Below are 144,179 nucleotides of genomic sequence, written 5' to 3' on the forward strand. Positions count from 1 at the left end.
ATACTGCACCACACATTATAGTGATCACAACATGATTTTTTTTTTTCTTTCAAAATAATTAAACCTCCTCATATCAGGATTTGCTTTTTTTATTTTAATGTATATGAGTGTGTGATATTATTAATTTATAAGTGTGAGATATTAATTTACAAGTGATAATTAAACTTAATCTATGTTTAAGTTTTAATTTATTTATTGATATGTGTAGTGCATGTGTTTTACTTAGATTGTATAGAGAGTAAACAAATTTATGGGCATTGAGTGGATGGGTGGAAAATAGAATAATAAAAACATAAGAGTGAGAGTGTGTATTTAGAAATCGCAGGGTGCCACTAGAAACCTTGAATTTTTCTTCTCAACCAAAACAACCACTTTGCTCTATCTCTCTTCTTCCATCCTTCGTTCATAAGTGTAACTCTCCTTCCTTCTCATTTACGAAATTCTTCCATAAATTGAGTAAAAAAGTTTAAAGCATTAAATCTTAAAGTTTTTGCTTAAAATAAATTATTTTTCTTTCTTCAAGTTTTCTATTCTCTTTGAACTAATGCATTAAAAAAAATGAGGTTTAGCGAGAAAAGATGAAGGTTTGGAATTTTGAACTTGAACCTTGATAATTGATGGCTAGGTTTTGATTTTTGAGTGGCCCATACGTTTTTTTCTTCTTCATTATTTCAACCTTATATATCTTAGAGTATAAAGAATCTCATATATGATAAACTAGCTTTATTCTTAATTGTAATATAGGTTTCATAGATTGTTGGGTATTTTAGTAAATCATTTCTGCAGGTGTAGAATTATGGGAATTGAATTTGTACCTTGCTATATAAATTATTGTGACGAGAATGATGTTGTTTATGAGAAACCTGACTATTTTAAACTTTGAGGCAATACGTAAATGAGAGTTTAGATGATTATTTATGTGTTGAGATAGTATAATTGTATGAGTAAGCCTTGGAGCAAAAATAGAAATTGTTTGAAAAAATTGATATTATAGAATTTTTTTATATTAACTTGATGAATAAAATGTTAAATGGTCTATCCAATATGGATTATTTGTAGTAAAAATTGGTTGATAACAATAACATGGTGACCAATGCTCCAACGTTTGAAAGGTAAAAGAAAAAGAAAATTTGGCAAAAAGATAAATAAAATCTGGACTAGGCTTCAAATCATTCTTTTTATAAAAAGCTTTCATGTTAGGCTTCAAAACATTTATATTAACTAAAGATAAAAAGAAAAAAACTAAGTAATTAAAAGAACTTGAACTTCTTTATTGCGATATGATATTAAACTTAACCATGCACAAAAAGTCCAAATGAGGACCACAAATTCATGTGCATGAGACACATTACCTTTGCCATCCATTTTGAAGGTATATAGAGTGTCTTGGTATATAAACCGAGAATGAGGAAACTAAACATTGTGGAATTATTTTACCTTTTGTAATGCCCATTATTCACAACAATCTCCAACATAAGACAAAAGAAAGAAAGAAAGAATACAATCTTAAGTCTCATATGAAATATAATGCATTAGAGTTGGTATAATAAGCTATATAAACAAATCCTAAATAAAGAAACTTAACACTCAAAGTATAGAGTATATGGTATAACAAGCTATATGAACTAAAAACACTAATTAATGTGTGTTAGCGGTTAGTCAATCATAATACACCCTTACAATTATCGTTGTGTTCCACTTATTAGGCCATTTGTGTGCCCAATATTCACGAGTACTATAAAAATCTTGCCAAAATCTCATGCAAGCATACCCACTTAACACTTATATAGGTGATTCTATTAAGTGTATGTTGCAAATCATACACCATCCATAAGGGAAATGAAAATCATTAAAAACTTTGTAAAAATTTAAAAGTCTACATACCTAATAAGTGCCTAATTTCAGTAATATTTCATATTAAAATATAGGAACTTATGAGTATTAATTGCTAAAATATATATAAAATAATCCTTAATTTATGAATTTATACCTTTTTACATATTTTATTATCTTTATTTGAATAAGAGTATTTTATTCCCAAATTTTGGTGTTAACTAATTTCAGGTTTTTAGAGAAGAATGAAGGTGATTGGGCTAAAGAGAATAAAATAAGCTAAAAGGAGAAAGCTGGAAGGCCCAAAACACACAAAAAGAGCAAAAAAGTCAAACTCAACAACGAAGTTTTTCGCTCAAGCGAGCTCATTCTCGCTTGAGCAAGAATGCTCTAGTGAAGTTTTTGGAAATCAACGCCTTTCTCGCTTGAGCAAGAATGCGTCAGACAAATTGGACCATTTTATGTTTTTATTATTAAGCCCATCGGCACAATTCAAGAAGTCACCTAACCCTAGTAAATTAGGTTAAATAGAGGGCTAGAGGCCCAACCCTAGTGTGCCAGATTGAGAGGAAAACACCATTGAGTGAATTGTAACCAATTGGGAGAATGGAAGGTGTCAGAAGTATGCATGGATAATTCTACCATTTGTGATTGAGAGTAATCTGTTTGAACTCTTATGTATTAAGGTGATATTTAAATATGATATAGTATTATGTTATTGGTTGATTATTGATATTATTGTTTTGCTTCTAAATAGTTGTGACATGTTTGAGAATCTTAAATCTGACTAAGAGGTATTTTTAGGGTTCTGACCTAAACAACAATACTTAACATATTTGAGTGCTAGAGATAGACTTGAAATATTAATTGTTATTAACGTCTGAGCAAGATTCTAAGTTGTTTTTATAAGCATGCGAGAGATCGATATTTAAGAAACATTCTTAATAATTTTATATGCGAGAGATCAATATAAAAGAATTTTATATGGACATCAATTTTAATCAAAGAACTTAATATTAACATGCTAATCAAAATACATGAGAGTGAGAGAGATGAAACCTAATTCCTATTTTTACAACTTGAAGCAACTAATTCTTTGTCTGTTTTCTTATAGATCATTGCCAACACAAGCACTTTCAACACATTTTTAATTGTCCTGTTTTATATTTAGCGAATATTGTACTTGATAATTCAACTGTTCCTTGTGGGATCGATATCCGTCCTTGGGACAAATTATTACTTTTGACAACGCGGTTGCCGTAGAAAGTCATCAATACCACATAGAATTTAGTTACAAATTTTATTCTTTCAATGACGCAATATTTAGCACTTTGATACACTATAGGAATATACAAAGTTGATTCTAAATTAAAGGTTTGATTTCATCACTTTTTGGTTCGCAATTGGATCAAGTCTCATTCCCTTTTGATGTTTGTAATTTGATGTTTGTAAAATCACGTTTCTCCCTAGGGAGTTGCATCAAAGGATTTGCTAGATTTCGTTGTTATTTAACATAATCAATGACAAATATTCCACTCTTTAACATTTGCTTTATCAAATTATCTCTAACTGTATACGTCTATTTTCTCCATTGTAAGTTTTGTTTTTAGTTATAGCTATTCAATTGCAATTTAGAGTTCTCAATCTTAAAACTTTGCTTAAAGTAAATTATTTTCTTTCTTCAATTTTTCTATTCTATTTGAGCTAATGCATTAAAAAATGGGGTTTAGTAAAAAAAAAAAGGAGATTTGAAATTTCAACTTGAACCCTTTTAATTAATGGTTAGGTTTGATTTTTTAGTGATCAAGAATATCTTTTAGTATTTTTGGCTTCACTATCCTTTTTAACCTTACATATCTTAGAATATAAATAATAAGGGGGTGAAAAACTAGTTTTATTTTTAATTTTAATATAAGTTTAATAGATAATTGTTTTTGTTAGTAATTCTTCCTTGGAAGTGTGGAATCAAGAAGTGATATTATAAACTTAATTGAAAATCAACTAATTTTTTACGTGAACTTATTATTGTTGTGCATGTTGATTAGTCTTCTTTGAGTGCAACTTCTATAGATCACCTTATAGACGCAAAATGAGAGCGTGTTATTTTTGTAAATCTTTCACTTTTGTGAAACTATGTCAAGTGGTGTTTGGATTTATATACTCTCTTTGAGAGTTATCATTATAATACTTAAGTGACATCTATAATTAAGAATGACAAATATAAAATACTCGTGAATATAAGAAGTGACTTAATGTCAAAGTATACTTGTATTGTTTATTTCATGGAGAAATAAAGGAAATAACCAGAAGTAACTCCATGCATTTGTTGTAATTCAAAAGCAACATTTAGAATACTTGTGCACCACTATATAATACACTTTCAATGACGACCTTTGAAATTAGTTTTTTGACAACCTATGTAGAAATATGTACGATGGAAAACTTGTAATATCTTGGTTGTATTTTTAACCATGTCTTTTAGTTAATGATTATCATATTTAATGAACATCTAACATTTGGTGATACAAACATGTGGTGGGAAAATGTTTCCTACCAAAATTCCTCATAAGTAAAAAAGTTACATAATCCTCATAAAAAAAAAGTTATGTAGTGTAAATTTAGTCATTTTACTAATTTAGTAATTTTCATGGAACCTTGAATGAATATATTTGAGTCTTTATCTTATCAAAACTGATTCAGATCACAATAAAACAGTTTTATTTTAAAAATCATAAATTATTTGAAAATGATGTTCCTTTTAAGTTTTAGATCGAAATTGTTAAGAAGTGGGCTTTAAGCCTAACTTAACCCCATAAAATCGGCTCATGAGGTGAGTGATAGTTATCGTTTTGCTGTCAAATTAATATGATTCTAGCGTACACTTGTCTAACACTAGAGAGATGATAGTATAATTGTGGACAAATGTCCCCAAGTCGTCTCCCAACGAATTCAATAATAAAATCAGTAAATAAGTGTTTAGAATCTATCTGCAAACAATAAAAGTTAGCAATAACAGTAAAGATAAAAAGGGGGTTTGAGATAGTTGTGCAGAAAATACAAAAGAGATTGAAAGAGAAAATAAAAAGCGGTTGATCCCCAATTCTTCCACCATTGAATTCTTCATAGGTTCTCTAAAGATTAATCCTTTCTCAATCCTCTAACCGAGCTAAACCAGATTGAACATGTGTCGATCTGATTCAACTAAAACTCACCAGTAAAACATGCGTCTACTGGTTTAATCAATACCCACTTTGTTCCATGCGTATACTCCATGGGAATGCTTATCTCCTCTCTCTTGAATCATGCGCCCAAGAAATTAATTAGAACAATGCGAACTAACTAAGAAACCAAAGTTTAAGATAAGGAAGACTCTCAATCATGTGTTCGAGTACAACCACTCACAAAAACTAGTTTTACAGAAAATTAGACAATAAAAACAACTACTATAAAGAATTGAAAAATAAAACTTTTATTGAACAAAACCTCAGAACTCAATGGGAAATTACAAAAGAATCAACAAAAAAGGTTTAGCCTTCCATGCAGAGGCAAAACAAAAGAATTACAAAGAAGAAAATAAACTAAGAAAACCCTATGAAGCTCTATTTCTTTTCTCCTTGATGCTTGTGTCCTTTTATAGGCTTTTCTGCTCTAAGGATCTTGGGAAAATATTGCAGTTTAGATTTTGTAAATAGTTTCCACTTTCCATAATTCTTTTTATTTTGCAGAAGATTTGCTTCTAATTCTTTTTCTGAGATCTTGTAGCTCTTATTTTCTCTTTCTTCTCCTCAAAATTTGTTCCATTCACAAAGGTAGATGCTTCAGATTATTTACCCTAAAAACATAAAATTACCAAAGATAATAGTTAAGGCCCAAATAAATCCAATTACATGAATATTAATTAAAACAATGGATTTATTTATTATTATAGTCCAATAATCTATGATTAACACTTGCTAGGATAGGTTCGAAATGACTTTGATACCATGTTAAGAAGTGGGTTTTAAGCCTAACTCAACCCCATAAAACCAGCTCATGAGGTGAGGTTTGCATCCACTTATATACAATGAAATGTCTTAATCTCTAGTCGATGTGGGATCTCTCATAGAAATAACCTTAAGAATTAGTAACTTTGAAGGATGAATATAAATAGTGGGATTTTTTTTCAAAATCCTTAAAATAGATTTTATAAATCTAAAAATAAGATTGTAAAAAATAGTATCACGTCAAAATTCATTTTGAGTACACAACTAAGATTTTAAACCTTGAAATCAATCAATTTTAAGAAAGAATGAACCTATATTATGCTCAAATGAATTACAAATTTCAATGGTATTTAATAAAAGATTAGAGTTTGATGATCTTAAAACTATGTATACAAAATGTACAAGAGAAAAATGTTACCTAACTGTAAAAAATGAAAATAACATTCCAAAAAATTAGAAAAAACAAGAAGATATTACATAACTCTTAGTTGTTAATAATAGATGGGCACAATCATGATTATTAATGGTGAAAAATTATTTTCATTCATTATCTTTTTCCTATCCATTTATATCAAGAATAGAGTGAAAGTTGTGATTTTATAATTAAGTGTTTTTAATAATTATTTTTGAAGAAAATTACTTCCAATATTAAGAATTTATCCTTTACTTGAAATTGATTTTAATATTTCAGACTTTTTTTTTCTATCATTTTATTTTCTACTACTTATTTAATTCCTATATAGGAGTATGTAGTATTTTTCCAAAAGTTTGAACACAAAATTTTACTTTTCTTTTGGTCTTTTTGACATGAAACAAATACAATAATTATTGTATTACCTAGTATCCAAAAATATTGAAAATATATTACTTATTTAAGATACTTGAGTCAAACTACATACAAATTCAAATATTCAAAAATTAATTTCTATTATAATAAAAATTATCTCAATATTTAATAATCATTAGATATTTCACTAAACCTAAAAACTTATAAGTATAACTTTATTTTTCATGGAGTAGTAATTCAGTTTCACCCAATTACTTAAACATTCTTGTATTTATAAGTTTTTACTAACTTGTATGTTAAAGAATACGTCTTTGTTAATCAAGTTTGACAATCCTTCAACAAACAACTCGTTCATCACTTGGAGTGATTCATGTTCAATTTCGATAATCGATAAGAACAATTGTTTTATTTTTATATAAATAATACTAAGTTCCTTCAAAGAAAGTTTATTTAATGTTGATAAATATAAAGTATAAATATGAAATATAAAGTACAAAATATTAAATATACAATATAAAATTCAAATTCTTAAATTTAAAGAAAAATCATATTTTAAAACTCCTTTTCTCTCTCTATATATATATTAACAATTATATTCTAATAATAATAATAATAATTAATAACATTTTAATAAGTAATTTTGAAAAGGTTATAATTTGTGATTATATAATTACACAAAAAGGAGAAACTTCAAAATTGATTTTTTCAAGCTTATTGAGAATATCTATAAAAATAAGTTATGTATTGAAACAAGACATTAAGTGGAGTAGATATTGAGTAAGAAGAGAAACTCTGGGTACAGCTTTCTGCCTTGTTGTCTTTTCTTAAATCCTTTTTATCTGTTTTGTTAATAACAAACATGGAAATTTACTCAGCTTTGTAGGATGCTGTGGAATGACTAAACAAAACCTTAACAATTTTTAAGCTTTCTCAAAAGTATTTGATTTTGAAAACGTTAAAAAAACAATAAATCGGATACGGCGTACCCAGTTACAAGATCGTTGAACCAACCATTTTAACTGCAACAAATTGTTCAACCGTTTCCAATTTCTATTGTATTCAGTAAAAACCTTTTTGATTAGGTATGCTTACACCAATTTCAACCACCTCTCCATTTTGTCTATTTTGTCCTCCGAGATTATTTCCTTGTACTTTTTGGTATGTCGTGTCCGCGTCAAAGTACCAACCAACAGTGGGAGAATAAAGATTAAGCAGAGAGGGAATCACGAGAGAGAGAGAGAGAGGGAGAAAGAAGAAGCAAGAGAAAGAGAAAAGGAATTAAGAAAGCAGCAGAAGTTGGATGTTGTTGTTTAGAAGAGCGTGTGCGCGTGGGTATGAACATAACATAATTCAGTTGTTTGAACCAAAAGATAAAACAAAGCAAGTTGTGAATCCTGTTGGTTTGAGTAATTATAATATCCTATGCCATTGGCATTGGCATCGTCATCTGTATCGTCCTACGTTTTCAAAAGTTATCGAATCATGTGTGAAAGACATTTCCTGTTCCTTTTATTTTATAATGATAATAAGAAACTTTATCATTTTGGCGTCCCCTTATTCTATTTCCCTTGGATTTATTGTATTTGAATCGTGAAAAGGTTAATCTAATTAGGATCGTACATAAAGGGGGCGAATTTAATGTTTGTATAGTTATTGTAATTGTAATATTATTGTATATCTTCAGTTATTGGTTTACTTTGACTGACCCAATTGGTGTTGTGGTGTGGAGAAGTTTGGGACTGTGCCGAGACACAAAAAGGTCTTTGATTTTGATTTAATATTTTTTCCCAATTAAATACTTTTAGTAATATTTGAATTTATAAATGGGCTTTCGGTTTGGTGGATGATAGAGCGATTGGGGAGGTTTATTTGTAGGGTTCCTAATTTACTTTCTTTCTTGACTTTATTGACATTGATTCGATTTGGGGTGTGGATTTTCCTCCTGAATTCTTCGCCAAGTTCGGAATTTGACCAATTGGGTTGCTGATTCTCGCCTCAATTTGATCTGGGTCCTTCCCTTTTCTTCAATCTAAGAGTTGTGTTGTTGTTCCCAATTCCTACGGGACAAAGCTAAAACCTCATTCCTATCTTCTTTCTGGGTTGGATTTGTTATCTTGTAGAATCGTTAAGAGGCATTGGGGTGGGGAGAGTAGAAGCTATTGTAGTAGTGTTTTGTTAGTTGTGACAAGTGGTGGTGGTGGTGGTGGTGTCTTTTTTCTATATATGTATTTGGAGGAGTTTGGTTATACATGATGTTCCATTCTCAGGGTGCGTCAAGACATTGTAGTCTCCTTGCTGTCCTGAGTGGTAAATTACGTGACACCAAACAAAAGCAGAAGCAGAGTGCTGCTTCTGAGGATCAACCTCCTTATCCCTTTCCAGAGCTTTCTTCCTCTGGCAGTCTTGAGGTGACCACTGAGTTTCTATTTATGCAAATTTTACTTTTGTTTTCTCTCTGTTTACTGTTGGTTGTGAGAGAAAAATATATATTCTGAAGTGGAATTTTAATCTTGTGTGTCAATTTAGGTCAAGTTATTGATCAAACCTAATACTGATGAACTCGGTCGAGCTCTTGAACAACTACAGCCAGATTTTGTTTACCTTCAAGGTCAGCTACTGGAAGATAGGGGAGAAATTGGACCCCTTGTATGGGAGGATTTTGACCTGTCTGCCCCAGAAGCATTGTGTGGATTATTTGGTTCCAAATTACCTAATACCGTGAGTCTTGTGCGGATGATTTTGTTCTGTGATTGTTTGATACAGAGAGTGTATTGTTTGATGTTCAATATTCCATGATATTGTTGCAGGTTTATTTGGAAACTCCTAAGGGAGAGAAATTGGCGGAGGCACTCCGTAATAAGGTATTTTTTATTTTAAATCAGATTTGATATGAAATGTAAAGTTTGCTGGTTTAAAGTAATTAATGAAGTGGTGATTAAACTGTATATAGTTTCATAATTCACTAGTTATCCCTGCAAACTGAAAATGGCTGATTGGCTACCATTTTGTGGAACCAGTACTCTCAAATTTGCTTATTGATCATGTAATCTTTAATTATATGAAGCTCTTTTATTGTTAATGTATCCAATACCTTGTATTGGATAATGGCGAGCCTAGTAATTATGGGTTAAACTAGCTGGTTTAATCAGGACGTTCAAGATGTGACAATCCAATATATTGATTTTTATGTTCCTTTATCATAAAGAATAATTGAATAAAGGTTTTTTGTTTGGCAGGGAGTTCCATACACTATCTATTGGAAAAATGATTTTTCAAAGTATGCAGCTTCACATTTTCGTCATTCTTTTTTCTCTGTTGGACAGAGGTATGGCCGTCTATCATCTTGGGTGTCATGCTTTACATATATAACAATTCCTGGTTGTGCTTGTCTTTTCTTGTATAGAAATGGTTTAATGACTGTAATCACATTTCTCATTGACTAATTTTGGCTTCTACCAATGAAGAAGCAGACATGACACATGGTGACACGAAAATGTTTTGATTTTTTTTTGTATTTTGGTCTATGTATTGTAATGTAGCAAGTTTTAACAATTGGAAGCAGTTTATTTTATTTTACTTTTACGGTTTACTTGGGTATTGGCTAAAAGTTACTTGACTAATCACCATAACATGCATATATCCCTTAATATTGTGTTTCTAATGGTTGATATTATGTTTTGTAGTACATCCAGCCATACATGGGATGCTTTCCAGCTTGCTCTGGCATCTTTTAGACTATACTGTATACAAAACAATGTCTTACCTTCTAACAGCCAGAAAGGTGTTGGTAAGCTTGGGCCTCAAATTCTTGGGGTTCCTCCCAGCATTGATACTAGTCCTTGTGTAGCAGACATGAAGGAAGAGGAAGAGGAAAGTTCACCTGAGACTATTTCTGCTGTAAAGATATATGATGAAGATGTGAACATGAGATTTCTTGTTTGTGGGGTTCCTTGCACATTGGTAGGCCTGTATAGCTTATTTAGTTCATTTACATTTTGTTATTGCTATTAGTTCTTCTCATGTGATTTTCCTGTTATAAACTGATTCCATTTCTTTTACCCTCTCCCCTCCAAAAAGGATGCTTGCTTGTTGGGGTCTTTAGAGGATGGGCTCAATGCTCTTCTGTTTACAGAAGTAAGTTTGTTGCTTGTGTTTACTTGGATTTCTTGGTTTGTCTGCCTATTGCTTTCTGGGTGCGAGATCATATTTTTACTTACTATTCCATACGAAATTGCATGTTGTTCCTTCAATCAATTTAAGTAATTACTATAGTCTAAGTTGTGGCAAAAGTTGGCTTGTTTCGCCTTAGGAATGTTCTACTGAATTTGATATTGAATATACTTTTATATGACATAAAGTATACTGTCATATAAAAGAAAGTAGATAAATCGTATGGCATTTGTCACCTTGTTTGGACAATGTAATCTACATAATACATAAGAGATATGCATAGATCAAAGCAACCGCCATTTAGTTCGTACATGGGATCAGGTTCACCATTAACAAACCCAAAGTAACCCTCCTCCAAGATTACCAGGTCTAACTGCCAATGACTGCGGTAAAAGACTAAAATGAATGAATTTATACAAAGTAAGGAACCTAAATGAGGACTATGTGATGTCAAGGACTAAAAGGACTGATTTACAATCTCAGGGACTAGAATGGGAGATTTACTAATATTTAGTTACTGTAATCGTTTCATTGAATTGTTTTATTACTCATGTACATTTTTCTGTTTCTACTTTGGCTTTTTCTCAGATACGAGGATGCAAACTTCACAACAGGACTAGGTATTTTGAAGGTTCTGACTTCTGAGAGTTGATACATGTGTTTCTGCATCATCTTTTATTTTCAGTGGGAAAATAAGATATTTTGGATGTCCGGGGTTTCATTATCAAGTGTCAGACACATCCACACTCAAATACTTTTAGGAGTACTAGTCTTTAGTTTGGAACTAATATTTTGTTTTTAATTTTTTTCTTTTATTAGCATCTTATCCAGTTTATTAATTTCTTTTACTGTTGTATATTTTATAGTGCTCCACCACCACCTCTGCAGGCAGGAACATTCTCACGGGGTGTAGTGACTATGCGTTGTGATATATCCACATGTAGTACTGCTCATATATCACTTTTGGTGTCTGGTAGTGCAGACACTTGTTTTAATGATCAGGCACGGGTGAATTTGCACTCAGCTTTGACCTTTTTACATATATGATCTTCAAAAAAAATTTACTTACCCATCACTTTTTTCTCTCCTTTTTTGTATGCTCAGCTTTTGGAGAATCACATTAAGAAAGAGCTCATTGAGAAGAGTCATCTTGTTCAGGCATTTCCTAATCCTGAACAAAGTAAATCACCTTCCTTAGAGCCTCGAAGATCAGCATCAGTAGCCTGTGGATCTAGTGTGTTTGAAGTTTGTATGCGACTTCCGGCATGGGCTTCACAGGTAAATGTTGTTTCTTAAGATTCCTTCTGTCAGTTAAAGCTTTCTAAAATATAATTTAATGGCCTTAAAAATTGTTTTTAAACAACCAAGGGGTTTAGATGGAGGTTTTTGTTTCAGTTTGTTTAGATGCTTACTCAGCTACTTGGAACATTTGGACGTAGTTTCTTTTTTCTTTTAGAATAATGAAACCTTATGTTTGATTGATGGTTTTTTATATTTGTGCACAGGTTCTGAGACAGCTTGCATCCAATCTGTCATACCGCAGCCTTGTTATGTTGGGAATTGCTAGCATTCAGGGATTGCCAGTTGCATCTTTTAATAAAGATGATGCTGAGCGCCTCCTTTTCTTTTGTACTAGGCAGGAGAAAGAAAACGGTCGTAACAAACAAGTTTTCTCTGCGATTCCAAGTTGGCTGAAACCTCCACCGCCCAGTCGAAAAAGATCTGAACCGTGCTCTAGTTCAAAGTCTATCAATCCTAGTGGCCGGGGAATTGAAGATGTTGGTGGTCATAGACAGAAATTAAATCTTGCTGCTATGAGACCAATCCCTCAATCTCATAGACACAAGATTCTCCCCTTTTCTGGATTGTCTGGAGGTGCAAGATATGATGGAGACCATGGAAAATCAAATCAGCCGCTTGCTCCTAATAAGCATAATGTTTCAGGCCCTAATTCGGTTACAAATAGGAAATCCGTGTCGAACTCATTTCAAGCTAACCAGATTATTTCTTTGAATCCACTACCTATGAAAAAGCATGGTTGTGACAGAGCTCCAATACGTGTTTGCTCAGAGGTGGTTTACATTTTTTTTCTTGTTGACTTGTGCTACTTTCATTGGTTTCATGCCTTTTGCATCAAATGTTGTATTATCAAATTATTAATGTATTTTATGTCAAATCTAAATCCCATCTCTCTTTTTTGTTTCTCCTTGATGCATTTTCTGGCAGGAGGAATTCCTGAGGGATGTAATGCAGTTTTTGATCCTTCGGGGGCATAATCGTCTAATTCCGCCAGGTGGACTTGCAGAGTTCCCTGATGCCATTTTGAATGCAAAACGCCTTGACCTGTTCAACTTGTACAGGGAGGTAGGAGATTTTGTTACTCAAAGCTAAATGTGTAGTGCAGGATAGTAGTGTAGAAAGTACAAACTGTAACGTAGACACTTGGGCATTTCAGGTGGTTTCAAGAGGAGGCTTTCATGTTGGAAATGGTATCAATTGGAAAGGGCAAGTTTTCTCAAAGATGCGGAATCACACTTTGACAAATAGAATGACTGTATGGATCATGAACTTATTTTTTGTCTTTCCTTTAACATGACATTTCCTTTCATTACATGTGCTTATGTAGTGGCTAAGATCATTTTCATAAATTTGGCCTACAAGTTTACTAAAGTACAGAACATTCCCCTCTTGCTAGGTGATAGTATATTTTTAATTTTCTATAAGAGTGAACCTTTAGCAATCCTTTCCTTATCAGGCATCTTGCAATTTTTGTTGAGATGAATGTTTCTGATATGGCATATCTTGCTCATATGAAGCATTCAGTTATTTATCTTAGTTGACATATATTTTAAATTCTATAGGTATGAACTTTAGCAATCCCTCCCTCATCAGGAATCTTGCAGTTTTTGTTGAGATGAATGTTTCTGATATGGTATATATTTCCACTCAGTTTATCTTAGTTGAGAACTGTGGTATGCACTAATTCTTATAAAAAAATATTTAGGTCATTACTGTATGACAGGAACCCATTTTTTCACTTGATGTCTCTAGTATAAGGAGTTTGAATTTCTATTCTCATATTTTCTTTGCATTTATGTTCTCCCATTACTTAAGGGCAGAAATTGCTGTATTAATGCACTAGTGAGTGTCATTGATAAGAAACTTAGGAGAATCACTCCACAAAAGCTAGCAATGTGTGGACCAAGTTCCATCCATACCTTGCCATTGGATCCTACCAGTCATTATTAGTATTAAGCTCTCTTTGCAGACACCGACTTAAATTTGATGTATCTAAGTAAACAAATACTTCCTATGCTATAATCACTTACTATGCAAGTTGCATGACCCATAGTCAGCTTTGGTAGAGGAATTAAACAAAAACTGTAGTATGTGACTCCTGCCATTTGCAGCACAGGAAATTTGAATTGCATTTGTTTCAGTTATACAATGTGTATAAGAAAATAAGGAAATTTCTTTGTGGACAATTTTATGTGAAGTTTATAAACCTATATGAATAAAAGGGATATATAACAGTTTCCTTCTTTCTCAGCTTCGAAACATAAGAATGATATTTTAGATTGTATGCATTGTTGGAGACATTGATTATTTCCTTTTGCTATCAGGGTGTTGGCAATACACTCAAAAGACATTACGAAACTTATCTCTTAGAATATGAATTAGCTCACGATGACGTAGATGGAGAGTGCTGCTTGATGTGTCACAGGTCTGCCATTCTGCTGTCTCTTTGTACCTATCTTGGATATTGAGGTGACCAAGTTGTCTTATTGACTATTATTTACCTTTCTTGTTGGAGCAACAGTAGTGCAGCAGGTGACTGGGTGAACTGTGGTGTATGTGGTGAGTGGGCTCATTTTGGCTGTGATCGGCGGCAGGGACTTGGAGCATTTAAGGTATTACCAACTTTTTACTGTTGTGTTGTGTTGTGTGTAAAGATCAAATACATGCATGGCTAGTAAAAGCCCTTCAAAGAGAATTTGTTTCTTTTAGATTTTTGGATCCTTCACAGTTTAAAACACTTTTCTGTCTTGTAATTGTTTCTATTGCTCCTTTGGGTGCCATGTAAAATTGCAATGGAGCAGGTTGTGTTGTTTAAGCAAGAAAGACCTGCTTTTTACAGGCAACACACTAAACAATTTTTGGTTGAAGTTTTACAATGTACATTGACAATACCAGGTCAAGTTGCAACAAATTGAATCTTGCTTTTGACTTCTGACTAAGTTTCATGATGAAACTTCAAATAAATGTGAACACATAAAAAGTATGTTGGAAATGGTAGCATTTCTGAAGTAAAGAAAAATCAGAAATGATTTTCATTTCCCATGAGCTTGAGATTGTAAGTGAATGGAATATGAGATGCAAAGTTTATGATTATTTCTGAGCACTGTATATTGTTGTGTGGCAGGACTACGCCAAAACCGATGGATTGGAGTACGTGTGTCCTCGGTGCAGTGCCTTGAAGTTCAGTAAAAAATCCCAAAAAACTGCAAATGGTTATTAACAGGTGAAATGATGGTGTCACTTTCCAAGAGCAAAATGTACATGCCAAGTGTTTAGATAGATTTACTTACATATCCTATGTGCTCAGACTTCTCTCTCTCAATTCATAGGACTCAAATTGTTACACTTATGTTAAAGCTTTTTTAGAGTTTTTTTTTAATTTTTTTAATTTTATTTTGCCAAAGTGTCTTCATACACCTTGGGTACACTTAGGAATTCATTGCAATTATTATTATTATTATTATTATTTAAAATTTGCACATTTCTTTAGTATGAGTTAATGAGACAAGGTGGTGATTGAACACATTTTTCCATGAAGAGAAAAAAGTAACAAGATAAAAATTAGTTAAGTTTATTCAAACAAGGTTTATGGCAGCATCCTTTGTTTCATGTTTGCTCATTCATTTCTTGATACTAATTCAGTGATGTACAGTTTTTATGACAGTATATAAATATTTTTTATATTTTTCATTCTGAAAAAGAGAAGGGAAATAACTTTAAGGATTTGCTTTGTAATGAAATTTATATCATTTAGAAACATTGATATCTATATTCCGTTTGGCAATCTAATCATCATAAAAAATAATTATACTTAATTAAAAATTATTTTGTATTGAAACGATCTTTAGTTTTACTCTTTCTTTCTCGCTTACTTCCTCACCATCTATTTTTTCCTATATATATATATATATAATTGAATTCTAGCACACAAAAAATATTAACCAAATAGTCATATTTTAATAAACTTTAATATTAGTATGTTTATATACAAGTTTTAAAGTTTTGTAGTGTAGGAAGAAAAAGAAATATTGTTTATTCTTAAAAGTTGTAACATTATAATGGCTAATTTTCCCTACACCATATCAATTTAGACATACACTCAACACATTGACGTGAAATGTCTGTTTTGTTTTTAATGATTTAAAAAATTTGTCTTCCGGATATTTATATCCATAAGTTAAATTATAAAGTTTTGGATATACAAATTTGGAACTAACATGTCACTCGGATTTCACCATTGAGAAGCTTACCTGAAGAGCATAAATGATCTTCTGGATGTCAAATCCGTAAGCAAACGTAAATGAGTTATGAATCTTATTTCTCAACACCATAACACACGATTCTGGATATAAAAATTTAAAACTCATAATTTATTTTCGGATATAACAATCCAGAACCTAAAATGAAATAAAAAATGAACTTCCAAATCCAGAATATATAAAACTCAATTCCAGATTTGTGCATAAAAAAAAATCAAAGACAATGTTGAATTTTAAATTTTGTTGAGTGTTGGGTTGCAGGAAGCAATTGCCAATTATAATTTAACATGTGGTAACACTATATAGTATTTGAGGTAGGTATGACCAACTTACTAACATCTATACACGTATATTACAACACTCAATAGGTAACTCCTGCACTGCTCTTACAGACAATTTATTTGGTTTCTGACACAAGTTGTTTCTCAAGTTAGATATACATTTTTTTTAAAATACTAAAAGTAGTAGCATGTAACAAGTGATTTTGAATATTTTTTTTTAATATATATATATATATATATATATATATATATTTATGTGGATAATGTCAATATATAAACTATTTAGTTAGTTTTTAAAACTTTTAAATTTGGGACTATAATTTTAGTTTGAGAAATGAAAATTGGAGTCATTACAAATTTTGAAGATTAAAAGGATAATTAAATTCATAAAAAACTACAGAGTATAAACTTGATACTTGTGCAGACACCTGTTATTACAAAAATAACTATTTTCTATTTAAAATAAAAGAGTTTTTTAATAGACAAATAGACTTTCGTTACTTAATATAAAAAGCCAACATTAATATCAATACATTTAATAATAAGGGGAAACTTACTTATTATTGTTTGGGTGCTTGAATGAGTTAAATTCTTACCAACAATTTTTTAATTAATTGATATTTGTTCTGTTCCACGGTATTAATTTTCACAAAGATTGTAATTTCAGATTCTTTTAGAAAAGATAAATTAATTGATGTTTTAAACTTTTCAATAGAATATTAATTTTTATTTATTTATTTTTAAATTAATTATCTTTTCTATTTCTATACAAAATATTTATCTCAACAATATAATTATTTTTATTATAATAAAATAAAATTAGATAACATAAAATTAATTATTTTACTTTATAAGCTTGAAAAATATCTATTTATACTTAATTAAATAACCCACCATTTTAAGAATGCAGTGCTAACATGTAGTTATTATAGGGTTCAATCTTTTGCTGGCAACAACAGTTATTAAGACCCTTAGAAAAGTAAATTTTGAGAATTGGTGAGAAAGTAAATACCTGAAAAATCAATTACAGTATCTTATGTGTAGTTTTTAACTACTAACTGAATTTTGTATCTATTGACTTGATTGAACTTTGATGAAAAAAAGTATTTTAATTTGAAACTCATTTGCACCATACCCAATGTTTACCTTTTTAAGTAAATAAACTACAAAGCAATGTAAGCTGGTATATTATTATTATTATTATTATCGTTATTATTATTACTATTATTGTCACTATTACTCTTCATTTACATTAAATTTTTTAAAATAATTATAAATCATCTAATAAGATAAATGATTAGATTCTTTAATTTGAGAAAAAAAAAAAGCTGAACATCATGACATGATTCTAATTATTTGTTAATTTGTAATAATCTTTTATTTGAATGGAAAACAAAGAAGTGAAATTGAAAAAAAAAAAAGGAAAACAGAGAAGAAAGAAATCAAAATGAGAGTAATTTAGATTAAAAGAAAACCAAGAGAAATTAAAAGAAAATATATTTATTATAAAATTATTGTATTTGATTTTTATTATATCTATATTATTATTGTTATTTTATTCATTTATTATATTTAAGATATAAAAAGTATAAGTTTTATATTCGATTATGTAATCTTTACAATAAATTATGTGTATTGCATAATTCATTATAGGATGAAGCAAACAAAATATAAAGAGCACTTATAATAAAATAATAAAAACTATAACAAATTTATTAAACAAAATTTGCAACTAATATTGTAGGAATAATTTTTTACTTAAATTTTCTTATTGAATTTTATGTATAGTTCATTGTATTAAAAAAAATTGTTAATTTTATTTGAAGATGCTACTATATTGTATTAAAAAAAGAGTAAAATGTTTGTGACACCACCTGAGGCAACAAACCCTTGAACCTCATAATTAAAATTGAAGTATGAAAGACTGAAAGCATGAAACACAAGAAATGTACACACACAGTGACACAGAGTCCCTCCACCCCAGATAGTGCTCTTGGAATAATTCTCAATGTGGTCCCCATTCTCTGCAGAAAACTAACATGATAACCACAAGTGGCTGTACTATCTCCAAGAGGAATAAGTAAAACCCCTTCATCTCCATATACAATACAAATTTCCTTCTAGTCTATGATTCAAGATAAGAAATAAAAGTGATAGCCCCCAAGAAAATTATTTTTTTCACTTATACATGAATGTACTTATGGTCTTAAAATTTTATTTTGAATATTTTACTATAATTTTTCATGTATTTGATGTTTTATTTAACATGTATATATGAAACTCTCTCCCCTTTCCTGTAAAAATGAAAAGAAAAACAACAACTATTTCAACTTCAGTCATTAAAGATTCAGTTATATAGACTCAATCAGAATAATACATTCATTGAAAATGGTTAAAACTCAGTCACAAGTCAAACTAAAAATTGGTTTTCAACAAAAGTTTAATTTAGTCATAATGCAACTAATGGGTTAACACAAGGTTAATGGAGGAATTTGTTTGTTCTAACTTCAAAATTAACTCCTGTTGTAGTTTAAAGTAAGTTTGAACACATTACAATTACATTCAAAGTTTTAAAATAATTCTATTAAACTTTTAAATATACTGGTGAGTGAAATTACATCTCTCAAAGACACATCATTTCTACAGCTATCAATCTGTTGGGTATTTTTTAAATTCAAAGGAAGAACTACTTTATATTCAATACTTGTAAGGCATTTTTAACAACTATTGCTTAATTTTTTTTTTCATGGAAACAAACTCTCCCTTATTCACACTATTATAAATAAAAGGAAATAAACCTTAGAGCTGTCAAAGATTCATAGGTCTCACTCATTCATAAAGTCACACTGAAAACAAATAGAAATTGTGTTCCAACATGTTAAATATAATTATAAACTGTACATAATAATACTAAAATATATATAATGAAGTCAGTGGGTAAGAGGCATTAGAGAAGAGTTTAGATTAGTTTCCATGAGATGATTTGTTTGAAACCTCCTTGCTGCCATAATAGTATTACCGTCTACAGGACATGCAGTGATGGAAGGGAGTTAAGTTAGGAACCCCACAATTGTAACAGAAGGCACTCCCACACCTGAAACACAAAATGAAACAAAAATTCATAAATGCATTATAAAATATTGACATGAATCCATGAATTTCCCACTTCTCACTTCTCCTGTAGCAAGCAGATGAGATCATTAAACTAAAATAATATGCAAGAACCTCATGCTTTGGAAAGATTATGTGAATGATGAATTTACATAATTTACCATTCACAATAATCTAGTGGGGGAAGTAGATGGGTAGAAAAAGAATGAAAAAAAAGACTGATCAATAGTCTCATGCATGATTCTTAATAAGAACCACACGAAAACCTAGTTAAAAAATGTGATACCTAAATAGAACATGGTCACATGTTAACATAAAAATTTAAAACCCTGAAATATGTGTTAAAAGACCTGCTTGCTTGTAAGTCATTTTTCTGATTCTTACACGAAATTAAACAGTGAAATGAACCAATGAAGACTTAAAAAAAGGTGCACTTTGAGGATGTTCGTAATAATGATAAGTATGGACAAACTATGCCATATTTTGTCCTTTTAAATGAGATATTCAAAATTTAGCCAAGAGAGACGGTGGTTGAAGCCAAGCCATTCATGCTAATTCTTACACAAAAGTCCTGATTAGCATGATTTTTATGTTAAAAGGAGAATAATGGTTCCCGATGCACAAAACAGAGAAGCATGACTGAAAAAACACTCTGAATATGGAAATGTATTGCAATTAAAATTACAAATTTATGAAATTGTATGAAGGTATGTTACCTGCATTTCATGTACATGCAGCCAGAGGTTTTGGCAACGTAAAACCCACAAGTGGGGCATCTCTTCCACATCATTTGCTTAGCAAGGTTTCTCAACATCACATCTTCTCTTCCCCTCTCTTCGGCGTTCAGCTTTTGAAACTCCTCACAGGGCATGTCCTCGTGCCAGGGTACTCTACACAGCGCACAGAACATCCTCCGACAGTTTGGACAATTCGATTCTCTGATACCCTCATCCTTCTCGTCGCGAATCAACAGCACAGAGCAATCTGGAAAAGGACAATAGAACTTCTCCTCCACAGAAATCACCGCCTCGCACAGCGCTTTACCCCACCGATCCAAAATCTCAGGGGCGAGAATCGAGCGGCAATCTTCCGCTTCCAGTAATCCCCTGCATCGCGGCACAGGGCAGCCTATGTTGACGACGTTATCCTGGAGCTTCGATTCGACATAGAGAGCGATGCAGTGTTTGCAGTAGACGTGGCAGCAGCCGTTGATGGAGAAAGCTTCCGTGGAGGTTTTGGTTTCAGTGCAGATTTCGCAGTCGAAGGGGACTGCGCCGGAGGATTCTCCCGTGAACCTTTTCCGTTTGCCAAAGGAGGTGTTTGTGGGAATGAAATTGAGGACACGGAGATCATCGTCGTCCTCGGTGTCGGAGAGGTCGACGACGTGGACAGGTTTGGAAGCACCGTCGTGTGGGTCCATGGAGACAACGTTTGACTTGATCGTGCCTAGGAAGGAAATGGGCGTGAAAAAGGAGGAGGGAGTGAAATCGTCAACGTCGATCACTTCCACTGAATGAGGAAGAGGAACGGGAACTCCGGTGGTTCTGCGATTTTTCTTGTGCGACGCCGTTTCATAGTTAAGGGGGGTTGCCGGCGGAGTCATCACCGGCAGCGGCGGTGGCGAGGTTTGAGGATTGAACATTTTGGGGATTTGGGTGACAGCGGAGGACTGTAAACTTCCACTCCACTCGCTACTTCTGAGTCTCCCCACCTTCTCTTGCTTAGGATGTACGTCTCTCTCTCTCTCTTCTCTCTCTCTTCTCTCTCTCTTCTCCCTCTCTCTCTCACTCTTATTATATGTCAGTTAACCTAATTTCTAACTGAATTACAAAAAAACATGATCTTTTTAGTATTAGGGTTAAATTTTACTCCACTCATTTAATTAGTTAAATAGTAATTTAACCAGGTTTGACACACACATTGAAGGCATGTTTATTATTGGGCGATTATATTTTTTACAACCCTCCTCCAGGTTACACTTACATTAAAATATTAATATTTATAATAATTTTTTTAAAAAATAAATAAAAAAATATTTTTAATAAAATATTAAATAAAATATAAAATATTAAAATAATTTTTAAAATTAAAAAAATTAAAAATATTTAAAATATTAATATTTAATGGGATGTAAAGTGAAGCGTGTCAAACCATATTTTCCTTTATTATTTTATACTTTTAGTTAAAATTTAGCAAAATAGAAGAAGAACACGAAAAATTAGAAATTAGAACAAGAGAACAAAATATTCTTAAATAAAATAATCTATTTAATTTATTAATCTGTTGTGTGACTGAAACTGATAACATTTGTAGTCTCTCCTCCTTCCTTGAGAAATATGTTTTTATTTTTTCTTTCTCCTAATTTTAAGTGTTTTTAAAACAGGATACTAATAAAATCAAATATTTGAGTAAAAAATCATGGCTTTTTCTAAGTCAAGCTAATTTCAAACAAAAGGAAAGTCTTCTCTTTCTCTTAATCCAATTGCAATTTTTTTATTATATTATTTTAATGAGTTAAAATTTAGTATTTATATTAATTTTGATTTTATATATTTATTTAAGAAGAAATATATGTGTACCGTTTCGATAAATGGCTAGGAATTCGGCCGAGGAATCTGGGTCTCAATACCGACCAAGAGGCTCATCAGAGTACGTCCAAGTCTCAGCATAAATGCTAAACGCAATATTCCTGATTACATTATAAATGTTGACGCAATATTCCATTATGTTACAAATATTTCCTGATTATATCGCATAAATGTCTCAATTTATTTGTCTAATATATTTTATTATATTATATAAATGCTCCAATTATATTACATAATATTCAAATTTTAATGCAAAGTTACCATAATATGACACATTGATGCCTGGAGGGACCAGTGTGAGAAATCCAAGCTCATGAAGGCTTATAAATAGACAACCAACCACAGGAAGCATTCAACTGACATCTTTGCAATATATTCCACTATATACATTATGTGCTCTCATTGACTTGAGCGTGGGTGTAATCGAAGGTGGAGCTCCCCTTGTCCGTAATCTGACCGAATTCGAGCAGGCGAGAACAATATGCATTGTAATATAATTTAAATGTACACAACATTTAAGAAGTAATATAGATTTATATGGAAGAGAAAAAAACTTTAATATATTATGAAATAGTGATGTGTAAAAATATTTTAAATGGAAAATTAAATTATTTTTGCTATTTCTTTTATTTTTAAAGGTAACAAATAATAGTTTTGACTTTAAAATATTGAAATTTTAAAATATAATTATCTAAAAGAGAATCTTCTTCTTTATTATTATAGATGTCATTTTAAATATAAAATAAACTATATTAAAAGAATTTTTTGAATAAATAATATCTAATAATATAATAATTAAAAATAAATAAAATTTTGTTTTATTAATTTGTATGGTTAATATAATTGTACCGTTAGGCTTTGAACAGTATTGCGACATCCGGTATCCTCTACCGACCGACTGTCATAAGAAAAATGAATTAGGGTAAAAGTATATTAACATATGTTAAATTGTATGAAAAAATATATAATATGTTCTTAATCATGGTAGTAGGTTAATCTCGATTCAACAGTAAAAGAGTCATAAAAAACATGTAAATAGGCGTAACAACCAAAACAAAGATACGTTATCATTGTAACAACATTTATTGCATCAGCACACAACATACTAGAACATTTTATAGGTACATTTTCATCCAAGAATCGAGGTACAAAACTAAGAGATAAATATGAAAGAGTAAAGAAGATCACAATCGAGGAGATAATTTGTTCAACTTATAAAAAAGACTCACAACCTTTATACAAGAGAAAAAAAATATTTTTTTATTAATTGAATATAGGTATTTTTATGATAATTTTATCTAACTAATAAAAGTATACAAAAAAAAGAAAGATACTTCTGAGTCTCTCTAAACAAAAAAGAAATATATATTATGTTTTTCCTTCAAAACATTTGTCTTTATTGTTATTTCACAATGTTGACATGGACTCATAGTTGAATGAAGTGTGAACATGTTAAGTTGTCCATTATTACTCCTTATTGATGCATCCAATTATTGAATGAAAAAAGAAAAGAGTTTGATAGAAAAAAGGGGCAACGTTTGTCTTACTTTAACAAAAGCCCACTGAGAAACAAGTTAGGTTGGAGTTGCCAAATAATATTTTAATGCAGAGGAACTTCACTAGACACCAATCATAAACAACACTATAGTAAAGGGAAACAACAAGTGGGTAAATAAAGATAAATAAACCTAAAAGATATTGCCTATTTGGCTAATTAATAATTCTAGGGTTGGGAAACATTTTCCTTTCCTATTCATAAATTTTCACTCTTCAATGTAGTATTAAATATTATACATATCAAAATAAATATTTATCCTTATCTCAAATGTACATTTTTTTATATATAATTATGTAGTGGATCCGTAAATTTTAAAACATTCTCTAAACCAATATCCACTTATAAAAAAAAGGGTAAAGGAAAACACTATTTCCTTTAAATAAATAAAAATAAAGGAAATTTATATACTTCCATTTAATTTTAAAATTAATCAATACTGTGAATTATATACTCCATCTATAATCGATCTGTTACATAAATAAGAATAACTCTAAATGATAATTGATTTAATTGGTGTACAATTGATTTTTGTTAAACTTTAACCTAAACATGGAATAAAATAGGTAAAACAATTCAAGGACATGAAATTAAATTTGATAAAATATATTTTATTTTATTTAAAAATTAAAATGTTATATTTTTTTTCTAATTTTGATTTTTTTTTATAAAAGTTTTGATGTTATGCATTACTATGCAACTTGACATCTCAGCTAAGTTGACACTTCAACAATAACAATCATCTACCATCACATGAAAAAATATTATTAAAAAAACAAGAAAGAAAATGCAAAATATGGGAGGATTAGACCAAAACTCATATGTTAACAAAAATGATACATAGGTAGACTATACTTATTCATAAAGAATTTTAAGAATGGAAGTTTATATACCAATGAAATGATTTTCTATGAATAAATCCTAAATTAACCAACTTATCAACACAATCATTTCCTTCACAAAAAATATTAGTAACTTTAAACCTGTTTTTCCCACAGTATTTAAGACATCCACGAAACATTAGTCCTAGCACAACACAAACAAAGACAAAATCACATTCAACCCAAACATCAGTCAGTCTTATCTTTTTGGTTTCCCTTTATTTATTTTTGAACTTTTTTAGTTTTGAAAATTTGAAAAGTGTTTTTACTTTTTTGCCAAACATCTAATAACTTCATGAGTGGATTGTTAAGTAGATAATAAAGCGTCATTGCACCACAATTGAGTGTTGACTAGGTTGGAAGTGGATTTGCATAAATCATTTCATACAAATAAAAACAATGTTACAACCATAATTATGTTTACCCCAATCAATAATACTATTGGATTCTAGATATTATATTTTATTTGTATTGAATATATTATAATACAAATATAATATTTTATTAGGACAAAATCAAAGTTAATTTTATCAAGATTAAAATTATTATTTTTTGTGATTTTTAGAGAGAGAAATATCAGTTACTTAATGGTAGTTATGCATGACACTTTAAAGTATGTGTATAGAATTAGTATGAAACTCACGTAGACACATCAACATAATTGCTTATATGCTCCCATAATCGATTATATTTAAGGAATTAAAATCAAAATCTTATTTAACGTGTCAGAAGTGATACCAACAAATTTATTTTATTAAATAAATAAATAAGAAAATGAGAGAGAAAAAAACGTTTTTGAAAATTAAAATGTGACTTTTCATTCAATCTTAATAACTTTAATTCCAAAGCTTCAATTTCAACTCTACTGTTGTCTGCTTCATATTTGATAATCAATTTAAATGTCACTCTATTATCATTATTGGTTAAATGTGAATGATATAATCAATTGAAACTGATTTAAAAATAATTATGATGAATGGTTGTTTAATTCCGAAAATTAATTTTTATTTAGGATTTACAAATTATAGTTCAATAAAAATTCATTCATTTATAAGTTATACAATAGATGATTCCCTCACACATCTATTCACAACGGCCTTGAAAATATATAGAAAAAACGCTTATAAGTTCTACTCAATACCTTCTTCTAGAGCTCATTTGCTTCATTTCAAAACACTCTTAATTGTGGTATTGTTAGGCTTTTTTATTATTCAAAAATATTATTTCATTTAGTAACAAGTTCTTATTACATAATTACATTTTTTCTACACGGTCAATTCTTTTCATCTTACTTGATATGTACCATTAACATACAATAAATTAAAAGATTCGTTGCTTACAAAAAAAAATCATGGTTATCATTAAGAGTATATCAATGTTTGTTGTGTAGATAGATCTTCAAATAATACCTTTTATCAATTTTATGTTATTACTAAGAGTAAAACAATACTGTTTTAAGTTAATAGATGGAAGTGGTGAAATAAAGGATGAAAATTTCTTATTAAACATATGAAAGATGTAATTATAGGGGTTGAGTCAACAATGTGATAATGTAGTTGTATGTTATAACATCATAATTTGAAAAAAATAAAAATAAAAATAGTTATATTTACTTACAATGTTATTAGATTACAGAAATTGTGAATGATGTTGCCTATATTAAGAAGTTTATTATAGGAATTCTCAATGATATTATCAATATTCAATAACTTTAACTTATTTAACGATGTTTCTATTGTTCTCACATAAAATTTGTTTTAATAATTATCATAATATATAAATTTACACGTTTGAATAAAAGACTTCGATTGATGATTATTAATTGGTGAATAATTTTTTTATAAAAAATATGGATTTTGATTGGATGATACCATCCTTATTAATCAGTGGTGAGATCCTTTAGAATCTATAAAGTAGATTTAAACGTATTTAATGTTTGGATAAACTAGTCTAAAGACTTAGTACTACATTGTCTCGTGTATTAGTCTTGTATCACTTCTTGGTTGTTTAACATTTGTGAAAATATTTTGAATCATTTTTCAACCATCAAGATGTTATCATCCATGAAAACTCGGTTTCAGTTTGTCTCTATAATGAAGAGTTTGTGTGATCAACCTTTCTCCAAAACTTTTCAAAATTATCTAATATTTAGTCTTGTATACAAGATTATTAGTTTTCTCTTTTTACAAGATCATTTGGTCCGATAAAATTAACATAATAAAAAGTCCTGCACGTAAATACTCAAAGTCAACCTACCAAGCCTCCGATAAAGATTTCAAGGTTCTGTCGTTTTCCACAAACACTAGCTTATATCATCATTTAACACATTGGGTTGATCTTAGTGTTATTTATTTTCATAGAAAACATGAATAAAGTTTCTATTAAAGGGAGAAAAAATGATCATACTAATACATCATCTTAAGATATAAACGGAATTCTCATCTCATTCTATGAACATTACACTATGGTGACTACAACTCATATCCGAAGCTTCTTTCCAGGTGTCGGTTCATCATCATAATGGTGGCCCCCTTCTCCATTTGTGTCCTTTTCCATCTTCTTTCTGGCAAGTATCTTATTGATCTTGTGCAAATCATTATTGAGCTTCTGGTCCTTGTTTTGCTTTCGAGTCTTCCGGCCATCTTGCATCTTCACACCGAACTGGAATGCAGCTTTTGGCATTGCTTCCTTCTGCTCATTGTAAGTTGCCCATTCCTCTTCAGTTTCAAAGTCCCATCTATGAAGGCGACCCTTTGCCTGTTGAAAACACACATTTCAATATTGTAAATTTTCACCAGTTTACTCATTTTCTAAGTGGGCAACGATATAACCCAACCAAGACAAGCAAATTTATCATTTTTTTCCTAAGTAGTTTATTTTTAGACAAAAAATAGTATATAATAGTCATTGTGGTATGTTGTACACCACTATATAAAAGAAATGCATTCAATACTAGTGAACCAGATGTTACTTACCCTTCCACCCATATCCATTTTGGACAAGTCGTCTTCATCATCACTGTCCACTATCTCACGGTTATATTCTTGATATCCTGGGTAACATTCAGAGTAACTCTCCGAGATGAAGTTGGGATCTTTTTCACGGGCATCTTTCTCCCTCAGCTGTTGAAGTCTCTGGTCATCTCGCTTAAACACTGATCCTAAACCTCGGTCCTTCTCTTCTTGTGTCATAAAACGAGGATCTTGTGGAAGATTTATACCTGCTTGCACATCATAAGTCTGCATATTTGGCTGAAGATATTGATCAGGGTAAGCCAGTTGTTCTGCATACTGGTATTCTTGCCACTCTCCTTGGTAACCGCCAGCCAAGGCTTGTGTTTGCATTACATCATATCCATTCTGCACCACAAAGTGAAATCAGAGATAGAAACAAAATACACCATCAAACAATTCAAGCGGAACAAAACTAAATGAGGAAGCATCAATAACAAATTTTCTTAATAGTTCAAAGTCTATATAAAATTTTAAGTAATGATGAAACAGAAAGAAATTCGTTTCCAATCATTTCGCCAAGCATACCCACAATTCAAAACTACACATACACAGCACTAACTTACAGTTTCTTGCCACCCTTGAGGAAGCATTGAAGGTGGGACAGGACCATAAGTAGGTTCTCCGAAATATGAAGGTTTTTCTTTGTTCCTAGGAGACTCTTCCATGTCCTCGGAGACAGGACTTTGGCTCAAGTCCTTACCAGGTATATCATACTCAACACCATCACCTAGAAAAATGTCATCATCTTCTGCTCTAGCAACAGCTGGGCCTTGTTTCTCTCTTGAATGAAGAGGATTTTTCTTTATGGGAGGTGGAGGAGGTGGGAGTATTTCTTTTTCAGCTTGATATTTTGCTCCACCTTCAATCTTCGATGGCTTATCCTCTTTGTCATATCCATTACCAACAGACAAAATCTTCCCTGCATATAAAAAAAGGAGAGTTCCAGGAACCTGTTAATTTTTATTTTTAAAAGATCACGCAAGAAAGGATACAGTGAATGTTTCCATCCATCCTCTTCCTGGTCATCTATATCATATAAAATTTGTCTGTCCTTTTCAGGTTTTGTTCTGATGCTTTTTTCTTTTCCTTCTCAGTGGCCTTTTCATTATTCTTATGCAGTTGATGCCTTGATGGACGTTTTGAATTAAATATTGATTTCTCCATGCAAAGCAAAAGGTTTTGTGCATAGTCTTTTTAGCATTGAGAACAAACAAGGGAGGAGCGCCCCCACCCACTGACCTATGCTACTCAAACTCAAAATAAATCTACAGTTTAACTCTAACCTAAATCATAGTATGCACATGTATAAACAATGGTTGTGAACAAAATCAGTGAACAAAATCAACACATTAAATAACAAAAATATAGAAACGCACCCTAACTTACAAAAGCATTGATTTAAAGAAAATTGCATGCATTAATCAGTATGAACTTTTTAATTTTTATTTTAAAAGATCATGCAACAAAGGATACGGTGAATGTTCCATCCATCATCTTCCTGGTCATCTATATCATATAAAATTTGTCTGGCATTTTCAGGTGTTATTCTGATGCTTTTTTCTTTTCCTTCTCTGGCATTTTCATTATTCTATGCAGTTGATGCCTTGATGGACATTTTGAATTATCTATTGATTTCTCCATGCAAAGTAACGGTTTTGTGCATAGTCTTTTTAGCATTGAGAACAAACAAGGGAGGAATGCCCCCACCCACTGACCTATGCTACTCAAACTCAAACAAATTTACAGTTTAAGTCTAATCAACACGTTAAATAAAAAAAATATAGAAACGCACCCTGACTTACAAAAGCATTAATTTAAAGAAAAATGCATTAAACCAATATGAACTCGCATCTAGAAGATAATAACCAAGACTTCCAAATTATCTGTCAGTGCAGTATTACCTTTTGCATCTTTTTCCTTCTTTTTCTTCTTTAGGATCTTCCCAGAAGAACCAAGACGAAGATATGACATTATTTTAGCAATTCGATCTAGAACAGATCCATCAACATTAACTGTAACCATTTCCTGTGCAACATAAGAGCAAAGTTAAATTAGCAAAGTTCATGTATAGACTAGAAGTCTGATGCAAAAGAGCACATGTCAAAACTGAATCAGCAAGATCATAAACCTCTGGCACTGGACAGTCAGCTTTACTACGATGCAAGGTTGTTGGAATATCATGATGGTATCCACCCTCCTACCAGATTAAAAATAAGAATTTGTCAGAAAATTGTTTACGGAGAATTAAAAGAATAATCTTCTACAAGGATTGGATCAACCAGTAAAAAGACATGAGTTTTAACCCAGAACTTGCAAACAAATAATCACCCTAATTTTAGTATAGTCCCTTGGGTGGACTGAAGAACTCAGGTCCCTTCCTTAGTTGTTACTACAGGCATTATCATGTTCAGGTATTACATTCTTAATGCACATTCATATCAAAATAAAGACAGATCCAACACGTAGTACTGGCCACAGGTCAACAACATCGCATGATTTATGATCATGATGATTTTAAATTGGCTAATCTACAATACTGGAAAAACATGGGCACCTGACTATCAAATTTGTAATACAACCACAGTATGCTATTGTAATAAAATGTCTTCATGGTTTAATTTCAAGTCTTGACTGTTCATACAAATCCAACACTCAATATTCACTTCTCTCATATCTCGCATAGCATATAAGTTATACACAGACATACGGGATAAAGGCATTCCAGGTCATTAAATTAGTGGACTGCCAAACATTCCTTTTTTAGGACGCAAGTAAAGCACACTGACATGCTCTTAGACACACCCACACCAATTCTAGGATAATATAAGAGTATAAGCAAACAATAGCACCAACGAAATGAACTTTCAAAAACAGAAACATTGTTAACAAAATGGAAATGCTCACCATGTTATAAATAAATGTCATTCGACCAGGGAGGAACATCTCATTTGTCTTACTGATTGTTTGAGGCTTGACGATCCATTGATAAACTGACTGAAACAAATCTTAAAGGCATCACTACCAATGGGCTCCAATAATTCATAAATTAGTAGCTAGGATATCAAAACTTAAATAGCTAAAGTAATATCCAGTTCCAATTCTATACAGATCAGCGAAAGAACCTTAGCAGTTGCGGTGCGAATTGACACTTGTTGATCTTCCTTTGCTGACCTGCAGAAAATACTACCATATATTAAAAGCATAATTCATGAGAAAAATTTAGGGAAATACAAAAATGCTTTAATCCATGGCAGTAAAATCCTCTCAAAATTTGGGCTAGGCCTACCACAACCCCAAACACTAGCTCATGAGGTGAGGATTGTCAAAGAATATATGCTCTACCTTGACGATATCTATAGTCTATGTTAAATCTCAATAAACCTATAATGATTATTACTGAAAAATCTGATTCTAACTAACCTGGATTTCCCATCAGCATCATCCCCAGCATCTGGTTTCTTATCTATCTCACTTCTTACTTTGTTCAGCAAAGCATAATCCAAACCTTTGACCAAATGAGTGTGCTCCACATCGCCTAACCAATATCAATAAAGCCAACAAGATTTATTAGCACAACATTCCAATATAAGCTTAATTTTTTAGCTAAAGCAAAGATAATTCACATATACAATGACTCCACAATCAGGCCTGCAATAATAGACACAAACACTCCTTTATAATGCAAGAAAGTCATAACATATACAAGAATAAAATAACATACATCAGAAAAGGAAAACAATACGGAGGCACGTGGCACAGGGAATTCTAAATTCGAAGCACCTTGTAAACCTATTCACAAGATATCAGGTCTAAGCTACCGAAATTTATACTAGCCTTCGTCTATATTCAGGATAAATTCGACAGTCGAAAGTTACTGAATCCTGAATTTCAATGCATCTTATGCTTAAGTTTCAATGTAAGCAAAAGTCAAAATAAATCTCTTATATACCAGACCCTCCATGAAATAAATCTACAACAGCAATCAGCAATCTTTACACAACAACAAAAAGAGACTTCAAACCTTAATAGTTCCTCAAAGCGAGGAAGATAACAAATAATAGACAATACAAACCTCCAAGGTACTTGCTCTTCTCAATAGATAACTTGTGCGCATCAGATGACCTACAAAACACCATAACATAATTACTGAGCAATCCCGAAAAAAAAAAAAACAGCTGGTTATCCTCCTTTCGAGAGTGCTTAAATTGGGAAAAAGGTTAAACGAAACTTTACCGAAGATCCACAGTACCAGGTGGAGCAACTGCATGAAACCCAAGTTCAGTTTGTTCATAATCAGGATTTTGATCTTCTCTTCGCTCTTTAGCTCGATCTCTGTATTTTGGCAGTTCCGGTTCTTCCGGTTTTTCTTCTCTGCATAAATACGATAATACACCCAAACATTACATAACCCTTTGTCCAATTAACATGTGTCTGTATCAAAATAAAAACAAGATTGCGAAAAGTGTTGGCATGGATAACACTTACTTGCGGCGAATTGGTTTCTCTTTGTAGTTTTTCTTGTTGGACGCAGTCATGCTGGCGAAGCAATCGAAACTATTGGTCGTGAAATTTGAAATGTGCTATCGAGGAACGTTGAAATGAAAGATGGGATTTCAATTGGGAGCGTTTTGTGGTTAGGGTTTTTCAGGGAAACGACGATTAGGAACAGGGTAAAACGAAGAAGAACTTGGCGAGGAAAATCGAACACAGATTAGTTTAGTTGAAGAAGATGTTTTTTAATTTTTAATTTTATTATTGTTTTTATAAAATTGTATAAAAATAATGACCATATATATGTATTGCTATTTTTCCTGTAAAATTGTTAAATGATAAATAAAGTTTAATGAAATGATTTTATTTGAAAATTTTGAAAAATAAATATAGATAAAATAGGGTTGGTTTGTTTGGATTATGAGTAAAATATGGAGAAAAAATGAATTAAAATAATATGTTGGTTATATTTTTTATTTATTAGATGAGTGGAAAAGACAGCGGGAAAATAAATATACTGTTTATTTTGTTTTAATTCATATTTTTAATTTATTAATTCACTTATTTTGTTTTCACTAATATTTTTTTAATTTTCATTTCTAAAAAAAATTATAATTTACTTTGAAAATTCTAAAAGATTAAAAATTCTATTTTCTCTACTTTAATCTTTCTCTAAGAATAAAAAAATCAGATTTAGAAGGAAAGTCATAAAAATATTTAGAAAAATTTTAAAAACGACAAAATCTATTTTCTTAGGTAGATTAAATACATATTTTAAAATAATAAAGCAGAATATAAAATAATAATAATAATAATAATAGAACATTTTGCAATATTTAGTATTTTCCTAATTCTTCAACCATACCAACACTACATAAATAAGGGGTCTCACTCTCTTTTTCTCTATTGTCAATAGGCAACTACCATCCTATTTTGTCACAAAAACAAATTTTGTCTTTTTACCAACAAATTAGCCAAACTCTCTACCTCACTTATAACTTGTTTGGATGTTACTTAAAAGATATTATTATTTTTAATATTATTTTTAAAAATCTATTAATAAAAATAATAAAAGACATCAAATAAGATGAGAAAAACACATAAAATCACTTACTATTTTGTATACATAATCTTGATAGATTTTTTTCTTGCATTCGGTTAATTCACGTCTTCCACTCACTACTAATTCCTTCTCTCACCTCACAATCATTCCACATTATACTTTTTACGATAATTGTTCTTATAATAATATTTATTTTATTTATCTTGATTCATCAAAACACACGCCAAATTCATATCTCTAAATATGAAAACTATCCACACTCAAACAACTCAAGAAAAAGAAAAATAGAGAAATTTATTCTAAAAGAAATTAATTGGTACTTATTATTCTCCTATTTATGAATGATTAACTCATAAATCTAGAGAAAATGCAGAGAACAATGGTTTTATAGAGATTATAACTTTTATAAAATGAAATTTGAATAATTAATATTTTTTAACTAAAACAATAAAATATTAAGATTTTTTGTCATTTTAACCACTTATATCTCTTATACAAGTTAACTTAATTTTTACAATGATATCTTTTATATCCAAGTTCAACAGATTTTGTGTTTGGTTTTGATTGTGGACTTAAACAACAAAGTATAAAAGATATTTTCTTACCTATCAAATAATCTCATAAGCAAAGTATCCAATCTAGCCCATAAGATGCAAATTGTATGGTTGGATAGATGCAAGTGTTGTGCACATGCATTGTTTGATAAACTTTTGTTTGAATAGATGCAAACAAGAATACTTAGTTAAATAAGATTTTGCATGAATAAACAGTGTGAAGTCTTTCACTGTCATGTCAAATGTTAACTAGTGTTTGTTTTATGCTTGTAGTAAATGTACGCTTCTTCATTCTTTTAATAAGATGTAACAACACATTATTAACATCAAATATCTCTTGAAAATGTGATGAAAGTTGCTTCATGCAAACAACTTATATGAAAGGGTAAGATGACAGAGTGTGGAGTCAACCAATTGTGTTAGGTGTTGTGCTTTGCTCGAAAGGAAGAGAAAAGTCACCTACCTTAGCCTATAAAGTTTTGTCATGCTCCAAAGGTGCTACAAAAAAAAACCACACATATTCAATGTATGTTAAGAACATTTAATGCGTCTTGAAACCTCAAAATATGCTAAAATGTAAGAAGAAGAAGAAGTAGTAGAAGATGACTCTCACAACTATTGCAAAAGATGTGTACCAACTTTTTTCTTTTCAAGATCTATATATAGAAGATCTTTTTGAAGAAGGAGGAACAACGAATGAAGACAATGAAAATCTTGCTACAAGAGCGTGAATAAGACCTTGAGCTTCCAAACATTGCAGTTGTGAGAAAGAACATTATTCGTGTTCATTAGCAATCTACAAGAGTGATAACCCTTGTATAACATCGTAAGACACTATGCTTCTTTTTAGTGAGGGAACTTATGATCTTTAAGATAACTTTTTTTTGTAAACCTTTTTGGTTTTAGTCAGGAATGGTTGTGTTCCAAAATACTTAGTCTTAGTCAAAACTCATTGAGTTCCAAATAATACTCGGTGTTAGCCAAGAGTGGTTGCACTCCAAAGAATAATTAGTCTTAGTTAAAAGTGGTTGTGTTCCAAAAAATATTCAACCTTAGCCAATAGTGGTTATATTCCAAATAATATCCCGTTTTAATCAAAAGCGATTGAGGTCCAAATAATACTCATTTGTATTTTGTAACAGTAATATGTCTAGTGAAATTGTAATTTGTTGATCGAGAAATGGTTGTTGTATTTGTTAACAGACGAACCAATATAAAAATAAATTGCAAATCCTTCTTATCCCTTAACCTTTTTTATAACATGTTATTTAATTATAATTACTATTAGAAGAAGTCTTTTTAGACTTTCATTTCTCAAACATGAAGTTGACTTAGACATTATTTATCAAATACAAACTCTTAAGAAAAACTTATTAACAAATTGTTTCTAAAAAAAACTATAATCTAATCACATGTCATAAGACCATGTCTTGAAAAAATTAAAAACACAATTCAACTACCATTTATTAAAACAAATTCTTCTAAAAAGGACAAACAAATTCTTCTAAAACTCATCTTTTATTATGGTAACACCATTTCAAACATACACAATTAAATAATCGGTGCATTGTATCAGAATAAAAAAATATGAATGTGAAGGATACATAGTATTTAAACAGATATACAAAAGGTACATTGATATTTTAATCCATTATATAATCTAAATCTAAAGTTATTACGAAGTGGACTTTAAGCCTAACTCAACCCCATAAAATCGGCTCATAGGGTTGAGGTTTGCACCCACTTATATACAATGAAAGGCTCTAATTTCTAATCGATGTGGGATCTCCAACAAAAATAGATGATTTTTAAATGTTTCATCTTGAATGAAGTTGTATAATGATTTTAACATGAAAATTTTTATAAAGAAATGTTTAATCTTTAATTTTAATAATAATTGTATAGTAAATTAAATAATTGTTATTAGTTAACTAATATATAATTAATAATAAATAATAAGTGAGATGGAATAACTTGAATTAATCAAAATAAACATTAATTGTTTTTTTATTTTGATGAATGATTTAAAATGATTTTTCACTACATATTTATATAAAAATAAATAACTTTAATTACAAATTATTATTAAGTTTCTTCTCTCCACCCCAACAGACCAGTCCAAAACAAGAGTGCTAACGAATGTATTTAGCCATATATGTTTCGTTACTTGTTGTGAGAATTTACAACTCAGAATTATTTACTACACTTTGCAATATCAAAAGAAATAATATTCTAATGTTGTGGCATAATAAAATTTAATAGAAGATGAGATGTCTATAGTTTTGTCATTTGTGAAACTTTTATTGTTATATATTAAAAACAAAATATTCACTACAAGAAAAAAAGCATGAAATAAAAATCAATTTTTAGAGACAAAAAAAATAATGAGTTGCTATAATGACTAAATTAGAGACAATTTTAGAGACTAAATTTTTTTTTATTTCTAAATTAGTTTATATTATTGTTAAATGATTTTTAAATTGGTATCTAATTAGCAATCAAGGTTTTTCTACCAAATTTAAAAATTAAATAATTGGTAGTTAAAACATTGGTAGCTAATTAGATATCAATTTAGAAACCATTTAACAATAATAGAAACTAATTTAGAAACCAATCTTTTTTTTTAGTTACTAAAATGGTCTCTAATTTAGTTACTATAAAAACTAATTATTATTTTTTTCTAAAATTAGTTTCTATTTCATATTTTTTTTAGTAATTTTTTATACCAGCCAATTACTTTCTTATTATTATAATTTTTAACTGATTTTATATTATTTCAAAAAGAAAAAAAATTATCAATATATATATTATAAATTTACATTTTTCACAATTCATCCATACACCCCACAATAGATTATTCCAAAAAAAAAAATACTAATATGCCTTTTATTATTATCAAACATACAGAAAATAAACCATTCATTATTTTATGTTTTTTCTGTTGATTTTCTAATTTATTTTAAAGTATATAAAATAAAGTAATGTATCTAAGTCTTCAGCAGAGTGAGATTATTATGGTGTATTTTCAGTGATCAGTGAAATAGTTTAACTACAATAATTAGTAAAACATTTGAAGATTCCATCAACATAATTATTATGCAACTTGTTTTGAATAACTTTGTAAGTCATTAATTTTATCTATTTTGAATTAATCTAAGCCATATATGCATTTGCATTGTAATAATCATCATAGGTTCCTTTGGCTGACAATTACAATGATATGTCCAAATTAAGTTGTCTCATATGTGTAGGCTTAAATAATAAATTATTGAAGAATTGTCGTATTCATGCAAAATGCTTCTATGGTAAGATACTCACATAATTTATATGAATTTGTTCTAGTTACAAAAGTTAATAAAGACACACATCAATGCTTCTATTAACTTCTATACAAGAACGTCAAGTGTGCTTGTTGAGTATATAAAATTAAGGCTAGAATATACTATCATTTTATTCGCTCATCTTCATTTTTTATGTTGGTTTTGTAAGTGTTTATGTTAAATTAACGCAATTAGTCTGTTAATTTTTATATTAATAATATTAATTTGGTTTGACGTGGCTTCTCATTAATCATACGTTAGCAAATTATTCCTTTTAATCTAGTAAACTATTTTACTATAAAAAAATTATTTTCATTAAGATTATTTATAGGAGGTGAATATAGCTTCACAAATGAATTTAATTAATAATTTTTTTTAACATTAATTAAATTTCAAACGTTTATTAGAACCTTAATAAAATATTATAGATTTTCTCAAATTTCACTAACCGTCTATAAGATGCTAGTTCAAAAAGAGTTCAGCCTTGTAAATTCTTCATTGTGTAAAGTCATATAAAAAAAGGAAAGGAGTGTCTAGATTATATATCCTTCTTTAAGAGCGAAAAACTTTATGTTTAAAACTCTAAACACTTACCTTTCTTTGTAAGCCAAGAGTAACAAATATAAAAACACTCCAAAAAGTAGATAGTGACTTAATTACTATAGAAGAATATTTATGCTCTCAATCTCATAAGACATAAGAAGATACATGGAATAACCAAAAGTAATTTTGTTTACATGGTAAATAAAAATATCTTTGTAATTAGTTTATTATGTGAAACTCTTGCGAGTCCTCAAAGATTACTTAACATATAAAACAAGTTTTTATAAAGAATACCTAACATATAAAACAAGTTTTCATCACAGATTCTCTGTTACACACTAATATTGTCATCCTTACAATATATCCTTGCACAAGTTTTGCAAAAGTTTAGAAAAATTTTAGTTGTTATTATCCTAACTATTTATATTTATTTTCTAACTAGCTTTATAAAAAAAATTAGAGTTGTATATATTCAACTCTCCTAATAAGTTGAGTTTGTATGTAGTTTTTTTTTTTTTTTTGAAATCCAACACTACAATAAAAAGACTCATAGACGACGATTAATCAACATGTACGACGACATATTCAAAATCGTCGTCTATGAAACCGTTGTTTAAACATATACGTTATAAACTACGATTTAAGTCGTTGTCTATAATTTTCACATAAACAACGGTTCTATAGGTAAAAATTGTCGTCAGTGGCATGAAATGAAAGTAGTGACACCAAATATTCACAATCAAATATGCACTCAAAGATCAAAATAAAATGTAATGAACCAAAATTACGTAAAATATAAGAAATATAGATTAATAGTTATGTATTATTGAACTAATAAAAATTTAATGTTCTTATCAAATTATCCAACCGAATAATTTAAGATTCAATACGATTATTGTCAGTACAATCTTCACTGATTTTCAAATAAATTTTACTTTGACGCACAATTTTTTTCAATTGGAGAAGTACTACCAAAATAAATATATTAAATCTCAAAACCCTAAACTTTTAAGTTTAACAAAATTCGTACAGCATAACACTTAAAATATGAACAACTTTCCAAAATAGAACAATCCCTCAAACTCAATATCTACATGTATTACACAATTCATTAAAATACATAAAATCCAATATGCTTAACCAAGAATGCCACGTTGCAGCTACTGGCTGTAATGTGATGGAAAAGTTTAGGAAGCAGTGGAGTGAGCAACGCCAAGGAGCAATGTGATCCAGCAAGTGAGTCTTGAGGTGTAGAAAACAAAGGAGGAAGCAAGAGATATAAGAGAAGAACGTGCGAGTGCAAGTGAGGCGCAGAGGGTATGGGGCTTTTAAATAGACTTATAGATGACTATTATTAAGTCAAAATCATCGTTTATATGTTCAAATTTAATATATTCGTATTAATCATCATCTGCATCGATTGCATCGCCGTTGAAAGCATAGTATGCTATATAAACATAGCACAAAATGGAACGCCAAAGGGTGATTAATTGAAAAGTTTTGAAGATTGATGGCAAAGAAATATTTTCCTATGGGTTTCTCTGTTGTTTGCATAACCTTAATCCAGTTCATAGCTTCAATGAGTTTCACCACATCCCAGAGCCTTACAAACGAAATCACAACTAAGGCCCTTTTCATATTTGGCGACTCCACTGTAGATTCTGGCAACAACAACTTCATAGATACTGTTCCTGAGAACAAAGCAGATTACAAACCATACGGACTCAACGGTTTTTTTCATCAACCAACGGGACGATTCTCAGATGGTCGTGTCATTGTAGATTTTATAGGTAAGCTTTAATATCTTCAATGTTGACTCTATAGAGATCATGAGACACGACTTTGGTTAATGATTTTGGTGTTGTTTTTGAAGAAAATATCATAGTACTTTGTCCTTGGTGTGTACTAAATTAACTTCTATCATGTTCTGATGCAGCTGAATATACTAAGCTTCCACTAATTCCTCCATTTTTGCAACCAAATGCTGATTATAGCAACGGTGTCAACTTTGCTTCTGGTGGGGCCGGTGTTCTTTCTGAGACCAATCATGGACTGGTAAATTGCTAACACAACTGTTATTTTAGATGTTAACGTCATTCATTATTACATGAAGTACTTGTGACATGTTATAAAAAAATCATTAAACAAGTTGTTGCTACATGAATAGGTGATTGATCTTAGTACACAATTAAGTCACTTTGAAGAAGTGAGGAACTTGTTATCAGAAAAGCTTGGAGAGAAGAAAGCTAAGGAAATGATATCAGAAGCAGTTTATTTCATTAGCATAGGAAGCAACGATTACATGGGTGGTTATCTGGGTAACCCCAAAATGCAAGAAAGCTACAATCCTGAGCAGTATATTGGAATGGTCATTGGAAATTTGACACAGGCCATCCAAGTAAGCCTAATTTGCTTGCAAAATTGCATAAACTAAATAAAACCCTAATTAGCTTTCTTAATAAGGAAAAAGCTTATCTATTTTGTGTTACATATTACAGATTCTATACGAGAAAGGAGGAAGAAAATTTGGGTTCTTAAGTTTGTCTCCTTTGGGTTGCTTGCCAGCTCTTAGAGCTCTAAACCCTGGAACCAACAAAGATGGTTGTTTTGAGGCAGCTTCTGCTCTTGCTCTAGCACATAATAATGCTTTGAGTAATGTTCTCAGAAGCCTTGACCAAGTCAATGAAGGGTTCATGTACACCAACTCTAATTTCTATGATTGGCTTCAAGATAGAATAGATAACCCCACAAATTATGGTATGTATAATTTACAACCAAGTAACAAAAACTTGCATATATTAACAGCACCCTCTTCCTTACCAATTGAATTTTGTTTTTTATGGAAGGTTTCAAAGATGGAGTTAATGCTTGCTGTGGAAGTGGACCATACGGTGGCATCTTCACCTGTGGGGGCACTAAGAAAGTGACAGAGTTCAGCTTATGTGACAATGCTGGTGATCATGTATGGTGGGATGCTTTTCACCCAACAGAGAAGATCCATCAGCAATTCGCCATGGCATTATGGAATGGACCATGCTCCTCTGTAGGGCCATACAATTTGGAGAAACTCTTCAACAACGAGATCAATCTCACTATAGCTGATGTAGTTGATGCCCCAGAAAATCAGCAAGACGATTTCAGTACTGAGTTTTTTTCTTAGAAATTTGCAAGAATCTCAAAGACAACAGTTAAAGTACTGAATAAGAACATTAATTTCTATTGAAAATCATATAGGACTACTTTGGAAAGTCATAAAAAAACGTGTTTAAGGCATTCAAATAAAAAACTTTATCATTTTTAATTTCTTAACTGGTTTTCTAGTAATACTGATTATCATTCTCAATTTAAAATAAAACTTTATAAATTCAATATATGCACAAATGTGTTGATCATTGTGATCGGTCGTGGACCGAATACACCGACCCGTCAGGTGGCTCCTAGGGCGGATCTCCTTGATTTTTAGGAACTATCATAAATCCTCACATAACTACGTTATTGTAATAATATTAACTTAATAAATATTTTGGGAACTAATCCTATTAATGCGTATATATTGTGACATTTTATAGTACTATGATTTACTTGCAAAATACCGGTTGCGTTATGTTGGAGATCCCTTAAAGTCCACTTCATAATATGTTATGTGTGGGGAGAGAGTGACATAAACGTCACATTTATTCGGTACATGTTGGATAGCTTGACTTGTCTGGTCTAAGTGATACGAGTGGGTGGGTATAGCGTCGACGATTCACCAAGATCCGAAAATGCTTCTCTTAGTTCAGGTTAATTAAGGAAAGCGAAACCGTCAATCAGATTTGGACGTGTGTGTATAGCAGTAATAGGCGAAGTGTCAAAACAAAGGAACAAGAAGATCTTTAAAAATGGATGCATAGACCACAAAGAAATCTTCACGATGACGCAATTGAAAATTTGGTCATGGGTCACATCAAAGGTACGCATAACATGTTTTTTTTTTACTCTGATTGGTGTCTGTAACCATTGGTGTGTATGAAATCTATTAAAAACAAAAGTAGTTAAAGGTGCGAGGGCAAAAACTTTTGGGTGAGTTCAAAAGAAATGAGGTAAGCAAGGGAAGAGTAGGTTTGCTCATGATTAGAGGTTTGTTTTAGTAAGGTGTATGTTCCCTTGTATAAGGATTGAGGTATCCTTGAAATACCTCCCATTTATATATTCTTTTCTTGTCGATAAAAAAAAACTTGCACAATATCCCTACGATATTACATAAATACTTTAATTATATTATGGAATATTTCAATTCATATACATGATTTATGATATGATACTATGATATGTCACATTAAAACTTGAAGAAACTAGTGTCAAAGATCCAAACTCAGAAAGACTTATAAATGGATGACCACTCAAAGGGTATTCACTATATACTATATTCAATATATACTTAAAATTTGATGATTTTACTAACTTTAGCGTCAGAGTATTTTTTGAATGTAGAGTCTCCCTTGTTCCTTGAAAGTTGAATCACTAGAACTTGAAGAGAGACCACTCAAAGTCCACCAGATTTCGACCAACTTTATCTCAACGAGAACAATCATTAACCTTATTTTTTATTTTTGTTTTATCATTAAAGTGTGACTTGTTTATTAGCCCTCTTTATTTATGTAAATACATTAAGTGCAACGCATTAATAAAAAAACTATCTTGAGGAGACTGCTACCTTCCTATATAGTACAAGAATAGAGAAAGAGTGATCGTAATCTTTATTCATTGCACCACTCCATTTATTGAGTTCGGCACATGTAGATTAGCAAAAAAGAATTTCCATAACAACATCACTAACTATTATACAACTAACAACAACTTTTTTACAACAATATCTTAATGCACAAAGTGGTTTATGATATAAGACAAGACGCAAGTAAATTTTATGATAATAAACAATAATATATTTTAGTGTGTGATAATTTACTTAAGTACGATTTACGATTTAGGTAAATAAATAATCTGAGATGTGATTAGTGTGAATATTAGTTATGTAATAAGCTCATTTACGTCGCATAAAAAAATGGTGAAAAAATTATGCAGTGATATTTTTTTTAATTAAAATCAACTTATTTATGTTTTTATAAAGCAAAACAACTTCAATGGTTGAATAATCAAAATATCATTTCTTCTATTATTATAACAAAAAAAAAATTATTATAACAAAATATATTTTTTTTAATGTGGAAAAGGCTCGTATAAATAATTATGATTTTACCTATGGGCAATTCTTCAACATCTTGTTCATTCGCAACAAAATCTTTTCTTTTTGCGATGGTAAAAATAACATGCTTTTTTGAAAGAGAGATATTATTTCACCAATCGAGTTACATGTATCTAGCATATTGATACCTAACGATTTTTCACAAAGTGACGACGAAAAGTATAACTTCTACAAATCTTTCCATTTTTCAATTTGATATGATCCATTCGTTCGTGGATCTATTTACTCATCTCAAACATTGTATCAATCTACCCCTATGTGAATTCTTGTTGAAGCATATACTCCTTGGAGAGGGGAGGGTGTGGACAATTTCAAAACAGATTACCCATTCATTAGATAGAGTAGGTCATAAAGATTTCGTAATTTGTTGTCGAACTTATTCCAATTCAATAAGAGATCTCAACATTATGCCTTGAAGAGGACTCAAACCTCCACGCTCTTCAACACGAGATTTTGAGTATCGCGTGTCTACCTTTGTCATGTATTCCATACATAAAATTAAATAGATATCATATTCATGAAATACAATTCACTTTCAAGATGCCTTGATCCTTTATGATAAAATGTAAAATTCATAATTTATGTCGGATGTAAACTTTGAATTTTACACTTAACCATAAGGGGATCCAATGTAAAATCCCTTTAAAATTTTGCACGCGACTTCTTCTTCCTCATTTTCTTTTTTTTTTAGAAATGACAATTTTTTCTTTTTTCTTCGACGGTGGTTAGATGACTGTGTTAGAGGCTCCATTGGTGACCCAAAGAGTGGTTTTCTTCATTCCTTTTTGAGTGGTTTGGTGTGATTGACATTTTTGTTCAATTGGATTGTGATTACGTTATGGATTGAGGTTAGTGGTTTAAACCTCTAATTTGTTTTTGAAATTGTTATCATGGTTGTTTTGAAGATTTCAATCACAATAATACATGAATGTCTCCCTTGAATTGTTATGAACTTGCTTACCTGTGATTCTAAAATTTAAAACTTTAAATAGAAAAAATGACATGGACTAATTAATTATTTTGTTCCATAGGAGTCATTAGTTTTTTTTTTATAATTTTATAGGTTAAATTATAGGTAAGTTGTACAATATGTTTTAGGGAAATTATAGGAAAAGTTTAGATTCATTGTAGAAGTAAGGTGTATTGTAATATATTTGGTTGATATTGTATTTTTTTTTAAGAATTTAGAAATTGCTTATTAATAATAAAAACTATTTTATGTTACAATAATTTTTTAATCTTTAAACTAGTATTTAATTTAGTTAATATAATTACTAATTATTTTTTCTCTATAATTAGTTTTGTTTAATTATCCATTTTGTTACTTGTTTAATAAATATTTTTGGTTAGATATTCACATATATTTTAAATAAGATTATTCAAAATATTGATTTAAAAAACAAACAAGTTGTACCACAAAATATAGTTATAAAAACATTAATTTATATGAAACAACTTTAATTCTATAACTTTAAATAAAAAACATAAATACATAAATCTATTAAATTAATTTTTAAACATTCTTTAGTTCTTAATATTTTTCTTATAAAGAACTTTACTTTTGTCACTTTAATTTAAAAAATATTTAAATAAAAATCACTAATACCAATTAACTAATATTCATTGCTATTTATTAAATTGATTTTAGTACTAAACTCAATATAATGTTACAAAACCAAAAGGTGAGACAAACGAATCAGATTTAATTTATTAGTTTTTTTTCTAATAAATAATTATATATTTATATCATGTAAAACATAATTTATAAAGCAAATAATGTAAAAGCCTAAAATTTAAGTAAAAAATGTGACTTATAGCTTGCGTCAATTCAACAGAGTAAATAATTTTAATATAGCTTGCGTCAAATAATAACATGATGATATGACATGAAAACAAAAATAATAACATCATGACATGACATGACATGGAAACAAAATAATGAGGTCCTTGTTTGGGTAAAGTAAAATCAATAATTCTCCAGCTAAAAAATAAATCTTCTATCGGGTTTCTTATATGATTATAATATTTTTTAAAGTAATAAAAATATTTCTTTAAAATCAACATGTTATAAAATATTATCTCTAAGAAATTAAAGAGAAAGAGATAATAAAGAGTTAATTTGTGTATTATTAAAGAAAAATATCTTACTTATAGTTGCATAATGTATTCTACATTATGCAACTCAAATGTTACAAAATATTTAATTAATATAAAAACTAATAAATATAAGTAGCAAAGGATTGAGAAAGTGAATACACAACTAATAATAAATTATAACATTTTTCTTTGGGATTTTGACCATGATGGGGTTATATTCTTTGTTTTTTATCAAAATGGGATCTGTTTAAAAAAGATTACAAATTTAGACAAGTTATGCCAATTTGACACGACTTCATATGCACAAATCGTCCCAATTAGACACGACTCTGTCATGTCTTACTGAAGTCGTGCCAAGTTGGCACGACTTTTGTCATGTCATACTAAAGTCGTGTCAACTTGATCCATACACGATTATCCAATTTTTGTTTCTTAAAACTAACACTCTTAGAAAGTTATGTATCAAATTAACTTTTAACATTACATAACTTACTACCAAATATATCAACAATAAAATAAATAAAAAAAAATAAATAAATATATATATGACGTGACAGAAGTTGTGCCAAGTTGACACGACTTCAGTATGACATGACAGAAGTCGTGCCAAATTGACACGACTTCAGTATGACATGACAGAATGAGTCGTGTCAAATTGAAACGATTTGTGTTGACACGACTTGCCTAAATTTATAATTTTTTTTAAGAATGACCTTATTAGAAAAACTAAAATCTAATAAAAAATCATTTTTATAAATATGATTATAATAAATAATGCAGTTAGTGTAATAGAGTATATCTAATAATCGACATTAGAAATTAGTTAAAAATTACTAAAAATATCTTAATTAATTTAATAAAAAACATTTCCATTGGTTACTAATTCATCAAAGGATTCATGTTTGCGTCATTTCTCTTCTTGGTACAATGAAAGATATCTAACATATAGAAGTATTTTTTTTCTTCTTAAACTGGTGTAATTTTCTTCGATTTTTTTTAAATGAATAAATTATTTTTTCCAAAAATAAGTAAATCATCAACACAGAATACAGTTTTACAATAAAAAAAAATCGTCAATCGTGTTAGCGATTTAAAAAAAAATAAAAATCGTATATGTAAAATTTTAACTAGAAATCGTATTATATATATATATATATTATAATATTATAATATATATTTTAAAAAAAAAAAATAAACATAGATTCGTATATTCTATATACTATTTTAACTAATCGTATGAAATATACATTTATAATATTTTAATATATAACAATTTTAATATACTTTTTTTAATATTTAAAATTTTAAAAAAATAAATTAGAGAAGTTTAATTTATTATTTATAACTTATATATATATATATAATTAAAGAAAGATAGTTTTTTTTATAAAAAATGTTAACTAAATAAGTTTTTATAATTTTTTTATTATATATAATTATAGAATGACTGAATTTTTAAAAATAATTTTTTATTATATATAATTAATAAATTAAATATAATTTTATAATTTAATACATTAAACTTATTTTGAATTCTTAATAAATCTTAAATAAACAAAAAAAACCTTTAACCGGAAAGCTAAAACAAAAATGTTAAAAAAAAAGAATATGTTTAAAAAACTTATTAAAGTTTGATATTAAGTGAAAGAACACAAACATGACAATTTAATTTAAAAATTATGTAATTTAACAACCTAAAGAATTATAAGATCCTTTCTTACATGGTGTCTTCTTTCTTGTTTTGATGGACGTCTAAGTGGAGATGGGCTATCATCATCATTGTTTTCTTCTTCATTGTCATCAAATGGAATCTCATACTCCATTGAAGACATTGTGGGTCGATAACAACACATAATATGAATTGGATGAAGTGCAGAGGGTAATGTCATTGTTGAAGTACAAAACATATGCGATGTACCCGAGAAAAAATATCTCCTTACAATGAAAAATTAGTGTAAGTTGATGGCACTTGCTGGTAGAAAAATTTGACAAACAAATTATGGTGGTGATCCATGAAGTTAAATATTTGTGGTGATTGATTGTGTGTGGATTGAAGTTGGAGTTGTCCAAATTGTGCAACATTTGGAGAAGACCCTAACATGATAACGTAACCTTCGGAATGATGTAGTTAACTATCGGTTGACATGTCGTATTGTTGTTTAAAAAAATAATTAGTGTACAAATTTTTAAAAGTAATAATATAAAATGAGATATAAATTGAACTTACATCATTTTCAGGTTAGACGTAATCAATAATACGAATATTCTATCATTATATTTAATTTTTTTAATTATATAATAAATAAATATTTTATAAAAAAATATTTAGTTAAAAAAATATTTTATAAAAAACTATTTTTTTAATTATATATAAAAAAATTATAAATAATAAGTTAAACTTATCTAATTTTTTATTATTAATTTTTAAATTTTAAATATTGTCAAACATATATTAAAATATTATAAACATATATTTTATATACTTAATTAAAATCATATATTTCTCGATTTGTGTGTCATACTTGTGCAACGATCATGCTAATTTTCTCATTATCGTTTCAATTTTATCGGATGTGTTTTATACTAAATACAATTTCCAATTAAAATAGTATATCTCATACCATTTATAATTAAAATAGTATATCTCATATATATATTTTTTTAATACGATCACATTTTTTTATGGTAAAAAGTATATTTTATGTTGACGATTTATCTATTTTTGGAATTTCTTTTTGTTTATTTTAAAAAGAAAAAAAAAACTAATTTAAGAAAAAAAACCGAGTAAATCATATATGATTATACAATTTAATGATACTGAAATTGCCAATTCAAACAATTCTTTTTTGTAAAAAAGAAAAACTCATATACTTCATATACTCATTTAAAATTATATATAAAATATATGTTTTTAATTTAATAAAATAAGATCCTTCAGAATTAAAAAAAAAAAACTAAAAAAAGTAGAAATCGTGTATGAAGTTTACAATTTTTGCGGAGAAATCGTATATCTTCATTAGGCTTTTTAATTGAATAAGTTTTATAAAATATTCTATTATTATATATAATTATAGAAAGACCAAATTTATATAAAATATTTTTTATTGTATAATTAAATAATAGCTGAATAAATATTTATAAGTTATTTTATTATTATATAATTAAAGAATAGCTGAATTTGTAATTTTGTTTATTATATAATTATACATTATCACCTAACATATTATACATTATCACCTAACATATTTGTATTATGATTTCATTGGTGTTAGAGTCTATAAACTTATTTTTCTTGGTTCTTTTCTGGTTCGCATTTTCAATACTAGAAGTAGAAGCTAGTAGTTGATGTTTCCTTAGAAATATTTATGTAATGCACAAGATTCATTCATGCGACTTTCTTCCATTGGAGTGAGAAAGAAAGTTTAAATGTCACGTTAGTTCACAATCACATTTACTCCGCGGTCGTTGAAGCGAACAATAATTCAGATTTGAGACTATACAAAAATCGCATATAATACTTTCAATTATTGCAAAACGATCTCTTCCATCGAATTCGCTCCAATATGTATAGTTAATAATAAAATGAAAATAACTTCTCATAGTTATTTATTTGAGATTTTTAATTGTTTTGTTGACATTTTAATGTGTGGCTTTGCTTCTTCTCTCTACTTTGGATCTGTGAGCACTGAGCTGTCAATAAATCACAACTTCGCAAATATTAAATACACAATAATATATATAAATAATATAAATAAAAAGTAAACAAAAATTGAATCAATTATTAGCTGTTGCTCGTTCTTCTTCTCTTCTCTTCCCGTTCGTTCCCGTGCTCGCCAAACTTTTCCTTCTCCAACCTTCCAAATCTCTTCTTCTTCTTCTTCTTCTTCTTTATCTTCGATCTCGCGCTACTGTCTTCAAACGCTGCGTTTGGACTTTCCGTTTTCAAAACACGCACGTGATTTATTCTCTGTGACTTTCCGCTTCAGAGCTATAAAAACACGCAATCCGTAGGTTGTTAAATTTCGATCTGTGCGGTGGTGATTCTTCGTTGTCAGGTTGATTCTCATCGGAGGGAGCATAGCTCGGGTTGCCGCGGGTGATGGCGGGGGCGGTTGGTGACGGTGGTGCAGGAGGAAGAGGCGGTGGAATGGGGAGGGAGTGTCGATGAGTTTGGGTGGAGGAGAATGCTGTATTTGAAGCAACCTAGGGTTTTTGAGAGCATGGAGTTGTGCGTTTTGGAGCATTGGTGGTTTTTTGGCTTCTCCTCGTGTTAGGTGGTGGTGATCGTCGTGTGCGAGAACGTTGGGTGATTTTATTGGCTATACTTTGCATGCGATTTTGATGGTTTCCCTCTGAGCCCGAGGCTCGGGGGATCTGAATAATTGGGCGAAGGAGCAGCCATGGCATCTTCGGAGAATGAACCTTCTTCTCACTCTTCTCCTCCTCCTCCTCCCACAAATATTTGTATGCAAAAGTTCCGGCTCTATGAGACTCTATCGGTGCGTATTTGTATGCTATTATGCACTTTTCTTCTTCTTTCCGATTTCGTTTTTGAGTTGTTGTTGTAGTAGCTCTGAACTCTGATTGTGCTGAGATCCCGTTGTTTTTGTCGCAATTGATCTTTCGTGTGAAAAATATGTTGTAGCTAAATTTTTTACTGCTACGTGTTTATTTCTTAGTTGCTTATTGGCTGGCTTGTTCTGTATTGACGTATTGTAGAAGAAGATAAGCGTGGGAATTTGTTTTTCCTCTTGCTTATAATTGAGTTGAGGGGCTATGATACGCTGGTAAATCATATTAAAAGTAAGGTCAATGCGCTTCTTTCCCCATCGTATGCTGTGATGAAATGCTTGTTTTCGGGGGATCTCTATTGGCGACTCTTTTTTGTTTTGATTCTGGAATAATAGTGTTAAAAGTTTGTGGAGGAAACAAGAAACTAGCTTATCATCCAATGTGGTGGACTTCTTGTATGATGTAGACGACAATATATTCGTGTAAAGTTTTTCTTGGTTCGCTGTTTTACAGTATGAGAATTAGTTTGGCGAAGAAGACGCTAGACATAAGTATTTAATTACATAAATTCATTCCATAAGTATCTGGAAGAGCTTCTTGTTCTTAGAGAGAAAAGTAAGAAGAAAAATTGAAACTAGCTTCTCTATAAGCTAAAATTAGCTCATGCATGAGTAATTTATAGAAGTTCTCCCATATAGTTTCTCTAAATTTTTATTTTAACTTGTGCATGAATTAATTTTGGTTTACGGAGAAGTTAATTTCATATTTTTCTTATTTTTTTCTTAGAAGGACTTCTGGAGAAGCTCATCCAAACAAAAACTTAATTTATTGCTTTATTATAATGGCTCTTTGCATTTGCAAAATAAATTTGGCTGTAATTTTTATTTTTATGGTATACATGTGAGCTTCTTTGTGGATGATGCTTCCTATTTCTTTTTGCACTAGAGTGGGATTTTTTCTTCACTTTAAAAGTGGGTCTCCTATGGCCTATGTTCATGCTTTAGATTATGTGTTTTACAATTGCATAGTTGAATTATCATGCCTGTTGTAATCCAATGTGTATATTAAACTTTGGATATCACATTTTAAGAAAATGCTGAGTTACATGATTGGACACATTTGAAGTTGTGTTTATCAAATGTCTGTTTATTTAAAAGTTTTTAACCCTGTTTGTGCCACAGAACTTTTACATGATAGGAAGGGACAAGAGCAGGACTTATTGGAGAGTGTTAAAGATTGATCGTCAAGATCCCTCTGAGCTGAGTGTGCTTGAAGATTCCACCACATATACAGAAAGTGAATGTTCTGATCTGTTGAGACGTATACATGAGGGGAACAGGTCCACAGGTGGCCTGAAATTTGTTACAACTTGTTATGGAATTGTTGGTATGTAGATCTGATGTGTATTTCAGTTGACCTTTGACAAGTTATCAGTTTATATCTTGATATGTTATTCTGCATTCAGGGTTCATAAAATTTTTAGGGCCATACTACATGGTTCTCATCACAAAAAGAAGGCAAATTGGTGCAATCTGTGGTCATACGGTATATGCTGTCTCAAAGAGTGAGATGATTCCACTGCAAAATCCTTCGGTTGAATCTAACATCGACGAGAATAGGTCTTTAATCTTGGATGTTATATTGATTTTACTTTTGTAGTTAAAAAGAAAAACTGGTTGTTACCCCAAGGGATGCTCATTATACATGTGCATTTATATTTACCATTTCTGAATGCTAGCGTCTGTCTACGTTTCCTTTAATAATTTGAAACAGAATGTTGCTTCAGATTTATTCTTTTTGTATCGTCTTTCAATTTGAATTATTTTGACTGCCTACTGTTCATAAGATATTTAAAGTTAATATGAAAGTTTATGGAAAACTTGAGGTTAAAATTGCATCCCATCTCTTTGGCCTAAATAAAAATAATGTCAAAAGGTGAACAAACCTTTTTATTCATTATAAACATGTCTGCAGATTATTGAGATCTCAATTTTGATTACTTATTGCTCCTGATAGAAATGTGGCATAAAATTGAGTTATTTGGTGATTATTCTTAATGCTTGCTAAGTTGCTATTTGCTACCATCTTTTGATTTAGACAAAATATTGTGGTCTAATCTCAAATTTATAGTTCTTGATGTTTTGTATTATTTTTTTTCTCATTCACTTTTTAGATACAAGAAGCTCCTCTTCATGGTTGACCTTACAAAGGATTTCTATTTTAGCTACTCATACTATATCATGCGTAGTCTTCAAAGGAATTTGTGTGATAGTGAGACAGGCCATGTTCTTTATGAGACCATGTTTGTCTGGAATGAGTTTTTGACTCGAGGAATTAGGAATCACCTCCAGAATACTATTTGGACAGTTGCACTAGTATACGGCTTTTTTAAACAGGTGATTATAAATGGTTCTTCATGCCATTGCAAGAATATTTGATAAAATTTTCTCATAAAAGTAAATACCATTCTAATATGACTCATTCAAGTGACAATAAAAATATACTTTATTTTCTTTTTATTAGTATCAGTACAAGTGTACAACACATCTAGATGATATTGCTTCTTAAATTTTCATTGTTGGACTAGATACCTTAATAAGTATTTGGTCATGTACTAATATCTCATGTTCAGATCAAGCAGTTGAGCTGTGTCAACTCATGCTTGAAGTTCTAATGTCTATTTGGTGTTTTCTTTAGGAAACACTTGCAATATCTGGGCGGGAGTTCATTCTTACTCTCATTGCAAGACGATCTCGCCATTATGCTGGCACTAGGTATGAAAATTTCATTGTGTTGAGTTTGTGTTCCTTATGCCCTGATCATATTTTCTACATGCTTTGACTTGTTGCTACGACTCTAAAGTTTCATTATAGTGATACGTAATTATATAGAAATGACGCATGGAATCCTTGTCTATAACTTTTTGTAGAATTAATATTTGAAGAGAAATTTACCTGATAAAGTTTTGACAAGCAAGCAACCTCTTTGCAAGGCTTCTTAACATAACAAGGAATGCTAAAAAGAAGAAAGCAGGCAACATAATAGTCAAAGTTGCTTAAGTTGTGATTTGAAGCGAGTCCATAGTCCTCTCCCAATCGATAAAATTTACATGGAGTTTAGAATTTTTGGCTTCATAACATTCTGAATCACCATATAGTCTTGGAATGAAAGAATCTTGATTATGAGGCAATGATGGATGGGTGTGTTCAGAATCCCTTTGGCTGAGGTTTGCAAAGGCAATGGCTAGAAACCAACAACTGAGGAATGGGGTCTTGTGGCTGCTTTGGCAATGATAACCCTTAGGTCAAAGGATATCTAGGAAAGGAGATTTTAAGCCTAAGACAAACCGGCTTGGTTAGACGATGTTTGCATCCACTTATATACTATAATTTGACCATATTTGTAGTTGATGCGAGATCTCTAGCACACCTCCTCACACTGAGTATTAGACATTTCAAGTGTGGCAATAGAGGGAGGTCTAATAGTGATGACACGATAGGCCCAAACATATCTGACTTGGTCGTATATCTAGTTGATATGGGATATCCAACACACCATGTTCTGCTGAGGATGAAACATCTTAAGTGTGGAAATAAATATTTATGGGTTGTTCAACCTAATAACAGGTGACATAATACCATTTTTGAAAGTGGACTTTTAGGCCTACTCATCCTCATAAATCAACTTGGTAAGGTGATGTTTACACTTAATTGTATATTAAAATTGGATCATATCTTTAGTGAATGTGTTACGCCAAGTATTGAACATCTCGAGCATGGTAATAGAAGTGGGCATGATAGCTGGTAACATGATAAACCCAAACAAATTTGGCTTGGTTATATGTGAGATTTCCAACAAGATGATGACATTGGGTTGGTCAAGTTGAAAGTGAAAGTTGAGAGACCCTAAAATAGGAGATTTGAGATGCATTCTACTGAGTCAGAGAAACAAGATGGGCTGCTATAACATAGGGGTTCTATTGGTAGGTTCTAAAATTCTTGTCAAGAGAGATGTTGAGAGAGAGATCATGGAGAAATCTTAGTAATTAATATGCATAAAAATGGAAATAAGGAACTATTCTACGTTATACATAGTTTCACTGTTCATTGTGTAAAAAATATGGTTTATTTGATTATTAATTGATGATCATGAATTGTACAATTTACATTATGTTATGCTTTGTGATTTGGAAGACAGCCTTTTGATCCATGATCTAACAATCATGTCTGGAACAAAGAGGGCATGTGAACAGAAGAATCTCTATTGCTAAGTTCTAATGGAGAAAGAAACCCTACCAATAATTTATCATTGCATATTAAAAAAGGACATAAAGATATTGTTCTGTTTCTAGATTATCTTTTATTGATTATTACTATTAGATACAATTTTCAATAATCAATCCTCTCATGCGTCAAGAGATAGATTGACCCTCTGATTAACTATTTGATCCATGATGTGACAACCATGTCTCACAAACCTGGATTTGGAAGGATGAATATAGTAGTTTGTAAATTCTAATTGTGTAGGAAGTGTGTTTGACAGTAGATACGGTACATTTTACTCTGACACTTGAAACTGATTTAAGAGGTGTGAGATTGAAAATTTAGCACTTAGAGAAAAATAAGTTGTAAAATTGTGGCTAGGAGGTCTAAACTAGCACTTTTGGAAGGACTGTCTTGAGGTTAGAAACCTGGAAAAAATAGAAGACTAAGCTATTGTTAATGATGAAAAATGAACGAGTCCTATTCTAGTGACCCAATGAATTATATAATATAATATTAGACACTTAAAATAAATCCTGATTGTGAGCCATCTTTTACTTTGGGTAAAGAAACTGAAAATGCACAAAATTGAATAAGGAATGCTGCAATACTATGCTATTGTAGTACAAACAGTTAAACTTTGTGTCTTTTTCTTGCTCTCTTCGTAGCTCTTCTTTTATAAACATTACATTGGTCACTTCTGCCCCTGAGAGTAGATTCAGGGGAGCATGTGATACCTAGGTTCCAAAAACACCATGACTTGTCAAATAGCAAATAGTCATATATGCTACTTTTTGTTTTGTTTTATTCACTAGTACTTTATGAAGGATTAAGATGTCAAAGGAGTCTAAGTAATCGTCCCTTTGTTTTCTCCTCCTTTTCTTTTCATGTCTTTCTGTGATCACTTACTCATGTTCATGTAAAATCAACCTTTTTTAAATTTAGTTTGATTTATATTAAAACCATACATTTAAAAAAATGTAGGCCTGAATTATGTGGTTTTAACTTGACCTCACATTCTTTTTCATTGTTTAAATCTCAATCCTTCCAATTGTGAGCACTTGCATTGACATCCTACATCATTGTTTGTCCCACATTGGCTTAAATTAATTATATAAGTGGATGACAATCCTACCCTACAATCTAATTTTGTAGGACTAAATTAGGCTTAAATCCAAGTTGTAATATGGTATTGGAGTTTATCCTAATTATTGTTGTTGAACCAATGTATTATTTGATTGTTATTGGACCACTTGTAGATGTCCAATCCTACAAAATTCACATTTGAGATATCTAGTGCTCAAAGCAAGAGGAGTGTGTGAAAGTCCCACATCAACTTGAGATATATACAAGGTGAGGATAACCCCTAACCTTACAAGTTTGGGATGTCCACTCCTCAGTGTTGAAAGTCTCACATCAACTCGAGATATGACCTTATCAAAGTATATAAGTGGAGGACATTTACGAGTTAGTTTTGTAGGATTTGTTAGATAAAACTTGAATTCTTTTAGTTTGAATGGAGTCAATGTCATGTTTGAGCTCACAAAACTAGTGCCACTTGCTAACCTCAACTCACTAAGGCCTAGTATTTGAGTTTTATGTGATGCCACCTAGTAATGTTTAGTCCTATGAACTTTACATGCTCCAAATATTAAGCCACTTGTGGACATGGAGGTGTCTTAAGTTGCCAAAAATAACAGGGAATACAACCATAATACTCTTTAAGAGGCTTGGGCAATCTTGTCTCCTTGAGTTAGCTTTTAGGACTGATTTAGGATAGGTTCATTTCCAATAGAATTATAGAAGCAATATTAGCAATCTGCAACTTCACTCATGAGGATTGTCTATCTAGGTCTCGAACCTCTCTATTGACTGTTGATGGCTTGCAATCCAAGGCCATAGGGCCATAGCTATGACTCATGCTAATTCTCTAAATGAGTCCCAACTCAACTACTTCATTCATTTTGGAAAACTTTTGGAAGGCATGGGATGTTGAGCATTTATGCTTTTCATGGCATTTGATTATTTTATATACTTTTATTCCAAAATGCACTTTCACTTGAGTTGTTTGTTGAATTTGGAATGGAAGAATTTGCTGTAAAATCTTATCTTGCAGTTTTGTTTTTCTGCCATGGCAGCTCTATAAATATAGAATGTCTTGTTTAGTTTGTTTAAAATTATTGTCAGATTTGTGTAACTTATTGAATGGGTTAACTTATGCATTGTTTTACCTATCTGACCTATGTGAAGGTAGATCATTACTTTTTTGTATCTCTCTGATGTAAGAATTCTTATAATGAATTAGCTAAGATTGACAATCTCTTAGGCATTTTTTTCATATTTCTCTTTCAAGTTGGTATCAGAGCGGATCAATCTCACTCTATCACTGTGTCACTGTCTGGTGATTCCATCGTGTTCGCTGTTGTCCACTGTCACCTTTTCTCTCCAACAAGCACTTGGTTGTGTTCTTCTTGTTGATTTGTATCCATTGATGTTGACTACCACATTTTTTGTCAAAATGCATAAGATCTAGAGTGTCGCTCCAAGTGACAGAGAACCCATCCAGTCTCAAAGCAAATTACTCCTCATGTGCAACCTCTTTCTATGGCTAAGCTAGATATGTCAGGGCATGTGCCACCTTGTGTTCATCGAAATGAACACCACCATTGTTTCTCTTGTTGACCTTGTAGTCCTGGTTTCAAACTTTTTTTCCCTTTGGTGTTGAGTCTCTCTTGGAAACCTTGATGATTCCCCATTGCACCCCTATGTTCTCTATTCTTTTATCTAAAATGGGCTTTGGTCCTATCCACTCTTTTTCTAGGTTACCCAATATTACTTTTGAAAAACTTAATGGCAAAAATACCTATCATGGTCTAATCTGTTGAGTTTTGGTTTCTTAGTCAAGGTTTTCATGATCACTATGAAGATGATAGTAAAATACCATAAGAGAAAATTGGAGATGGGAAGGAGATGGATTTTCAGCTTTGTGCCTTGTTGTGACAATATGCCCAATATGTTGGGAACTCTTACAACATTCAAAACATGTAATTCCTTTTCGAAGAAGGCCAAGATTATTTTTGCAAAATGATATTCAATACCTTTATGAGTCTTCTCATAGATTTGATATCTATTAAACAAATGGATCATGACATGACTTCTTTTATTGTTCAAGCTCAATCAATTTTTGAAGAATTGAAGATGTTCTTAGAAGTTCATTATTTGGAAGGATAAGAAGTTGGATAAGTTTTACATGGTTAAGATCCTTTGTGTCATGCACCTAGATTTTGATCATGTTTAGAACCGAATCATGACTACTCAAGAAATTCCATCAATGGAGTGTTGTGATTATAGAAACAAAGGATAAATCATTTATAATCAGAAATAGCTAGATTATAAATGTATTATTAGGAATATTTTTATTTATTCTCTATTATGTCTTTATTATTAAACGATATCAAATCTTCTCTATTTAGCCACTAGTTTTGTCTCAAAGACATACGATTTCAGCTCAATGTTTCTTTCTTTCCTATAGTTTAACAGTCTGCCGCCACATGTTCTTTCTTTCAAATTAGATTCAGGCTATTTTCTATGGCTGTGTAGTTGTGCTGTTATAATATCATTACCTTGTTCCAGTTCAGTGATGTCTGTACCCCTGGTCTGTTGTATTTCATGGTGCTAGGTTATATTAAATCTGGGTGATATTGTATATACTGTCATATGGAAGAATAGAAATTTCTTCATTTATGTTCAGGTCATATTATCTAGAACCCATCTATATCTGGTATATTAAATTCCTTGGCTGTTTGATAGGAATACTCTTAAAACTAGAAGATTGGACAAAGGTAAAAGCGAAAAAATAAATTAAGATGAAAAAATGCAAGCAAGGTAAGATTGAAGTTTGTGAAATTGGCAAATTGACTAGCTCTGAAGTTAAGACCCAATTTTTGTTAAATTTCCTGATGTGCTTGTTGTTGTGGTGTTCTCCAATGGAGTAAAGGATTGAATTTTCTTTGAAATGATACTGTGAAGTGTTTTTGACTCTCAAATATTGTAGGATTTATATAAAGCAAGAACTTACACATTGGATTCATCCATGATTAAATGTTACCAACTGTAAAGTATATGAGGAAAGGGGCATTAATTACAGTATGAACTAACGAAGTTGCCCTGTCATGATTTCTTTCAACTGTTTATCAGTTGGCAGTATTTGCTTGATATCAAAGGATGATTTTCCAATCCTGTTTGTTCCTGTCAAATACTCACAAGAAAGCACTAAATACTCCACTTCCCCCTTTTAAAAAAAGGATATTGCACTTACTCATTAATGGATGATTTCGTTTTAAAGAATAAAACAGAGCCTTTAAGGTTGTGAACATATTATCAGATTCAGTGCTTAAAATACTCAGGCCCGTTTAATTTTAGTGCTGAATTGAAAAGGTACTGCACTGATAATAAATTTAAGTGAAAAAATGTTGCATGTGGATACCTAATGTATTCAGGAGCAACCTTTTCCTTATGTTATTACGTGATATTAACTTCCTTTTTAATATAATTTTGTATTTTATGAAATATGAATATTTTCCACTAATACACAAAATTTAGAATTCTTTTTCAAATGGAGAAGTTGAGTGCCGAGTTTTCCCATCAGACTCCTTACTAGAAATTCAGTGCAAGTCAATTTTACCAAATATACCAGCTTTATTTTAATTTTGAGTTTCTCATTTCTCTAAGCTATAGTCAGGATCCTAATATTATATATTTGCAGGAATTATATGTTGAATTTGCAACTTCATCTATGTGGGTATTGTTATGTAGGTATTTGAGACGAGGATTAAATGACAAGGGTAGAGTAGCAAATGATGTGGAGACAGAGCAAATTGTATTTGAAGATGTTCCTGAAGGTCTTCCAGTCCAAATATGCTCTGTTGTACAGAATCGAGGTTCAATCCCTCTGTTCTGGTCGCAGGAAACTTCACGTCTAAATCTTAAGCCTGATATTATATGTATGTCTTCCCATTTCCAGAATACTGTAGCACTTTCCGAGTTATGTTTTTCTTGTCTTCTCTTCTCCACTTAATGTATGAGGCACTATCTGTTTGCTTATGTTATCACTTGGTCTTCCTCAGTGTCAAAGAAAGATCAGAATTATCAAGCTACCAGACTTCACTTTGAAAATCTTGTCAAAAGATATGGGAATCCCATAATAATTTTGAATTTGATAAAGGTAGTTTTCTATTTTTCTTCTTATCAAATGTCTAATTTCCCCAATAAGCATTTTTTCTTGTATTTTATTCCAAAAAGGTGTTGATTTGTTTCTCTGTCTTTTTTTAATTTGGTTAGACTCCTTTGTAATTGATATTGTTACTTTTTAATCAACAGTCACATGAGAGGAAGCCTCGCGAGTCCATTCTTCGTTCTGAGTTTGGTAATGCAATTAATTTCATTAACAAAGATTTATCAGAGGAGAACAGGTTAAGGTTTCTTCATTGGGATCTTAAACATTTTCAGAGGTTAGTCTTTTATCATACAATTTTTTCTTTTTAACAATTAAATTAGAACTGTGCTCTGAATAAGCTAATTTAATTTTATGGTCTTTTTATCTTTTCTACTTCTAGCAAAGCTACAAATGTTTTGCTACTTCTGGGAAAAGTGGCTGCATATGCTTTGACATTAACAGGTTTTTTATATTGCCAACTGTCACCAACTCCTAGACCTGAGGAATGTAAAGAATGGCCATCTATTAAGTAAGTTTTTCATTTTCCTCCAACACCTTTCACCATTTCTTTGATACACTGTGTATTTTTGAAATTTCTAGAGAAAAGCATGAAGACAATCTTGAGAAAAAGCATAAAGATAGTGTACAATGATATAAAATTTTCTGCTAATAGCATTAAGAAATGTTATTAAGGTGTGAGTGAATGCATGCACTGGAAAAAAAGGCATTAATATTTGATGTTAAGTTCATCCACTAACATCTTTTGTTTATATTAAAGTTTTGCATATGACAATATTGATAAGGGAAGCTTTCAACCCACAAGAGAGGTTGATGTTGGCAATGAAGATGGTAATAATTTAGAGAAGAAACCCAGTGGAGAAGACAACCATGCTAACGGAAATCATTTTGTCAAGCCACCCATGTTCCAAAGGGGGGTTCTTCGAACTAATTGTATAGACTGCTTAGATCGCACAAATGTTGCACAATATGCGTATGGGTTGGCTGCACTTGGCCACCAGCTTCATGCTCTAGGAATTATTGATCACCTGAAAATGGACCTTGATGATCCTGTAAGTGATGATTTGATGGGATTTTATGAACGGATGGGTGACACACTTGCACACCAGTATGGTGGTTCTGCTGCACACAACAAGGTGATTACTTATGTTATGATGTTCTTTGCAATAGCTTCAGTTAGTAGTTATAATCTATCTAGGGAACTGACCTTTCAAAATCTTTCAAACAAAGCTTTTATTAACTTTGTAACTGGGTTTAAACTTTTTAAAAGACAAGATCATTGTTAATCTTATTTTTTTTCAAGACAATTTTAGCAGGAAGAAAAAAGAAGAAATAGATATAAGAAAGGAGAAATCTCTATCAATCAGCCAGTGAAAAATATTGTGGTTTACTGCCGATAATGCCTATCTAAATGTGTTGCTATGTTATCTGAGTTGGATTCAATTGTATTAGTAGTATTGTTTGCTTTCTCATTTATATTGAGATTTGAGAATAGATTTATCTCTTGGATTACGTAGTTGCATCTCTTTAACTTCTTTTCCACTTGCAATGTAGATTTTCTCTGAGAGGAGGGGACAATGGAAAGCTGCAACACAATCCCAGGAGTTCTTTAGGACTCTTCAACGATATTGCAGCAATGCTTACATGGATGCCGAGAAGCAAAATGCAATTAACATGTATGTGCCACAGTCATGTATTTATTAATTGTTTTTTGTCTCGAAGTAATATGATTTCCCATGGTTGGATTTATAGCTTGTCTGTTTCTCTAAAGGGTCTTTTACTAAGACATTTGAGAAAATCTATTTTAGGAAAATTTGGATTGTACAGCAGGATAGGAAATCCTCCTCCGATTGACACTGCCAATGATAACAAAGAAACAACAGCTTTAATACAGGAAGCTTTGTAATCTGTTTTTAACTCTGTAAAAGCTGTGTCCTGAACTCCAAATTGAAACCATGACATGAAAACAGTTTGAAAACACTTCATCCAAACTCCAAAGACAGCTAGAGCAGCATATCTTGTGTACTTCGATATAACTTTAATTCACTACTGATAAGTACCCAATCTGGGAACCCACCCTAAAAGCTATCTCTTAAGGGGGAGCAAACACTTAAACACTCCACCAAGAGTGCTTGATGGGGAACTTGGGCACCTATAATACCCAAGTTTCCATTAATTGCCCCCCTTCCAAACTCTCATAATTGGGAAACCTAAAGAAGAAAAACGTTAGTTTCTATGGGTTGTACATAATATATCCCTAATAAATGAATTTCCTTTGACTGTAGTGAGTTGTGAAGGCAGTTGCAATCGCATTACATATATTGTATTTTTAAGATCTGGTGCAATATAAACTCCACACTGGGAAATGTTTTTATGATTATGGTTGGGCATAGTAGCATTATTTTTAGAAATTCATTAGAAAAGAAAGGAGGGAAAGAACATCTGTAAGGCATGTATCCTCCAAGAAGAAAGCAAATGACTTTAGAATAAAGTAAGAAAAAAGGAAAAATGCAACAATGCAACAATGCTCCCTAATATCTTTGTAAAATTAAAATTGGATTCTCCCTTGAAACAGTCATCGAACACTCCATTATCCTATTTCATAACTGGTTTATTTGCAGGTAGAGAAACATCCTTAAGAAAAATGATATTTTTACAACTAGTAATTTTTATCCAACCACATGACAACTACTCTTTAATATAAAATATTAAATTATATGGGTAATATCTAAATTTTAGACTAAACTATAATATATGTGGTTGTAGAGTAGTTGTATGAAATGATAAGGTAGTCAAAATATCATCACTTCATCCTTACATATGTGAGCATTCTGTGGTTCTAAAATTTGTATGATTTAAATACTTAAAAAATAATCATCAAACAGTAAATTCACATTATATTTAAAACAACTCAACCAAATTTTAAGCAAATTTAAATTTATCTAATGTCTAAATTTAATGAACTTATTTATATCTTGCACAAATGTTAACCTGTTTCTGAATCTGCCGAAGTTCCCATATTTTTGACTTGATTGTGATCTTATCCTATTTCCAATTTAAATCATCTATACTAGTTATAATATTAATATTCTATTGTTATTATATATTACCTGTTTGCAAAGATTGTCTCTTTGGTGTTATTAACCAATTACTGTCTTATGTAAACTTGTCTTTACTTTTTCTTGGCACAGATTCCTGGGGCATTTTCAGCCACAAGTGGGTAAGCCTGCACTGTGGGATTTGGGCTCAGATCAACATTATGATATAGGGAGACATGGGGATGATGATGCAAGGTATTTGGATTTAATATATGGGAATGGAACACCTTTTTTTTCATTCTTGTGTAAATTGGTCCTTGATTAAAGACCTGGGATTTTTGTTAGAGTTTGTCCATCTGAAATTTCATACAACATTTTCTACTTTAGGTATAATTCCTAACACATTCTCTTTGTATGATGAAGTAAAGGAACTAAGAATAAATTTTGAAATGAGAGGTAGTAAGCCTAAGCCCTAGCCTGGTGTGATTGTTCATATAGTTATTCTCAAGATAGAAAGAGTACTTCCTATATAGAGGTTTGGGATAATTAGTTGTTGGCATGAGTGTCAAGCGTCAACTTTCTGATGATATACACATTGAACTTGGCTTCTTTCTTATAGTGGATCCATACTTACATTGGTCATGATTATCTATACACAGGGAAAATGTTATCTTGTTCATGAAAAATGTATAGGTTTCTTCACTTGACTGGAACATTCTCTGCTTCATCACTTTAGTGTAGTTTATGATGAGTGTCAGGAATTCTAACTGACGTGTTTTGCATTTTCACGTATGCAAATCTGTCTGCTAATGAGCCTGGCATTTTTTAACTGTGGTATGTAACAGTCATCAAGTTGCTGTTAGAATTTACTACGATGATTTAAAGTGTAGCTGTGGTGATTTGCAGGAATAGCTTTTAAATCCGTTTGTCTTAGATGGAGAGTTGGTGAATCATTTTAATTTGAAGAGTTGAAGTCTTTTAAAACTTGTATGGAATGTTGCTGGATGGATATTAGCACTGTGACATGATTTTATTTTTTTGTTAAATGAGAGATAGCATATAATTTGATACTACAAAATCATTGTGGGCTTCTTCTGTATATCATTATTATAATGTGAAAGATGTATGCGGGGAAGTTCTTGATGATGCAGCTTATGTGGTCTGAATTATGAATTTTTAGGTCATTTGTCAAAAGGTGTTTCTCAGATGGAAGCATTATTCATGGCAAGTCCACACCTACGTCAACCTCAAATCCAAATATTGAAAAATTCTCAAAGCTAGGTTTGCAGAACCAATCAGAAGAAGGAAGCAATTATTTTTGTGACTCGTCGCCTGAAATATCAACATTTGAGAGTGACATGGCATTTTCAAGGTTTGTAATTGTACTTATTAATGTGAATGTTAATATGTAATCTGGTTATGATATGTAGGAAGAGACAATTTCAGCCACAGTAAAAATACACCAAATGGTGCTCCCATAATGTGACGTCCCAGATTCAAATATCAACTCACTGTTTACCCATTGGATAATCTAGTTTTGAATAAGTATGCTTAAAAATTATAGATCTAAGTTACTAATTCATCTTACTGAGGTGAGAAAGTGCTGATACTTGATAGATGATTTCATAATGTGGCTTGTGAATATATTGTAAACAGAGCATTTCTTAGCCTTTCTCTTGAATAGTTACTAGTTACAAGATAGCTATATTATGTACAGCTGTCAACACATTCCTATAACAACTTTTTCACTAAGAAATAACAACTCAGTTTATCTCTTTTTTTTTTCTAATTCAATTGTGGTATCAAGAGCTTAGTGGTCTCTATGGCTGATAAGAACCCTAATCCTACTTTAATTCCCACCTCTGCCACAGTCACCTCCCATACCATTTCTGAAAACCTCAATGAATCACACGTTGTTCTATGGCAACTACAGAAGTTCAGTCAACATATAAATATTCTTGAATATTTTTATGCCTTCTCACAGCATACCTTTTTGCTTGAGAACCGAAGTAACTAAAGTAATCAAGATTGTCAACAAATGTTTTCGTGATAGGGTAGATTTGTTCGACTATTTGAGACAGTCTCTATTTGAGACAGTCTCTGCTTTTCCTTTTTTTTCTCTATTATTCATGTTGGAAGGGCCAGATTACGGTGCATAACGTAAGCTAAATTGTATCAACAACCTCATAATGTACTGGTACAAGCTGCCAACTTAGTGGTGTTTTTAGTTGTTTTTTTTGTCATTAACAATCTCAAGCATTTCTAATGGTTTTAGTTTGTGATTTTAAAATTTGTGATGCAAATGGTGTAAATGATATGGTTTTTTTATCATTTTCTTACAAAGCTTAGATAACATGATAGTGAATAAAAAAGTGACACTTGTAATTATAATAAAATCATATGAATTGAAAATAAAGATAGAAAATAAACACCTCTTGCTTCTTGCTCGGTTGATGACATATTCAGTTATTTTCTGCTTGATTTTGTCTATCTAGTTATCTTATAAATGGTTTGCTATTCTTGTTTGTTTAGGTACACTCCCTCAATGCCTCGTAGACAGCTTTTTGGAGACGCTCTAAGAGAGCGCTACCTTGATAGTGAACATTTTTCCTATTCTGCACATGATGTTTCATTCAGCAGTTCCAACTTTGTTGACCTGGATTGGCTGTCTTCTTCTGGAAATTCGTGTGAAGAAGAGCCATTTGAGAGGTAATGCTTCATCGCATTCTAGAGAAGCATTTATATAGATACCAATAGAGATTTGTACTCGCTAAATATTTTAGTATTGGGTGGGAGAGTTACGGAAGCAACAAAATAGGTCAGGGAAGGGTAAATGTGGAATATATTTGAGAATTACAATTTTGGGTTGTGAATGTTTCTAGGGTGTATGATGTACATCACATATCACATATATCTCCGAAGTAGATTTACTTCAGTTACATTATATAATATCTCCAAATAAAATTTTTGTAAGGCCTATTGATATTGAATGCAGGTTTTCAATTGTCAATTCTTCTATTGCTGGGAATTCTTCAGAAAATGTTGTCAATGGAGTTATTATAGGAGGAGATACTCCCTCCACTAGCGATTTAGACTCGAAAACTAAGGTACCGGCCGTTCTGACATGGTATTTATAGAGCACGGGCATACAGCTTCTAAGATACATGGATGACACGTTCCTTTTTTTATTCACAGTTACGATAATGGATCAGACAATTATTTGAATTTGAAGTAAATTAAGTTACTTTTGTGGTACTTATACATGTTTAGTTTATTTTGCCAAGTGTATGATGATTTTCATTTAGTTTTTGTATGATATCTCAATAAAAGTGATGTTTCATGTTTTTGGGGAGGGTCTTCCTCGAATCGATAATGACAGGTCAAGAACATGACATATATCAAGATTTATGTTGTGCTGTGTCTGATCTGAAAGTAGAAATGTATTTGGTGCATAGTATTTTACTGAGTTAGGATCACAATAGCTCCATGTCCATAATTAGTCCTGAAATAGTTGAAAGTGAGTTTGACTTGTGAATTGCCTTAGCCTTTATTTCACATTTCAGAAGCTAATTATTCGTGTAATATTCTCAGGGAAGAGAGCGAACTGGGTCAGAGTTATCCTACCGTGATGCCCAGTCCAAAGTTCTAGAGGAATATCCTGATACTTTTGTACAATGGGTGAATAATGGACAGACACTTTGCAATTGAATTTTCACATAAGGATCCCTCCTATTTATATATAATGTAAATTTATTTAATTGACTTGGGTTGCCCCAAAGATGGTTAGTGAAAGAGACTAGAGTGGGATAAAACATATGTGATACAGGAGCGAGCGTCAGGAAAAAGAAATATACAGGCTTTCAAGTAGGCTCCTCTGTAAGGTGCTGATCGCAGAAGGAATCCTTCCGGCTTTCTTGGTATTCACTTGCAGCAGCATTAATTCTGTCGTCAAAATCTCAATCAAATCTTGAGGTATAGTAGGACAGAGTAAATAGCAAACTGTTGTAAAATTGTTTTATTTTTTCTTTTTTCCGTTGGAGCTCACTGTATTTTTCTTTCGTCAGTTGATGATCATATTAGGTGCATTTCTTGTAAATATTGTTAACTTGTTTGTCTGAGCTCCACTTCTAGAATTGCAAAATAATTAATTCTTTTAAATAATTCTGCTTTTTGTAATGTATAATTCTCCCCGCTATCATACTAGCGGTGATTTGAAGTTTTCATGTGCTGCACTAAAGATCTGGAGCGAGGTGTACCCCGGCCCTGTTTTCCCTTTTCCATTCTAAATTTCATTTTTTATGGTTGCACTCTTGGAACTGTCAATTTCTTAATGTATGAATTTTTACTGACTTTTGATCAATTGTTCTGAACAGGTTCTCGAACCAATTTCGTGTTTGCATTTAAATTTTGTGGTAAACTTCAAATTGAATAAAGACACTTTTTCAGGTTAAACCAATATAATTGTGAACATTATTATACCTGAGAAAAAATAGAGGGAGTTAATTATGTAGTTGTAATATTGGAGAGCGTTTGTATATCAATGTTTTATACTTAAAATCAATTTCAATTTTGAAGTGGTTGTACGGTAAGTAAGACGCAGAAGAATAAATGAAAAAAATGAGGTGTATGGAAATTCAGTTTTAGGTCGGTATTCCCGCGCGGAAAAGCGTAGCCGTTGGAGCGATCAAAGAAGAAAGAAAGAAAGAAAGAAAAAGATGTTGAAAGTGTTCGGGCGGCAGAAGGCGTCGCGTTCGTTCAAGGAGTACTACTTGGAGTGGTTCAGTACCCTAAAGAACAACCTCCTCCCCCTCCTTCGCCGCTCCATCGCAGGTGAGTCACCCGCCATCCTCTCCAGCCACGTGGAGATGCTCCACCAGCACTTCCAATCCTACTACCACGCCCTAGACGCCGCCGCCGCCTCAGACCCCACCCAGCTCCTCTCTCAGGACTGGCGTAACTCCCTCGAAAAACCTCTCCTCTGGCTTGCCGACCTCCACCCCTTCCTCTTCACCAACCTCGTCCGCTCCTTCCTCCACCAACAATCCCCCTCCGACACTGACCAAAACAACCCCCGCCGCCACCTCCCCCTCCCCTTCCCCGACCGTCCCTGGCAGGTAGCCCTCGCGTGGAGCAACTCCTCCGACTTCCTCACCGCCTGCATGGACCAGATCGAGTGCCGCCTCCGCCACATCGTCCCCACCCTCTCGGACCGCCTCAAGAGCGCCGAGAGCGCCTTCGTTGAGTGCGTCGTGGGGGACTGGTTCCAGTGCTGGGAGGAGCAGAACATCGCCGGCGCCAAGGTGGCGGTGGGCGCGGACGTTAAGGCGCATTTGGAAGAGGTGGTGAGCGTGGTTCTTTACGCGAACCGCGTGAGAAGGAGCGTTCTTGTGCGCATCATGAGCGCCACCACTGTGTACCAGGCTGCGCTCTTTTTTGAAGGCCTGGCCCAATTCCTCATTGGCTTCAGAGACCACAACCTCCTTAACGCCCTTGAACATCACTGATCCATTCTCCAATCTATCTATTTCTTTCCCCTCTCTTCTCATCATTCTCATTCTCTTCATTCACCTTCTTTTAGGCTTTAATCCATAAAATAGTTACCTTCGCTTAAACTTCCTGCATTTTATACACTTCACCTTTCTATGTCAATGTATTAGGGGGAGAATATTTGTTGATACTGAATCAAACTTTTTCAATTCACAAACTTCTGTTCACATTTTATTAACCAATTCCAAGCATTTCATGTCATTTCTTCCCTTTCTCCATAAGCCGTTTATCTTTTTCGATTCCTTTCAAAATATGTTTAAATTTAAAAGATTGGTTTAGGTATTGATTGTTTGTTAATTCTTATTCAGTAATTGATTGTTTAACCATTTCTCTTTTTTTTTCTTTTAAAAATAGCTGATAAAGAAAGTTGTCCAAATAGATTTTAATATTATATATATATACATGTAAAAAAGAAAATGTTATAATATTTTTAGATTAGTTCTGGAAGGTAAATGTTGTTATTTATATTATTATTGAATCACAAGGTTATATATTAAAGTCATATATAATGATAATCTCTTTCTCTACAATATGTTTTCTTCGTGTAACTTCATGAAAGTGTTGTAAAAATTTAAATTGCTCATACTTTCTATTTTTGAATTGTAAAATTTAAAAATATATTATTGATTCTACATTGAAGAATAAATTTTTAGATTTAAATATGTATTTTGAATTGTGTATCTTAAAAATATATTTTAAATTATATAATTCAAAATATTTTTAGATATCCAAATTATAAATTATGCAATTCAAAATCTACTTTACTTCTTTTTTTTAATACAGAAATGTACAATAGAGAAAGTATTTTTAGATTATGCAATTCATAAATATATTTTAAATTATATAATATAAAATACATTTTAAAATTATATAATTCAGATTACATTTTGAATTCAAGATTTTGTAATATATTATCAACTTCTAAATTAGTTTCCACCATAGACAATTTGAATTTTCCCTACACGTGCAGAAAGAAGTATCAGCAAAAGAAATTGTTATATAAATAAGTCTTCTAATTTCAATTGAAAAAATTGTTTAGATTTAACATGAGCTGATTAACTTTTTAGTGGAATATTATTATGTTCTTTAGTACCACAAAGAATGTAAATAAGTTGAAATTTTAGGTTAAAGAAAGATTGGAATCGAAGTTGTTGGATTTAAACTTATTTGAAAATGCTGAAAAATTAGCAATAAAAATAAAAATAAACTAATCATTTTTATAAAGTTTGAAAATATACAAATGAATCTTAGGGTTAGTGATTTGTTATTGCATAGTAAAATTGATGTTCCAATTGATAGGGAGAGTGGTTTGGTAGTTGGTAGGAAAAGTGACTTTGTTATGATCAACTTTATCAATGTTTTCTTTATGTAAGTATGCTTTATATGAATCTATGCATTCTAATCTCAATCAAACTTAACACAAAACACGAAAAATAATTCCAAAAATTTAATAACCAAAACCCCACGAAGAAGTATATCAATTATGGTCAAATCCATGTTTATTGGAGTCAAAACTTAAGAGAATTGTGTATATAACTTTTTTATATAAAATAATAGAATGAAGAATTTGCTTTATATAAACTATTGTCATTATATTACGTATTTAATATAAAATAAACTTTTAATGTATATCTTTTTAATAGAATACATTATTCATTTTTTTTCTTGATATATATTTTTCAACTTATTGAAATTTAAATATAAGTTTCAATGTATTAAAATTAAACGAAGTGAATAATATATAAAAAAATCATAAATAAAATAATTTAAGGTATTAGATTCACGATAATATTATATTTTTTTATGATATATAGTGATTCATTAGTAACTATTTCTTCTCTTACATTAAAAAATAATCTTTGTTTATATTACAAGAAAATTATTAAAAAATAAATAAATACTTATATTGAATAAATTAAACATTAATTTAAAAAAAACTAATGATAATTAAAATAATTTTTGTTTTAATAAAATTTATAAATTATTTTCTAATTTGATTCTGTAATCAATTATTTTATATTTTAAAACTAAAAATTGATATTTAATTAAATATTAATTTAAATTTTTTAATAATAAGAATTATTTTAGATGTTTATAATTTTTTAAATTTTAAAATAATATCTATTTGAATTAAAGATAATGATTAATTAATTTTTATATTTAAATTTGATTTATATTTAATGGTTTTTATGTTATTAGTAGATTTTGACATAATACTAAAATATTAAATTTCAATCTCAAAATAAGGCAGGACACATAGAATTTATAACATCACTTATTTAATATATGAAATATATTCGAAAAGGAAAAAGAAGGGAGAGAGAGATGATAATAGATAAGTGGCATTGTTCTGTATCTTTTGGGAAATCAGAGACCCAAAACTCATCATTGCCCTTTCTCTCTCTTTCTTTTCACTTTTCAAATTGCAAATGATTTTGTCATAGAAAAGGAAGTAAAATTGAGAATAAAAATGTCAAATAAATATTCTGATGGACCAAATTGCTTGGAGTCACTTTGTATTCTGATTATTGTAAGATTTATTGGGTTTTGGAGGCCACAGATTATGGAACAAATTAGACGATTCCAATTGGTCAAAACCTGTAAAGAACCCGAATCTGTGTTTTGTAGCAGAAATGTCACATACAAAATAAAACACTTTCTGGGGCTTTCTGTTATTAGGGTTTTCCCAACATTAAAAAGGAAAGATTAATCTCCAAGTCCAACCACACACAACGTGGAACTCATCCAAATTCAAGGAATCATCATCATCACCATAAATTCTTCCATTTTAGAGCATCTCAACACTTTGATGCTGTCCTCACCCAAACCCATCACTCAATTATCCTTTCCCACCTCTTCTTACTTACCTTTCATTCAACTATAAGCTTCTTCTTATACTGTGATGTTCATATTTCATAATATAAATAAATGAAAATTTTATTTTACAAGCTAATTATATAAGGTTAAGTTAGTCTTAAAGTTCAATTTTTTAATATGATATCAGAACTATTTAGAATTCTAACGAGAATTTATTAACTTATCATATCATTCGTTATTTCACCGTGATCAGATCATTTATAATATATAATTTTACGTATAAATTGAGAGATCTTATATAAAAAAGTACAAATTGAGAGATCTTAATATAAAAAGATACAAATTGAGAGATCTTAGTATAAAGAGGGGCATTAATAAGAATATTTTATAATATATAACATCATTTTATAAGACATTTTTATAAAGTTGAATTTGACTTATATTAGTATACCATTTATTTAAAAAGTCAATTTTCAATTCACAAAATCTTATAAAACAATAATTTTATACAATTATGTTATTAACTTATATGTTTTCAATTTAAATATTCAACTGAAATTGAAAGAATAATGTTACCACTCTCATGGTTCACACTGTCATATCAAATAAATTTTTTTTAAATGCATTATAAGAATTAAGGGAGTTTATATAAGAATATTGGACTTAATACTAAAAAATTACATTAATACTTTGTGTTTCTCTTGCATACACTTTTTAAAAAATATTATGAATAAGTTTGCAAAAGAAACCTAAATAAAGTAAATGTAAGAATTGGAAAGATTGAAAATAGTGTAGATGGAAATGAAGAATTGTGCGGATGTTATTAAGTGAGAAGTTATTGGTAACCAGCTAAAAAGAAGAAACAACTATCATATTCAAAACAACTTATCTGACGTGAGGAATTGGATTCTACGTTTCATCTTTCCTAACCAAAAACTAGCTATTGGTTGCACACTATCACTACTCATAACTTATAATTTCTAATTCTACTTATGCTCAAATTTCATGAATCACGTGCCAATTAATTAACTGGTAATTGGATAAAAACAATCATATTATTTTAAAATTGAGAAATAAACATGTGTCGGTCAGGTCGATACGATAGCTAAAAAGTCTAACATCCGATCAAGGTCGACCGTCACAACCAAATTCAGTATGTCCAAACAAAAGATTAATAAGACTAATTAGTGATCAAATATTAAATAATATATTCTTAATCATGATAAAAACTCTAATCTAACCCAATAACAAATGATCCATAATAATCATATAAATAGACACATATTTCAAGAATCGAGTACGTCATAATTTAATACTAATAGTACCGAGTACTAAAAAGTCACTTGAGTGTTGGAGTTTCTTTTGCAGATATCATTCGAGCATGGAGTTCACGAAGACGAGAAGTGAGGGAGTGAAATGAGAGCACGAAAACTATTTTAATGAGAAAAGAGAAGAAATAAATCAACCGATCAAGAAATAAAGACAATCGTTCTCTTAATTTCAATTTCATTAGAAAACAGAAGAAAAAGAAAAACTTAAAGAAAAAGTTATAATTAAACTTTCTAACTATTGCTAGATGAATCATTAACCCACTTTTAAACCTTTTAATCATAAATGTGCACTCATATTAACTTTACATTCAAGATATCTGATTCTCAAGACAAAAACAGTGTGTTGAATAGTTGATATATTAAAAGCTATGATTTCCATAAATAAAACATAATTCTCACTGATTGAAGATGTTTCTATCTGAATCAGTAATTAGGTATAACGCTTTAATTGTAAGAAAAGTGCCTTTTCTAAACTAGCAATGAGCGGCATTATTGGAGATTTGTGTCCCACAAAATCATCTTCATAACTAACTCATTTGGTTTAGGAAAATTATCATACACTTGGTGATCAACCACCCCAATTCAACACAATTTGCTTCACAAGTTAACTTCATTTTTATCTTTTAGCGTTATATTTCCCAATTCCTATTGCTTAAAATTCACGCTCACACATGTGTTCTTTTTTCAATTACCTTTTGGCCCCTGGATCTCATCTTCTTTACCAATCAAACTACTTTAATTATTATTTATTCTTCATTAAATTTCTTTCTCTTTCTTATATGTTTCTCAAAGTTTTATATAATCTATTCTATTTTTACTGTATATCCCAAATTTTCAACATCCTCTTTAATTTATTTTTAAACCAAATAAATACTTTGTTAAAGTTGATGTCAAATTATCAATCTCTTACTAATCCAAATTATTAAATTTGCTCGTATTCATCAAACTAAAAAAGTAATCTAAATATGACTAATTTTCAATTTTCTAATCTCTTTTTTCTATATCAATTTCTCGTTTACCATTAACTAATCTCATGGATCACTTCAATAATATTCTCCTCTATAAATAAGAAAAATAAGACTTAACTCAACAAATATAAATTGAATAAAACAATTCAAATTTTTGCAAGATTTTACAAAACAAGCTTGTGAATGAAATGTGATAGTTTTAATATTCACATCATGCAAGTTGATATATAGTTTATTCTCAAGAAGAACATAATATTTGAAGGTAGAATATTCAAGTTGATATATTGATGTTGTTCGAAACCATACATCTCTTCTTTTGTATTTTTGTCTTTCTTTCTTCCTGCTATGTTTACCTTGTTTGCACCACTGTTGCCTGCACAATGCTCTCTTAGTTATACTTATTTATTTAAACCTTCAACCTAATCATTATATGCATGATCCATGAATCCTTTTTATACTTCACTTTTGCAGCATTTTTCATGCTCATATTAAAGGTTTCAAACCTGGCTAATACAAATCTAGAAACGTAGTAGTTGGCTTGCTTTCACAAATAATATTTTATTAAGTGTGAAGATTTTAGCTCATTAATTGAAGGATTAAAACACATTATCCATAATAATATATGTAATGGTATGGATGAAATGACTAACCAGAGTTTCGGCCCACCAGCAGACCGACTGATTCAGGGTCCAGTCCCAATGGGTCGACTGATGGTATAAACCTTACCACACCTAAACATAATCAATAAACTTAATTCGTGGTTAGCAACTAAGTATTACAATCCTAAACACAAACTCACTCCTTAACCTGGTCCACTAAGAAAGGCCCATTACAGGTAATATAAATAGCACATATTTCAAGGAGCAGGTACGTCATTAATTACTATACACTCCTGAGTGTCCCCAATCCCCTCCTTTAGCTGACTTGAGCGTTAGAATGTTTTTTGCAGGTACCCTTATTCGGCATCCATCCTAAATCGTGCGACCGAGACCTAGTAGGAAGGAAGAAGGAGGAAGACGAAGTCAGTCAATAATTCTCTAGGTTCCCTAGCAGGAACATATATTATAAGGATGGAAATTAAAAAAATAAGTTTTAAAAAAAATTACATGGACTACTTTAAAAAAAAAAAAAAAAACAAAAGTTATATAATTCAAATTATATTCAAAGCATATTTATGATCATTTTCACTGGTTCTTCTTCTCTTTTTGGTTTTGGTTGTTGGCGTGGTCTTTGGTTGATCTCCTAAAACAGTGTTATGGGATTAATTTGTGAAGTTAAGATGAGGATTAGGTAAAGTTATGATTAGTGATGTTCAAAAGAGTAACTATCACACAAGAGGCTAATTCAAAGACAGTAATTAGTGAAGCACTTTAATATGCAGGGCATCACAATGTACTATTTTTAATCATTTTTTGGAGTAATGTAAAGTACTTGGAGCTTACGTAAAAGCAGATAAAAGAAAATGTACTCGTTTTGATTGTCCAACTATAACTGAAAACTCCAACTTAAATTTTGATTGAGATGTATACCTATAACATTTATTTATTTAATTTTATAGATCATCCTTTTTAAAATATAACATAAATCAATTAATGCAAATTTGAATATTGGAGCAAAAGCTATTTTGATAAATTAGCAAGTTTTTTCGTAGGTAGTTTCAAAATACCTCTCTTCATTTATTATTCTTATACAGTAATCCAAAATGTTCCAGAACCCTAAAATATATATATATATATATATATAAATTCAATAAAACAATAAATATGTACAATTTTAGTCTTCCATACTTTAATTTAGTTAAATGTCGTTACTACTTGAAACTTTATCATAAATAAAAAATAATTAGTTATTATATTAATTAAATTAAATATTTTTTTTATAAATTAAAATCTTATTAATATTTAAAGTAGCTTTTTATTATTAATAAAAAAATTATAAATTAATTTTTAAATTAGTAGGTAATTTATCGAGATTTTAATTATCATAATAGAATAATTATAGACATCTTATATCTGGGATCTTTCTGTTCTTCAATCTCTTATTTTGGCTGAATATTGTGTTCGTATTTTTCTTTTGCTTCTAGAATACTAGGGTTCGTTGTTCGTTAATCACCCATTCAATCGTTAATATGTTAATTTTGTTTTCTTAAATTAGTTTGTTAATTTTGTTTTCTTAAATTAGTTTGTTAATTTAGTAAAATATATTAGACAAGATGCTGTGTTTTATTTGTTAAAAAATATAAAAGATAATTAAAAAATATTTTCTATTTATTTAATTTTAAAAATGACCATGAGACAAATCTTACTACAACTTGAAATGTCTTTGAATGAATTGTTGAGAAAGATATCTCGCTAAGTGGACGGTGGTGTATAGTATTGGTATAAGTATTTAAGATTCACGTACAACAAACTCTCTAAAACTAAGTAAATAAGATATAAAAAATAATAATATGAGATTGAGTGAATGTGAAAATATATTATGATATTTTCTTTGGAGCATCAAGTAACCATAAATAAAAGAAAAAAATAAAGATATTTTGATGTATTCAGTTGTTTTCTTGTTGCATTTATATCTGGGTAGTTGAAATTCAGAATTGGTTAGCGAAAAACTTTAGTTACACATCTCTAAAATACTCAAATGTTATTTATCTTCCAATGAACTCAAGAATGAGTAGGAACATAAGTGGCCTAAACTTTGTAAGCCGACCATTTTTGTATTTAAGCAAGTGAACGATTATATCACTACAAGAAAATTATGAAATAAAAATCAACTTTAGAGACAAAAAATAATTAGTTGTTTTAGTGACTAAATTAGAGATTATTTTATAAACTAAAAAAAAGGTTTTTAAATTAATTTCTATTATTGTTAAATAGTTTCTAAATCAGTATCTAATTAGTTACAAGGTTTTAACTACCAATTATTTAGATTCTAAATTTAGTAGCAAAAAACTTGGTAGCTAATTAGATACTAATTTAAAAACCATTCAACAATAATATAAACTATTTTAGAAACCAAAAAATTTTTTAGTCTCTAAAATGATATTTAATTTAGTCACTATAACAACTAATTATTTTTTGCCTCTAAATTTAGTTTCTATTTCGTGATTTTCTTGTAGTGTATCTCCCTTTTACGGGTGATAAGTATTTTGTTTGAGTTTAAATTTGTATAAGATTAAACTTCAATGAACAAGCTTTATCCATCCCAACTCAAATTTGTGTGTTTGGTTGTAAAGAATTTATTTAGTTGAATGTAATATTAATGACAAATTATTTGAATTTATAAATAATCATTCTAGAATGTCATTAATGCTTTTAATAAGAAGTTTTGTAAATATATAAAGGAAATGACTTTAGGTTGTTATTATTTTTTCTTTCACAACATGTCATTAAAGATGTGATATTTGGAAAGGGTGTTATGTTACACTAAAAAAAATTAATGCTTCTTTGGATAGAGTTTTTCTACCTCTTTTTTAATGTTTGGTATTTTGTTTATGAGAATGTAGGCAACAGCTCATACTTCTTCTCTTTTAGTTTGTGTCTTTTTTTATCAACTATTCATTCATTCTAGTAATTAGGTGTGTTATCTTTTCTATTATGTTTTTTTTTTAGTTTTTCTAACATTTCTCATGATGGGAGTCCTCTTGTAAAGAGTCGAGTTGCCAACATTGGGGAGAAATCGTCCAGGAAGAGTCAGTTATATGAACGATTTACTTTATCTTTTCCTTACTAGTGACATAATTATCATAAAGACTTCTTTGATAGTAGATATTAATTCTTTCGATTCTATAATTCATAGTTAGGGAGGAAGAAAGGGAAAGTCTTCCAAGAAGGTAATAGTTAAGTAAGGTTTAGTAATTTCAAGTAAAAATTTGAAAGATATATTTTGCATAATCACTGTATCAGTATCAGACGAACTTATTATCTTTAAAATATTATATGGTCTATCAAGCTAAGCTTATCAAGAATTACTAATTTCAAATTGTTATAATTTTTAAATTTAATAATTATTAAGCTATAACTTTTTACTTAATGATAAATGTTCTATCAAATACTATTATCATATAAGATTGGAATATTGATGTCATAAATGTTGTAGTGTTCAAATTGATTTCTTATCCATAACAGTCAACAACTAACAACTAATTTGATATTTTATATTGAAATTAGTTTTATATTGACATTAATTATTAATACTAATTTTTATAAAAAAATCATATTATTTTATAATCTTAATTTTTTTTTGTTAATTGATTGATAAATTATTTTTTAAAATTTATTAAATATTTTTGAAAAATAATACAAAAATGAAAGAAAAGAAAAACCTGCATAGAGAAAGTCTATTGAGGCATTTTATTCATTTATTTATTTATTTATTTTGGATTTATTGATGAAGAAAGTTTGAGAAGATGAAGGAGTTTTATTTGATAAGTGTATTTGGTTGACCTAATATAAGAAGACACTTCATCATAACATGTAATTAAGGAAGAATGACTTTGACCGAAAGTTTATCCTTAAGAATCAAATATCCGTTTATTTCTAACTTTTTCTTCTTGAAGAAAAGTATTTAAACTTAGTTGAAATGTATTTATATAACGTAAGTTGTAAAAAATGACTGTATATTATAATTTTAGTAATATTATAATAATTATCTTAATAAACAAAAAATCACTCCATTTTGAATTGAAATAAGAGGGAAAAAATAAATTAGAAAGAAAATAAGAAATGGATAAAAAAATAGAAAAAAATAGGTGTATCTTTGACAATTGAACTCTTTAGGGAAAAAAATTTAAATAAATGATTATATTATTTCTTTAAAAAATAAATAAAAATTTATTATGTTTTGGAATTTATAAATTCTTTTTTTAATGTTATAAAACTTACATTGATTAAAAATAAGACCATGATATATAAAAAGTATAAAATTTATTTTATAAGATGATATTATAAATTAATTTAAAAGTTTACTTTTTAATTTTTAACTATGAATACTGGAAAATGTTTTATAATCGATTTCATTTTAAGTTTTTGTTAATAATAATTACTGAGCTACAAAATGTACTTCTAGAAACATGGTAAGCCATGAACTACTTTTCAAATACATGAAAAGATATCACTCCAACAAAATGGATGGATATATCAAAAAAATTCCGAAAGATTCGAGAAAGGCCATGAGACTAATTAGGCTTCACATAAGTTACTTTTCTTTATTCCCTTTCTTAACAAACATGTCACATCAATTCTTTTATTAATTGACTTTTGTTATTTATTTTTCATTTTCATCTTACCTTCTACTAGTATTTGGTTTATAACACTGAAGTCCTAATTGTAAATTTTTGTAAGAACTAATTTTTGCATGCTAATTTAAATTTTAAAAAGACATAGAAACCACTCATTTTAAATGATATAACTTTTTTTTTATAAAAGTTTTTAGGTTTATACAACTTGACATCTCAGCTAGACTGACACCTCAAGTAACAACAATCATCTGTCATCACATGAAAAAAGTATTATTAAAAAAATAAAAAAAATACCAAAATATGGGGAATTAGACCAAAACTTACATGTTAACAAAAACGATACATAGGTATACTATACCTATTGATAAAAAATTCTAAAAACAGAATAGATGAAAGTCTATTATACCAATGGAATGATTATTTATGAATGAACCTAAAAGATAAAACTTTTAATCACCACTGTACTAAAACTCTTCAAGGTGTTATCTCTAGCCTATCATAAGGGTCAATTTAAATTACCTTTAAAATAATAAATATCTACACTGAAATTTTAAAAGATAAGGTGTGAAATTAATGAATTATAAATAACTAAAAATAACATTTAGCCCACTAAAGTTAATCGACTTAAACTTTTTTTTTAAAGAAAAAAAGATGAGAAAAAAAAAATAAAACAAGAAAATTAATGCAGGAAAAAAGTGTTATGGAAAAATGGCAGATCTGTGACATTCAAATCCTAAAGAGATATCTAACGAAACTCCAAACAATGTAAGGTGTTGAAGAGACCTAACAGTTCCAAAGAACACGTGAGACTAACAAATAAATGTGCGTTGGGAGACACATTGGATAGGACTCTCATAAATTTCAATGTCTTAAACTTGTCGCTACCTCAAATCTTCTAAACATTTTTTTTTCTCATGATGGTTGAATAATATCTATAATTTCTCTAATTTTCTTTAATTATAATATTATATAATTTATAGTATTTATATATTTTTCTCACTAGTATCATTTTAATGTTATTTAGAATATCTCTATCATACATGATCCTTTTATAAAGGAATTTCACTGAAACATAATATAATGTAGTAGAGATTTTAAAATTAAGAGTTGAATCATGTATTGAGTTCTTCAAAGATTTTACTATTTTATAAGACTATAATATAGTACTTGAGGTATTTTATTTATTTATTTTCCTTACTTAATTATTCTTCTTCCTAACTAATGAAACCTTTATATTTATAACGTAATTAACCATATCATATTATCACTTCAATTAATTGTTTATTATCATTAACTAGACAAATATTGTGTATTTAATTTTTTTTATTTTAACCACAAAATAAATCAAAGTTTTCATTTTCTTGATGCTTCTTTTGAATTCCTGCGTGCAAGCTTCATTGTGGGCTTTCAAAATCACTGTAATAACTTGAGATTGCAGAAACCAAAATAATTTTGGATCAACTGAAGTTGAAAAACAAAAAATAACATATAAAAGAAAAACAATTAATTAATCAAGCTCTTATTTCTTCTCATCTAGTTTGAGTTTATCTTTATCTTTAATTTTTTTTCTTCTCATATCGCTAATGGTTTTGGGATCAAAGAGTATGATGGAGTTTAGGCTAAGATGAGATTCACCTGATGATAAATGCAAAAGAATAATAGTTTCACGGATAGTACTTATAATTGATGTGCAACAGGATAAAATGAACATCTAATAGTTCCCCGTGTGAATGTAGGTTATAGTTGACGACCAAACCACGTTAAATCTTGTGTTGTTATTTTTCTACAGTTGATTTGTGATTGTGTGTTGCTTCTACTTGCGTTTTTTCCCATAAAAAACACCCTTAACATTAATTTTAAAAAATTAAAAAATAATTTTATTTTTAAGTGATTCCAATAAAATAATAAAATACTCATTCTCAAAATTTTAAAATAATAAAATAAAATATATTAAAAAAAAATTAAAAAAAATTTGAACACTAAAATGTTAAAAAACCAAAAAACCGATATTTTATATATAGATATAGTAATAAATTGATAATGTTAAAAGTTCATTTTGCCCTCTCTTTCCAGATAATAATTGCTGAGTCATCTCTGTGACCTTGTGTGCTAATTTGATTTACAGTTCAAATACCAGGTTCCTTTTTTCCAACTCCTTATTCTGGTTTACAAATTTTAAGGAACGCTCACAGAAAAACATCATCAGACTTTGACCATCATGTCTGTTGCAAACTGTGCCTCTGTATGACACCCAATATAACTTTTCCAGAAGAAAAAAAAAACTAAGAAAGAAGTTTCTATAGGAAAAACTCAAAAATCTTATTATTTCAATTATATATTTGGATGATTTCATTTTGTATATCTCATTGTTTACGTCTTTTGAGGATTGTAACAGGTGTTGTATGTTTTTCTATTTAATGGTCAATTTTGCATATTTTTCAGTTTTTATTAATCTGATATTTTGAAAGTTTAAAATTAAAATAAGTTACTGTTTTTTTAGTTGTAGTCTTATTTTAGAAGGAGAGAACATTATTTTTTTATTAAATAATCATGAGAATCCACAAATAAGTTAAGGACATTAACTGTATTTTCCAATATTATTTTCGATAAATATTTTTCAATCTCTATAACGATGAAATGGAATGGTTAGAATCATGTATTGATTGCATTGGTTTTAAATATTTAAAAACTAAATGCAGTTGTGTAAAAAAACATAACTAATTGCTAATACTAAAAAAAAAAAACTATAACTCCACTAGTAACATAAAACATTTTAATGGTTTGTAAAAAAAAACCATTTATGTGATGATGGATAAAGGTCTAACTAATTATTAAAAATAATGTTTTTAATTTTTATACGTTACTTAAGATAATTACTGGTTAACTTAAAAAAAACGCGTACTTTTTATGTAATTGAACCTTTGTTTCTCTTGTGGGTGTGATGTTAATTATAGAGATGTTTTCATTCTTATACAATTTTGATTGATGATTATTGAAGTGATAGGATTTAAGTAAGAGATGGAAGAAATTAATTAAAATTTATAAAAAAAGTAACTATATATTATAGCTGATAAATAAAATAATTATTTGAATAAAATTAAAAATATTTATTAAGATTTTAAAACACTAATTATGAGAATATATTAAAAAGCATGATTAATTACAGTTAAAAAAAAATCTTTAACTATGTAGTGAAAAACTAATTCAATAATAAATTAGACTTCTATACAAGCAAGTTATTAAATAGAAACCGATTTATAAAAAAAAAAAATTAATTAGTTGTTACATTAACTAAATTACTTAATTGATATATAGTTTCTAAATTTGTATCTAATTAATTACTAAATTTAGAAAAGTAATTAGTAGTTAAAATCTTGATAACTAATTAGATACCAATTTTAAAACTATTTATCTAGAAACTAGTTTAGCAACAATTTTTTTTAATCTCTAAAATATTATCTAATCAATACAGTAATTATTTTTTGTCTCTAAAATTAATTTTTATTTAATAATTTTCTTGTAATAAATGTTAAAAAAATAAATGGCAGGGAAGACATTTGAATTTTGTATATATACCAAATAATTGAAATCATATTAAATGAAACATAATTATTAGTGTATAGTCATATAAAGCAAGTGGAAATAAAGATGTGTTTTTGTTAATTATTTAAGGTAATAATAATTAATTATAATAAAAATAAAAATAGTTACTAAAATAAAAACTTAAAAAAATAGTCCTACAGTAATAAATATTAAATTAAAAAAAGTATATAAGTAGAACATTTATAGAAAATAATGTTATTTTCAAAGGTTAGTATAAATTATATATACACACCTATTTTTGTTCAAATTTACTTTTATCTTTCACTACTTTTTATATTCTTTCCTCTACACATCTGACTCTCAATTTATTTTCCTATAAACTTAATTAGCCCATTTATTTGCTGATGAAAAAGTGGAAAAAGTAAAAAAAATTATATAGACTTAGTAGAAAACTAAAATAAATAAAAAAATTGATTTATTATTAACAATCATATATATTATTTTTAATTATTTATTATTCTTATAATAACATAGACAGACACTGATGGTTTCACCACCTCTGTGGGACCCTCTGTGACATGTCAATGCCCAAACAAATGGATCTTGATTGCCACTATGCACAGTTTTAAAATAATTATTGTAAAATTATATAATTATTTTCATGTGAAATTTTATACACTTGCTCTTCAATTTTATTCAGTATGTAAAGAAGTAAAAATTTTAAGCAAAATAAAGTGCACTAAGTACTGCTTTTAAACAATAATTTAAAAAAAATGTTGTTCAATTTTGTCGAAGAAAGATTCACAAATCGATTTAATAGTAAATAAAACCTAGGAGAAATTCACATAAACATGATATCATCTTCAATCTATAATTTGTAAGACAATAAATTAATGAATTTTTTATATTATTTAATTTTCCAGTTTTATTTATTTATTTATGTTCAATATAATAACTGAATTAAGTGAGGAGAAGGAACAAAGAAAAACAAACAACATGGAAATAATAATAAATTTCTCAAATCTCAAATGTGCACAAAAAGTTAAAACAGATGTGTTTCTAACATATAACTGTTATAAAAAAAACTATGTTGGTAGTTGTTTTAATTCTATAATGGCTTATTAGTAAAAAATAAAATAATTTTGTAAACACTTTAGAAAAAAAAATCAGTTGCTACAGTGACTAAATTAAAGACTAAAAAATTATTGATTTCTAAATTAGTTTTTATTATTGATTAATAATTTTTAAATTAGTATCTAATTAGCTATTAATGTTTTAACTACCAATTACTTATATTCTAAATTTGGTAGTAAAAACTTTGATAACTAATTAGATACCAATTTAGAAACTATTTATCAATAATAAAAACTAATTTAGAAATCAATAATTTTTTTAGTTCCTAATTTAGTTATTGTAGTAGCTAATTATCTTAAATTTATTTCTATTGAATGATTTTCTATTTATTATTTTAATTTCTATAAGAATTGATTGCATGCTTAGTTGTTCAATTTCTAATATTGATTAGTAATAATTATTTATTCCCGTAATATACTAATATAAAGTTTAGTAATACATTTAATATCTATTGTTCCTTAAAAACACATTAAATTTTTAATAAGTTATTGAATTAAAATTGTTTAATTTTAAAATAGAAAAATTAATTACAGTATTACATATAAAGATAAAAAAAATTCATTTAAGTTTAAAGTTAATTTATTTTTCATAGTTTTAGTTGTCATGATGACACGAATCCTTGTTTCATTCATAGTGAAAGAGAAGGATGAGATGTATTTGATAAGAGATCTTGAAATTTATATATAACAAAAGTGGTTTTCCGACACAATGAATTTGTTTCCATACCTACCAATCCACCATCATCCTCCTATTTCTTGCATTTCATCTAACCCTCTAATATATTTAAGATCTAAAGACTTTTGAGATAAGATTATTAAATAGAAGTTAAAAGATAAGTTTTCTAAGAGAACAAGTGTAACTATGTGTGTGTAGATAAAATGAATCAGTAAATTTTAAACACAAATTTGCTAGTGAAATGATAGCTTTTGGCTCATTACAGACACGTATGTAACACCTTTGAAAAGGTACTTAGAAAATTCTTAGCATGTTGTACTGCTTAATAATATAAAACCTGTTTTTTTCCCCCCTTTTTTTTGTCATGTTGAAGTGGACGACACTGCATAAAGTTTTAAATAGAAGAATCCATGCAAATTGCAAAAGGCTCAAATCAAAACATGGTGGCACTAGTCAGATACTATGGGCACCACAGAAAAACTACAATACCATTTCTGACAGATGCAGGCTACAACACATTAGCGTAATAATTACTTTAAAAAGATTAGTACACAGTAATATTATCAGATAAATAATAAATTATGCATGGCTGGAGTTAATAAAAATAATAAATGAAATAAAAAAAAAGTAGAGTGGTTTGTGAAAACAACAACTAAACCACTGCAAGGTTAGCTGTATTAATGGACTGTTTCTCTCACGGAAACAGAGGCACTGATTTTTACCTTTAATCTTAACATTTCCAACACCAGCACACACTGTGTTTGCTTTACCATGATGTGCATTTTATTTTCCTCTTAATTATTTTATTTTGCTAAGATTATCATCATTTTCTTATTATTCTTATAACCCTTTCTCATTTTTTAACTATAAAAGGGGTTTCTCAACCCTCCACTCTTCACCCTTCATTTCATTTGCTAAATTGAGATATTCTCATTTCTTCTCTTTTGTTTCTTTTCCTCACTTGTCTCATTCCATTTTCTCTGTTCATTCCTCTGGGTGTTGCCATTTCACATTCAAGGTGAGTGAATTCCATTACAATGTCAAACTCATTTTTTTTTTTATCATTATTGTTTACATGACAAAATATCTACCTCACCCCCACATGCAATATCTACACCTTATCCCCTCCACCCTATCCAATTGTCCATTACTCTTTCTTTCTCAGTGCTATTTCTCTGTGATCTGATCACATGCAGTGGTAATGCTGAACACTGCTTAAATGTAAACAAAAAATTGGGGTGGACCAGATTTTTATTAACCATTGGTGCAGCAAAAAGTAACAATAGGGTCTAGGTAATAGTGTATGTATTGACACGAAGTTATTACTTCATATCCACACAACATGCACCCACCTCTCTGTTCACCACAGAGAAAATCAAAGGGAATAAAACTATCAAAATAAAGAGTACAGTTCAAATTTTCACCCAGAAGAACAGAACATAAGTACATTATGTAGATAAGCTTGAATCAGTGATGGATAAAAGTACAATAATATTTTCCTTTCAGTAACTGAAATCTACATTATTCAGTCATGTGAGGATAAAAAGATGGTACTAGTTTAGGATAGTCCAAAGCATTGAAGCTACGTGTAGAATATAGTTTATATACTTGTTGCATTTACACATCTGTCCTTGGTAGAGAGAGAAAGTCTTTGACCTTTATCGAATTTGTTGAAAATTGTTTCCATTTTTATTTTGTACGTCTCTCTTTGTGTTTGGCGCTCATTGCCTATAAATTAACACCTCCATCTCGTTTATCATTCATTCATTTCGTCTTCTCCTTCCCCCCTTATTTTTTTTGCGTTTATTCTATTTCCATAGGTATTCTTTTCCTCTGTTTCTATTACTTCTTTTTCTTGTTTTTGTTATTCTGTTCATCTTCGTTCCTTCATTACCTTCCTCTTTTGGCTGTTCCACACTGCCATGTTAGCTTTCACTGTGAAAGATCTAGCATGGTGACGTGTTTCAACCTTTGGATCAGAGTCTGTAACATGATCCTGGGTGTCTAGTACTTTCTGTTTTTTCAAAGAACATGTTGTTGAGTTTGCTGGTTCTGTTCTGGGGTGCTGTCTATCATGAGCTTTGGCTCAGTTTCTTAGGAATTTCCATTCTCAAGCTTGGTTTTTCTTGTACGACAGTTCAGTTCAGTTGTTTTGTAGGATTCTCTTTTTAATTATATTAAATCATTAACAGATGAAAATAGAAATTAAATAAAAAAATTGTCTGCAGACTGGCCTTTAACTAAGATCTTCTTTGTTCTGCGATGATTAATTTAATGTTTAAATTTTAAAGTTCAAACACTTAGTTTAAACGAGGTGCAGGATCTGTGCTGTGATTAATGTTTTTTGGACCCGAGGTTGGGGAGGGAGGGTACCTGGTTGGACTTGAAATCCAATACACTCTTCTAGAAGAAGAAAGAATTCCACATTGTTTTTGGTTTTTGACTTTTGGCGACTAACCTTATCCTTTTTATGGTGGCTTGTTGCATACAATTCTAATAAGTTTCTTTATGCTTTTTTTTTGTTATTGTTGCAGTGAAGTCTTGTCCCTGAAGATGGCACATCATCCTTTGACCCACTCTCACTCTTTCCGGGAGAGGATTGATGAAACTCTCTCTGGTAACAGGAATGAAATTTTGGCCCTTCTGTCAAGGTAGCTCATCCAAAAATAAAAATGAAAACAAAAAGCTTGTCTATGAATAATTAGCTTTAGTGCAAGGATGTAGAATAACACTAACAATCTTGTTGTAATAAAAGGCTTGAAGGCAAGGGCAAGGGAATCCTGCAACACCACCAGATCATTGCAGAGCTTGAAGAAATCCCTGAGGAGCACAGGAAGAAGCTACAAGATGGGGCCTTTGGAGAAGTTTTGAGATCTACACAGGTAACTTCTTCCCTTTTGATGTTTTCTTCATCTGGGCTGATATATTGTAGATATGCTTTGGGCGTTTTTGTCGCAAGTTCTTTTTTTTCTTTTCATTTTATCGTTTTTTGTTTTGTTTAGGAAGCCATAGTGCTGCCACCTTTTGTTGCTCTGGCTGTTCGACCAAGGCCTGGTGTTTGGGAGTATCTGCGTGTGAATGCGCACGTGCTTGCTGTTGATGAGCTACGTCCTGCTGAGTATCTGCGTTTCAAGGAGGAGCTTGTTGAGGGAAGGTAAGGTTCAGAGTTTTTTCGTCCTCACTCTGTTGTTGATCATGTCAAGACAATTTAACAGTTTCTCTCACTCTTGATGCAGTTCTAATGGCAACTTTGTGCTTGAGTTGGACTTCGAACCATTTAATGCGTCTTTCCCTCGTCCAACTCTGAACAAGTCCATTGGGAATGGCGTGGAGTTCCTCAACCGCCATCTTTCAGCCAAACTCTTCCATGACAAGGAGAGCATGCAGCCACTGCTTGAATTCCTCAGGCTTCACAGTTATAAGGGCACGGTATACTTCTTTTTAAGTGTATTTGGGAGTTTTCATAGTAGTGTTTATTCGATCTGCATTGGTTACTAGTTGGATATCCAGCAGTGTTTTCTCATCCATGTTTTAGTTTAGACTTGGGACATGTGAAAATCTAATGATGAAAGTAACTTTTCCATATAAAAGACGATATGCATTGATCATTCTTTTACAATAATGAAAAATGTTTTGTTTTTTGTTTCAGACTATGATGCTGAATGACAAAGTTCAGAACCTGAATTCTCTCCAACATGTTTTGAGAAAAGCAGAAGAGTATCTAACTTCTGTTGCTCCTGCAACGCCCTACTCAGAATTTGAAAACAGATTCCGGGAGATTGGTTTGGAGAGGGGGTGGGGTGACACCGCCGAGCGTGTCCTCGAGATGATCCAGCTTCTCTTGGATCTTCTGGAGGCACCTGACCCTTTCACCCTTGAGACATTCCTTGGAAGAGTCCCTATGGTCTTCAATGTTGTTATCCTTTCTCCCCATGGTTACTTTGCCCAAGATAATGTCTTGGGATACCCTGACACTGGTGGACAGGTTAGTTGAATTGAGATAACGTTTTACTAATTTTCATACTATTAAGGTTGTGTGACATGCTTTAACTTGTTCATTCTCTAATCCAGGTTGTTTACATCTTGGATCAAGTTCGTGCCTTGGAGAATGAGATGCTCAACCGCATCAAGAAACAAGGCTTGGATATCACTCCTCGTATTCTCATTGTATGTCCTAGTGGTGTTGTTAAGACAAGTTAACTTATGGAAATTTCTCTAACTTGAGCATGTGATTTCTGTTTAATGCAGATCACTCGTCTTCTCCCTGATGCAGTAGGAACTACCTGTGGCCTACGTCTAGAGAGGGTATATGATACTGAATATTGTGACATTCTCCGAATTCCTTTCAGAACAGAGGAGGGAATTGTTCGCAAATGGATCTCAAGATTCGAAGTCTGGCCATACCTAGAGACTTATGCTGAGGTGAATGTTAACTTTTACTTAAAACTGTAACACGGTTCAATGCTTTTGATGTTTCACTTTAAAGTAACTTCCAATCCAACTATATTTCTTGTCAATATTAGGATGTTGCTGTTGAACTTGGTAAGGAGTTGCAAGCCAAGCCAGATCTTATTGTTGGAAACTACAGTGATGGAAACATTGTTGCCTCTTTGTTAGCACATAAATTAGGAGTAACTCAGGTTTGGACACCTACTTTCTAGTTAATGTTGGCACAACCTTTTTCTTTACACTTTACCTGATTAAGCTTCTTCCTTAATCTAATGATAAATGCAGTGTACCATTGCTCATGCTCTAGAAAAGACCAAATACCCTGAGTCTGACATTTACTGGAAAAAGTTTGAAGAGAAATATCACTTTTCATGCCAATTTACTGCTGATCTTTTTGCAATGAACCACACAGACTTTATCATCACTAGCACCTTCCAAGAGATTGCTGGGAGGTGAGCTATCTTTTCCTTTTATTTACTATACTTTAAATGCACTATTGTATTTATTGATTAGCTGACTGAAATTAATTATTGCATCTGTATTTTTTTCTTTTTTCTTCTGCAGCAAGGATACTGTTGGACAGTACGAGAGTCACACTGCCTTCACCCTTCCTGGTCTTTACCGAGTTGTTCATGGTATTGATGTCTTTGATCCAAAGTTCAACATTGTCTCTCCAGGAGCTGATATGGGCATATACTTCCCATACACCGAAACTGAGCGTAGGTTAACAAATTTCCACGCTGAGATTGAAGAGCTTCTTTACAGCTCAGTGGAGAATGAGGAACACATGTAAGTGTAATCTTGTCATAGAGCATTTTTTCAAGGAAAACATTGTTTAGTACAAAAGCTATTCTCCATTACAACAACAAAAACAAGAACCTTATCCGGTTAGATGACATTGACTACATACATAACATGGATCAACACATTATTGTCAGTTAAAGACCAAATCCTTAGAGAAACTATATGATTTTTCTCTCTTAAAACAACTCTTCTTTATCATCTCCCAATTGGTTAGAAAGTAATTTTCGCCATTGTTTAACAGATGTGTCTTGAAGGACCGCAACAAGCCAATCATCTTCACCATGGCAAGACTTGACCGTGTGAAGAACATCACAGGACTTGTTGAATGGTACGGCAAGAACGCTCGCCTCCGCGAGTTGGTGAACCTTGTTGTTGTTGCTGGAGACAGGAGGAAGGAGTCCAAGGACTTGGAAGAGAAGGCTGAGATGAAGAAGATGTATGGCCTCATTGAGACCTACAAGTTGAATGGCCAATTCAGATGGATCTCCTCTCAGATGAACAGAGTTAGAAATGGAGAGCTCTACCGTGTGATTTGTGACACAAAGGGTGCCTTTGTGCAGCCTGCAGTTTATGAAGCTTTTGGGTTGACTGTGGTTGAAGCCATGACTTGTGGATTGCCAACATTTGCCACATTCAATGGTGGTCCTGCTGAGATCATTGTGGATGGAAAATCTGGATACCACATTGACCCCTACCATGGCGACCGTGCTGCTGAGATCCTTGTTGACTTCTTTGAGAAGAGCAAAGCAGATCCATCTCACTGGGACAAAATCTCCCAGGGAGGACTCAAGCGTATTCAGGAGAAGTATGCACATTGCACTAAACAATAGTCATATACATGATGAACAAGAGTATAAATCAATGCTCATAGATAGAGCCTATATCATGTTACTGCATTGATTTCACATGATATGCTCTCTGGTTTTATACTATTTTCATCAAAACATTCATTTTGTCACCAAAATTTTCACCAAAATCAATGCTTTTTTCTTCCTTTGCTCCACAGGTACACATGGCAGATCTACTCTGACAGACTCCTGACACTCACGGGTGTCTATGGCTTCTGGAAGCATGTGACCAACCTTGAACGCCGTGAGAGCAAACGTTACCTGGAGATGTTCTATGCTCTCAAGTACCGCAAATTGGTATATTTCTTCTCTCATTACACTATTAATCCAATGGTTTCACTGATGAAAAGCTTTCTGCAACTCTTTCCTTCCCAACTCTGTTACCCACTAACGCATTATGTCATTCTTGTGCTCTCAGGCTGAGTCTGTTCCCCTTGCCATTGAAGAGTAAAACCATTGTTGAAGGGAAAATCGAACGGCTTTTTGGTCTCATGCAGCTTTCACAAATAAGGCCATTGATTTTGATTGTGATCAACTTTTGGATTTAAAGAGTCTAAAAAGAGTGTCTTTGTTTTTATGTCTTGCTTAGGTTTTGGCTCAGAAGAAAAGATAAAAGAAAAGATGTCATTTTTATTCTTTATTGTCTTTGCAATATTGAATATGATTGAAATATTTGAATTTTGGGTGTTCAACCCCATCAATCAACTTAAAGATGTCCCTTCTGCAATTCAATTTCACTGCTTATTGATCTACAGTTCCCCCCTCAACATCACTTCATCATTTTCTTGTTCTGGTTTTTTGAAGAGTCTCACCATTCTTGAACTTTAACATGTAAGATGTTTGAATGGAAACTAAATAAAAAATTAATGTACTTGTTCTAATTTGGACTACCAACTTAATTAACTTTTTAATTTGAGAAGATATTAGCTTCAGAATTCTTTTATAATTTTAGGCCTATAATAGGAAAGTGTAAAAATAAGTTATTTCTATTTGCAAATACTGTGTTCATTTAATGATCTTGAATTTGGTCAATGTAACAAATTGGAAATTAAGTTAAAAACAAAGGAAAATATCAGAAGTAAAAGTAAAAAATGTACACTACTCAAAAGACAATGTAAAATGGGTAACAACATACATTATGAGAATACTGTGATTTTCAATCCTATTTGTCATCCCATCAAACATTATTTAATTATGATTTGGTAAATCTATTTTTTGTCACGAAATAATTGGTATACTTGACAACAAATTTTTCTTTATTTCAATCAAGAATATACCTCTTAGATTTTTCAGATATAAGTTATGTCATGTGTTGGGTCATCTATGTTACACGTCTTGTGGTTCTGAGTGATTAAGAGTTGTTTGGGGCATTAGGTTTGCACCTTTTTAAGGTGCCTGGTACAACCTTATTCTGATAGAGAAATAAAGCCAACAAGCTAAACTATTCTTGCTACTTCTCAATTCTGTCAAAATGCTGCAACTTTCTCCTTTTTTTGCCATCCATTTCGGGAGGATATAAAAGACTAAACCATTTTTTTCTGATGTAATGTGCTCGTGAAGCCATGTGTGTACAAATAAGTGCTTTTACAGTTGTGGAGGTGTACTTATCTGTAGTCATGAATAATGCCACAAAAACATGAAGACCCAAACAACACCCAATTCGGTTCTGGCTATTTCTTTTTGCACCGGGTGGTTAAAAGACTAAACAGCCCTTCTGCCACCCCTTGCGTCACCTTGTTCTTATGTTACTCTTATATCGATAAATTTAAGAAATAAAATATTTCGAATTATATGATTTAGAAGATATTTTTAAATTATACAATTTGAAAATTATTTTTTTTTATAAAAAAACTTACAATTGTAGAATCTAGAAGTTTTGAAACGGTACAATTTAAAATTTTAAAAACTTTTTTTTTTTCAAAAAATGACTTGTAGATTAATTGTTGAATCAAGAAGAAGTCATTGCAAAGTGGAAATTTTCATAATAAAGTAGGTGCAGAAAAAAAAGTTATAGAAAGTGAAAAAAGAAGTTCCCTTTGATTCTAGTAGCTCTTTCGGGCAGCTTGTTGAGGTTGAACATACAGAGGCCGAAAAAAACATTATATTTTCAAATGGACAAAGATTTTGTAATTCTGTTTGGTAAGAGAGAAAGTTCTACAAAATTTCTTTCAAATCATTACAATATATTTATCTCATAAATATAATAATTATTAATAGCAGATTTTTACTATGAACTACTTACCATTAGATAATATATATTGTTGATGACTTGATTTATTAAATACTTTTTTAACTTGGGTTGATGACAATTTTATTTTATTGGTTTATGAAGTATTTTTAACTTGTGGTTGTTGAATTTATATTTTAGATTTATACTATTAGTTTAAATGAAAGCAGGAAATATATAATTTGTTAACATAAGAATAGTGAGGTGTTTATTGGCATATGCCTACAAATTTATGAATCTATAGATAAATATTGTAGGAAGTTGTCTATGGATATGAAATAAAGATTTTACATAAAAATTAATTATTTATTATATTAAATAATTTAATAAGGAAAAACATAATATTTCTGCATCATATTAAACAAATTTAATAAATTTTCAAAATAAAGGTATACTTTCACCTCCTCATGAGAATAATTTCTCAATAAACATAACTGAAACACATTCTTGACAAATTTTAAATTCTTGAAAAAAATAAATTCTTATGTAAAAATTTATTATCTGTTTTTTGTAATCTAAGGTAGGCGTCAATATTTTACCATACTCACGTATCCAAATCAAAACTTTTACCACGAGTTTAGTAAAATAAGATTATCTGAATTCTGTTTCAAACCATGTTTATTTTGAGAAATGGTGTGAGGTGTACTAATAAAAAAGAAATAAGAATGTCTCAAAAATAAAGTTTAGGAAAATGGAATGGAAGTAAGGAATTAATGATTAGCATATATATACAAATTTATTATTGAAGTTGTAACATTGCTAAAAATTAAATGATGGTGAAAGAAAAAGGATTATTGGAATATAAGAAAAAGAGAGAGAAAATATATATTTCATTATTATGTTTGATAAGCACTCTCATTTACGTTAATATACATATACACAAACTAAAGAGTATTAACAGAAACAAGAATAACAAATAGCCTAACTGAATAGCGTCTAGATTATACACTGACTAATATCCTCCTCGGTAAACTTATAGGGGTGGTTCAACAACCATAAGTTTACGACAAAATTCTAGAAAAGAGGGACAAATAATGGGTTTAGTGAATGTATCAGCTACTTGGAATCTGGCAAGGAGATGAAGCAAGCAAATTTTGTTTTGTTGAACATAGTCTCAAATAAAGTGGAGATCTAATTTGAAATGCTTCGTTCGAGAATGCATGATAGGATTGACATTGAGAAGAACAACTCCCAGACTGTTCATGGATATATTTGTGTTGAGACAAGTGCAGGCCGCCATTGGAAAGACGCTTGACTTGTACATTGAGAAAGTAATGAAGGGGGCTAAGATCCTTGAGAGCGAAACAAGAACTGAGTTTGGATATAAGATTATGAATTTCCTGTAAAGAGAATCCTGTGATAATAATATCATCAACATATATGAGAATAAAGATTGTGTATGAGGAATGAAACTGAACAAATAATGAAGAATCACTTTTGATAGCATGAAAACCAAAGTTGTGAGGAGTGTTACTTAGATTTTGAAACCAGGATCGTGGTGCCTATTTTAAGCCATATAATGCTTTGTGAAGTTTGAAAACTAGATGGGGAGTGTCAGACACAAACCCTAATGACTGGTGCATATAGAGATCCTTCTACAGGTCTTCATGCAGAAATACATTATTTATGTCAATTTGACGAACAAACCAATTAGCAAAGACCATGTGAGTGATAACAAGACGAATGGTGGAAGGTTTAACCACAGGACTATAGGTGTCATAGTAATCACACCCTTCAGTTTGACTAAAGCCCTTAGCTACAAGACGAACTTTGTGCCTGTGAAAAGAACCATATGCATGGTATTTATTTTTAAAAAGCCATTTGCAGCCAACCGCATTAGCTTCTTTAGGAAGAGAAGTTAAGGACCAAGTGTTATTGTTGAGAAGGGTATTGTATTCATTAGTCATTGCTTGAAACCAAGGAGGAGAAGCAAGTGCCTCGACGACGGACGTTGGAGCAGATGGTTGTAAAAGAGAGTGAGTATGAAGAACTTTAGGTTTGAAAATACCAGCTTTGAATCTCGTTGTCATGCAATGAGTATTGACAGGGTCAGGATCAGTGAAGGAGGTAGGCAACAAGTAGAAAAAGGTTGAGAAGTATTAAGATTAGGAGAATCAGAACCGATTTGAGAAACATGAGAAAAATTAGCAGCAGGAGAGTGAATAACAGTAATAGTGTGGTTCAAAGCATAAGAATCAATATTATCATGCATATGAGGATGAAACTTATATTCAAGAAGGTCATAGGGGAATAATTCTTCATAAAAATTGGCATGCCTAGAAATATAAACCTTACCAGTGTTGGAGAGGCAAATATAACCCCTATTATGAACGTTGTAGCCAAGAAAAATGCAACATGCATATTTGAAATCAAGTTTGTGTTTGTTGTAGGGTCAAAGCAAAGAATAACAAGCACACCCAAACGTTTTTAAAGTGTTATAACCAGGCAGTTTGTGAAACAACAATTCATAAGGAGATTTATTTTGTAAAACAGGGGAAGGCAACATGTTAATAATATACACAACAGTTCTAAAAGCTTCACCCCAAAATTTGATGAGTAATGAAGCAGAAGAGAGAAAAGTTAAACCCATATCAGAGATGTGTCGATGTTTGCGTTCGATGGAACCATGTTACTCATGAGTGTGGGGACAAGTGAAACAATGAAGAATGCCATGCATTTGAGTGAAACTTTTAAAACATATGAATTCCTTCGCATTATTAGTTTGGATAACACGCAGTTTGAAACCAGTTTGAGTTTTCGCATACGTTTTGAAATGAATAAGCGAATGTAGTGCTTGGGATTTATTATGCAAAAGAAACAACCATGTGTATTTAGTGTGAGCATCTAAAAAGGAAATATAATAGTGAGCATCATTGGAAGCACATACAAAACCAGGACCCTATATATCAATAAAAAGTAATTGTATAGGTGCAGTGTATTGTGAAAGAGAGGTATGAAACGGAAGCTGATGATGTTTTCCATGTATGCAAGGTTCACAAAAACGTGTGGTAGAAGAGTAAACAACATTACAACTATTCCAAACATGTTTAACAACAAAAAATTTACAATGGCCAAGTCTATTGTGCCAAAGTTGTAAACTAGGAAGCATGAGTTTGTAGCAAGCATAGTTAACAGTGCAACCAGTAAGATTAGTGGAGGGAGGAAACACATAGAGCCCATTTTTAATGATTCCGCGAAGTAAACTTTGTTGAGTTACCTGATGTTTGACGTTGCAAAAGTTAGGAAAGAATTCAAAATAAACGTTATTGTCTTTGGCAAATTGAGCAACACTAATAAGATTTTTGGTAATGTCAGGAACATGTAACATGTTATGTAGTTTGAAAACAGTGTGTGAGTGAGGAGTAGTGTAATAAGCAAACCCATTATGTAGAATATGCGTACCTTGGCCATTACCTAGCTTGAGGTTGTCATTACCATGATAGGATTGTTTGTGTGTGAATATTTTGGAGTCTTTGATAACATGGTGTGTAACACTAGTGTCGAGATACCACAAAGGGTCTTCAATGGTAGAAGGAGCACTAAGAATGTATGTTGCGAAATGTTTGCAGTGTAGGAAGTGGTGGGTGGAGGATCATATCGGTGCCAACAAGTATCTGCAGTGTGACCAGGTTTGTGACAAATTTGACAAAAATGTATGATAGACTGCCAAGAAGATGATTAATGGAACGAAGGTCGAACAGAAGGACGAGGAGAAGTAGTGTAAGAATGTCCTCCTCGAGGAGCGTAAGCAGAAGATTTCTTGCGGTTCTGGATTTTTACATGCCACGGAGTAGAAATAGTGTTAACCTGAGGGATCTCGAGCAAGTTTATGTTTGTTATAGCATTCCTCTTGTGCAAGAAGAAGTGTTTCAAGCTCATCCACAGTTTACGGGTCACTGCGCGAAAGAATGGAAGTGATGAATCCATCATAAACTGGAGATAAGCCATCGAGGATAGCTTCGACATGATCTGCGGTGGATAGTGGAGAACCAACAACAACCAAAGAGTCAACAACTTTCTTGATATCATTGACATAGGTAGAAACAGAGCGATCATTCTTTGGGTTCTTTAGAAGAAGTCGAAACTTCTTGACCATTGCGCGGGTGTGAGAGGCATAGATTTGAGCGAAGGAGTCAAGACCCACCATTTTGGTTAACAAAGAGGTAGACATGGAGGCAAGGAATCAGGCCACAAGGAGTTGGTCTTGTTTGTGATAGGAACGATGTGCAGGATTTTCCAGGGTTGAGTTGTTATGGGTTGGCAGAAACTCAGAAGGAACAACACTGCCATCCAAGAAATGGGTTAACTCAAGCCCGTAGAGAGTGGCTAGAACTTGTTGCTTCCATACAAGGAAATTGTTATCGTTGAGCTTGAGGGAGATGAGGGTATTAAAATGGTGAATGGTGGTGGAGGAGGTGGCCATTGGGGACACAGAAGCAAAGTGGTCAGAGGTAGAAGAAGAAGATGAGGAGGAGGTCATGACCAGACAAAGAAAAAAATTGTAGCTCTGAATACCATATTGGAATATAAGAAATAGAGAGAAAAATATATATTTCATTATTATGTTTAGGAAGCAGTCTCACTTACGTTTAAATACATATGTAAATATCTATGCACAAACTAAAGAGTATTAATAGAAATAGCGTATAGATATACACTGACTAATAAGGATATTAAAGACTGGATAATTATTTAAGAGATAGTAAATTCAAAATGATTATTAGTTTATTTAGCATAATATTGTTTTTTAATGCATTGTATATTTGAAATTATAAACTTTGTAATTCAAGTCAACGAATAAATGTATTAGTTTATCAATTTTATTAACTTACAGTCACACTACAAATTTTATTTTTGGTATATTTCTATATAGCATAAAAGATAATCATAATAATTATATTTACAACAAAAAAAGAATTAATATTTGATGCAAAGTCTAAATGTCTTATGGTAAGTGACACCTTAAAGATTAAAAACAAAAATTCATCTGTAACGGGTGTAAATTCTTATAGTAATTTCGTAAAAGGAAATTAATTAGATTTTAAAACAAAGGTTATTAATAATGATTAATTTAGCAAGAATAGTCTGATAGTGTAAATTTCTTACAATTAAAAATAATATTGAAAGTCATACTAGTTAATGATACAAATCATACCTTATTAATAACTCAATTCATTGGAAAATTGTGTTATATAAGGAAAACATGAACTATAATGTCACTTTCAACTTCAAATTGCTCCTAATAAACACAAATTAAAATAGAAGTTGAAACTAATTAAACAGTATTAAAAGTAATCCTACTTCCTTAATTTTAAGAATATCATAAATTTGAATATTTTTAATTTTTTTTATGAAAAAAATTGTTTTATATTAATAAAATATTTTTTGTTAAAAATGTTTTTTCATGTATAACTTACCCATCTACTCGTTTGATTTCTTTCTAATTTCACGTTGAATTTGTTCTTTTCTTTCCTGGACTCAGAGATTAAAAGAGATAAAAAAGGAAAAATAAAAAAATGAAAAATAAAATAAATTTATAGTTTTATTGACCATAAAATCAAATGATAAAATAATTAAAATAAAATAATTTTTTCCTAAATATTTAATAAAATAAAACATTTTAATAAAAATCCTATTTAAGAGATAATTAAAACTTAAATTTAGGAAAGAAAAAGAAAGTAATAAAGAACCGAAAAGAAAGCAAGAAGAGATAAAGAATGCATGAAGAAGAGTTGAAGAAAGCAACGAAAGTCCAAAGTCCAAACGCCAAGCTTTCATGTTGGCCACTTTTGAATTCCGAATTCTTAATTAAATCCGTTATGACAATTTTACCCTTCCCTCTCCCTTTTAATAGGAAGGAATAGAACACCCCTTCACGTTCTCTTCTCACATATCCTTCTTCTCCAACCTCCTAACTCAACCATGTCCAAAGGAGGAAAACTAACCAAGCTCAAGTCAGTGCTCAAGAAATGGAACTCCTTCACCACCAAACACAGCCAAGCCACCGTCACCTCCGTCGTAGCCACCGACGCCGACTCCTCCTCGCTCCGCCCCGTCTACGTCGGCAAGATGCGGCGGCAGTACCTGGTGAGCGCGGAGGTTGTCGAACACCCGCTGTTCCGGGAGCTGGTGGACCGGTCCCGCGACAGCAGCTCGGAGGAGGAGGAGGAGAGCATCAACGTGGCTTGCGAGGTTGTTCTGTTCGAACACTTGCTCTGGATGCTCCACAACGCCGATCCTCAACCTGAGTCGCTCGACGAACTCGCCGATTTTTACGCCTGCTGATTGTTCCTCCCTCGGTAACATCGGAGAGCGTTCCAGTGAAAGAGTTTTTCAAATTGCCATTGTAATTGTGAATTTGTGCTGGTGTTTGGTGTTCATCTTCATCAACCACAACAAAATATTTTCATTTTAATAATGTTACATATCACAAATTCTCATCCTCCACCACATATCACTACACCATTTTTTATTTTACATTTTTTTTTTACTTTAAACAACACCTACATATCACACCATTTTTTACTTTACATGTTTTTTATTTTAGACAACATAAAACTAATTAAGTAACACATATATATATATATATATAATTATTGTCTAAATATAAAAAAAAAATATTTATACAAGTAGGATTTAAGGACTATTAAATATTATATTTATAAAAGATTTAATTATTTATACCACCAACTATGACATAAAGTGGTCACAAATATAAATATGGTTATTATATCAATACAATCTTATTATTATAATTAATATTAATATGATTAATAATCATATTATTATTATATTATTACTATTATTAATATTCTTAATACTATTATTAGTTTTTTTAATGACATTAAAATTAAAATTAATAATAATGAAATTAAAATTAAAATTAATAATAATACTAATGACAATAATAATAATAATAATAATATTAATAATACTAATATTATTATTATTATCATCAATCATAATAATATTATTAACAATAATAATAGTAATAATAATAAAATTTTAATAACAATAATATTGCATAATTATAATAATTATCATAATAAAATAATACAAATTTAATATAACAAGAAACTTTTCTAGTATAGTAATTATTAATTTTATGTTCTACTTATGGAAATTGAATTCCATTCCCTATACCAACATATCATTAATAATAATAATAATAACATTATTATTCTTAATAATAATAATAATAATATAAATGAGGTATGAAATAAGATTTCATTTTAACAACTTAAAGGTTAACTTTTACACTACAACAAGAAAATCATGAAATAGAAACCAATTTTAGAAACAAAAAATAATTAGTTGTTATAGTGACTAAATTAGAAACCATTTTAGGGACTAAATAAATTTTTGGTTTCTAAATTAGTTTCTATTATTGTTAAATGGTTTCTAAATTTTTATCTAATTAGCAACCAAAGTTTTTGCTACCAAATTTAGAATCTAAATAATTGGTAGTTAAAACCTTGGTTGTTAATTAGATACCAATTTAGAAACTAATTAACAATAATAGAAACTAATTTAAAAACCAAAAATTTATTTAGTTCCTAAAATGGTCTCTAATTTAGTTACTATTGCAACTAATTATTTTGGTATCTAAAAATTGATTTCTATTTAATGATTTTCTTGTAGTGTTAAATGTTCTATCTAATGGAATTAAATGGAAAACAAAACATAGCACGGAAGGGATAGTGTGGATAATAATCATTAATAAAATTATAAGGTGGATTTGAAACCATTTATGAAAGGTCTTTACTATATAGTTTTTTGAAATTTCTAAATTACCCTTAAATTTTTTATTTGAAAAAAGTGTGAAGGTAGGAGTCGGGTGCTAGTGGATTGAAGTGGAAATGGAGACAATTCGACAAGGTGCATCGAAGGTTGTGGTTGTGATTTGAATCTTGTGTTAGGTGATTCAAGTAAAAATGAATAATTAAATATGAATGAAACCGCAAAGATAGTACCTTTCAAAAATCGGATTTCGAAATTTTTTGTGAATATTTTGTAGTTCTTCAAAGAAAATCATTATGAAAATGATGTTATGGAAGATGGTTATTTGCATTTTGGAACTTTAAATTTGGAAGAGATTTTGATAATGGAAAACCTATTTCGGAATTGGAAATTCAGAATACTAGTTATGAAGTCCATAATGCCTAATCTAGAAAGATATCGCAGAAACCTTCGAGAAACATATTTTGAAAAATTAATATAAAAGCCATTTTTTGGGAAAAATTTGCAAACCAAATTCTAGAAGTAAAAACAAAAACATGAACATCACCTTTCTTCTCCTCAAGAAACGCGTATTCGAAAACAGTGAGGAATCATCGGAAAACAACCACAAATGCACTGATGAACCACCAATAATATTCACGTCTCGCAGAAAGCATTCAAAACATCCAAAATTTGCACCACACAGTCGTCAAAATAGTGGTCTTCACTAGTACAAAAACGCTTAACCACGACTATGAGTAACAACACTTTATAGGAACCCGTTGTAGCAAAAAGCGCGATGACAATTTCGTAAATAATTTGAATTTTCAGTGCTTTATAACGACGGTTATAGTTATAAATGTTGTTAATAATAGACATAGGGAAAAATAACGACGATTCTTCCACCTAATCGTCGTTATAAATTATTTATGGGAAAAATAACGACGGTTACTCACTTAATCGTCGTTATACAGGTGATTAAATATGAAAATTTGCCAGCGCACGCTCTCACACTCACTCTTCTTCTCCAGCCTCGCGCCCTCACTTCTTCTTCTTCTCCATCCAACGTTTCGCGTCGCCCACCGCCGCCTTATTTCTTCTTCCGTGACACCGTGCTCCACTCCACTCCTTCGCGCCCTCACTGCAAACCTTCTCCCTCCGCACTCGCCGTCGGACGTTGCAGCCACCGCGTCCTTTCAATCGAGCCATCTCGCTGTCGTAGCTCCACGTCTCCAACCTACCCCTTCCGTGCCCAAAGCTCTCTTCCGTGTCTCTCTCCCTCTCCACCACAGTCAACATTGCTACAACCCTCTTCTATACGCGCAAACAGTTGCCTCCGTCGCCAACCCTTCACGCTGATAGCACCTCTAGACGCTGACAACACCTTCCACAAACTTGGTTGCACCTGTAACTCCACTATAGAAGGTTAGTATTTTAAGGTTTATGATTTTAAATATTTGAATTAATTTTATAATAAATATTAATATTTGCATGTGTGTGTTGATTAGTTAATAATTTAGGATTTGTGGAAATTTTATTTAGTAGATATTTGATGGAGGAGTCCTGACATTGAAGAGTGATAGATTTGGGGTTGACAAAAATTAGCATGAAAAAACTTCAAACGGTCATAACTTTTAACAGAGAAGTCGGATGGAGACGCGTAAAAAATGAAAGTTGCTCAAAACGAGGTAACGAAGGGGATTGAGGTCGACCAAAATTCCAAAAATCCACTGTTTACTATTATTATTATTTTTTTAGATATTTTTCAAGTATTTTAAGATTTTAGTTCCCATGCTTTCACTTGTCGGAAAATTTTGAAATTTTGCTTCATGTTTCCTAGTATAAATTGGAGATTTATTAAACCATTTTGATTATATTACATTCACAAATTTATTACTCATATATCACATAATGTTATGTGTTCTAACATGAAATTTTATTTTTTCAGTGCTTATTCTGGATATTGTTGAGTGGGAGGGGAAGTGCAAATGCAAAGAAACTCAATTAGATGCAACATAAAGTAACCATGTATAACACTTTAGGATAAATGAATTATTAGAATGACGTAAAAAAAATTCATATATTTATAAAATTTTTTGTAGAATGTAGAATTTCATATTGCATTATTATTATAAAAAATTGATATTTTATGCAGGATTATAGTATATATAATAATAATAATAATAATAAAACATTTAAAAAAATACATTTATAACGATGGTTCCATTTGGAAACCGTCTTTAAAAAATATTTATAACGACGATTACCACTAGAGTCGTCTTTAAAATATATTTTTTCAATTTTTTCAATTTATTTGGCAGAATAACGACAATTCTAAAACCATCGTTAATGTGGTTTTATTATAACGATGGTTCTAAGATCGTTGTTATAAATAATTGATTTACAACGATACCCAAAATAACGATGGTTTCTCAAACCGTCTTTATATGATATTTTTAACCGTCATTAAAGTACTGTTTTGCTCTAGTGCTTCAACATGTAGAGAAAAGGATATAAAACTCTAAAAAATATTTAAAAAAAAATGAGGGTGTTTTTTGTCACTTTACTTCTATTGCAGCCCTCAAATGATAACGGTTCGATAACGGGTAGTCTAATAAGTCCAACAAACTCTTGTTATGATACACTCTAAAGGACTCTGATAACATCTTAAGAAATGAACTTTAAGTCTAACTAAACCTTATAAAATCGACTTATAAAGTCATATTTACACCCATTTATATACTATGAAATATTTTTATTCTAGTCGATGTGAAATCTCCAATATTTATCAATAATGTTAGTCAACCTTTTTGTTAAAATCATTTTTTAACCATTATTAAAACCTTTGTTTGTTTTGTTGAGTACTAATTTGTTATAAATTATGAACTTCATTACTAGTTATTTCTATTTCTATTTTATATTTTATCTATTTTTCTTTTTTTTCACCTTACTTATAAAGGGAGTGAAATTGAAAGATATAAGAAATAAGTACAAATAGAGATTTTTTATAAAAAAAAAAAGTGAGAAGTAATATTGTTTTACTCATTATAATATTTTTTTTGTTACTATTATTTTGTAATCAGTCATTGTTATTATAATTATTAAGATAAAATATTTTCTTACAGTATCCAAAAAAATACCGAATTTTCCTACATGAAATTGGAAAGTTCAATTTTTTTTGTCTAAACTTCTATTTCCCCTAATTTTTGTCCTGTTTGGTGTGAGTCATTTTCAACTTCCATTGCTTGTATTCTAACTTCCTCTTCATTGTCCTAGCTTTCTTCATTTTTCGTCTCTTTTCCTTTTGCATGCATCACCAGCGTCAAAGATTGAGAAAATGTATAAAATACAAGTTGTAATGCATAACAAATTGCCTCACCATATTCACTACTTCACACCACCAACACTTATTAGAGATAATAAGGTCACCATTTAATTCATACGTAATTTTAGTATTATACTTTCCAATTACCTTTCTAATTTTATATCAATAATATACATAGCAAATAACTCCATTAAATATTATCACTAATTTACTAATTTATTACAATGAACTCAAATTTTCATTTTACAACATCTATTATGCGTGTACTTATTAAAAAATATGACAAAAAAAAACGATTAAATATTTTTTTTTTCTTATAATATAACACGAAATTAATTTTTATTCTTAATCCAAACTTTAAATATTCTAAATACTTCTAATAGAAAAAACTGATAATAAAAAATTATTAAAGTGAGTGAATACCAGTAACAAATAATTTTTCAAAATAAATTATATTATAATATAACATCAACTTTATTCATGAATCAATATGAATTTTTTTAACATTCTAATTCACAACAAAACCATCATCAAATAGATGATTTTGAACCCATTAGAGTGGGCAAGTAGAGTTCGAAATTGATAAACTTTTAAAGTGGCTTGGCATAATAGAGAAATAAGTAAAAAATGAAGTGTGGTCTTGGGTCAACATTATATTGTGAAAGTAAGAGTAGCATTAGTATTAACTACTCCACCGAACCAATTTCCCAAAAGGAACATTCTGATTCATCTAATTCAGCCAAATATGGTATAAAAAAAGTTCCAGATTCTTAGACAGCAGTGAAGTCAATAGCTTTTATTTAGGTACCAAAAGAAAAGGTTCTTCATCTAAAAAGTTGTTGAGATTATTTTTATGAAAATAGAAGATATTATAGGTAATTAAACCTCTGTAAAGTTATAAAGATTAGGCTATCTACCAGAGAAAGATATATTTATTTTCAAATAGCAATGATTGGTTTGTTAGAGATGCCTTTGTTTTTGTTTTTGTTGGTAAGTGTGGGAAAGAACAAAGTCATTTTAGATTTTGGGAATTAAATTGTACGGTACACGGGAGAACGTGTAAGCTGTATATCCAAGTTTCAAACGCGCTTCCTAGCTGCCATATTATGCCGCTGCGCACTTCATTCCACAACACAATCATGCTTTCCCAAACTATTTCTTTTTTTATAATTTTTTTTTATCTTAAATATTATTATGCAACTCTTAACTATATTAATATTTTAAGTAACAACATCTGTTTTTACATAAAAAAATATTATTAAAAAATTAAATATAAAGATTATATTTATTTATATGTTAAAAAAATAATACATAGATAGACTATATTTATTTATAAAAAATTATAAGAACAGATTAGATGAAAGACTATTATATATATTAATTAAATGATTCTCTATAAATAAATCTTAAATTAATCAACTTATCAACACAAATATTTCCTTCACGAAAAATATGAGTAACCTTAAATATGATTTTTCGAACTAATTAAGACAAGTATTAAGATATGAAAATTTGTTATGCATTTTGAATATTAAAACTTTTTTTATGCCTTGAAAATAAATAACATAGATTGTTGGAGATCCCACATCGACTAGAGATGAGGACATTTCATTGTATATAAGTGGGTGCAAACCTCAATCTCATGAGTTGGTTTTATGGGGTTGAGTTAGGCTTAAAGTCCACTTCATAATATGGTATCAGAGCCATTTCGATCCTATCTTAACGAGTGTTTGTTGGGCCTATTGTGCCACCCGCTATCGGACTGTTATCTCATGAGTCGTTTTATGAGGATGAGTTAGGTTTAAAGTCTACTTCGTAATATAGATGATGGGTAATTACATTTCTATGCGCATTTCAATAATTATTGTAATGTGTAAAATAAAACATTTTATATTAGTGTTAGATATAAAACCTATTGTGATTACTATGATTTTCCTAAAAATATGAGTTTTTGTGTGGGTTTGAAATTTGAGCACAAAAGAGTTTAGCAGGCTGTCAGTGCCAGCTATATTCTATCTTCTCAACACTCCACCCTCCACTCTTAGAATAAAACAAAAGCAAAAAGCAAATAAAGAACAGAATGAAAAATCAACATACAAAAAAAATGAAAAAAGTTGGCAGACGAAAGAAAAAATATGGATGGAAACTATTTTAAAATATATATTTTTTCTGTTGGCTTTATGTCATTTTTAAATTTATATTGTTAGATTTAATCAGAGTTGTGAACTTGTCGTGTACCTTATTTTGATTTTATCCAAGAGTTGATGAGTTCATTATATTTCTCTGTGTTTCCCACCAAAAAATATAAAATGATTGTAACACGAGGGATTCCTTTTAATAATACAACATATATAGGTAGAAGTTATATAATATATTTAATTTTTTATTGGAGAATTTTATTTTCTTTGGAATATAACTTATTTTTCAATCCAAAGTCTACTTGGGAATGAGAAGATAAAAAAAAAAGTATAAGAAGTTAGTATTTATTGAAGAATACTCCTTGTTCTTATATAATAGTTGACTTTTGAAAGAAAAATTGTTTTTTTATTTGACATTTTTAAAATTTTAAGATAATATATATATATATATATATATATATATTTGTCAATTATACTCTTATTTCTATTTTAGTATATATTGAAAAGTATTTAAAGAGAAAATAAAAAGGAATATACTGAATATTTTATTAAAAATTACATTAAAAATAGAAGAATTAAATTATTTATTTAATTTGAACAATGAATATTATATAGGACCAGATAAAATAGAAGCAAAAAAGTTTTCTGATCATACCTAAGATTAATATTCTCATCTTCATTAAAGTAATTGTAAAAAATCTCTTCATTGTTTTTTTTTTTTTAATTTCTATAGAGACAAATAACTATATTTAATTAAATAAAAAAAGAATACACTTTCAAAGAACTAAAAAAAATTATTGAACCTAAATTATACTAGTCCCCATTAATTATTTGAAAAAATAAAACTATTCAACCTAAATTATACTAACCCCCATTAATTTTTTTGAAAAAAAATACAAGTGTCTATATAATTTATCATATGTATTATTTAATAGTATAAGAATTTTCATGGATTTGAAATATCATTCTTCCACTATGTTATTAGTATGGAATATCAATAAAATTTATTAATGATTTATTTTTTACAACAAAAATATCATGCATTTAAATAATATATATAATATAAGTTGTAATTCTTTTCTAATAACAATTTCATTTCTCTAATTTTATTTTATTCTTTTATTTTGGAAAATAATAAGTTTAATCAAATTATCAATTTTTCATACATACTTTTATTTATTTATAAATGATGTATTATACAATCATCAAAATTATTTGTTAAAGTTATGCATTATTGTTAAATTTTAATATAAATATTCATTATAGTATAATATATTACAATTTAACTTTTAGATTCACAAAATTAATTGCTTGTTGTGGCAATTGACCAACGATAAAGTGTTTTTGTTTTAAAGAATCTCTAAAAGGTTTCGACATATTTAAACATCGTAGTATACCAAACACCCTCTAAACTTGTGTATTAAAAAAATTAAGAGTAGAATAATGTAGTCTTTCGAATTTAATTAATAGGTTTTATAGGTTGGGATTTGTTTTTTCCTACGAGTCAAATGAAAATTATCTATAAATATTTTTTTTGAATTTGAAGATTCTTTTAACATCTTCAATTAAAATGCCCTCTAGTCCTATAAAGTTTAAAGGAGAATAGTATATACATGAAACATATATATTAGCCAAAAAGAAAGATTAAATTATCTTTTGACAATTTAAAATTTTGAGTCAAAATATGACTAGTAACAAACTAAATTATATGAAAAATAATATAATAATTTGACATCGCCAAATACAAAAAAAAAAATATTAAATTTGATAGCACACAATATTTGCAGTTCGTGACCACCTTAAACCATCTTGGCAAGTCTGAATATATCAAAGGGGTTAAAAAATATGAAATTGAAATAGAATTAATAATCAGAAGTACAACCATTTTTTATTATCATAAAACTAAATCAAATAAGACTTAAATTCTCTCCTTCTGTTTTGTATGGGTCAATTATTGGATTTGGGCAAAAAAAAATAATAAATCATATTATTTTCTTTAGTTATATATTATACAGATAAAAATTTATGTTCAGCAATGATATTTCTTAACCTATAGTAGGAGATTCCTTTCAAGATGCAAAAATCAAGAAATCACCGAAATGGGTTTTGTTTCTTCTTACAAATTTCTTCGTACACGTACTTAAAAAAAATAAAATCCTGGCAACATATTAAGTAACTCAATTATCTATCAGATATGCTTACCTTATTGGTAATTTGTAATATTTTCATAACAAAATTAAAATCCTAACCACAATTATTAGACAAGAAAAGTAATTTTAAGGAAAAAAAGAGAGAATTATAAGAGAATTTAGTTTAATGTATTTTTAGCTTTGTCCACAGGTTTTCTGTTCCACTGCTAGACCAAAAATACCTACAGTATACCCGTTCAAAATTACAATTTAATTTACTTTAAATAATATGCATTTAGTCCAAGGATTGTATAATTCCCAACTTGAAGGAAAACAAATCAGATTTATTTTATCAAAAAAAAATATAAATAAAAAAAGAAAATTAAAATTAAAATCACACATTCTTACTTGCTATAAACACTTAGAAAAAATAATTATTATAATTTAAGGTTAAAATTCCAAAAAACATAATAATCAATAAAACTCACACGAGACAAAGCCGAAGAAAAATACAAATCTAGCAACAAAAACATAAACAATCACTATAATAACGAGTCTCTTAAGGAATTTCTTTACAAAAAAAATTCATACATGAATTCATCATATATTCACACAAACATATAGAAGAACTCCTTAATAAAATTATGTCTTTCCTCTTGCACTCCTGTCAAGCAAACAAAGAGTCGCTAACCCTCCTTATAATCACTTTTAGAATATCTCCTATAACCTACAAAACACACTTTCTTCCTCCATAAAAAATTAACTATTCAAAACTACTAAATTAAAACACTTTTTCTTAACATATTTCATACATACCAATAGTTCCATATATATCCAGATTCTGAATAAGTGAATTATAGAGATCTTAGAAAAGAAATTCCGATTCATGTTTTTTTTATTAGCAATAAAAAATGAATAAATAAGCAACTTTAGGAATGGTTCAACCCTTATACATAATCACAACCTTAACCACTCTCGGTGGACATAAGCTCATGTATGCCTATACAGAACACTCATAGCTTAACCAGAGAAAGTCACCTGAGAAAAAAAATCATATGTCTTAAATGAATACATCATGTGATCATCCCCATACAAACTATCGGGTCTATGCATCAATCAGAAAAGAAGAAATGCACAGACTGTGACTTGGATGTAACCCAAGACCAAGTCTTTAATTGGACCAACGCACTTCCCCTTTAAACATTATCTTATTTATGTGTTTCTAAACCTCGTTAACTATTGCGATCAAAATCCCTCTCCAAACCTCATTTACCGAAATTGACATGTTGCTCATCTTAAAGTGAAAAAAAAGTTTAGCAATGAAATATTATAAAACACACCTGAACACACAACCATTACAAACCAATAGTTCCATAAGAACGTTGGTCTCCTTCACTTGTATATGTGCATTGCCGATTAGTTAAGCCCAAATCTAAAGAGTAAATTAACTCTAAACACATTGGGCCACGCTTACAGCATTTCTTTTATTTTTTGGGTACAAAGTGTTGAGCATATCGGAGTTAAGCACCAGAGAATATTTCCAATTTGAAGATGCTTGTGAAAGTACTCTACCAAGAGGACCACTCTTAATCAATCGATTATGTCTTATTCAGAACTAATTATGATTTTTATAAGATTGATTAACCTCTAACTAACAAAAATGCCAACTTAACTACAACTGATTGAAATTAAATAATTTACATCCTAATTTGTTATATTATTTTTTCTATACTAATCAATTATAGTTTGCATAATTGACTGCATTGGTAACAATTTTAATTTACTATACATAATAATTAAAGAGTGTTTTGGTAATTTAATTCAAAATATTTATTTTTTATTTTTTTCAACCAAATAATCTCGTAAAAGAATTTCATTCTACTTTTTACTATTTTCTCTTCTTTTTAAATTCATTTCCCCCATTTTCTTCCTTTATTTAAAATAGTAAATGAAAAAAAGTCTCATACTCAAAATCTCATCATGCAACATATTGTTACTGAGCCATGAAAATCTGATTTACACTGTTACTCAATTGGAAGCAACAACGTAATTAATTTAATTAGTTTAAAATTTCAAAAATTCTACTCTATTCGAAATGATATTTTATAGTACTTTCATTATTTTAATTTTAAGCCTAACGAAATAATTGGTTTCTTTGCTTCTTTCCTATTTTTTTTTTTCTTACTGCGTCACCTGAATACAATCTATTTTTCTCCTTTAAGCATTAAAAAAATAAATTTTGATATTTTATTTAATTATAAAATCAAATTACCCACTTCATTGATCATGTGAAATAATTCTTGTCATTATCATCTCAGTTCCTACTACTTCTAATATAATTCCACTGTGCCAAAAGTCCCCACAATTTTTTTTAAATGAGAAGCCAATCACTCATTGAATGTAAGCAAAGTTGGAAGCGTATGTTGCTTTCCTATTATATCAATAATAAAATAACTGTAGAAGCTAAAATGAGTAAATATGAAATCTTCTTAGGAATCATATTACTATATATATATCATATGCTCAAATAAATGCATAAATCTCTAAGACACATAAAGAAATCTAGTATATTCACATCTTTAAACATATGTTTTGATGAATAGAGACCGAAAATTGATGAAGATTGCAGATTGATTATAGATTTAAACAAATCATAGTATATATAAGTGGGACGTGAACTTTGCTTTATAATTTTGTAAGATTTAGGTTATACATTAACTCGTTACTAAATAAATATATCTCATGAATGTTTGAATTAAGAAGCTGATAAAAAAAATGTTTCACTTAAGATATATATAAATGCACAAGTGGAAGTCTTGTCTTGCTATTTAAGAAGCAGGAAAGGTTTATGAGAAGGATCTGAAATCAGAATTTGGAGTACCCATATCACCTCACAAATAAATAAGAGGCATTGAGAATCACTTATATGAAAATAATAGGCCACAAATGCTAATTTTTCACATTCCTAAATGGTTTAGTAAAAAAAATTGAAGTGGTTCGATTTGCAGATGAATAAAGAAAAAGAGAGTTGAGTTAGAAAAGCAGTTGAGTGTTGAAGATGTGATGCATAGGTCTTTACCAAAACATAGAACAAATGTAGGTTTAATAAGAACCACTAAGATAATATTGGTGCCAAGGCGCTTGAAATATTTCTAACTATTATCATATACACAACAAATCAGAACAAAAACATGGTACCAAAGGAGATCCACTTTTGCACCTTAAGCCAGCCTATGATTTTGGACGTCCACAAATATTCGACAACTACTTACTCTTCCACACTTCCCGAGCTTTCACTTTCTGCACTTTCATGTAAAGTCACAAGGTTACTTAAATAAACAAAACAAGTGAATTTGCAAGGTTGTGGAGTTGAATATATCTGAAAGAAAGAAAGAAAAGAAGTTAGATGAATGGAAATTATAACTCACGGGTGGGATCATTGAGTTGGTCTTTCTGCTCATTCTCGATGCACTTGAGAAGGTACTTGAAGGTCTCAATCTCACAAGGGATGGTGAGGCCTCCACTGTGATCAAAGCCAAATTCATCAGCAGCCTTTTCCAGCAAAACCTTGAAGAGAGAGTGGCTGAGGTAAGTGGTGGGAATGATGAACCTCCTGAGCTCAGGTCCAACATACACTGCCAAGTATCCCTTTGGAACATCAGGTGGTGGAAGCGGTTCAGGACTTTGGCAGCTCTCTTCTGTGTCTGATTCACAGTTCATAACATTCACTACCCTTTTGTTGATCAATGGCTTCAAGGTTCCATCATTAGGCACTTGATCAGAAATGGTGGGGATGGAAGGTTTTGGCCCTAAAGTAACGTTCTGCCACTTCTGCAGCATTTCCTTTAGCCTCACAATCTGCCTAATCCCTGTCACTTTGCAGCCTACACCGCTATCCATTCTTACACTTTAATCACAACAACAACAACAAAGGTATCAATCCAACGTTTCAACACACAAAACCTTATATATCACTCATTCAACTTTATTTTCACTACACCTCCTTTAACAAAGAGAAAAATGATACTTTTTTATAACCCTTAGATTTAAAATTAAATATATATAATAACAAATAAATTTAAAATTAATAATATAAAAAATATTAAAATAATAATATTAGGAGTTTTAATATAATTGCATAAGAAATGTAAGTGGTGAACGTTTTGATTATCTTAACCAAAACATAAATCACTTATCAACCCATATCTTTTATAAAATAATAATATTATTTTTAAATATAAATATTTTATATTTTACACATTAAATAATTATATCTAAAATTAAAATTAAATAACATAACTTAAATTTAAAAAATATAATTTATTTGTTTCTTATTTAAATTCTTTTATTTTATAACAGGTCAAAACAATTTGTTAATTAATATGGATTCGATTCAAGGCCGACCCAAAATGTCTAAAGCTAACAAAATGATGAGGTGATTGCTTTTTCACCCAACAATTCGATCACCTGTGCAAAATAACTAAAAAAATCGTATAGTTTTAAATAGGTGCTAGTAGAACTTAAAATTTATTCTGGATTTGAGTTTCTGAAACACTTTTTTCTAGATTTAGAAATATAGTTTTGGAATTTTTTATTTTTTTCTTTATAAAATATATTTTTTATATTTTAAAATTGAGTTTTTGAAATTTTATTTCTATAATACAAAAATCTATTCCAAATTTTCTTTCTCGAATGTATTTTTTAATTCTAAATCTTTAATTTTAGAATGAGAAGTAATTTTAAAATTTCAAAAATTAATTGGATGTAGGTCTAAAATCACTGGGTCAAGCAGAAATTGCTAAATGATGAACACAACCAAATCATGCCATTTTTTGTTCGATCTATTTAGCCCCTACTTAAACAGTTATAATTCAACACGTTTTATAAAGTAATAATTATGTTTTAATAAACAAATATTATTTAAAAAAAATATATACGTGTATTATAATTTATATTTATTTATATGTTAAATAATTATATCTAAAATTAAAATTCTACAATATAACCTAAATTTAAAAAAATATATTTAATTTATTTATTATTTAAATTTGTTTAACTTTTTTTTAAGTGGATAGAAATAATTTATTGAAACAATAATATTTTAGCGGCTTCTTGCATCTCTATGTTCTTGCGACGCTCACATAAGTTTTATAATTGCACAAATATCCGTGTCTAAAAATGTTAAAATGTTTACAGTTTTGGTTGTGGGTTGGTGTTTTATTGTTGGTGGGTGAAGAGAGTGTTGATGGTGTTGTTGGTTGTTTTGGTGTTGTTGATTTGTGTATCTAGTGATTGGAGGTGGTCATCGTAGTCGGAGGTGATTGTTTTATGGTAAATTTTCGTTTTGCTGTTGTTTATGATGTGTTTCTTTATATATATTTTGAATTGTGTAATTAGACGAATCTCTAGATTAATTACATAATTCGTAACAAATTTTAGTCTTCAAGTATTTTATAGATTGATCAATTCAAAAAAAATTTAATGTTTTTCAAAAATATATATTATGAATCAAATAAACTAAAAATTATTTCTAAATTCGGTATTAGTTTCTGGAATATGTAATCCGAATTTTTTTTTTAAAAAAGTGTTTTGAATTACATAATTTAGAACCTAATACCTTAACCAATAATAACTTCTGATTTTTTTCAAAAACACATATCTTGTAATACATAATCTGGAACCTAATATTTGATATGAGACTATCTTCTGATTTATATAATCCGCATATATTTTATGAAAAAGTTGTTTTTGATTACACTTGAGTTCTATGTTACCTTCTCACTTACATAGAAAAGATTTTCAAAACACGAAAATACTGAGCAACACAAATAGCAGTGACAAACCAATGCAAGATAAGGGTAAAATAGAACTCAAAAACTAACCTTTTCCATGACAGAATGCCAAATGCTATCAAACTGTGTCAAGAACCACCAAAATACCTTCAAGAAGAGCAAATGGATGCTTTTGGGGTGACATCATGAGAGGAAACAGAAGAAAGAAGAAGGTGAATGGGATTTTAAGGTTTAAATTTTTTACTAAAAACAAAACGGTAATTTTATATTTACTATGGGGTGCCAAAAAACACATATGGAGGTGCAGAAAGAAGAAAGAAGCAGCCTATTTTTTTTAGTGGCCTACATCACACATTCTCATTTCACAGCTCATAATGTTCAATGAATATGAAATAAGTATAAATAGTGTCAACTGTTAAATATAAAAATAAATAAATGCAAACGAAAACCAATCAAATTCTCTGATTTATTGATCATTTGTATGCTTTCCTCGTGCTATGCATAATACAAGCATCCAATTTTGACCCATTAGTCCAATAATGACCTGTTAAGCTTTTTTATTGTAACATTATAGTTTGACATCATTTCTTTTATATTTTTGTTTAATAATAAAAAATATAGTTATTTTATTTCAAAAATTTGTTTCTATTTATTTTATAATATTTTATTATTAAAAAAGTTGTAAAGTGAAAGTGAAAAAAATGAGTGTGAAAGAGTAATAATAGTTTCTGATTGGATACAATCAAGATCAAAAAAATAAATAAAAAAGAGGATGTAAGTGGGGCACTTAGAATTTTAAGAGAAAAAAATTGCATGGTCATTGTGAGACTTAAAATACAATTAAAGTAGAAAAAAATATATGTTGACAACGAGTAAGTTGTATATAATAATAAATTTGTAATTAAATAATATAAAAATTTATTAAAATAATAGTATTATTAGTAATTTTTATCAGCATTAGGGTTGTTAATTAGGTGTCAAATATATCAATTAAAATTTTTGTAAAAAAGAAAAAGTAAAAAGACAAATGAGTTATCGTGAAGCAGAGGATTGAAACGATTGTAAAATCATTATGTATAAATAGCATAAAGAACATTTATATATATACACGTGGCTTTTCCCCATGCATCGTGTTCCCCTGACATCTTTGTAGCTAAATGAAAGAAAATCAGTAATTTATGTTTGTGCAAATTATAGTTTTTAATTAGTTTATGAACAAAATATGGAATCTCTTCAAAGCTCACATTAAAAGAAATTTGAATGATGATTATATATTAAATTTTGACAGGTATAAAATAAAGATTTTCCATAGAAGCTAAGAACCTGCAGGTATGAAACCAAGGAATTCCAATCGAAGAGAAAAGAAGAAAGAAAAAAGAGAAAAATTGAAAGTGCATTGAATAAATGAATGATGAGATAGAAGGGGAAGAAAGAGAATAATGGAAGATGAATGAGGAAGAGAAGAGAAGGACCTGAAAAGAAGAGGGCATTAGCTATGAGCAAGATGAAAGAAAGCCATGCATGGAGCTTCGGAAGTTGAAGCGAAAGTAGCGAACTCTCGAAAGAGAGAAGGAAGAAGATGAGTTACGATAATGTTTTTCCTTTCTGTCTCTGTGTCTGAATGAAGTAATTAAGAGATAATATTGGAATGAGAAGGTTGATGTTCCAACTTTATACGCTGAATTATCGGCATAGAAATGAAGTTCTTTGTTGTTTTTCTTAGTTCCTTTGCATCACTGCTCAAGCGTCGCCCTCGGAGACTATTTTTCTCAAGCCAATGGTTCCCTCCTTCCACATTTTCATTTTCATTTTACTCTCCAACTTTTCTCTTTCTTCTTTTTCTCTTCAAATAATCCTAAATCTCTAATTCAATTGGTTCATTATTATAGACTCTAACTAAACTCTCTTTCTAACAATTTTGATTAGTGAACTATGTTAGAGAAATGAAGGGGAGAAAAAAAATGTGGAAAAGATGATAGATGTGATAAAAAAAAGAAAAATATAAAATAATATAATCCTTAAAAAGTATCATTATCATATTAGGAAGTAGAAAAAAATTAGAAATATCATTAAAACTATCAGAAAACATCAAATTTTCTTTCAATAATAGTGTCACTCAAAATGTTGTTAGAGACAGTTTTAGCTAAACCTAATTTGAAGCAAAAAGTTATTTTTTTAAAAAGTTAAAAAATATAAAATTATTTTTAAATGACTTAACTATTAAGTAGTAATGTATCTTTAATGTTAGACATTGATAGGGTTAGGCAACTATAAGTCTCAATCTTAAATATTTTTAATTATTTTTAATAAACAAATATTTATATTAGTATTAGATTAGTATAAGTTAAATTCATACTAATAAAATTTTATTAATGCTGAATAGTAATAGAGTTACTCTAGTCAACTTAAAGTTGACATTAAATATTTTTAATTTTTTTAATAAGTATAAATACTTCTATTAATGTGAGATTAATTTATATTAATTAAAATAAATATTAAAAATAAATAAGGTTAATGTGAGTATAATTATTATAATCTTATTTGTATTATTTATGTTTAAGTAGCATGAGGCTACAATCATACTAATTTTATTTATTTTATTATTTATCTAAGTTAATATCAATTATAGATTGATATTAATATAATATATATTTAATTTAAGTTACATTGGTTAAAATAATGTTAATTTTATTTATAAGTTACGAATTTCTATGTTTTCGTGAAATAGAATATCAACTATAGTTTATTCTTAACTCAAAGGTTCAGAATTAGCTAATTAAAACACATAATTTATTTATCTCATTTTTTTTTATATAAATCTCATGACACTCACCCCTTTCGTCCATACTCATATTTTTTTTTATCCACAATCATCTCCTTTTTTCGATTGAATTCATCAATTTTTTATTTTTTTTATTTTTTAAGTTTTGTTTTTGTTGAAGGAGAATGAATTCATCAATTTTTTTTCATCTATTTTTTTGTTCGTAAGTTTTGTTTTTGTTGAAGATGAGAATGAAAACACTGTACGAGAAACATCTTCTTTTGAAATTATTGTCATTAGTGTCAATCACATTGATATAAATTAAATTAATATTAAAAATAAATTTTATTTAATGACGACTTAATTAATGATAAATTAAATAAATATTAATTGAGATTAACTATGCAATGTGTCACAATTTTGTTAGAGAAATATATATTGTTAAAAAACTACAACGGATGTAAAATAACACATTATATATGTCCCCAAATTTTACCAAACAACTGTAATCCAGACATTTTTCCAAACAGAATTGACATAAACAAGTACATTAACAAGTTTGAAAGGTTGGAACTGTGAAAAAGAATCATGATAATCTACCAATGTCAACTCTAACGAAACATAACAATGCTTCTAAACGAGTCCGATAATTAAAAGCTAGAAATATCCCTTTGACGCAAAACTGACGCATCTACGGATTTATTTTTTTTTTAAAAGAAAAAAATCTATTTTGCGTCGGCCACGGCCCACGCATAGTTTAATGTATGCGTCGGCTTGCGTCGGTCACGACCCACGCATGTTCATATTTTAGATTTTTAAAATTTATTTATTTAAATTTATTTAATGTATAACATTATAAGAAATATTTTAATATTTAATTATTTATAGTATTTATTTTAAAATTATTTCTTTAATATTATAATAAATTATTTAATTTTTTAATATAAGTTAGTTAAATTAAATTTATTAAATTAATTAAGTGTTTTATTTAAAATTAATTGAGTAAAAGAAAAGACATATTTAAATTATTTAAATGTTATATAAAATATTTTATTATTTTAAAGATTATTTATTTTAAATTTATTTGATTTATATATATTCATAAATATTTTATTTTTGAAATTATGATATAAATTAGTTAAATTAAATTTATTAAATTGATGAAGTGTTTAATTTTGAAATTATTTAAAAAAAGTTATCTTAAAAAGTTTATAAAGATTTGAAAACATGTAGAAAAATAATAATTGAGTAAAAAATAGAAAAAAATGTGTATTTAAATTTTGTAAATATTATATAAAGTATACATAAATTTTAGAATATAAATTCAAGATGAAGTAATTAATTAATGCAAAATGTAATGGATGTATTTAAAAATATAGAGTCAATTTTATGTAAAAATGTTTTATTTGTCTTAAGAAAAAAAAGTTAGATAAAACTTTTGATTAGTAACTTAAATAAATTTAAATGTTATATGTGTGTAATGGATGAATGAACTAGGAATTTTGTTTTGATATCCATTGTAATTTTAAAGATGTTACTTCTCATAGATGAAGCATAAAATAATCTTAAAGAATTAGCGAAAATGTATATGATACAAACATATTAAGACTAAGTGCGTGAGTCAGTAACTTATTCTTAATTGTTGGATTGCTACAATATCCAAAGTGCTCCAGATTACTCCAAAGTTTGAGTAGATTACTCCAAATCCCAAAGGGTAGAATTAACCACGCATACTTCTAACACCTTCCATTCTCCCAATTGGGTTACAATTCACTCTATAGTGTTTTCCTCTCAATCTGACACACTAGGGTTGAGCCTCTAGCCCCCTATTTATCCTAATTTTATAGTGTTAGGTTGCTTCATGTGTCGCACTAATGGGCTAAGTGATAAAACATAAAAAATGCCCAATTTGTCTCTGCATCTTTTTTTTCAATTATGGAACCTTCCATCTTTCTTTTTTTTAGCTCAAATCATTCCTCTTTAATCCAAATCTCCAATCTTCTCTAGAAATCTGCAATTAACACCAAATTTGGGAATAAAATACTCTTATTCAAATAAAGATCATAAAAAATATAAAAAAATATAAATTCATAAATTAAGGATTATTTTATATGTAAATTAGCAATAAATCCTCATAAGTGCCTATATTTTAATATGAAATATTACTGAAATTAGACACTTATCAACTCCATAAATATGAAAAGAATGAATGTAAATTGATAATAGACTCCATAAATATATATGGCAACTACACCAATTTCATGTAAACTTTGTAATTTACATAGAAAATAATTGAATTATAACACGAAAATGTAGATTAGTTCCTTTCGTAGAATAAAGTTTATTTAGTGACGTGGAGGTGTTTTAATGAAATAAGGGATGCAAAAAGTATAAAATAAAGACAACAACTTGGGCCAGAAAATTAGAAAAAGTGATGTGGGGTGTGTAAATGAAATAGGGGATGCAGAAAGTACAAAATAAAGACAAGAGATTGGGCTAGAAAACTTGAAATAGTTGTGGGTTGTGTAAATTAAATAAGGGTCGCAGAGAGTAAAACATGGAAGGACTCTAACACTGATGTCCACCAACTTGATCCTACAACTAAAGCTGCAGGAGGAAAGAGTAGAGGTCGGGTGTACGGTACAACAGACTTGGCTGCTAACTTCCGCCAAGGAGTCTCTTCTCTCACTCAAGCCTTTGCTTCCGACACTTCACAATCTGAGCATGTGATGGAAAATCAAATGCTTTGTGCTCAACTTAGTATGTGGAGTCATAAGTACGCACACTTGGAGGATGAGTTGAAGGTTATAAAAGATAAACTTATCTCAATGGAACATGATAAAAATGCTTCCAATAGCACAACTCAATTCAATCATGAGTATGATCCAGACCAGGATGATCAACATGTTCCTTAAAGTGCATCATATACTGTAAGTTTAACTATTTGACATTTTTAATTATATACTAAGTATTTTAATTATTTCATTTATTTATTTATATTGTTTGTATTTTTTTACAGGTTTATTACATCACTATGAGATTCATTTTGCTACTTTTAGTTAAATTTGTAAAGTACAATTTTAATTGTAATTTTATTTTAAGTATTCATATCATTTTGAATATTTGAATGAATCAAAGACTTTGTTTAACTATTTGTATTATTTTTGTACTTTGGATGTGTTTGTGGATGTATTGTGAATGATAGTAATTTGTCTGAATGTGATTTGGTTGGTATTTATTTTTTACAAGTAAACTGGTTAGAAAACAAAATAATTTTATTTTTCTTCCCTTTATGTGTCGGCCTTCGACCCACACCAGTTTTTTTTTTTTTAATATGTGTCGGCTTTTGCGTGGGCTAGGCCCACACAAACTCTGATATATATACGGCTACATCTTCCCTAAAGCAAGAGGTTAGCTATAAAAATTCTCTAATGTGAAGCATTATTTCTTAACATATTAGCTACCAAGGTTTTTGCTACTAAATTTAGAATCTAAATAATTGGTAGTTAATTAGATACCAATTTAGAAACCATAAATTTTTTTAGTCTCCAAAATTGTCACTAATTTGATTACTATAGCAACTAATTATTTTTTGTCTCTAAATTTAATTTTTATTTAATAATTTTCTTGTAGTGATATATTCGATTCCATGTTTGATTGTGTAAATAAATTTGTTATTAGAGGAAGGAAATATATCTAAAACTATATGGATTGTTAGAGTGAGACTTTCTATATCCATTACAACTTAAGGTACTCACTTAGAATATTAGTTTTAACACCTACTGTTACCAATATTGAAAGTCCCTTGTTTACAACATCAATAACATTTACAATGGTTCACCAATTAATATAGAATGTTTAAAATAATTAATATCAAATGTCTTCATCATAATAAAGCAAGTTAACAAAATATAAATTATAATATTATCGACTCAATTTAGATTGAATTTAAAAGAAAATAAAATCCAAACCATCAATTTTTATTGGTTTGGATTAAATTTTCAAAATGTTTTACTACCTATCAAACCAATGGGATGAAGAACAAATTAATTCAATTTGGTTCAAATGAGTCAATGTTATTCACTCAATTTAGACCAATGGGATAAGAACAAATTGATTCAATTTGGTTCAAATGAGTCAATGTTAGAATGGATTTGGAGGTAAATAAAATCTGAACGATCGAATTTTATTAGTTTGGGTTAATTTAAATTTTCTATATTTTTATTTACTCCAAATTAAACCATGAACTATACATCCATGCATAATCTATTATTATAGGAGTAAAATAATATATTTTGTTGTAATTGGTTCACATAAACTAAAAGTGTAAAAAATAAACTATACTATAAAATTTTAAATATTATAAATAATAACAAAAAATTAATATAATTTTTTTATCAATAAAAATAAATTAAATTAAAGAAATATTTTAAAATGTTCCAATCCTATTATAAAAACGTATATAAATTTATTTTTTCTTGTAATACTATTACATAGTATTAATAGTGACAACTAATGTATCACTATTATCTTATGTATATGATATTGTATTATTGTTACTATTACATAAAATTATTAATAATAATTAATTTTGTCACAATAGAATTTAGTTTTAGTGAGATTTAAAATTATTGTCATAAGTATAATAGTGTTAAGAGTGACAATTTAATTATTATCACAAAATATTAATAGTAACATATTTATAATATTTAGTAATGAATATTTGTATCACTAAAGTTAATTTAAGCTCAAACCAAACTTATTATCCTTGCATATACTATAAAATTTTAAATGTTATAAATAATAACAAAATTTTAATATAATTTTTTATCAATAAAAATAAATTAAATTAAAAAATATTTTAAAATGTTTCAATCCTATTATAAAAAAAAAAGAGACTTAGTCAGCCTCCTATAAACGAAATAACATGACAAATTCAAATTTTACCAAAAGCTCAAACAAAACTTATTAATTATCCTTGCATATAGAGGCCTGGTAACAAGTTTCTATGCATCAATTAAACTAAAACTTTAGCACATTAATACATGGATTTCATTTGAAAATTTGAACTAATCGGGTTAATCTTGAAAACAATGAAGACTGCGAGCGTAAAATGAGTTTAATTATTACCATGCTCAAGTCCAACAATTTTGGAAAATTTATGCACATTTAAAACAATAATATCTATCATTTAAACGTTTTGGGTGTTGCATACATTTCTTCTAATTGAATAAATTATCTTACAATCAACATTTCTCATGCATGCTTGTTAAGTCGCAACTGCATTTAAAGTCAAGATTCAACTATCAAATAAATTCAAGCAAGCAAGCAAGCCGTGATAGCTTGTGTTACGTTTTGAAGTTTGGTGTTCACCCTATGCTACAACGAATCTAGAATGGGGTTGGTGTTTAACAACTTCCATTCTGAGAAGACTTCATTTTCACAACACTCCTAACATCTAAAACCAACCATGGAACAAGAACATCATCGTCTATGCAATAAAAGTATTTGGAAAAAATAATGTTTATTAATATACTCGTTCTCGATATCGTACAAGAACTACACTCAAACCAAATATTGATTATGCATGCAATATGTGACAACGATGTTTCTCTACAACAGTCAACTATTATGGCCAATAGAACAATCATACACACGCTAAAAAATGGTTTTGGGAGCAAACGGTGACATAAGAAACAAAATATTTAAAAAAATGCTACTTCAACATCACCAATATACTTTTTCGCAATCTTTTTACTTACTGATTTCGCAACTTTTTTATTTATTGATTGAATTCTCAATCAAAAGTGTTGAATAAATGGGTGAAAGGGGGCATTTATTGATGTCAAAGCAATAAAAGAGAACCAATTATTTCCCTGTGGTGAGATGACAGAAATAACCAAAATTTGGAAGAAATTTTAAGTGGCTTAGATTTCTGGCTTTTCTCTTAATCCATCTGGTTTGATTCATAGGCAGTGTGAACGAGTAAAGATAAAGCAGTTGCATGGGTTGTAATTAATTTGCTTGATTACCAAGTTATGATTAGGTTAAAAAAAAATGATTTGATGGGTTGAGACTTACGAGAGTGGATTGTTATGAACATAGCATTATGTTTCCCACGACCATTGTAGCCAATGAGTGAGCATATGTATAAGTTGTCCACTTCAACAATGTCATTTACCCACTGATTTATAGGTTTCACCTAAATGTGGAAGTGAACCTCACGAAACAACCATCCTTCATTTTTATGTGTCAGTACAATTTTAGTACCATGTCAAAGTACAGCTATGCCTATTCTGTAAAGTTTTGCCTCTCTTCTAGTTAGCATGCTTCATGTAGTAAATCAAAATGAAGACGATAAAAGAAATCTAAATAAAAATGAGAAGCTTCTAATTATCTCTCAAAATTGATTGTTTCTCCTTGCTCCTGTTAAGTGTGTCATGGTTGTCCTTCGGGGTGCTGAAATGTACGAGGAGTATCTGTAAAAAATCAAATCTCTCACTTTCAAATTTTCAAATTAGTGTTTAGTTTTTCAGAACGTGGTAAATGTTTAATAAATATATACCTGAGATGATGTTAGTAAACCTATTTATATAAATGTGTTGGATCTTTGTATTTGTGAGTTTGTATTAACACGGTTTTTATAATTAATATTTTAATATTTTGTATGGTGTTATTTTTAATTTATTATTAAAATGTTTAACTGTGTATAATGGGGGAAGTTTTGAACTTATATGATGTAACAGGTATATGGTTGAGAGAAGATCTATTTATTATAATATATATAAGAAATTCTGAATCATGAATCATGTTAAACATAATAAAAAGTTTTGAGGTTAGGATTTTTTTTTTATAATTTAGTAGTAGATCTTTATTAGGTTTTATAAATTTTTTATTGACGATAAATAAATTAGAAAAAAAATACTTCATAAATATTTCAATTCTTATATAAATGTCCGAGATAGAACCAGAACATAAAAAACAAGTGAGAGTACAGTTTTACTAGCTAAAAAAGTACAATAAAAACATATGCATGTAGCCCATCAAGCCCTATATGTTAGGTATTATAATTGTTTTCTGTACTTTTTTTTAATTAAGAACCTTTTTTGTAAATTCTTGTACTTAAAATTGTTCATTTTAAAAATTGAAATCACTTTTTTATTTGGGATTTCCTTTTACGAGAATACAGTGAGAAGATTTGATGTGATAATCAAGATTCACCACAAATAAAATGTGAGTTTTATTAAATAACATGATAGCATCCTCAACCCCTAACCTACTTAGTGTTTATGTGGTGTTTTTAACTCATATTTATATTCATTATATATATATATATATATTATATATAAAATATCTGTTATAAAAGTAAAAAAATGAGAAAATTGTTTATTCACTTTTTCATATTTAAGTGATTATTATAATTAAAGTGTTGGGTTTTTTTATTATTTTAAAAAATTTAATAAAAAATAAAATCAAATACTGTTAAAACCTGGGTTAACCTTGTCGATGCATATTTTTTTTTAGGTGCTTTCAAATTCAAAAGGAAATTAGAGATTTGTCTTTATAAAATATGGGGAGATTGTTGAACGTAGGCTTTAATGTCTCCAAATTTAAGTGGATTGTTTGAAGACTCTGCTGCTAGTTGTTTGTGTCTTGTGTAGTTTGAATTTTTTAATAAAGTTATGATCAAAGGTTGTTTGATTCAAGTTCTTTTGGAAAAAAAAAATTCTAAAGAAAGTGGAAAATCAATTTATTGAAATTTCAATTCAACTGGTTGTTTTACACTTAGAGTAGTTTGAAAAGGATTTGAAAAAGCTTGAAATTGGTTGACTTTGATGTCAAGCCAATTCAACCAATTGTTTCGTGTTTTCAATCGGTTGATTTTTTGAAAATCTTTACATAATTATGTTAAGTTTATTTGATTTGATTTAATTGATTTAAAACTATTTTGGTTCTTGCATTAAATGCTTTTAACAACTGTTTGGAGTATAAATAAGTGGTTATACGCTCTTGGTTGTTATTGATTCAAGATAACACTTTCAAAACAGTTTTCCAAGATTGCTTCAAGCTTTGGATCTTTTTCTAAGAGTGGAATAAGATTGCATTGTATTCTTTTTACTTCAATCGAAGATTGTACCCAGGTGTACTCATTCTTTTCTCTCTTGACTATCAGAGGTTTTTGAGGACTGGATATAACTCTTGGTAAATAATGAACCAGTATAAACTCTTTATGTTGATCTCTCTATCCCTACTCTTTTTTAAATATGTTTTTGCTTTGTTTTTAACACTGCTGATAAAAACAATCGATTGCTTCGCAAAAATAATCGGTTGATTTTCTGGAATCACATTAAAAACAAATTTGAAATTGGCTGGACTGATTTCTATTTTTTTATTCCTCATTGGATTTCAATCTACCTTCAACATTTGTGAAAATCTTTCATAAACAATTCACCCCCTTCTTGTTTAAGGCCTACATTTATAACACTTTGATGGGTCAGATCGAGAACACATCTTTTAGGATTGGGAAGGATGATGAATGTAGATGGTCAAGTGAGGCCACTCATATTTTCACGGTCAAATATGCTTATAAACTACTAGAGAAGGAGGAGAATGAGAATAACAATATGATTTTGAACTAGTTATGAGGCACTACCCTCTGTACAGGTTGTTGGATGGAACGTGCAAAGTTGCAACTAAAGATAATTTTCATAACAGAGGCATAAAGTTAGAAAGCACTACATGCGTGTTGTGCCATGGGGATATGGAAATTGTCAATCATTTAATTTTTGGATGCAGTATCACATGGTCTATGTGGAATCAATGCTATAAATGATTTGGTGAATTCATTGTCCAACATATCCTGCCAAAATCCCATTTTAAACACTTCAGAAGTTTGATATTATCTAAGTTTAGAAATAGGATGTGGAGTTGTATGGGGGTAAGCATAATTAGTGGGATCTGGAAACATAGAAACAACATAGTTTTTAAGGATACATCTCTTGATCCGATTGAATTTTTTATAGTGGCACAACAAAAAGCTTGGTCATGGATAACATGTAAAACCAAAATGACAAGTTTTTCTTATGCTGAATGGTCCCAGTAACTTGTTGAAAATCTGTTAAAAATTATTTTGCAAAAACTTTTTATCTATATATACATGATAACTCTCACTTGATCTTAATGCATTTTTTAAACATGTTGTTTGATTGCATGTGAGATATGCACAATGGGACAAAGCATTTTGAATGAAGTCAGGAATAGGACAACACTTTAATGGGGGCAACTATTGTGGTGGAGCTGATGTCAAATATCGAACAACAAGTCTATAGCTTCTTTAAGTGGAGTTGTAAGTAATAATGCAACCTTTCACAAGGAACTCATATAAGTATTAATAGTGGAACCTTTCACTAAGAAACTCATATAAGTATATATTTTTTTCATGTCATGCATATAGAATGTGGTTCATTAACATATTTTTACAAAATATCTTGATGGTCAAGATGTTATTGATGTGGTTTATTTTTATGTTATGAATTTGCTAGACTAAAATTATTGTGAGTCTTTCTAATAATACCTTTCATTTAGATGACTTTTTTGGCTCTCAAGTTTGGTATGTGGAGGATGTCCACATTTGAATTAGGCGGTAGAATTTTGTTAAATTTTTTTATAAAAGGGTTGGAGTAACTCTAATACTCTTATTTATTTATTTTTTGTTTTATATAAAAAACTTATGCATTCCTCCTTCTATGCATAATAATTCACTTTTCCTATATATTTCTCCTAACCAATTAAAATTTCAAAAATGGATGCATATTCTCTTCATTATTTGTTGTTTCATGGAAGGGATCCTTCTCAACCACACCATTTAGTTGATTTCTCAGAAACAATAAAACATGAAAAAAATAAAATAAAAAGTTATTAAAAAGAATTAATGAAATATATTAAAAAGAATGATCTAGTAATCAATATAAAAAAAATGAATTAAATTATCTAATGATCCTTTCTTGTAAATAGTATATGCATTATTGGAGGACCCTAATGTCTTAATTATGTTTATTTCCTTTTAATGAAGTCTCAAAATGGATAAAATATATTTATTTCTCTCTAGTAAAGTCTCAAACGTACAAAATACTTTTTTTATTTATATATATAAAGTGATGGAGTGACGTGTATATTATAAACATGAAAAAACATAAATATTAATGCATGCATATAATTTCTATAATATTTTAAAAATAATAATATGACTAAAGTATTATATGTAAATATAAATTTATGATTAATTAAAAAAACCAAAAACAAAATAAAGTTATACATTTAGACATACAAATTTTTCATAATTTAAAATAAAAACTTATTTATATTTAAACCGTGTTCGAAAACAAGATTTATTTATTATAAAATTCTATTTTAAATTACAACTTACTCAATTTTATAACGAGACACTTGGCTTTTTCAACACAATTGATAAATCTAAAAGGATACATCAGTTTGGTTAGCATGAAAAATGTATCAATCGTCAAAAAAGAGGACCAACAAGACAAACTTGAAAACGATTATAGAAAATTATAATATTTTTGCCTGTATCAAACTCAAACAATTCAAAAACATAAAAGTTATGTTTTAGTTAAGTTGGAGAAGAAGATTACTGGTAAAAGCATGGAAAAGGATTAGTGGTTGAAACGTAATGAGATGAAGTATTATTTTATATGTTGTTTCATCACCTATTGTTTTAGTGTAAACAGTAGCTACAAATTCTATCTTTGAAAATACATGGTGGATGATGTTAACACTTTACTGAAAAGTACAGTTGAAAATGATCTATATGCACACAAAGTCAACTTATTAAATTGGTTTATTAGTTGCAAGAACCCAAGATTCTCTGTTATGGTTCAGTAAGCTTTTTCACTCCTTTCATATACATTTACATTATCACTGCACACTACAATTTTTAACCACGGTTAAATTCATCTTTCAATAATCACTGTAACTTGATATAGATAATATTTAACAAAGTTATAGTTTAGAATTGTCCTTGTATCTTCATTTACAATGACATTTTTTTGTATAACCTTTTTTTTGTGATACAACAATAACTTTTTACACAATATATTTTTGTATTTTTTTCTTAATTTTTCACCCACTTTCAATTGTATTTAGATATAAAATAGTCATTGTAAGTCGTATATGACAACTATTTGTACGTACAATTATTTAAAGTAATTATTTTTAACACCTGAGTAAATTTCAATAATTAGCATCCGATTTTTATGTAAAATTATAAAAATGTCCTTACTTAATTTAAAGGGTCCGAGTAAAAATATTTTTTGGATTTTTTTTTTTGAGAATATTTTTCTAGATTTAAATTTTTAGAAATTTTTTAATTTTGGAATTCCTTTTCCAAAATACGTTTTTAGAGTTTGTTGTTTGGAATTCTTTTTGGAACATATTTTTTATATTTCAGAAAACTTTTTCAGAATGAGATTTTTTATTTTTTTTGAATTCTATTTCAAAATTTGTGATTGAAATCACTTCTTATCTTCAAATTCCTCTGTATCCTATAGCTAGATTGTAAATTCATTAAACATAACTTTATCAATTTTTTTATTTTTCAGATAGTAATTGTATATAAATAAATAAGTAATATCAAGGATACTGTTTTTTTATCACTAATAAAATAATAAATTAATGAGAATATTTAAAGAATATTTCAATTCTTATAAAAAAAACTATTGAAAGTAGTCCATTAAAATATTTAATCTCATAGCATATATTCCTCATCTGGATCCACATGATCCAAATAAACATCATTCTAAGAAATGAAACAGTTCCAAAGAAAATACTACCATAAGCAAGGCATAAACTCCAGCCATAGTTATACAAAGAAATGAGCATCCACTAAGTCAAAAGAAATGAGAGAACACATAGTAGAATTATTTAGAATTTTTTTACAACTAGCTTTGACAATGATTAACTCTTATATATTGATTTGTTATTATCCATAAACTCTATTGTATCTTTCACCCTATATTATCTTTTTGACCTCACTAGCTGAATTTAGGTGTGTGCTCGAATTTTTAGGATATTAGTGTATTAGACTTTCCTTCACTCATTTTCCTTGTTTTTCGCAAAATAGTAACCAAAACTTTTTCCAATCATCAAGGGTAGCCTTTTAACACTTTTAAAATGTTCCACAAAGAAAAAGAAAAAAAATTAGTTTTCTTGTGGTAAAACTAAACTTATAAGAAACCATGTAACACTAGTACAAAAAAAGCTTAATCATGACTACGAATAACGACACTTGATAGAAATCCGTCGTAATTAAAAGCTTGATAGCATTTTCGTGAATAATTTGAATTTTCGATGCTTTATAACAACGGTTGTACTTATAACCGTCGTTAATAAATCGCATTGAGAAATAACATTCTCCCACTTAATTGTCGTTATAAATGATTTTTTTTTGTGAAAAATAACGACGGTTACCTACTTAACCGTCGTTATAAAGGTGAATAAAAATGAAAATTTGCCCAGTTCGCGCTCTCGCACTCATTCTTCTTCTCCAGCCCGCACCCTCACTTCTTCTTCTCCATCCAACGCTCTATTTGCATTGTCGCCTGATCCTTCCTCTCCTCCGCGATAGCGTGCTCCACTCCTCTCCTTTGTGCCACTGAGCTCTAAAAAACGAGGTAATGAGTCGTGTAGCCAATATCTGAAGGGGATTAGGGGGGACCAAAATTCCTAAAATCTATTATTTACTATTTATTATTATTATTTTTAAGTATTATTTAGGTATTTTAAGTTTTTAGTTCTCATATTTTCACTTCTCAGAAAATTCTAAAATTTTGCATGACGTTTCCTAGTATAAATTAGATATTTATCAAACCATTATGATTTTATTACATTCACAAATTTATTACTCATATATTACATAATGTTATGTGTTCTAACATGAAATCTTATTATTTTCGTGCTTATTCTAGATATAACATGTTGAGTGGGAGGGAAAGTCCAAATGCAAAAAAACTCACTTGGATGTACCTTAATATATTTATATAAATTTTTGTAGAATGTTATATGTACTAATTTATTGTATGTAGACTTTCATATTTAAATTATGATATTACATGCATTATTGTTTTGAAAATTTAATATTTTATATAAGATTAAAGTATATATATAATAATAAAATATTTAAAAAACATTTATAATGATTGTTCCATTTGAGAACAGTCTTTAAAAGGCATTTATAACGACAATTCAAGTGAGAACCGTCTTTAAAAACGACAGTTTTTTACACTGTCGTTAATGTAGTTTTATAACAACGGTTCTAGAATGGTCGTTATAAACAACTGATTTACAATGACATCCAAAATAATGACGATTCCTAAATCGTATTTATATTGCTCATTTTTAATCGTTGTTAAAGCACTATATCGTAGTGTAAACTTCTCATATGAGTCTTGATAAAGGAAGAGCATTATTTCCACAATATAGTAAATTTCAATGTCTTGTTAATTTCTCATGAGCTTGAAAATACTTCTAAGAGATAAGCACATAATGCATTCAAACACAAAACTATGGAGAAGATAGATGTGTGTTCTTGCGAACCAATCATCTATAACCTACCAACTTTAAAATTTATTGATAGTTAAAACTTTGATAACTAATTAAATATCAATACAAAGAGTTGTTTATAAATTTTATTAATAATAAAAATTATTTTAGATATCAATAATTTAACAAGTATTATCTAATTTTTCAATATATTAACTAATTAAATGATATAGTAGTTCTACCGTAATAAATTTATTAAATAGAAGTGAATTATTGCACACTTTATTTTGTTAGAGATATTTCATCGTTTATTCGATCACTACATTTGTGAAAATTTGTATACATATTAGAATAAATTATTTTACCTTTTATTATTTTATAAAACATATGATTTAAATTTATATTACAACTTATATCCTAATCTGTAAAATTGCATATATTATACTAATTTATAATTTAGTTCCTTTTATTATGTATATAGACTTGTTTTTATCATAGTAGGCATAATAGTATTTTATTAAATTGAAACAAAATATTATTATTATTATTATTATTATATATATTTGATTTAGATTCTTCTATTTATTTTAAATATTAAAATAAATCATAATAGAAATTTATTTTGTAATGTTATAAAGTGTTGATATATTTATTTAATAATATTATTATTATTTTATTAACACAATTTTAACTGTGTTAAACTATTGAATAAGAAATATTTGTTGCTTTCAGCCCCATGTAAGTTTAACTATTCTAGACTGTTCTAGAATTCACTTTATACATATGTATCTCAAAATCCCGTTTAGGGTTGTTGTAGTACTCTCATTTTGTACTATTTTTCTTTCTTCTTTTTGGCTAAAGTACTACTCAGTGCACTGAATCCATTTCCATCAATCTTTGGTGTGTTACAATCTCACAATTAATTAAAGCAGCAAAAATACATAACATTTTGTTTATTTCCCAAGCAACAATAATCATAATTGAAGACAAAAAAATATAAAATAAAAAGGAAGCTTCTATGGGTGAAAGATTCAGTTTGTATAATTTAATCAATAAAAATTGATTTCAGACGTGGGAGACACTAACAACACAACGAGATTGTTTTATTTTATTTTATTTAACTAATTAATTAAACATCAACTGTGATAATACTCTCTCCAGTTATCACTTGTTTCTTTTTACACAGATAATATTTTTAATTATTTTAATTATTAAAAAACTGACATGGTACGTATGTAATATAATATGGAGTGTATAATTATTTTTTATCTATCGCTTATACTTTCTGAATAAAAACACATTGAAAATATTGTCAAAAGTCTCAAATTTTTGTTTAAGAAAACATTATTAATATTATATCTTGAGGGTTCAATTATGTCACAGATAATATTTAATGTATATTAATATATGATTATTTTAAAATTAATTAGATACAATTAAAAATATACAGTAAGTATAATTTAATATATTTGAACTGATTTTAAGAAAATATATAGTGAACTATAAAAGAGAAAGTTTTCTGAAGTTATTTTGGTTATCATGGAATTATACTAACTATTAATTGGGGAAGCCGAAGGTTAAAATGTATAAAATATTTAATTTTCAAAAAGAATAAAATGAGAAATTAGCCAGCACTTAAAAATATTATAATTTAATGTATAGATATACAAGCATTCTAATTAATGAACATCTAATGGCAAAATAAATGTACACCCTATTGTATGGTTAATTTGACAATATAAGCATAAGGTAGCTTAGATATGCCAATGTCCAATTTAAGAGAAGAATTCACAAAGTTTCTTATATATATTGACCACAATTATATATTCTGCATGACATGTTTGCCCTAGTTTAAAAATTAATCTAATAATTATTTTAAGGGAAAAAAAAGTCAATTGAAGCATAATGAAATCACAGGGACCTATGTAAATTATTTAAAAACTTAATAGCCTCCAACAACTTGAAAGAATATAGTTCAACCTCTGTAACTGGAAAGTGTCATTAGTGTTAGCAAAAGGAGAATATTTTAATTCACATGACACAAGCATATCCCCTCTTAATGACCATTGCTTACGCTAATTTCACTTTGGTTAATCCAATTCTATGACCTCTTCCCTATCCATCTTTCATGAACCAGCCTTCATTGGCCACCAAAATTTAACAACTTCCTCGACTAAAAATAACAAAATTTCATAAGTACAAATTTTATTTTAGAATTATTCAGAATCTAGTCTATTATAACAAGAATTTGTTGAAGTGATTGATCAGATGATTCGCTATCGATGATGTTACACGACTAGAATAATAATATTTTATAATAATATACTTCTTATAGAATTGTGCATTATTGTATATTTGTGATTAAAAATATATATTGAGATTTAAGAATAAATGGAACAGAGATACGATTGTTATTATTGTTGGAAGTAGAAGTACAACTGGATGAAGCAATATATAAAGAAATGTGGGAGAGGTGTGAGGAATTGGTTGGTTTTATTTTAGAGTAAAAAAGAGTAGAGAAATTGAAGATCCCATTTCTCAACTACTCTCTTAGGTGCGGGAAGACCAGATTGGCGTTGAAATCGTGTGCGCAAATTCGTTGAGAGGTGTTTGTCTTGTTTTCCAACCATTTCCTTTCTTTTGTTTTAATACAAACTTCCACGCTCAAACGTGTAAACCAAAAACCATCTACTCAAACATTTTACTTTCTCTCTCTACACAGAGAGAGAGAAGTAACTCGCTTCAAGAATTAAACGAAGAAAACGTATTGCAACTACATTGTTTGATGAGGACGTCGTCGTTCGGGAGATGCAGCAGCAGCGAGTTCCAATTGCCGGAGAGCTTCGCCACCTCGTCGCCGGCAACCGGAGGACGCGCCTACGGCGCAATGATGCCGGTGTTCCTCAACGATCTCCGGAGCAACCACCACAAGGAGCTCGTGGAGATCACGCTGGAGCTCGAAAACGACGCCGTGGTGCTCTGCAACTTGACGCCGGCGGCCGCGTATTCCGCTCCCAATGCTTCTCCGTCGTCGAGCAGCGGAGGAGGTGACGGCGGCGGCGGCGTGGCGCGGAGCCTCTCTATCACGTCGAGGATTCGGAGGAAGTTCCCGTGGCTGCGGTCGTTGTCGTCGGCGTCGGTGGAGAGTGTGGTGGCCGCCGAAGATCCGGTGACGACGGCGCGAAACGCACGGAAGATGAGAGCGAAGCTTGAACGGACGCGGTCGAGCGCGCAGAGAGCTCTGAAAGGTCTGAGATTCATCAGCAAGTCCGGGGAAGCCAGCGAGGAGTTGTGGGGAAAGGTGCAAGAACGGTTCAGCGTGTTGGCCAAGGATGGCTTACTCGCTCGAGAAGATTTCGGTGAATGCATAGGTAATTAAGGATTTATAATTCAAGTTAAATTAACCTTAATTACATTTTTAGTTCGTGAAATAATAGGATGCATGATTGTATATAATTTAAATACTGAGGCCAAGGCATAGTTTAGATCTTGAAGGAAATGCATGAGCGTATTGAGAGATGCAGTTTTAGTAAAATAATTATAAATTTGTGGGAAATTGAATGATGAAAGGAATGGAAGATTCGAAGGAATTTGCAGTGTGTATATACGACGCATTGAGTCGCAGGAAGGAAAGGAGAGTTAGTAGCATAAACAGAGAAGAGTTGCACGACTTCTGGTTGCAAATTTCAGACCAGAGTTTTGATGCTCGCCTGCAGATTTTCTTTGACATGTAAGTTTTTCATCATCTTTTCTCTTTGGAATCATTAAGAAACATTGTTTTTCCCTTCACATGCCCAATATTTTCGTGGTTCTCGTCAGCAAAACTAGTTCATAAGATAAACTACCTTTTAATTCATAATTTAACTGTTAACTAGTACACAACTTCTTAACTTGTAAATGTTTGTTTACATAATATATTTTATATTCGATAGTTATTCAAATTATTTTTAAAAATATATGTTTTTTCTTTTAATTTGGTATCATGGACCTGTTAGTTACAGAATTTGATAGCTGGAATAGTAGAGTTAGGGGACAGAAGTTGAAAGAAAACAAGGGTTCTGTTCAACCCAAGACGTGCACCTCTTAAGCTTCTCTAGTTTAAACTGTAGAGACCCAGAGTCTATGCTTCTGTAGACGATACAAACAAAATAATGATATCTTATCTATATGTACTATCATTTTACACCAACTTATTACCTTTCATTTCACTCAATCTTCAAACATCTTGTAGGCAGATTTTTTTCTTTCTTATTTTATGACTTTTCTATAATTCTAACATAATGTTCATTTTTTTATTCATACTCACTAATCACTTTTTTTACTTCTGAATTTAATAGAAAATAGTAAATTATTTAGAGTGATTTTGGTATCGACTTGAAATTAAATTATGAGATATTAATCTTCATATAAAATATATATAGATAATTTCATTTAATAGAAAGTGGCAAGCAGAGCCTTCAATTCGAATAAATAATCATGTATTTAAATATGACAATTCATTATAATTGTTTTTAATCACCAGGTTTGGCACTGTTCTTTAAATGTTAAATTAAAAAGTTATTTATTTCAGGGCAGACATTAACGAGGACGGAAGAATTACCAGAGAGGAAGTACAAGAGGTAAGACTTAAGATGTTTAAGAAATACATTTATCCACTAAACTCTTATTATTTTATCAAGTTTCACCATCATTTGTAAAATTAATCTTTAATCAAGACTAATTTCTTAAATCACACCTAATGTTAGTTTAGCAACAACTTCTTAGAAAAATTGTTTCTCCTATAGAAAATTTATTATTTTATAAAAAAAATATGCTTACATGAGATATATTTAAAATGATATTGAAAAAATGAATGGGAGATAAAATAAAATAAAATTGGACATTAAAAATAAGGATTTTCCAAAATTCGCTTCAATTTTTTAATTAGGTTTGTGTTGCTTATTATCATTATTAGTTTATTCCTCGTTGAAACGAGAAACTCTATATATCTGTGACCTTAAGGTTAAGCATTATACGCTTTAAGCAATAGATTTAAGAGAAAAACTGTACGAAAAATGCTAATGATAATAAAGAACCATAGGTTAAACTTCAAGCTCATTTAAATACAGAGTTTGATCTGACATTTGTATGGCTAAATTTGACCCATATATAGAATTTTTATTCTATATGTAGCTTGAAAATTATATCTAGTCATCAGTATCTTTTTTACTAACTCTTAAATAAATAAATAAAAAAAAAATATAGACAAAATAAAATGGATCCTCTAGAATTTTATTCCATATGTAATTTTGAAAATGACTTTAAATCATCTTTTTTATGTTTGGATTAAAAAATAAAATTGATTTTTTATAAATTAATCTTAATTTATGTATAAGTTAAAATTATTATTTTTTAAATTGTATAAAATATTTTTTATAAATTGATTTATATATAAAATGATTTCATTTTATGTATAAATTAGTTTTAATCAGTGAAAAGGTTAATTTTTAAAAAAAATATTTTATGTGGTTAAAAAAAACATGTCGTATAAATTAACAGAATTTATTATCCTATTAAAATAACTTCATGAATGTAGAAAGAGTAAACAAAAATATATTAATTTAATGCGGAGAAGCTTGCATTGAATCAAATTTTAAAATGCATTACGATATATTCATGAATCAAGAAAAAGAGAAAAATAGCGAAAGATATATATTAATTGGATTGTGAGATGGTGTGCGAATTTTTTAAATTACATTACTTATTGCTGACGTGAATATTTTGTCTTGTTCATACGCTTTGTTTATAATCTTCTTCAACAGCTCATAATGCTCAGTGCTTCCGCAAACAAGTTATCAAAGCTAAAGGAACAAGCTGAAGGATACGCCTCGTTAATAATGGAAGAATTAGATCCAGAAAACCTGGGTTATATCGAGGTAAGAGTGCGGAAAAAGACAAAACTATAGCATAAATACCCTCTGTCTTAGACCTGAAAAACTTATAATTGAAATTAAAAACATTTGTTAACATATTATTAAATTTAAATTTATATATTTTTTAAAATTATTTTTAGCATTAATAAGGAGTATTTTTTATGAATTTAATTAAGTTCTTTTAACCTCTTTTATTATTAATATATTCATTATTTTAATTTTAATTAATAGTCAGACTATGTTCTCAATATTTTTCATACAGCACAAAAATCAGCCGGTCAAATGATTTAAAATATTAATACATTCAACTAATTGTTTATTAATTCTAAAAATTCTTATAATTAAAGATATTTTGTAAAAAATAGTTAACGTAAGAGATATTTTAAATCGATTCTTTTACCTAAGTTAGTTCCTCGAATAAGATTGGAGGGAGTAATTTGAAACTTTAAAACAGTTAATTACATTTAAAAAAAAAGTTAAACAGAGCAATATACTGATTCCAGCCATCTAACTTGAGGAGATTATTGAAGTGTTGTGTTACAATTTTTGTTGATCACTAAAATTACTGTCCTTATTCAGCTGTGGCAGCTAGAAATGTTGTTACTAGAGAAAGATAGGTATATGAACTACAGCAGACAACTGAGCAGCGCAAGTGTAAACTGGAGTCAAAATATGACCGAGACAATGCCTAGAAATGATATACAAAGATTGCGCAGGACCCTCCAATGCCTTGCATTAGAGTATTGGAGAAGGGGTTGGATTTTGTTTTTGTGGTTAGTTATCAGTGCTAGCCTCTTTGGCTGGAAATTTTACCAGTATAGAAACAGATCAACTTTCCAAGTCATGAGCTACTGCATACCAATAGCCAAGGGTGCTGCGGAAACACTCAAGTTCAACATGGCTCTCATCCTCTTACCAGTTTGCCGAAACACTCTCACATGGCTTCGTTCCACCGGAGCCAGAAAGTTTGTGCCCTTCGATGACAACATTAATTTCCACAAGGTAAGACGGCTGTCAACTCGGGATATTTTTATAATTATAATGCTAGTCGTGTAGGCTGAACATTTAAATGAAGCTCATACAAATTGCTTGAGAATTTGATTTTGTCCCCGTCCTTTTCTACAGATGATTGCATTCGCCATAGCTGTTGCAGTCGCCATTCATGCCGGCAATCATCTGGCGTGTGATTTCCCCCTTCTCGTAAACTCATCTCCGGAAAAATTTTCACTTATATCTTCAGATTTCAATAACAAAAGACCCACTTATAAATCACTTCTGACCGGTGTAGAAGGCGTAACTGGAATCTCAATGGTTATTCTCATGGTCATCTCTTTCACTCTAGCAACTCACCACTTCCGGAGAAACGCACTGAGGCTTCCTTCACCCTTTAACAGATTGACAGGCTTCAACGCATTTTGGTACTCACACCACCTTTTTGCTCTGGTCTACGTTCTGCTACTCGTCCATGGACAATTCTTGTATTTGACCCATAGCTGGTACCAGAAAACGGTAAGAATTTCAAATGCTATAAACAATAACCATGGGGATAAGTTGAAAGTAATTTTGTTTCCTTTTTATTCCAGACATGGTTCTATATCTCTGTTCCTCTGTTGCTATACATAGCAGAGCGTACTCTACGCACTCGAAGATCAGCACATTATATGGTGAAAATTCTGAAGGTAATCATCCAAATAATTGAAACTCTATCTACTTTTCCATCTCCCACTAAGCTTAGCATAAGGATCTATACAGATATAACATGAGAAAAACTTGTTTTTTCCGGTACATATTTCTTAACATTGATCTGGCAGGTTTCGGGGCTACCAGGAAATGTCTTCAGCTTAATCATGTCTAAGCCTAATGGATTCAAGTACAAAAGCGGACAGTACATATTTTTACAATGTCCAAAAATCTCTCCCTTTGAGTGGTATTGTTCTAGTTCTCGGGTCTATTGTAAAAGTTATAGACATGAGTACATGTGCAAATTCAAATTAAATATCTCGTCTTGAAATACATTTTAGGCACCCGTTTTCCATCACCTCAGCTCCTGGAGATGAGTACCTAAGTGTTCACATCCGGACAGTGGGAGACTGGACCCAAGAACTTAAGCTTCTCCTAACAAAAGAAGATGACAATTTGCCTACGGTTAAACGTGGTGCGACGTTTGGTGAACTAATACAACTGGATCAAAGAGGGTAAGTAAAGGCCAGATTTTTTTTCATAAATAGAAGGATAAAATGTCTTTAAAGTTTTGATCAAAAGTTGTTTTGGTAACTATATTTTGAAACCAGCCATTTTGGTCCTCCTATTTTTTTGGAGCGTGGTGAATTTAGTTCCTGGTCAACTTATTCTATTCGAAATTTCAGTATCATAAATTGTTATATAAAGTAGAGATTTGTTTCACAGACAACCGAGGCTGCTTGTTGATGGCCCTTATGGAGCTCCAGCACAAGACTACCAGCGCTTTGATGTACTACTCCTCATAGGGTTAGGAATTGGAGCAACTCCTTTCATTAGCATTCTCAGAGATCTTCTCAATAACACCAAAACAATGGATGAAGCCGGGGTAAAGTGCAAAATCTGGCTCCCTTTTCAGAAAATATAATTATTCCACTTCCATCTTCAGTTATCAATTTTTATAAGGTGATGTGCAGGAGCCATCAAACACAGAAACAAGTCAAGCAACCAGATCAGATGAGAGCTCCAATAGTTTTACATCGTCAAACTTAACACCAGGAGGAAATAAGAGAGCACGAAGGACTACCAATGCTTATTTCTACTGGGTTACTAGGGAGCCTGGATCTTTTGAATGGTTTAAAGGAGTAATGGACGAAGTTGCAGAAATGGACCACAAAGTAAAACTAATAATATATATATGGTGTTCATAAATAACTCTCGACTCTACTTATAAATAGTTTTCTGATATACTAACTCTCCTTTGTTCTTTTGTTTCTTTTGTTTTTATTTTTTAATCTGATTCAGGGGCAAATTGAGCTCCACAACTATCTTACAAGTGTCTATGAAGAGGGGGATGCGAGATCAACCTTAATCACCATGATCCAAGCACTTAACCATGCCAAACATGGTGTTGACATCCTATCAGGCACTCGAGTAAGATCTTCAATACCTGGAGTTGTGAACACAAAATGAACAATGTTCATTGTTTGTGCTTATTGTGATGATTACACACCTAAACATTATAACGTGACCATTTTCCTTTTGTTGTTTTTCAATGGCAGGTAAGGACACACTTTGCTAGGCCCAATTGGAAAGAGGTTTTCAACAAGATTGCCTCTAAACATCCGTTTTCTACAGTAGGTAAATTGCTAGCTACAAAGTGCAGAACCGTTTTCTAAGAGAGGATATTGAATTTTCCTTCTTTTTTCCTGCAATATTGGGACACCAATTATAAATTGCCAATGCTATGCATCACATGAAGTCAGGCCCTAGGCCTTCTCCTACCATCCACAAAACACTACAAATATGCTTAGGAGTAAAGGACACAGATAAAAATTAAGATAAAGGGGCTGTAGTAACCGGTTGAAACTATGAATAATACTATAGTACTAAAGCATGTGCTCATCATTTACATGAAACTATAGATCCAGTTGTTCAATGCAACTATGAAGTAATTCTTCAATAATTTAAATTATTTACACTTATAAAATTATGACTTAGTTTAAAGTATCTTACTAATAATGCAAATCTTAACAATTTAATTTTGAGTGAGATAGAAGTTATACTGATAAAACTGATCCCTCTACATAAAAATGAAAACCAAAGTAGTGAAAATGTAAGGCAAATTAACCGTTCCCTCCTTAAAAAAACTGTTATTGGGAAAGTTAAAGAAGTATTCTAGTTAATTAAGTCAAAAAAAAATTTATCAACAATGATAAGAAGATTAAAACCTATGACCTGAGATAACAATTATTTAACAACTATAATATAATAATACAAATAAATGATTGATAAATTAAATAAAATTTTCATCTGGTTACCATTACTTTATTCACAAATTCTTTATTATTAGGTCTACTCATATGAGTTAATTAAGTCAACTAATAATAATATATTAATTAACCATTGTTCAATATGATTAAATAGTTAAGCAGGTAGATAATCCTAAAATAACATTAGTAGAAATTTAAAACAGAAACAGCTGAGTTGCAAACCATCCCTCTCTGCATACGGAGCACATGCATGCAGGCTAAGCAGTGAGGTTTTTGGAACACTTTTGTATTGATGTATTCAGTTATAAAGCTTGATCCATATTTGTTAGTTGCCAATATTAGAAAATTTTAACAAAGCAAATGTATAAACTTGCAGGGGTGTTCTATTGCGGGATGCCAGTATTGGCAAAGGAGCTAAAGAAGCTATCACTTGAACTGAGCCACAGAACAACTACACGCTTCGAGTTTCACAAGGAGTACTTCTGATATAGGAAATGAAAATCTAAACAACTTTTACTTATTCTTTTGTATTTACCAATTAGATTATTCAAAAGGGAAATTAAGAAATGTGTAGGCCGTAGTAGGAAGGAAGCAACATGTAATTATAGTATATTTGATACAAAAATACGGTACAGTAAAAAATCCAATAACAGAGGAAAGTATAGAAAGGCGAACACATGATCTGAAAACTGGTAACAGTGGAACTGTGGAATCATCCAGTAAACTCTATGAGCAACCTATAGCAAAAAAGTGCATACACGATACAAATCCTGCACATTTCCACTTCTTCACCTTAATCCTCTCACTAATTGCTTTTTCTTTTTGTAAATTCTAAAGACTAGTTAATATCTGTAAAGACTTTAAGTTTTACATTATGATCCAATCCTATAAAATTGTTCTAAGGAATAAATTCAAAGTGTCTAATGACAAACCAAGAACAATAATTATTAAATGAGTTTAAGTCTAATTTATTCTTGTAAAATCAACTTAGTAAGATGAGATTTGTCCTCCTCACTTATATACTATAAATTAGTTTTATCAGTCGATATGAAATCTCCAACACACCAATCACATTGACGATATTGAGTGTTGAAATCGAGAGGACTGATATGAATGAATTATTCTCATTACTAAGTTGAAAAGTCACTTAGACAGTTTCACCAAACGATTCATGTCTTAGTAGACATTAAGAGACTAGATAGTTTATTGAGACCATCTACCACATATGATAGAAATTGCATATCAAAGATCGAAGGGTCTAGCAAAATCAAGCAGACTAAGAATCTTTAAACAAAATTTCACTAAGTCAATCTTCACAAATTTACACATTGGTTCAACATAAATATTCTAAGTGATAGTTGCTTTTTGTCACTAAGCCCATTACAGGCTTAATCATCAATCATTTGGATCAAATCCAAGCACTGAAAGAACTTGTTGTTTGACAAAACTTTTGTAATCACATCGGAGGAATTATGATCTGTTGAGACCTTCATTACCTTCCCAAATCCTCATGCAATCTCCCCTCTTACAAAATGCAGTTCCACGACAATGTGTTTAATTCTTTCATGATAGACTTGGTTCTTGGACATGTGTATTGCATTATTATTCTCACATACTATAGTCACAAGTTGTACATAAAATAAAAGAATTTATTAAGTCTTCTTTGTGTCAACACAGGACCTGTAGTCGACATGCTAATCAATATCGTTTGACTTTAATGGTGTCGTACTTGTAAATACATTAGTCATTGCAATACACAACATTTCTTTTATATTTATATTTTGGCTTATCACAAGGTTGCACATTTATGTTAGTAATATTTGTGTTATTGTTATATGCTTAGTGTTTGGTAGATAAATTCTCTTTCAAAATTTATGCTTTTTAGTATAGTTTTAATGAAGGTATACACTACAAGAAAATCATTAAATAGAAACCAATTTTAAAGACAAAAAATAACTAGTTGTTATATTGACTAAATTAGATACTATTTTAGAGACTAAAAATATTATTATATCTAAATTAGTTTTTATAATTGATAAATATTTTAAATTAGTATTTACTTAGCTACCAAAGTACAATTAAGTACAATCATTGTCATCATCCATGTTCATCAAAAGGTGAGAATAAAGACTTTGGCCGCCAAATGTGGAATGTTGGTGAGAGGAGTCATCTGGGTCCAATTCGATGTGATTGGGTTTCGAAAGACTATAGTCAAAGTGCTTTCTTTTCAATGGTATTGTGACGGTCTGTTCTGAGTCAATAACAACAACACTAACAGTTTTCTCTTTGTTCAAGATGCCTTTCGTATGACGAGTCATCTTAGTTCCGCTCAGTGACATTGTGTTTTCTGAAATGGGATAAAACAATGAGTATCAATAAAAGAGTATAGTGTGAGAGTTATAAGTATGATGAGACCGTTGTAGACTTTAAGATTAGTGGGTCGGGATTCGAGTCTTAGAAGAATAGAGGTTTCAAACATAGTGTCCAAATCATCAAGTTAGTTTCAAGACCAATCTCTAGGATGTGCCTCAAAACCAATTATGTTTTAAGTTTATCAACCCCATTGGCTTATGTTTGAGGCTGGGGGTTGTGAGATCATAGTTCGAACACAATCATAGTATGAAAATGATCCTAACACCGATCTCTGAAAATAAAAATAAAAAATCCCCTTTACTTCTCTATTAGGGACAGTGATTGCGGAAATAGACTGGATATGCAGGATTGTGATCAATTTGGAAATATAACTAGAAACGATATCAGATACAAGGAGAAAGAATGAGAACATTACTCAATATAAGAAAAAGAAAGAGGTTTAATCAAGAGACAACAACAACTCGACTGGAAACCACTACTTCTAACTAAACTAAATGCTCTAATTGGACAATCTCTCTTTATTTACTTGAACATTTAACAACTTTGTCTTTATATAGATTTTCATAGAGATGATTATCATTGTGTAATCTATAGGTAAGTTTTCATATAGATAATTATCATGGGAAATAATCTTTATGCGTTTGATAATGTTATCCTTCAAAATTTTGCACAAATATATCTACGGCTTCGTGTTGTAAATAGAGATAATTCTTTGTAAATAAATATAATGCACGCATAGACACTCATATAACTTAGATTACATATTTATTACTGATAATTTAATTGAAAATAAAATTGTATAATAGGATAAAGATAACATTAAAAGGTTCTTATATATGTGACGTAGTCTATTAAACATAACAAGAGTTAGAGGACTCATAAATATATAAAAAAATATTAATTCAATTATTTAATTATATTTATAAGCATCAAAACTTTTTTACTTAAAAAGATATTTAGTACTAAGATAAATTAGGTCTTAACAACCAACACTCCTACCTTTCCAGGCACAACCACTATCATATGATATGCTCCACTCAACCCACATGGGCTATGATGCTCAAAACCTTCCTCTATTTTGTTTATGAAAAAGTATATATATATATATATATATATATGAGTTATTTTCTTTACTTCTCTAAGAACATGCTAATATATATTTGCTTTGAAAGCTCATACTTTATTAATATCTTACGTGTTTTGATTAATATATTATTTTTATAATGTTATATATCATACGTTCTAAGTGGGATGTTTTTATCTAATATATTTCAAAAAAATGTTTATTTTACATCTAACTACAATTCAATAAATATTAATACTTTAATTATTTATAAAAATTTATAAATTTTTTAGTTTAAAAAAAAATCTAACATTTTATATTTTCTTAATATTTTTATTAAAAAAATTAATTATTTTTATTACAAATATTAATATTTATTATATTATTGAGTGAAACAGTTAAAATATCATAACCCAACCCAATATAATTTTCAGAAAACTACGGTAGACAAACACAGTGTCAATAAAAATATGGATTTCGATGATGCTCTGAGCTACAAATAGTCTTAACCCTATAAAAGGTCTAAAATTCAGTTTCACTTTAATTTCTTTTCAAAAGGATCTTATACTTTTATATAGATTACTCACATGCATTTCTTTTTATATGCCTGCATGAAATGCACTTTGGCTTAATTAATTTTATTAACAAAATATTTTTTTATATTTGAAATATTAATCTTAATTAAATAAAAATTCAATATAATTTTAATCTCTACATTCTAATAAGAGAAATACCAAATCTAAATCCTTCACTATCCAAATAATGAGGAGGACTAAAGTTGCACATCACTTTAAATAAATGTTGAGATAAAAAAAGAAAACCTTTTGAACCTTTTTATAAAGACTATACACTCAAAGACATCACAGTTTCATGAACTACCACACCAAGTAGCTTCACCTCCAACTTTACACTCTCATCTCTCTTTTTTTTTAATTATTTTTATCTGATAAAAGAAAACATTTCTCCCAAAAGATACTACTTTTACATGTGAATTCACCATGGAAAGTGATAAAGATATAACATTATTTTTATTATTATTATTATTATATATAGTAATATACATAATTTTATTTGTAGGAAGAAACACAAAAAAAGAAAAAAGGAGTCACACGGTGCTTTACCTAATAAAATAACTAGACATTACAGTTTCAGGTACTTTACTTGACCTGCTACCTCCATTTCCCATACCTCTTTCTATCCATTCAATTCTTAGAGATGGTGAGGCCTGACCTGGGCCTGGGCCTGGGCCTGTGCATGGGCATGGACTTTCGAGTCCTACTTTGACCGAGCCGATTAATCATATACAGAGCATTGCTGGTGACCTTGGCAACGTCGGTGACCCTGCGTTTGACGTCGGGCCTGGCATTGCCCGAGAAACCGTCGAGGCAAGTGTCGCCATCAGTGAGGGCGGCGCTGACCCACGTCTGTGCGTTGCTCATTTGCCAGCGGAAGGTCTCGGAGCGTAGGTGCTGAAGCTCGTCGAGGCTCCGCCGGAGCTGCTCCACGGAGTCCGAGATCTGCTCGGTGCAGTCGTGCAGCGCGGAGCGCTGCCGCTTGCTCATGGCGGCGGCGCCGCCTTTGGAAAGCGCGTGCAGGAACTTGGAGGTCCGGCGGGTGTGGGCCAGGCTAACCCTGAGCGCGGCCCGGGCCAGGTCGAGGGGCGTATTGGCGGGCCCCGGGTAGTGGGAGAGGGTGCGGACGCAGAGACGCGCGTAGCGCGCGTGGACGCAGGATGATCGGAGTAGATCCTGCGGCTTGCTCTGTG

General features: G+C 30.0%; 11 protein-coding genes and 1 non-coding gene across 24 annotated transcripts in view; 7 read left to right on the forward strand and 5 right to left on the reverse strand.

Annotated features, from left to right (window-relative positions):
• The first annotated feature begins 7,776 nt into the window (after positions 1 to 7,776).
• LOC137820811 (ARID/BRIGHT DNA-binding domain-containing protein) lies at positions 7,777 to 15,561 on the forward strand. 10 transcript variants are annotated; one of them, XM_090295273.1, is made up of 16 exons: positions 7,777 to 7,935; positions 8,871 to 9,011; positions 9,130 to 9,321; positions 9,411 to 9,464; positions 9,840 to 9,928; positions 10,287 to 10,563; positions 10,681 to 10,737; positions 11,362 to 11,393; positions 11,662 to 11,775; positions 11,878 to 12,051; positions 12,279 to 12,845; positions 13,000 to 13,137; positions 13,229 to 13,327; positions 14,397 to 14,497; positions 14,594 to 14,684; positions 15,197 to 15,561. In XM_090295273.1, exons 9-16 carry the CDS (start codon positions 11,692 to 11,694, stop codon positions 15,290 to 15,292), a joined length of 1,350 nt encoding a protein of 449 aa, XP_090151399.1. In that variant the 5' UTR covers positions 7,777 to 7,935; positions 8,871 to 9,011; positions 9,130 to 9,321; positions 9,411 to 9,464; positions 9,840 to 9,928; positions 10,287 to 10,563; positions 10,681 to 10,737; positions 11,362 to 11,393; positions 11,662 to 11,691; the 3' UTR covers positions 15,293 to 15,561. The 10 variants fall into 10 exon arrangements, 9 of the variants coding, with proteins under 9 accessions (XP_090151399.1, XP_090151397.1, XP_090151392.1 ...); XM_090295271.1 differs by having other exon boundaries at positions 7,785 to 7,935; positions 11,362 to 11,404; positions 11,640 to 11,775; XM_090295266.1 differs by having other exon boundaries at positions 7,792 to 7,935; positions 11,640 to 11,775.
• Positions 15,562 to 19,418: 3,857 nt separating this feature from the next.
• On the reverse strand, positions 19,419 to 21,548 carry LOC137821777 (E3 ubiquitin-protein ligase RSL1). Its single transcript, XM_068626530.1, has 2 exons — positions 20,440 to 21,548; positions 19,419 to 19,706 (listed from the first exon to the last, which is right to left on the reverse strand). Exons 1-2 carry the CDS (start codon positions 21,363 to 21,365, stop codon positions 19,628 to 19,630), a joined length of 1,005 nt encoding a protein of 334 aa, XP_068482631.1. The 5' UTR covers positions 21,366 to 21,548; the 3' UTR covers positions 19,419 to 19,627.
• A 5,531-nt stretch (positions 21,549 to 27,079) lies between these two features.
• Positions 27,080 to 32,526, reverse strand: SMU2 (RED family protein). The gene is made up of 11 exons (XM_068624859.2): positions 32,247 to 32,526; positions 31,995 to 32,132; positions 31,834 to 31,883; positions 31,182 to 31,296; positions 30,884 to 30,932; positions 30,666 to 30,755; positions 29,890 to 29,958; positions 29,663 to 29,786; positions 28,325 to 28,680; positions 27,723 to 28,106; positions 27,080 to 27,504 (listed from the first exon to the last, which is right to left on the reverse strand). The coding sequence occupies exons 1-11, from the start codon at positions 32,294 to 32,296 to the stop codon at positions 27,226 to 27,228; spliced, it is 1,704 nt and encodes a 567-aa protein (XP_068480960.1). The 5' UTR covers positions 32,297 to 32,526; the 3' UTR covers positions 27,080 to 27,225.
• Positions 32,527 to 39,212: 6,686 nt separating this feature from the next.
• On the forward strand, positions 39,213 to 41,034 carry LOC137821692 (GDSL esterase/lipase 5). Its single transcript, XM_068626401.2, has 5 exons — positions 39,213 to 39,522; positions 39,669 to 39,787; positions 39,900 to 40,130; positions 40,231 to 40,489; positions 40,579 to 41,034. Exons 1-5 carry the CDS (start codon positions 39,243 to 39,245, stop codon positions 40,890 to 40,892), a joined length of 1,203 nt encoding a protein of 400 aa, XP_068482502.2. The 5' UTR covers positions 39,213 to 39,242; the 3' UTR covers positions 40,893 to 41,034.
• A 6,526-nt stretch (positions 41,035 to 47,560) lies between these two features.
• LOC137823217 (U6 spliceosomal RNA) lies at positions 47,561 to 47,665 on the reverse strand. The gene has a single exon (XR_011083087.2). It is a non-coding gene; the product is annotated as a U6 spliceosomal RNA (small nuclear RNA).
• A 1,076-nt stretch (positions 47,666 to 48,741) lies between these two features.
• On the forward strand, positions 48,742 to 66,335 carry LOC137823138 (phosphoinositide phosphatase SAC3). The gene is made up of 16 exons (XM_068628281.2): positions 48,742 to 49,573; positions 50,768 to 50,972; positions 51,052 to 51,205; positions 51,760 to 51,982; positions 52,284 to 52,360; positions 58,664 to 58,851; positions 58,975 to 59,072; positions 59,228 to 59,358; positions 59,464 to 59,592; positions 59,842 to 60,217; positions 60,636 to 60,757; positions 62,273 to 62,374; positions 63,300 to 63,491; positions 64,652 to 64,828; positions 65,115 to 65,226; positions 65,711 to 66,335. The coding sequence occupies exons 1-16, from the start codon at positions 49,475 to 49,477 to the stop codon at positions 65,825 to 65,827; spliced, it is 2,502 nt and encodes an 833-aa protein (XP_068484382.2). The 5' UTR covers positions 48,742 to 49,474; the 3' UTR covers positions 65,828 to 66,335.
• A 367-nt stretch (positions 66,336 to 66,702) lies between these two features.
• On the forward strand, positions 66,703 to 67,823 carry INP1 (transcription factor). Its single transcript, XM_068628282.2, has one exon. The coding sequence runs from the start codon at positions 66,835 to 66,837 to the stop codon at positions 67,621 to 67,623; it is 789 nt and encodes a 262-aa protein (XP_068484383.2). The 5' UTR covers positions 66,703 to 66,834; the 3' UTR covers positions 67,624 to 67,823.
• A 16,254-nt stretch (positions 67,824 to 84,077) lies between these two features.
• On the forward strand, positions 84,078 to 90,176 carry LOC137821426 (sucrose synthase). Of its 3 annotated transcripts, none has more exons than XM_068626015.2 (14): positions 84,078 to 84,388; positions 85,905 to 86,021; positions 86,126 to 86,252; positions 86,373 to 86,524; positions 86,607 to 86,799; positions 87,020 to 87,355; positions 87,442 to 87,537; positions 87,619 to 87,792; positions 87,894 to 88,010; positions 88,105 to 88,271; positions 88,384 to 88,608; positions 88,865 to 89,428; positions 89,630 to 89,768; positions 89,890 to 90,176. In XM_068626015.2, the coding sequence occupies exons 2-14, from the start codon at positions 85,924 to 85,926 to the stop codon at positions 89,920 to 89,922; spliced, it is 2,421 nt and encodes an 806-aa protein (XP_068482116.1). In that variant the 5' UTR covers positions 84,078 to 84,388; positions 85,905 to 85,923; the 3' UTR covers positions 89,923 to 90,176. The 3 variants fall into 3 exon arrangements, with proteins under 3 accessions (XP_068482116.1, XP_068482115.1, XP_068482117.1); XM_068626014.2 differs by lacking the exon at positions 84,078 to 84,388 and adding an exon at positions 84,941 to 85,190; XM_068626016.2 differs by lacking the exon at positions 84,078 to 84,388 and adding an exon at positions 85,133 to 85,498.
• A 7,357-nt stretch (positions 90,177 to 97,533) lies between these two features.
• Positions 97,534 to 98,143, forward strand: LOC137821052 (auxin-responsive protein SAUR78). The gene has a single exon (XM_068625466.2). The coding sequence runs from the start codon at positions 97,621 to 97,623 to the stop codon at positions 97,981 to 97,983; it is 363 nt and encodes a 120-aa protein (XP_068481567.1). The 5' UTR covers positions 97,534 to 97,620; the 3' UTR covers positions 97,984 to 98,143.
• Positions 98,144 to 110,088: 11,945 nt separating this feature from the next.
• LOC137821844 (uncharacterized) lies at positions 110,089 to 114,419 on the reverse strand. Its single transcript, XM_068626619.2, has 4 exons — positions 114,274 to 114,419; positions 112,892 to 112,970; positions 110,438 to 110,916; positions 110,089 to 110,309 (listed from the first exon to the last, which is right to left on the reverse strand). The coding sequence occupies exons 3-4, from the start codon at positions 110,907 to 110,909 to the stop codon at positions 110,278 to 110,280; spliced, it is 504 nt and encodes a 167-aa protein (XP_068482720.1). The 5' UTR covers positions 110,910 to 110,916; positions 112,892 to 112,970; positions 114,274 to 114,419; the 3' UTR covers positions 110,089 to 110,277.
• Positions 114,420 to 131,535: 17,116 nt separating this feature from the next.
• On the forward strand, positions 131,536 to 139,642 carry LOC137822634 (Riboflavin synthase-like superfamily protein). Of its 2 annotated transcripts, none has more exons than XM_068627553.2 (14): positions 131,536 to 132,487; positions 132,687 to 132,846; positions 133,687 to 133,735; positions 134,918 to 135,031; positions 135,608 to 136,030; positions 136,154 to 136,537; positions 136,612 to 136,707; positions 136,840 to 136,955; positions 137,050 to 137,223; positions 137,435 to 137,594; positions 137,683 to 137,883; positions 138,011 to 138,139; positions 138,268 to 138,346; positions 139,355 to 139,642. In XM_068627553.2, the coding sequence occupies exons 1-14, from the start codon at positions 131,902 to 131,904 to the stop codon at positions 139,462 to 139,464; spliced, it is 2,781 nt and encodes a 926-aa protein (XP_068483654.1). In that variant the 5' UTR covers positions 131,536 to 131,901; the 3' UTR covers positions 139,465 to 139,642. The 2 variants fall into 2 exon arrangements, with proteins under 2 accessions (XP_068483654.1, XP_068483656.1); XM_068627555.2 differs by having other exon boundaries at positions 138,268 to 138,342.
• A 3,781-nt stretch (positions 139,643 to 143,423) lies between these two features.
• LOC137822028 (pectinesterase inhibitor 3) overlaps positions 143,424 to 144,179 on the reverse strand; it is a 1,046-nt gene continuing 290 nt past the window's right edge. The window contains exon 1 of the mRNA XM_068626908.1: positions 143,424 to 144,179. This exon is cut by the window's right edge and continues 290 nt beyond it. Coding sequence (XP_068483009.1) covers positions 143,617 to 144,179 — 563 coding nt within the window. The 3' untranslated portion in view covers positions 143,424 to 143,616.

This window comes from Phaseolus vulgaris, chromosome 9, assembly GCF_051622355.1.
Source record: "Phaseolus vulgaris cultivar YP4 chromosome 9, ASM5162235v1, whole genome shotgun sequence".
NCBI lineage: Eukaryota > Viridiplantae > Streptophyta > Magnoliopsida > Fabales > Fabaceae > Phaseolus > Phaseolus vulgaris.

Coding starts and splice junctions, on each gene's coding strand:
- LOC137821844 (XM_068626619.2), bottom strand. CDS start 110,909: ATGGATAGCGGTGTAGGCTGCAAAGTGACAGGGATTAGGCAGATTGTG. Junction 110,310..110,437: donor CCAACTCAATGATCCCACCC/GTGAGTTATAAT, acceptor ATGAAAGTGCAG/AAAGTGAAAGCTCGGGAAGT.
- LOC137821692 (XM_068626401.2), top strand. CDS start 39,243: ATGGCAAAGAAATATTTTCCTATGGGTTTCTCTGTTGTTTGCATAACC. Junction 40,131..40,230: donor ATTTGACACAGGCCATCCAA/GTAAGCCTAATT, acceptor TACATATTACAG/ATTCTATACGAGAAAGGAGG. Junction 40,490..40,578: donor AGATAACCCCACAAATTATG/GTATGTATAATT, acceptor TTTTTATGGAAG/GTTTCAAAGATGGAGTTAAT.
- LOC137823138 (XM_068628281.2), top strand. CDS start 49,475: ATGGCATCTTCGGAGAATGAACCTTCTTCTCACTCTTCTCCTCCTCCT. Junction 50,973..51,051: donor AACTTGTTATGGAATTGTTG/GTATGTAGATCT, acceptor TTCTGCATTCAG/GGTTCATAAAATTTTTAGGG. Junction 64,829..65,114: donor GAAGAAGAGCCATTTGAGAG/GTAATGCTTCAT, acceptor TATTGAATGCAG/GTTTTCAATTGTCAATTCTT.
- LOC137821777 (XM_068626530.1), bottom strand. CDS start 21,365: ATGTTCAATCCTCAAACCTCGCCACCGCCGCTGCCGGTGATGACTCCG. Junction 19,707..20,439: donor TGCATGTACATGAAATGCAG/GTAACATACCTT, acceptor TTTGTGTTTCAG/GTGTGGGAGTGCCTTCTGTT.
- LOC137822634 (XM_068627553.2), top strand. CDS start 131,902: ATGAGGACGTCGTCGTTCGGGAGATGCAGCAGCAGCGAGTTCCAATTG. Junction 136,708..136,839: donor ATATGGTGAAAATTCTGAAG/GTAATCATCCAA, acceptor TTGATCTGGCAG/GTTTCGGGGCTACCAGGAAA. Junction 136,956..137,049: donor AAAATCTCTCCCTTTGAGTG/GTATTGTTCTAG, acceptor AATACATTTTAG/GCACCCGTTTTCCATCACCT.
- INP1 (XM_068628282.2), top strand. CDS start 66,835: ATGTTGAAAGTGTTCGGGCGGCAGAAGGCGTCGCGTTCGTTCAAGGAG.
- LOC137820811 (XM_068625067.2), top strand. CDS start 8,853: ATGATGTTCCATTCTCAGGGTGCGTCAAGACATTGTAGTCTCCTTGCT. Junction 11,394..11,639: donor AAACTTCACAACAGGACTAG/GTATTTTGAAGG, acceptor TATATTTTATAG/TGCTCCACCACCACCTCTGC. Junction 11,776..11,877: donor ACACTTGTTTTAATGATCAG/GCACGGGTGAAT, acceptor TTGTATGCTCAG/CTTTTGGAGAATCACATTAA.
- LOC137821052 (XM_068625466.2), top strand. CDS start 97,621: ATGTCCAAAGGAGGAAAACTAACCAAGCTCAAGTCAGTGCTCAAGAAA.
- LOC137821426 (XM_068626015.2), top strand. CDS start 85,924: ATGGCACATCATCCTTTGACCCACTCTCACTCTTTCCGGGAGAGGATT. Junction 86,022..86,125: donor ATTTTGGCCCTTCTGTCAAG/GTAGCTCATCCA, acceptor TTGTAATAAAAG/GCTTGAAGGCAAGGGCAAGG. Junction 86,525..86,606: donor GAGGAGCTTGTTGAGGGAAG/GTAAGGTTCAGA, acceptor CTCTTGATGCAG/TTCTAATGGCAACTTTGTGC.
- SMU2 (XM_068624859.2), bottom strand. CDS start 32,296: ATGACTGCGTCCAACAAGAAAAACTACAAAGAGAAACCAATTCGCCGC. Junction 31,884..31,994: donor CCTGGTACTGTGGATCTTCG/GTAAAGTTTCGT, acceptor GGTGTTTTGTAG/GTCATCTGATGCGCACAAGT. Junction 31,297..31,833: donor GAAGAGCAAGTACCTTGGAG/GTTTGTATTGTC, acceptor GATATTGGTTAG/GCGATGTGGAGCACACTCAT.